The following is a 141,934-nucleotide window of genomic DNA, read 5'->3' as shown; positions in this document are numbered from 1 at the left end:
AGAAACTGAGGCAGTAAGTGGATGAGAAACTTGCCCACAGTTACAGAGTTAGGAAGAGGCAGGCTCATACTCACTCATTGCTTTAGTCTGGTGGTAAGGGTGGGCATTCACTTTAACCAGAGGAATTTTGTGATTGGTCACATGATCGAAAGTCTCTTGGATCATTCCCAATACATATCCTCAAGGAGTCAGTGAAAAGTCTGATTACAGTAAGTTTGGTTGATTACTGTTGCAGTGAAAATGTTTTCTTAACCCTTGACCTGTGTGTGAGCATAATGTTAGGAATAAACATATTGATTGTGAGTTGACTCCATTAGTGACAAGGATGTCTCATAAACATTTTATTGAGATAGAGGATGAACTGCTTCTTACTTAGAGACAGGCATGTAGCATGATTTAGAGAGGAAGAAAAAATTAATTAGCCATGCAACCAGCTTCATATTCTATTGGATCTGCTAGTAATTCATCCACAGAATCATCTATTTCAAAAATATCTTCATCAAATTTGTCCCCCGCAACCTTTTTGCTTTCTCATGATCCAAATTGATGATGTTGTGTAGATTGAGTGGGTTTTTACTTTCCATGATTAGTTCTAATCTGGTTTATGACACCTATAATAATTTGTGATCATTTTACCCTTCTGAGATCTTGGTATGCAATTACCCTATTAATTTCCTGACCCTCACCTCTTCCAGAAAGTCTTTGTCATGTAGGTATATATTTATATCTGACATATGTAAGTATATGAGTGTAAGATTTATATATCCAGATTAATTTCATTTGAGAATTCTGATGTCCTTTGAAGTAACCTGAGATTCCCTGCGAGTATCATAAAAACAGATGGAAATCATTGGTTTAAGCTCTTCTTTGAATGTAAGTTAGGCAATTCTAGACAGTGTATTAATTCCATCAAGGCACCAACTGGCATAACTCTAAATAGCAACTCGGGAGTCTGAGGTTATGAATGCAGACAAAGCACCAAGTTGAACAGTACCCCACTATTCCAAGAAATAAACACAGCTTCTAAATGTCCCTTATAACCTGGAAAATATTAGGCAATCTGACTAAAAATTTTTATTAGCTAGGAAAATAGGAAGTCTTTCCTGTTGTTATGTTTTGATTAGTGAACATGTTTAATGTTAAACATTTATTTCCTTGGTCAGAACTGCTGGCTTTAGGATCTTAATCATTTATGGAAGTGAATAATATTCTTAAAGGAGGAATATTTTGTGGATGAATCACTAGCAAATCCAACAGAATATGAATCTGGTTACATGGCTAATAGACAATCATTATGCCAACAAAGCCCGTTCTTGGTATCTCTGGCTAAAATGAACATCTTCATCTGCTAACAAAAGAAACATTTTACTGTTTCTGGTTCTTAAAAACAACAACAAAATATGTCCTTTTTTGATACTATGCCCTGAGCCTTTGGTTCCGGGAAAGGAGATTTACATGAATGAGTATGTGTGTATATAGATTCAGATCTGAATACATGCATCTACATATAAGTAAATGAATATATATTTGGTGTGTGTTACACGTGTGTACGTTATAAGATGGATAGTGACTGAGATTGCTGTAGGCTCAAGAGTTAAGCCTGATTTGGATTTTAAAGGAATCTACCGAATGTTTAGCATTTAACCAATGAACTATATTGTAAAAAATATATTTGGAAAGTGAAATCTTTCAGGTTTTTAAGGGAAATGCATTGTCAGCCCCAATTATTCAGAGTTGTAGTTAGGAAAATGAAGCACGTGATGTCATTAAGTTTAATGGAAACAGAACCTGGAGCGAAGGGGAGTGTGCCAGTTGGTATCTTGCTCTGTTCGGCGCTGGGGCTCTCTGGGAGATCATCCCAATATCTCCAGGCAGGGCTCTTTGCGACAATTGCAATGGGAAGTGTCATCAAGCGCCTAGGGACTTTGGCCCTTAGCATCTGTGTTGGGAAATCTGCACAACGTGGCCTCACACCTAAATGAAATTGCTCATTACAATTTAGACACATTCTAGAGAATGGGGGCACTGATTTTTCAAATGCACAAAAGCAGAATACCACAGTAAAACTATAATTTATTTATACAAATGGTGTGTTTTTACAAAGGCCATCTGTCAGTTGACTCTCTGATCTAAAACAAATCTGTTTGTTCCCCGGAAGAAATAACATGTCTGTTGAAAAAGGATTTATGGACGACAGGCTGCCCAATCCACCAGCCATTGATATAATAGTAACTATTTATGATATATTTACTTCTAAGGGAGTGCTGTGAGTGGGAACTATTACTTGTAAAGTATGGTAATTAATTTTTCATTACCTCAAAGCCAAGAAATGGAGCCCAGTTGCATTTATTAAGGTTTCTGCATGAAAAACATGTTTCTTCTGGAAAAAAAATAAAATAAAAGTATTCAGAGAGCTATGGCCTCGTGGTAGCTCACTGCTCTGATGGGTGGGATAAAACTGTGGGCTGAAACTCAAGCCCTGGATTTGTTTTTGGAGGCCAAGAAGACAGTTTCTATTGAATGACCCTGGTCACTGGATCTCCAGGCACCACTGATAGTCCTTATAGAAAATTAGATCTTACCGTTAATACTGAAAGAAAAAAGAACTCTGGGCTGGGAGAAACAGAAATGGAAGAGAAAGGAAAGCCCCCTGTCTTCCCCACACAAGGAAGACCCCATCCCCCTACACAGAAGAGAGACTCCATGAGTATATTCATACTTTAATATTTACTTTGGGATGGAATCTAATGTTTCTTAGTATGTATCCTCTTCAAGAAACTGGGCTAGGTTATATGAGGGGTACAAAAAAGCATGTCTTCTCTCAGAAGGCTTACAATCTACCTGTTATCTCAGGGCATGGTGATAGATACAGAAATCACCTTGACTTTATCAATGAAAAATGGGTAACAGAGTCAGTGTTTATCACCAAACACCTTTCTTAAATTAACACCAATTCTTATATTTTGGTTTTCCAAAGCATTCTTAAAATTAGCTAAACCTAGTTTTCCCCCCAAATACGTAATTTTATTTCCTTTGAATTTATTTTTGTTTTTCAAACATTTTAAAAAATAGATAATACTTGAATATGACACACAAAAAGTACAAAGGTAGACGGTCCAAGGGGTCCTTTCCCTGTGTCCTCCAGGCAGCCAGTTGCCCTCTCCAAGGAAACCCAAATTCAGTTTCTTCTGTGTCCGTTTCTCCTGGGTTTCTCTTGTGGACAGAGGTCTTACTTGTCTTTTCCAAGGAACTGTGGAGGCGTCTTAATATTCAGATCCCAAAGGAGACAGATTCTACCGTAACACATTTACTTGTCTCTGCAAAGGTCTCGGACAGAAGAATGGACATTGAAGCTCAGAGGCAAGATGTTGGTGAATGTAACCATGTGGGTCTCCTCCTGATGCGGCAAAGTGACAGTCCTCCCATCTCTCCAGATCCAGGACGGTCCTCACGTTGGATAAGTAAAAACCCAGAGACAGGGCTGGCACTGAAATACATTGTGTCTCTCAGGCTGACAGTCCAGGATCCTTGGTTTGAAAATCGGAGGACCCTCTCTGCACCTGTTGATGGATCCTTGAGGATGCCTGATGCCATTCTGCTTTATTTCCCACAAATACCTCCCAGTGGTGGGACTAGAGATGAAGTGGGCACTGCCCTGGACCCCCATTATGTACACAAGTCTCCCAGGACAGTTGGACTGAGCCTGTTTGCTTCCAAGCTCCACACTGCAAGGTTGGAAATGATGAGGTGGTTGTTGAAATGATGAGGTGGTTGTTGGCCCAGATCACATCCAAAGTCATGTCTTCTTGGGATCTCTGCAGCCTCGGGTCCAAGAGCAGGGTCACCTTCAACTGGGGCTGCTGCTCCCTGGTTTGGACTGCCAACGTTCCCATCTGGAGGTTGGGTCTCAGCTCAGGCACTGGGGGATTTGAAGGTTGGGGGCCAGATTATAGCTTGTCTCCAGGGCCTGCATAAGCAGAAGGTTGCTTCAGCCAAGGCACCCTAGAGACATGGGCTTCCAGAACAGTGGGAGTGGGGGCAGCTCATGGCTTCCAACAGCCATTCAGCTGTGGCCTCCTCAGGTCTGCTTCTCAGTAACTGTGCCCCACCCCTGCCCCCTGCATCCTTATAGAGGAATTCCTACCTCCTTGAAATTCTTAGCTTGGGTTCTGGCACATGTAAAGGTCCACTAAGCTCTGTTGGACTCTTGGAAGAGATACTGAGTCTCTGGGACATTTTATGTGTACACGTTTCTGTTGAGAAGATCCGTCTTATGTTGTTGGCAGCTTTTGGGTGGTTGGGGGCGGTAATTATGTTTATTTATTTATTTTAGGTTTATTTATTTATTTTAATGGAAATACTGGGGGTTGAACCCAGGGCTTCTTGTATGCTAAGCAAGCACTCTAGCGCTGAGCTCCTTGGCAGCTTCTTAAAGGCATTTCTGCCACAAAAGCTGCCCACTCAGTCTTCTGGTCCCAGCCCAGGCCCCTGTCTTCACCAGCCAGCTCTGGTTTCCCTGCTACATGCTCTTAGAAAACGTCCCTCCTCCTTCTATAGTATAGATTAACAAACTTTTTCTGTACAGGGACAGATAGTAAATATTTTAGGGCTCTGGCCTAAGAGGCAAAATGAAGGAAGTATGTAGGTACTTATAAAGCAAGAGAGAAAACAAATCTCCACTTTTTTAAATTAATAAAATGCTAAATATAATAATAATAGAATACATTTTTTGTAGTATAGGACTATTAACGAGGATAATGGAATTCTATTTTAGGGATGATAATAATTTTTCTTAATTGAGGTTAAGATTTAGTGTTTGCTCTCATCAAAACTGATTGTAAATGTTTGTCTATTAATGCTGATCTGTAGTGAGATTTCATATATTAAATTAAAAAAATAAAATTTGAATACTGTAATTTTCCTGTGTCACAAAATATTATTCTTCATTTGATTTTTATTCAAACTTAAAAAAAAAGTAAAAACCATTTTTAGCTGTACAAAAACGGGGAATGGGCTGAATTTGTTTCTAGAGCCTTACTTTGCCCGTTCCTGCGTTGTAGCACTCCCCACTGCATGTGGTATACTCGTTTGTTTCCTCCTCTGTGCTTTAAATGCTTGTGGTTAAGATATCAAATGATCCTAAAAGTTTTTTTAGTAAAAACTAGCATTCACCTGCTCTGTTTCTCCCTACCCCCCTGCTGCTCCCTAGAGGCAATCACTTTAAATTCATAGCTAATTCTAATGTTAGTCTACATAGATCTAGAAAGAAAGAAAGGATAGAGATAAAAAGAAAAGAGAATATAAGAGGAAAAAATAAAAGGCATATAATGCTGTTTCTTGATTTATCAGTTTTAAACAGTATACCTCTTGATTTCTTACCACAGAATGAGATTTTAGGTCTCTTACACTCTCTCCTCCCACTTTCTTTCCTCTCATCCTCTCAGTATAGTTATACCACAGTTTTTGGTTAAATTAATATTCAGTCTTTATATTCTTGTGATCATTTAGTTATTACTCAGCAGAGCCATATAGTATACTATGACTACATTTCCTATATTGCACAATATTTCTTTTTCCTGAAGGTAATAATTTCCTTATTTTTTTTTTCCTAATTGTCTCTGTGCTTTTTGGCAGATTCTGTGGAAGTTCAGAATCTCCCAGCTCATGTAATATTAGAGATAATTCTGCCTAATAACATTGTTAGAGTGTTGCAATATAACTGTACATGGGTGATGCCAAGTCATCTCAATACAACTCTGGACGATGCAGCAAGATGGAACTGATGGTGTAGTATGATAAAATTGTACCTAAAACCAGGATGTTGGATCCTGTGGCCTGTGCAGGGTGGTTTTGCAATCATGTGTATTAATGATGCTTGGAGTTTCAGGGTGACCAGGCTAGAGGCAGCAGAGACTTGGTAAGTGCTTATTTAGACTTCCTACAACCTGCAGGATGTCCCTGTAGACAAGCAGAATATCTCCACCACCTTGAGTGCACCTCCTGTGAGGACACGGAAACTAGAGGAGACACCTGTACTCCCCACTCCAGCCAGCTGGACGTGCTTTTCCCTCCAGTACTAGCAACACATACTTTTAGCTTTCTGCAGTGAAATGTTGCTTATATAAGATTCCTGACTGAACCTAATTTTCCCGCTACACTCACCACAGATCTCTAGAACTTTTCTCAATATGGTAAACCAAACAGGTAATCTAGCAGCTGTTTTTTTGTTTTTGTTTTTTAAATTGAAGTGTAATTGATTTACAGTGTTTCAGGTGTACAGCAAAGTGATTCAGTTATATATATACATATATATTTTTTTCAGATTATTTTCCATTATAGGTAATTACAAAATATTGACTATAGTTTCCTGTGCTATACAGTAGGTCCTTGTTATTTATATGTTTTATTATTTTTTTAAATTTTTTTGTTAGTGGAGGTACTGGGGAATGAACCCAGGATCTCATGCATGCTAAACCCACACTCCACCACTGAGCTATAACCTGCCCCCATCAGTTTTATATATAGTAATGTATATCAGTTAATCTCAAATTCCTAATTTATCCCTCCTCCCCTTTACCCCCAGTAACCATAAATTAGTTTTCTCTGTCTATGAGTCTATTTCTGTTTTGTAAGTAAGTTCATTTCTACCATTTTTTTAGATTCCATATATAAGTGATATTATGTGATATTTGTCTTTCTCTTTCTGACTTACTTCACTTAGTATGATAATCCCCAGGTCCATCCATGTTGCTGCAAATGGCATTATTTTATTCTTTTTTATGGCTGAGTACTATTCCATAGCATATACATGCAGTATCTTCTTTATGCAGTCATCCGTTGGTAGACGTGTAGGCTGCTTCCCTGACTTGGCTGCTGTAAGTGGTGCTGCTGTGAACACTGGGGTGTAGCAGCTGTTGTTGACGCTTCTCCTCATCCTTCCTCTCTGTCCCTTCTCCCCTCTCCCCTGCTTCCTCTCCCTCTTTTTCCCTTCCTTCTCCCTCCTCCTCCTCCTTCCTCTTCTTCTCCACTTAGACATTCCTCTTAGATCTCTCTCTTTGCTGACTCCAGGCTGTACTGATTGCTTTCTAGGATTGATATCTGATTATTTTGGGGATTTACCTCTTCTATCCTCTTGACAGTTTCCTTCATCCCTTTAGTGTGTTGGATCCACTGTCTTCCTCTTTCTTGATTGACTTCCTTGTTTTAGTGGAGAATATTTTCCAGGAAATCCCTGTGCATGAGAGGTAAAAATATTTGCATGTCTGAAAATGTCTTATCCTACTATCACATTTGATATCTTTCATCTGTGGTCATTTCTCTTACTCTTTTTGTCCTTGAGGGTTTATGTCTATAAATTCCTTTACTGTTATTTTAGTGGAGTTTTGGGAGGAAGCAGAAATAAACATACATAACAGAGTTAATTTTTACCTGCTATTCAATGTCTTTTTCCTTTATTAATAGAACCTCCCAATTTAAGCTAGAACAATGACTGCATTTCCTAGCTTCCCTTGGAGCTAGATATGGCTGTGTCATTAAGTTCTGGCCAGTTCTTTCTGCACATGTTATGTCTGTAGCTTCTAAGTCAAGCTCTTCAAGGCAAGAGGCAGGTCTTCTCCTTCTCCACCCTTTTGCCTAGAACATGGTTATGGTGGTGAACCATCCTCAACCTTGCAGAACAGGGTGACACTCAGGGAAGGCTGAGCAATGAGAGAGAAAGAATATGGGTCCCCAGCATAGTGGGGCACTTTATTATCCTTGGCCTTCTAATGATCCCTGTTATGTAGGAGAGAATTACACCTCTTTCTTGTTTAAGACATTGTTAGTAGAACCTGTATCCTGACTAGTTCACTGAATGTGTTCAATCTGCTGTCTTTGACTGGGGGAGAGCCTTCTTTACATGTAGAATAAATTTCTTCTCTTTTTCACGTCAGGGAATGAAAAGGCTCAGAAATGATAAGCAGTGGAGGAAGAAATACGTCTCTCAGATGTGTGAATAGATAAACTGTTGACACATGACCACACTCCTAACTTTTAAATTTTTATCCACATGATTCATGGAAGGAAGAATGAACTTAGAAATGAAAGATTTGGTTCTAGTCCCAACCTCTCCACTGTGTCTTTGGAGGTGTTAGAATCTCTTTGAGTCTTAGTGTCTTCATCTGTGAAATGATAATAATGGTTAAGAATGGAGTAGGGGGTTTACCAAATTCTGCTTATGTAATTATATCTTTAAATGTTTGCTCTTAAGTGAATCTAAAATGAATCTTTAAAATTAATGTTATTTAGTATATCAGCTTAATGTATTATATTATCAATAGCTTTTATTTATTAAACATTTTCCACATGCCTGGGACTGCAAAGCACTTTTATGATGGTAATGATGTTAATAATAATAAACCCTTATTGCATGCTTACGATGTGCCACGTGCTGCACTAACTGCTTTGTATGTATTAGCTCATATACTCCTTGTAATAACCCTGTATGAATAATTCCATTATTAACCCATTTTACAGATGAGGAAAGTAAGACTTACAGAGGTATATAACTCCTCTAAGGCAAGGATTCACACCCCAGTCTAGACCAACTCCCAAGTCTTTGCTCTTTTCTTTTTTCTTTATTCCTTTTCACCTTTTCCTCAAATGTTTTATGTGATTTTTAACATGAGAAATTAAAACAAGTAGGTAAGATTAGAGAACCACAACTGAACCTAAAGCAAAATTAGCCTCTAACTTGAAACACTGTTTTGACCCCATGGCCATGACCCATCTTAGAATCATGGAAGGGGATGTGGGGTCACCCAGTCTAAACCTCCCACCCAGCATGGAAGTCCCCCCTGTAACAGCCTGGACGGATGGTCACCCAGCCTCTGTTTTAATACCTCAGTGGCTGAACTTGTGCTGCTTTATTCGGCTGCCAGTGCCACTGTCAGAGAATCACGGCACAGCCGGCTTTCAGACTCCAGCCCCTGTGTGTGCCTACCTCTGCAGCACCGAAGCTGTCAAGTGGCGGCACATCTCTCTTGTCTCTCATCTCCCTCCCTCCCCTTCTCCTCCAACCCCATTTGGTAGAGAACTCCATGAAGAAGATGACATTTGAGCTGGACGAGAGGGCTGCATGAAATTTCCGCAGGCAGAGGTGAGAGGAGGTAGAAGATTAGAGGCAGAGGCTGCAGGTGGGGCAGGTGGGGGCGAGGCCAGTGTCTCAGCCTGGTGGGTCGTGGATGCCCAGAGAGCAGCTTAAGGGGAAGGTATCTTTGGGGTGGCAGGTTGAGGCCCGACTACAGGGAGCTTTGAGCATGAGGGTGAGGACTGGTACATAACTATGGTAAGCGGTGGGATCTTGGAGCTTCTGATGAATAGGAGAGTGGACAGTTTGAGGGTCTTGCTTTTAGGAGATTCCTCTGATATCTGTGTGTGTACAGGGATGGCTTGGGAGGGAGACTCTGGAGCAGAGACCAGCCTTTCCCAACCTGTTGGAGCAGGTGCCCCCTGGCTCCTCTCATGAACATAATCACTTTTCTCTCTACACAGTAGCATTTTTATTTCCCCTACCATATAACAGGACAGCTTATTACATTTTTTTAAACTAAAGATGTGCATAAGACAAGCAAAAATGAGCAAAAATTTTTTAAAAAATGAGATAAGATAAAGAACAGCCTTTTACAACAAATAATTGAAATGTGCTGAGAGCACTTTTCCTTTCCTCTTCCAGCCTTCTCTGGCCGGAGGCACACTTACTTCCCAGCCTCGGAGAGAATCTGTCCTTTAATCTTGTCCCGTGGGCCCCAGGTCACACAGCTAGTGGCCCAGCAGGCATCAGAACTGGGGCTTTCTGATGGAGAGTCCAAGGTTCTTTCCACTGCGCCCAACTGCTTCCGTCAATCTCACTAACCGTCAGTGTGTGTGTATCATATCAAAGCTTAGAATAGACTCCAAAATAATTCAACATAGGAACTTTTGCAGTTGGGTTTTATGTGGACAGATGAAAATGGCCCGATCTCTTTATTTACACATGCTTATTTTCATAAAAAGGTACTTTTCAAAGAAGCTTATTAAGCAGGTGTACCCAGACTCTTTTGGTGTATTTGCAGATTTATGACTGATGGACTATGTGGTCACCATTTATTGATGAAGTTATTTTCTTATCTGTACAAAGTCATGGCTGCCTGTCCTTTGAGTCTGGTTTTGTCAAGGGGCCCAGGTCTCTCTCCACTGCATCTACTGCCTCTCTCTCTCTGGTTGTTCCTTTCATCCAGCTCATTAGATGAAGGTATTCTCCACTTGGTTCTGTGTTGACGATCATGAAATTGAGTGCTCCCAAAAAATGACAAGTGAGCAAGAAGAACCTTACTTAGAGCCAGAGGGGATGGTCGCAATTAAGATCTTTAAAAATTTCAAAAAGAAGTCCCTGCTGAGTGACTGCAACAGCTGCTGCTCATTGAGATGAGAAACCATTGGCTCCGAACCAGCCAGTTCTGAACAGCAGGGCTCCCTGCGCTACTCCAAAGTGTATTTCTTTCTGTGGTGGCTGCCGAAATGCAGGCTGTAGGAACCCTGCTTTAGATGTGCCACTGGAGTCTGTGGGCTGTTAAGGGATTCTGCTAGCGGTCCTCTGTCTAGGAAATGATCCCACTTCTACATTGTCCATCTCTGAGTTGGCTTAAAGGACTGCGTGCATTACTGCAGATGATGTGTGTGTTTGCTTTGGTAACCCGTATAGTCATTTGTAATGAAAATTATGTTGAGGACATTATAGTACATAACCCAAAGAAGCAAATGTTCACCCATCAGACGCTCGTAATTCTTTTCAGAATAAACTCTGTAAACTAACCCTCACGTGAACATGTTTTTATTTTCCAAGCAGAACGAGTGTTCAGATTACCTTTAGCTCACACTTATATATCCTTAAAATGGTTTGTGTATTAATGATTCAATGGAATTAATAATCCTCAGTGCCTCTCTTGAAACTATTTAAATTTTTCTCATATTGCTCCAAGGTTAGGTAGAATCCCAAATTTTGAATTCCATTGTCATGAAACCCCCTCCCCCCATTTTACACAGTGAGAGCACATGACATCCTGTGTGCCATGACACTCTGTTTCAAATTTGTACATTTAAAAAAAATCAATAATCAAACTGGACTTTATTTTTTTTTTTAAAGAAAGTGCATTGTAGTCCCTATGCTAATCTTTTGAGTGAGTAAAGTGTTTTCTTGCAGATGCTATAGGGCTGATATTCTACTGGCTAATCTTACTTGACTCAGACCTAGTCATTCACAAACAACAGATGTTCATGGTGTATTTTTCACTTTCCTGCTTGCTCTGTGAGCAATGATGTTTGTGGGAGGCCGTGTCTTTGTCAGGTCCTCACATTTCTAGTCAAACCTGGTATTTTCCTTGTGCTGATTTTTCCTCCCTTGGGATACGATCTTTTGGTGAGGTTAGAGGTTTGTGGCAGGCTTCATTTACTTTTGTTCTTGTTTTGGGTACAGCTAATTCAGGCATAAGGTTTCTGTCAGATGATATTTAGAAGCACTCTGTATTTCGGTTTGGACATACAAGGCTCTTTCTACAGAATATGTAAGTGCAATACTTCAGTCTCCTTGTTTACAAAATTATCTTTTAGACAACCCTGGAGCCTCCCAGAGAGATCCCCAAGGACTCTGACTGTCCACTCTAAATTCAGGATAACTGTTCTTCATCGCCTACCTCTCAGCCAAATGTTATTATTAATTAGAACAACAGATTCATAACAATGTGTTTTTAACTGCCTTTAACTCGGTTCTGTACAAAAACGTTTTTGAATATCTGCTTTTTACTAGATTTGAGCTGTTAGCACATACCACGGAGCAGCTCGGATAGGAATGGGCAAGGCTGATGCAATCAAAGCAAAGGAGCAAAGATAGTGAAAAGAGTATGAATTTCCCCAAAGACCGCATACTCAATTTGTGGATAAAGTATTTCTGTTCAAAGTATTTATTGGTTTAATTTTTTTTCCTGATTACAAAAGTACGTCATATTTGGAGTAGATATTTTGGAGAAAATAGAAAAGTAGTCATCCACCATCTCAGCATCCAGTGTTAACACTTGATTTCACGGCCTCCCTGTCTTTTTTCTAAGCATGTCTATATAGTTCACAAAAAGTTCACTCCATACTGTTTTCAAGAACCTTATGTTATAAAATAAAACCTGTATCTAGAAAATGACACAAATGTATGGCTTACTGTAAGTTATCAGAAGGTGAACACTCTTACAATTAATATCCAAATAGAGAATGAGAACTTTGCCGACACCAGAAGTCCTTTAATCTGCCTGATCATCATCTCAACCCACTCACTTCCCACCAAAGTAACTACTGTTCTGGCTTTTATCATGTGTAACATTTTATCATTTATAACTTCTACATATAAGCCTCATAATACATTATTATTAGTTTTTCATTAAACTATCAATGATCTTTTAAAGAGGTTTTAAAAAATAAGACCTGATAATTTTCCTTCTGTCTGCAGGATTTTCTTTAACACTTTCTGAAGTGTGGGTCTGCCACTAATAATAAATTCTTTTAGCTTTTTTATGCTTGAAAAAGTCTTTATTTTACTTTTGTTTTTGAGAGATATTTTTTCTGGATCCTATACAATATTACATATTATACAATTTTAGGATTACAGGTTTTTGTTGTCGTTTAGGAATTTTACAGTGTTGCTCCCTGGTCTTCTGACTTGCATTGTTTCCAAGAAGTCAGTTGTGTTCTTAGCTTTGTTCTGTTGGCTGCTTATGAGTTTATCTTTATCACTGGTTTTAAGCAGTTTGATTATGATACACCTTGGGAGAGTTTTCTTCTTGTATCTTGTGCTTTGGGTTCATTGAAATTCTTGGATAGATGGGGTTTGATAATTCTGTTAAAATTTGGAAAAATTTCAACCATTATTTCTTCAATTTTGTCCCACCTCCCTCTTCTTTCCTCTTTGGGGACTCCAGCTGCATATTTGCAGGTTACTGGAAGTTATCCCACTGAGCCCTGGTGCTCTGGGGGGTTTTTCAGTCTTATTTCTCTAATTTCTATTGCTTTGTCTTCAAGTTCATTACATTAGGCCTTTCTTCTGCAGTGTCCAATCTGCTATTCCTCCTGTCCAGTGTGTTTTTTAAATCTCAGATGTTGTAGTTTTCATCCCTGTATGTTCATTTGGGTCTTCTAAAAATATATTTTTCACATCTCTACATGCCCAATCTTTCCTCTACTTTATGAAATACATATATTTTAATTACAATTGTTTTATGCCCTTGTATCCTAATTCTGTTTGCTTTATTTATGCATCTTCTTATTATGGGTTATATTTTCCTGTTCCTTTTCATGTCTGGTAATTTTTTAATTGGCTCCAGATCTTAAGAATTTTAACATGCAGGGTGCTAGCTATTTTACATTCCTGCACATATTCTTGAGTTTATTTCTGGGATTCAGTAAAGTTACTTGGAAACAGTTTGATCACTTTGAGGCTTGCTTTTAAGCTTTGTTAGGTGGGACCAGAGCAATTTTTGTTCTAGGGCTGGTTTTTGCCTCACTACTTAATGCCTCATGAATTACAAGGTTTTTCCAGCTCATGAACTTTTCCTGGTTTTATGTGAGCTCCAGAAATTGTTCACTTTTCTTTGTATAAGTTTCCTTATATCCGTGTGCTGATCAGTACTCAGGGGTTGCTCTCTGCAGGTCTCTGGACTTCTCTTCCCGAATTCCTCTCCTGTCCTGTATTCTCCCTGTGGACTAGCCACCTGGCCTCCTTGAACTCGAAGTTTTTCTCCTCAACCCAAGAGGACTGTTAGGTTCCTCCTGTCCGCAGTCTGGCCTGGCTATTTTCTACAGGCAGTAAGCTGGGGCAGTTTTAGAGCTCACCTCATTTGTTTCCCCTGTCGTAGGGATCACTGTTCTGTGCAGCTAGATAGTCAATATCTAAAAACAGTTTTTTCTCCACCTATATGTTTTGTCTAGTATTTTAGTTATTTCAGGCAGGAGGCTGTATCTGGTCCCTGTTACTCCGTCTTGACCAGAAGCAGAAGTCCCTATCTTGACTTATAGTGATTGCTTCCTCATGCTGCTTTGTAGTTTTATCACCCAGGGGTACATCTCTAGAAACTACAATTTAGTCTTGCCCATAAAAAATTTTATCATGCATCTTTTAAGTCTCTTTTAATATACAGAATCCTTCTTCATCCTTTTCTTTTCCTTGCATTTCATCTGTTGAAGAAGTGGACTGTTGAGCTGTAGTTTCATATGCTCTGGCTTTTGCTGATGCGTATTTTTGGTGCTGTTCAACATATAGCTCTAGTCTTTTATTTTTCCTGCAAATAGGGAGCCAGATCCAGAGGTTTGATCAGATTTGGGTTCAATTCCTTTGGGAAGATTTCACCAGGATGTTGTTTCTCTTTTTGTGATGTCAGATGAATGCTTAATGCCTAAATTTATTAATTCATTGAGGATTGCAAAATGATGATATTCTGATTCTTTAATTTCTTTTTCATTTATTAGGTAGAGTACCTTTATAAAGAGACACATGTCCTCATTACCATTTGATACTCACGGTGCAGTTTATATGGGAAGGCAGAATAAATGATTCATTTAAGATAAATTGGTTTTATATCACTCTCTCAAGCTGACCTATTCATTTAAAAAATCATTTTTAATATCATTATTAACTCATTGATTGATAGGTTTTAATCAATTACGATTATACTTTGTGAAACTCAAATTGTTCCATCGCTGGCTGGGGGGAGCCTCTTCAAGTTGGCTCTGAATCTTTTTAACCCCTTAGTAGCTTCATGACTGCCTCTCTGTCTGGTATGCTAAGATATTCCAGGCTCATCTTGTACATTTCCTGCCCTAAACCAGGAATAGCAGCTTCTTTGAGAAGTGTTTTCATAGAAAATGGTATTTCAGATAATCCAAGTGCTAGGGATGATCTCTGCTATTAGTTGGTCATTGTTTTCAGGCTTCTTTAGTGAACAGAGCTCAGATTTTGTGTGTGTGTGTGTGTATTTATTTTTTCTTTTAAAAGGGAAAATATCTCCTGAGTTCGTATTGATCCTTCTGACTCATTTGGTTGTAAAATTCAACCTTTTCTATATTACATCTGTATTTCCTCTCTTCTACACCAAGAATCTTTTTTAAACACCTTTATTGTGGTATGGTTCTTATACACTAGACCTCACATATTTCAGATGTACAATTTGATGAATTTTGATAGATGTGTGCACCCATGAAACCACACCACAATCAAGAGAGCTAACATTTCCATCACTCCCCAAGAGGTGCAATTTTTGAACTCCCAATTTACCTCTTCCTACCCCTTTTACCCCCTGGTAACCATAAGTTTGTTCTCTATGTCTGTGGGTCTTTCTGTTTTGTAGTTAAGTTCATTTGTGTCCTTTTTTTAGATTCCACATATGAGTGATATCATATGGTATTTTTCTTTCTCTTTCTGGCTTACTTCACTTAGAATGATTATTTCCACATCTCTCCATGTTGCTGCAAGTGCCATTATTTCATTCTTTTTTATGGCAGAGTAGTATTCCATTGTATAAATATACCCCAACTTTATCCAGTCCTCTGTCGATGGACATTTATGTTGTTTCCATGTCTTGGCTGTTGTATATAGTGCTGCTATGAACACTGGGGTGCATGTATCTTTTCAAATTAGAGTTCCCTCTGGATATGGGCCCAGGAAGGGGATTGCTAGATCATACGGTAAGTCTATTTTTAGTTTTTTGAGGAATTTCTATACTGTTTTCCATAATGGCTGCACCAAACTACATTCTCACCAACAATGTAGGAGGGTTCCCTTTTCTCCCCACCCTCCCCAGCATTTATCCCCCACAGTGTAAAGCCCCTGATGTTGCTCTTCAGAGGATGCAGGCTTGGTCATGCACACAGTCACCCTGGGATGAAAATGGTTTTATCCGGGCTCCCTTTGACTGTCTTCATCCTTGATCTCTCCATTGAGCTGTCTGCTTCTGTATCACACCCAGCTGTTAGGTTCCGCTAATTGTCAGCTGACTCCTCTATTCATTTTTTGGCAATGCCCTGGGTGGTGCATTGCTCCACAGTTTTATCCAATTAAATTCAGGCTCTTTTGTGGGGGTGACTTTTGAGGCCAGACTTTGGGATTTGTGCTGGTCCCGGGAAGGCTCTGAGCTCTCTCTCTGATGCTCTCTGGTGAGATAGCTTGCCTGTCATTAAGCCTGTTGCTGCCATAGAGCCGCCAACCTTTCCTCAATTGCTTACCACCAAGATTTCCACGGTTTTTGAGTGCGCCATTAGGCTTGAGCTTCCCCATATCCTTTTCCAAATAAAGTCAGTTCATTTGAGGAGTGCTGATGAACCTTTGTTCTTATGATCTGTCTCTCTTTCTGGACAAAACCTCTGGGGCTGGGGACAGGGGCAGTAGCCCTTTTCTCTTGCAGTGACACTCTGGGGCATTGGGCAGGGGTCGTGGGAGCATCTGATCTTTTCAACTTGCCTCTCTTGGCATGGAACCTCTGCCCTGTGAACAGCCTGGGGTGAGTAGGGTGATCTGGGGCCTTGGTATTCCTGGTGTTCCTGGGGGCAGAACCTCTACTGAACACCAGGGTCTGCGTGGAGGATGGGAGTCTCTGACCTCAGCACTCTTGCCCAGGATTTCGCCTCTGACTGGAGCTGGGGGAATGAGGAATGTCAGCATGCCCCTCCTAGGGATACACTGTAGCTCTTGACTGGGAATGGGGTGGCGGAGGTGGGGAGAGGGAGCCTTGTCTTCTAGGCCACACCCACCAAAGTGGAGCTTCCATCTTGCTTAAAAAATTTTTTCTTTCAGCCGTTTTTCAGTTTTTTAATTGCTGTTAATTCAAGGGGAAAAAGGTTGCATAAAATCCAATCTGTTTCCAATCTCGAAAAAACTTTACAATACATAGCATTTCAAATATCCAAGGATATGGTAAACATACAAATAAGGAGAAGGTGGAGGAAAGAGGAAGAGGGCTGTGGCTAATGTACCACAGACTCTCCCTGCATTTGTGCTTCAGTTTAGTAGACATTCTTTTATTCTTTCTTCTTCTTTTTTTTTTTTTTTTTTTTGATGGGGGAGGTAATAAGGTTTGTTTGTTTGTTTGTTTATTTAATGGATGCATTGGGGATTGAACCCAGATCTCGGGCATGCTAAGCACACACTCTACCACTGAGCTATACCTTCCCCCCAGTAGACATTCTTGAATAAATGTTTTTTCACTTGCTGTATGTGCTTAAGACAATTTCCAGAAAATATAAATGGCTGTTTTTTCATAATTTTCACCAATTAGTGATTGTTTCACTGGGGAGTGGGTTCATGGACCTCCTCACATAGCCATACCAATTTAGAGTTGGGATCTCTAATTCTAATTATTTTAAAATTTGTGTCTAATAACTGGAATACTTAAGTTTCCTATTGATTTTTTTCTACTGTTTTTGTTTTGGTCTTGGTTTTCAGCCAGTATTTATCTTTTTCTCTGTCTGGTTATTTTTGACTGAGGGTCAGATGTTGCCATGAAGATTTCAGAGATAATGTGCATCTTTAGGTGATTTTATTTTCCTTCAAGAGAATTTACTTTTGCTTCTGCAGCCAGGTTGGTGGCAGATAGCCTTAACTGAATTGGAGATTGATCTGATTTAAAGGTAGGCTTCCCTCTTTGTAAGGGCTGACTTATTTTGGTTATTTACTTAAAATTTTTTTTTTATTCATATAAGGCTTTATTTATATACCCTAATTTTTAAAATTGAAGTATAGTTGATTTACATTATTATATTAGTTTCAGGTATACAGCATAGTGATTTAGTATTTTTACAGTTATTACAAGATAATGGCTATGGTTCCCTGTGCTGTACAATATATCCTTGTTGCTCATCTATTTTATACATCGTAGTTTGTATTTCTTAATCCTCTGCCCCTAACTTGCCCCTCCCCCTTCCCTCTCCCCTCTAGTAACCACTAGTTTGTTTTCTACATCATCCTTTTAGCCCCTCACAGTCTCATTTGAAAGGTCTCACCTCTTTGCTGGACAGAAACTCCAATTTTCGTCCTCCCGTCAACGGGAAGTCAGGGAGTCACCTGAAAGCTCTGCTTCACTTTTCAGCTGTTGTTTGCAATGGGCAAGGGGAAGGTGGGCCCGGGGGTTCTGTTCCCTTTTCTGGGCTTTCCTTTATTCTGAGTTCTTGGCTCTGCAAGTCTTAACTACTTTTGTTACTGGGAAAAGGAAAACAAGAATTACCTTGGTTCTTAGTCACCCAAAAAAAAGATTTTTGATGAGAGACAAAAAGTGTGATATAAATAAGATTTTTATTAGTGAAGTAAAAAAAATAGTAAAAAATAGTAGACTTCCGAGAACTGGGAGCCGGCCAATCCAAGGGAGGAAAAATGGCGCCATTCCTAGTTTTTCCTGTTTTTCTATCCTGGATTCGTGATTGATTGATTGATTGATTGATTGACAGCTCAGGTTCCCTGTGTTCTGGTTAATTGACAGCTCAGGTTCTTTGTGTTCTGGATTGTTCCTTTCCCCTCCCTCTCCCCCTGCCCAGTGCTCAGTTCTATCTAAACTATCTGACACTTTGATAGCTCTCTGATGCCTTCACGTAGATTTTCTCCAACTGGCAATACAGGAAGCCACCCCAGCCAGCGTTGCGGAAGCTGCAGCAGCCGTCTCTCAGCTTGGCATGAGAAGGAACATGGAAGTGCCTTGACTCCAGTAAGCTTCCCGGGAGTTTATCGGTGGTGGAGGTGGGGGAGGCGGAGGGCACCTCAAGAGGAATATGTTGGGCTGCTGCTAACTGGGCAGGTGGTGGTTTGAATAATTAATTTTGAAAAGAGAGAGTAAATTTGTGAAGTTTGTGAAGCAGGTCTTATAAGTTGTAGAAGGTATAATTCATACCAAAGACTAGACCTGTCCATCTTTTACATCATATGCTTTTAAGTCATACATCATGCACCAAATGGCTCGTAAAGATAGTTCCCAGGACCCCATTGTGATTCTAGCATCTGTCCCCTTGTTCTGGAGCTGTTAGAGTTTTAATTCAGTTTTGTTCAGTCTTACGCTTTGGATCTACCTCTCATCGTTTATCCCTGAAGTGATTACTTCGGCAACTTTTCTTTCGTGCTTAGGCGCGAGCCTTCACCCTCCAAGGATGCTGGCTTTGCTCTTCTCTCCCACCTTTTGACTGTCCTGGGAGGTGCTCTTTGGATACACTCCTTTGGCCCTCCCCATGTTCCACTCCTGGGACACCTGTGATGGGTTAGAGTTGGAAAAGAATAGCCATCTAGTCATTGAAGGTGTCTTTTGCTATCATGAAACATGACGTTGGAAGTTAAGGAGATGAGTTAAAAAGATGAATGTCATCTTGAGAGTATTCATACGTAAAAGTAACACTGAATTTTTTGAATGAATGGTAAGCCAATAGAGAGAACTGGCTTATGACCAGTAAGATAATGAAGCTGTGAGTTTTAAGCACAGAGGGCTCATTAGGGAAAAAAAAAATTGTATCAGGCAACATTTTGCAGTTTATTTTGATAGTTTTCAAATCAGAAGCGATGCAGTAGACGTTACATGCATAAATGTTTGCAACACATTTCAGTGTTTGAAAATTTTACCACTAAAATTTAAGATGCCTTGGAATTAGAAAAACAGTCACATGGCTTGCAATCTGCTTGAAAGACTATAAATTACAAATGGTATTGTTTAGGAGTTAGGCTGAGAAGTTTAAGTGAAGTTGTAGAGTTGGAAAATGATTGCTGGAATCTGTAATTCCTAAGGAAAAATGTCTAGGAAGGTCAGGAGTTCCTGAGCAGTATATTTGTGGGAAAAAAATAATTTCAATTCTGTGTTTGTGGAATTCTTGAAATGCTGGAAAAGCTGACTTTTCAACAAGGTGGCGGAGGTTTACAGTGGAGATGGGCATTTTATGTTCGGCCGTGGCGACCAGTGTGGCTTCGGGGCTGTCCCACAGGAATTGGTCCTCTCTGTGGTGATTGGTGGTTTCTCACGCTAAGTGTTGTAGGGAATTTGGAAAGATTTCCTGTAAATTAGGATTGCCTGTATTCCACATCGTTATGATTTATTCTATATAAATGACTACATCCACTTTCTCGAATAACTTTTGGGGTTGTTTGCCTGTTGTCCTGATGTTATTTTCAAAGGTTCCAAGGTTCAAAAAACACAGCTTTGTTTCTCCGGAGTGCACTGCCTCCTGCTTTTTAATTTCCCCCAGAAATGGAAATGTTTGACAAGGCTTCCTTTGGGAATGCAGTTATCCAGTTAATCTTAGTGTGCTGTAGAAGGAGATTACAAAGCTTTTTTAGGTCTTGTCTTAGCTGGGGTGCTATAACAAATACTGTAGCCTTAAATAGCAGACATTTATTTCTCACAGTTCTGAAGGCTGGGAAATCCAAGATCAAGGTGCTGGCTGATTACGTTCCCGGGGAGGACCTTCTTCCTGGCTTGCAGCCGGCTGCCTCCTTGCTATGTCCCCACAGGGCAGAGAGAGAACGAGTGAGCTCTGGTCTTTCTTCCTCTCCTCATAGAGCCACTAATCCCATCACGGGGGCCCGGGTCTCAGTATCTCAGCTAACCCTAATTACCTCCCGAAGGCCTCATCTCCAAACACCATCACACTGGGGGTCAGGGCTTCAACGTGTGGATTTTGAGAGGCTACAAACGTTCAGTCCATAATAGATCTCATGCCTCCAAACTTGATTGCAAGAAAATGCCTCCCAACTCCACATTTCTAACAGAAAAAGATTATTTGTTTATTTATTTACGGCCATTGTTTTTATTTATTTATTTATGCTTGGCACTTCTTAATCCCCTCACCTATTTATCTCGATCCCCCCAATGCCCCCACTTCTAGGAACCACCTATTTATCCTCTGTACGTATGACTCAGTTTCTGTTTTATTATGTTTGTTCATTTGTTTTTTTTAGATTCCACATGTAGGTGAAATCATGCAGTATTTGTCTTTTTCTGTCTGACTTATTTAATTTAACGTAATATCCTCTAGGTTCACCCATGTTGCTGCAAATGGCAAGATTTCGTCCTTTTTTTCTGGCTGAGTATTATTTCATTATATATATATGTGTGTGTGTAGATCACATCTTTATCTATTCTTTAGTTAATGGACACTTAGGTTGCTTCCGTGTCTTAGTTATTGTAGATAATGCTGCAGTGAACACTGAAATACATAATGTCTTTTGAAACAGGGTTTTTGTTTTCTTCAGATAAATACTGGAAAGTCAAATTGCTGGATCGTATGGTTGTTCTATTTTTAGTTATTTGAGGAAGCTGCATACTGTTTTCCATAGTGGCTGCACCAATTGACATTCCCATCAACTGGGAGGGTGCACAGGGGCTCCCTTTTCTTCACATCCTCAACTACACTTGTTATTTGTTTTCTTTTTGATGATAGCCACTCTGATGGGTGTGAGGTGGTGTTTCACTGTGGTTTTAATTTGCATTTCCCTGATGATTAGTGACGCTGAGCATCTTTTCATGTGCCTGTTGGTCACCTGTGTGTCTTCTTTGGAAAAATGTCTGTTCAGGTCTTCTGCGCATTTTTAAGTTGGGTTGTTTGCTTTATTGATGTTGAGTTGATGCGTTTTTTTGTGTAGTTTGGCTATTAACCCCTTATCAGATATATCATTTGCAAATAGAAAAAAAATTGTTTCCTCTATTGGTGGACATTTAGGTTTGTTCCTATTTTTCTTTTATAACAATGTTACACTGAGTATTCTTGTGCATTCTCTGTATATAATTATAATATATGTAACATATACATATATATTTTTATTTATATAATACAGATATATGTATGATGTATAGAGTATATTGAAAAATATTTTGAAGTTGGACACAGGGCAATTTCTGGAACCATTGATCAGAATTTTTCTGTTTTTACTTGTAATACACATTACCTGTCTTCCAGATAAATTATTTCCCATGTATTTTCTGCTCATTTCCTTTTCTTCCCAATGGTTTTTATCTACTGTTAGGCAATTTTAAAAGAAACACTGAAAAAAATCATTCTTAATCTACATCAGGAACTTTTTTTTGTAAGTTACACATTTGTTAATTTTGTCTATATATAATTAGAATCTACCATCTTATTTCCTGCTTATTTTCATTCTATTTAAAACTGTCAAAAACATTTCCCCATGTAATTACATAGCCTTTCCTCATCCTCTTCATCATTATTATATGGCTTTATGATTACATGATAATCTGTAAAGATAAAGTAGTAAATTTACTTAACTGTTTTGGTGGGAACCATGCTAAACTGCAATAGAGAGGGATGTCCCCACCGCCTTCCCGAGAGATGGCGTGGGTCTTTAGGTCTCTATTCAGCAGCGCTGGGCTGCTTTCAGGAGGCCAGTCAGAGAAATAGGTGCTCAGGGAGTTTACCGTCCAGCCCAGAGACAAAATTTTTTTAAAGTTTTTTGTTCCAAAATCAAGTTTGGAATTTTGTTACAGAAATTTTGGAGAGAGAGAGAGAGAGAGAGAGAGAGAGAGAACACATTAGCCTTAATTTCATCATTGATAGTACCACTTTTGTTTTTTGTATTAGTACATGTCCCTCTCAATTTGTTTTCTCTTTCCTTGTCTTTTAAAAGGTATAGAGTACATGAGTACATTCTCACTGTAAAAGATTAAAATAATTATTAAGTGGAGAGGAAACAATAAAGCTCCCCTTCATTCGAGCACAGGAATCTCCCCTCCCTCTAGAGGTTAATTACCGTTACATATTCGGTGAGCATAATTCCAATTTTACTTCTTTGTAGCTACATACATATAAGTACATATACAGTTACTTATTTTCTTTTTACAAATAACATCCTTTCTATATTGTTCTGTGACTTGCTTTTTCAATTTACAGTGTATCTTAGAGCTAGTTTCACATTAGTACTACATTATTCTCTTTAATAACCATTTAATATTCTATAGAAGGGATTGAGCCAGAGTTTTTAAATGTTTCCTCTCTCGGGCGGACATTTTAGATTTGTTCCTATTTTTTTTCTATAACAAACGATGTTACAGTGAATACTCTTGTGCATTCTTTTTTGAAACATATGTAAGAATTTCTGTATGGTAGTTTCCTTTAAGTTGAATTTCAAGTTCACAGGGTAGACATGTTAAAAAGTTTGAGAGATGCTGCCAAACTGTCTTGAATTTATATCCTTTCTAATAGTTATATAGGGGTGTCTTTCCTTTTATCCTTGTCACATTTAAAATTATATGACTCAAAAGTTGTTGGTAATCTGATTGGGAATACTTTATTATTATTTTAATTTGTATTTCTTTGCATTATGGTAGATCTGGCTTCTTTCACGTAGCACAATGTTTTCAATATTCACCTACTTTGAAGCGTGGATCAATGCGTCATTCCTTTTGTTTGACTGAATAATATTCCATTATATAGCTAGATCACTTTTAGTTTATCCATTTATCGGTTGATGGACCTTTGGGTTGTTTATACTTTTTTTTACTATTATGAATAATACTGCTATTATTCACTTGAACATTAGTGTACTTGTTTTTGTGTGAACATATGTTTTCTATTCTTCTGGGTACATTCCTGGGAGTGAAAACACTGGATCATATGGTAACTTTGTGTTTAACTTTTTGAGCAACTGCCAAACTGTTTTCTGAAGTGGCTGCACCGTTTTGCATTCCCATTAGCAGTTCATTAGGGTTCCGTTTTTCCCACGTCCATCCCAACACTTATAATGATCCATCATTTTCATTATAGCCTTAGTGGCTTTGAAGTGGTATCTCATGTGATTTGCATTTCTGTTCACATACCGGACATATCCTTTTCCTCCCTCGCCCTGGAGTTCACTTTCTAGTAATAATTGCAATGAGAGTTCATGGTCTAAGAAATATTTGGATTCCTGCACATCTGAACATGTCTATTTTTTCCTAACACTGGAATAATAATTTGGTTGGATATAAAATTTAGGTTCAAAATTATTTTGTCTCAGCATTTTGAAATTATTCTTACATTGTCTTCTTTTTAAATATATTTTTTGAAATAATTTCAAAGAAAAAGTAGAATAGTATAAAGAACTCCTGCCTGCCCTTCACTCAGATTTACCAATTGTTTGCATTTTCCCCCTTTTGTTTTATTATTTTATTTTTGTCTTTATCTCTTCTTATTTTTGTTGTGGAACTATTTGAGAACAAGTTGTAGATATCCTCTCCCTTTACTTTTAAATACTTCAGTGTGTATTTTCTAGGGGCAAGAATATTCACTTATACAACCACAATACCATTGTAAAAACAGATTTCACATTGATACAATACTATTTAAGCCTCAGACCATATTCAGGTGTTTCCAATTGCCCTATAATGAGTTTTATAGCTTTTTTTTCCTGACCCAGGATCCATTTAGTTCCCATGTCTCTGTAATCTTTATTCTTCATTATTCTGGATCAGTTCCTTGGTCTTTCTTTGCCTTTCGTGACATTCTTATTTTTGAAGAGTACAGGCAGTGTTTTTGTTGAATCTCTCTCCATTGCATTGTATTCTTATACCCAGTGCTACTAGAGAGAATCTGGAGGTAGAGGAAGTGAATGAGAGTGTATTTAACTCAGCATAATCCATCCTCACTCCTGAAAAGCCAGGGAGGTAAACAATCTACTTGTGTGATATTCAGTACCCCAACTCTTCAAGGCCTGTTCAAGCTCAGAATCCCTGGAGATGCCAGTTAACAGCTCCTTTCAGGGGATTTGCTGCTCTCTCACAGGGAGCACGAGCTGGGCAAGACATCTCTATCCAAGACAGCCTCTCCTCAGTTCCCACCTTACAAATCTTGTCTCTGAGAGGTGGTACACGGACTTTTTTCAACCACACTTAGAGCTTTCAACAATTGTCATATCATATAAAAATACTAACAGCCACAAGGTATCTCCACCTATCGCCTTAGTACCAGGTGAGATTTTGAGTTCAGTGATTTCACGTTTTGAAGAAGTAGAGGCCTTGAGAGAGAAGGCCACATCACTCGTTAGTGCCACAGCCCCGTCTTGAATTAATATTCTGATTTATTATTTAAACTTGAAACCCAGCAATCCTAAGGAAACCACTGTCCAGCAGTGGCAAGAATAATACAGTGGCCACCTTAATTAAATTAAGATTGGAAAAAAGTGGAGGAGGGTGAGGGACATAGTTCATGTCTCCGGGACTAAGATGGCTGGGAATCTGCCAGCCCGATTACAAAGGCCAGGTGAGTGATATGCATGAAGTATCCTTGGAGGGGGCTTTATGAGTTCAAAAAAGAGAGACTGCAGTTCATTATGTGAAGAGCATCTTAACTGTCAGCACATCGAATTAAGGGGCCAGTAGCAAAGAGGGCCTTCCTAGTTAACAGTCACAAATGTGAAGGGTCAGGGGTCTTTAATTCAGAGGAAAGACTCTAGCCATATAAACTGAGAGATTTAGTGCGTACCCAGCGATGGGTGCTGTGAATTGAGGGTCAACATCCTTCACTACATCTGCTTTTGATAAGCTCTGCTGAGTTAGTTATTTATGTCAAGAGTTCCTAGCCCCAAGCAAAGTGGGCTTGGTGGTGGGGTGACAACAGGAGAGACAGTGAACAGAGAGAGGGGAGCGGCCCAGCGCTCACGGGGTCAGGAGGTTAATGCTCAAATACAGGGCTCCATCAATATCTGTGCAAAGGTTTTCCTGATTACACTTCCCCCAGCATAACGTATGAGTTGAAAATGATGATGGGTTTTAATGTCGGTGAAATAGGTCTGGGTATTAAATAAAGCAGAGCATTGCTCTACAATTGTAAAAAATATTTCTGAGTTTCAACGGAAAACTGTGTTTCATCTGCAACCTGTCCTTCTAGGTTATTAGATACTAGACCCGTTCACTGTCTTTGAGCTGTTTTGCAGCCCTTCGTAAGTTGTAGGTGATGGACAGATGTGAATTCTGTCCTGGGAGTGATAGTTGTCTTTGTCGTCTTTGCAGTTCATCTCGACATTCCTCTGGTCCACAGAAATATGTACTTTTTAAACCTTTCCTTTGGACTGGTTAAAAACATCGATCTGGTTCCCTCATCATATGAGTCAAATGAAATCTTAACACACATTCACTTTTATGTCTGTATGAGGGTCATGATTTTACCTTTTTATGAATATTAATCTTTTAACAGAAAATCTTTGCGTAGCCTGATGGCTTGTGAAAAAGTTCAGACACTCTCCTCTTCTCTGAGATTTGATTATGCAGATCAGATCTCTGGAGACTTCTCCACTGGCACTTTTAAAACAAGACACAGCGGAAATATTTTTTTTTTCTTTTTTGATGCTGTTTTATACACTGTTGGATTTAATCATTTGAAATCACAGGACTGTGTATCTAAAGTACTTACTTATCTGTTTTACCAATTTTGCATCAAGATGCTGCTAGAAGTTGGTGGGGAGTGGGGGAGGCCAGTGGTAAAGAAAATGTCAGGAAAGAGAAAACAAGAGGTGCTTTTACCTCTATTGCGAGCATTTCAGAGCAGGAAGGGTTCCCGGTCACATTTAATGGCAGAGTCAGACCTGGAACTCGTATCTCCTGGTTGTAGGTCTGCTCTGCTCTTCAGAAAAGGAGAGGAGAGGTAGAAGCTTTTACTTTTAGAAGCCCCTCACTCAGACCCCCGGCCTGTTCAATGCGATGACTGTATTTGCAATGCCCTAATTTGAAGATGGAGGGCCCGTCGATGACAAAGGTGGATATAGCTGGTTCCCTCCCACCCGCCTTCCGTGTGTGTCATCTTGAGCAGGCAGAGAAGGAGGGGCTGCAACTCCAGAGAAGGGCCCGGATGGTCCCTTTATCCCTCGCAGTTTTTCTCATGAGTTTCAGTGACTATGTTATTGAGTAACTTCGGTTGAATCACAGAAGTCCCGGTCTCTCATATACACAAGGAGGGGAGGGGAGCTGATCTCAAAGGCTTGTTTCTACTCTGACGTGGTAGGAAGCCGAGGTCAAGCCTTTTGGTCTGTTGAAGTGGGAAGCAACCTGCTATTCATCATGGTTTTCTTTTGAACTGTACAGCTTCAGTTTGGTCATCAGCAAAGGGGAAGATGGCAATTCTCAGCTTTGAGGGACATACTCCTTCCACAGTAGTCTGCCTGGGACACTCCTTGGGAATTCCTTCCCACTTTGGGTGGATTGTCAATTCCAGGTCATTTGATTATATTTCTGTCTTGGTAAAAGTCTTCTTCATGTGATGTTAGACACTGATGAAGAAATTTTGGTCAAACCAAGAACATATTGAAAGTTTGTGTATTTCATCAAAAATTGTTGAAATGTAACATCTTCCCTAAATGTTCTGAAAGCTAACAAAATAATTCTGGTTATTAACCATGGATCTTCTATATACCGGTGGGAAAAGTTAGTATCAACTCAATTTCTTTTTCAATTTTGTCTCCAAATAGAATTCAAGCAAAATAAAATATTAAACAGAAATCTCCCTTATATAAAACGTTCACGCTCCAACCAATCGATATAATGAAAATTAAGACTTAGTAATTCCACGTGCATCTGCTACCTTTCAAATTTTAAAAAATAACTGTGACAGCTGTTTTCATTTTTAGATGAAGCTCCAAGAGGTTAAGTGACTTAGCCAGTCTCACATCTGTTAATGAAAGAGCCAGAACTAAAACCCACTCTCCTGAGCCCTAATCCTTTCCTCTTTATATGTCACCATCTTACTTCCATTAGTCAGGAATGAAGGTTCCCTTTAATCATGAAACTCTCTTTCCCTTCTGAAAGATGTTAAAGGTATGTAATTTCTGAAAAAAAAAAAAAAAAAAAAAGAAGAGGTAGATGATTCGTAATTTATTACTTAGATCAACTTCCATTTTAGAAAAGACAAAAACAAAGTATATAATCCATATTTATATCTTTTACAATGAAAAATATTTACACCACAGGTATTAAGTACAAAATAACACATAAAACTCTAGGACAACACAGATAGTAAGGACCACAATTTTGGCAGGAAGTTTTCTGGCTCCTTTTTTTTTTTTTTCCCCTTACAAGTTTAAGTGCATTAGGCTAACAGTAGCCTAATCATTTTGCTAATTTACTGGCAGTTACTGTTTCATCCTTTTAGTTTGATGGCCTCTCCAAAAGAGCCTTTGTTTAGTGTAATTAGTAACTAATCTTCCAACACTACTCTCTTGGATTCACCTTTGAGCCTTAGGACACCTGTTCCATCACTGTGGTCCAGGCCGTTGGCTCTTGTGGGTTTTCAGGGGTCGAGCTTTCTACTTAAAAGAGTATTTATTTGCTGAAATCCTCCCCATCTGGGAGTAGCAAAGCTACATTTCAAGGAATAGGCTCACTTGCTGAGCTGTGCTTTTTTGGTACAGAGTATTCCATTTGCAAAGAATGACCAGCTTGTACTTTATGGGGCCAAAGACCAGACAGGGCTGTCAGTTAGTGCACCACTGGCAGAACTGGGAGCAGGAGCTGGGCCTGCTGACCCCCACGGGGCTCTGCCCTGGTGCCACCTGGCTGGGATGGAGTTAGTTGCTCAGAAGGCCAGGTTTTGGCCTGCCTGGATGTGACAAAGTGGGAGGCAAGAAGTTTCAAACAGATGTGGGTGTGGGTTAGCTGGGGGCTCTGTCCTCTACTTCAAAAAACACTTAAGAAGCCACTTGTGAAGCCATCTAGTCGTAGGTCCTTGAGCAAAACCGACCACCTGGGATGTTTTCCCTGGGATTCACTTGTAGCCTGGAAGTTTTCAAAATGGAGCAAAGACCTCACTGCCAAGGCAGAAAGCTATCTTTGACCTGGTATGATGAGGCCTTGGCATGTTGAATTAAAAGTCAAAACAACTAAAATCAAAGTCAGAAACAGGAAGGACAGAATAATCCAGCAGAGAAACAAGTTTTGCTGAAACAGCACCTGATAATGGGAAGGAAACCACATAGGTAGCATTTAAAAGGACCGATCTGTTAATGTCAATACCTATCAAAGAGCTTGCTCACTGCTTCAGCAAAGAGCTTTCCCGCGTCTACTAACACAAATAACATAATTCCAAAATATCAAAGGAGATTAGAAAAATAAATTGAGCGCACCAGAAAAAATACCCAAATTTAAGAATGACAAAAGGATAATGGTGATAGTGATCGCAGTAAAAAACAGATAGTTCTTAAAGTACCAAGAGATAACAAAAGATATTTACATACATGAAGTTAGCAACCGCACAAAATGTGTAAATGGGTGTGTAAGATTTAAACAGTTCTGAAATTACCTGAAGGTTGTGAGAAGCAAGAGAAATTCTTTTCCACTATCAAGCTCATCGTGGAAATAAAATACTGTGCATTTAAACACTGTACCCCAGATGCACCAAATAACAAGGGGGAAAAAAGCTTAAATGAAGGTGTAAAATTAACAAATGCATAAAATCCGATTGCTTCAATAAACAGGCTGGTAAGATCAGCCCTGGACTGCGGTGGAAGTTTGCAGTGTCCAGCTGGGCAGAAGGGAGGTGCTGGGAATAAGGGAATTGGGCAATTTGCCCTTAGTGTTTTTTTCTGGTAAAACGGCATTTTTACTAAATTGATGGAATATGATATGAGATTCTATAATGTTTCTTATAAAGGAAGCTCTCAAACTTAAAATAGAGTAATTAAAATTCTTTGGAGGGGTTTTTTTAGATTGTAAATGGAAGAGGCCATGGTGCTTGGTGGAGTCCGGCATAACGGACGGGCTGTTGGAGAAAAGTAAGTTCTGAGGCACAGGGATTCTGCCCAGAAGCAGTCCCTGTGGTCAGTAGTGAGAGGCTGAAGCCAGGGCCTCGGGTGGTCATGCTCTCGGGTTACCACCATTCAGTGAATGCCTTTGTGAGGAGGTAGCAGGAACCCAAGATGCCCCACGTCTCCAGCGCCTCAGGAGCTGTCTTTCTCCTAGGCCAGCAGGTTGGTGTGGATGGGCTGGGAGCTGGGAACTCTGACCTTCAGAGCTGCACTTGCTCTGAAGAGCGCAGTGTCAGTGCCTCAGGATTTGGTGAGGAACGCCTCATGAATGGCCACTTCAGAAGAGAAAACTTTAACTGGAGAAACCAGACTTCCTTCAGGGGCTCCTTCCAAGTGGGGACATGCCTGGTTTATGATTATGTTAACGTTTGGACAGGGGACTGGAAGCTACACCCCCAACATAGAACCAGTCATTTCCACTGAGCCAGGTAACCTCTTATTTCTTAGCCAGTTGGTGTAGGTGAATGATGCTCTGTTCTGCCCCTACCCTGCTGGGTAAGGGCTTGGAAGACACGTGTTTTTGCATGGTCCATGCACAGTCATATTCCCAGAGATCACTTCATCTTGCACCAACTTGTAGTAACGCCTTCCAGTAGCACATAAAACACAGCTGTTAATTTTCTCTTCGATACAGTTATAAGCCCTTTTGGCCACATAAGAGCAACAGAACTGTTTAGAGATTTATTTTCTTACATTGATCATTCTTGAGCACACACTGAGCTCTAATGGCCACGACCACAGGAACCCTGCGGACACCTGCTCATTCATGGGAAATACTGAGGGTCTTTCATGGGGGTCTTGGATGGCCATGGAACCGGCTTGCTTACTTTTGGCTAAGCTAGAAACCAAAGAGTTGGATTTAAGGAAAAAGATTAGCTAGCTGTTCTATTTCTTGCCACAAATACTTGGCACTGGATTTCTCTGAACGTCTCATCTTGTGTTAGAGACCTCATTCCAGATTCCAGCAATGCATGGATGGGAGGAAACCAAATGAGTTCCCAAAGGAAGAGGAAAGAACCAGCACAGGAAATTGTCGCCGCTCCTCGTCCACTGCAACTTCCCACCCAGATTTGGTGAGGAGGGGGCATTTCTCAACTCAGGCTTGAGCCAGAGCCCCTCTTAAAATCAGAAAATATAGACACACGGTTGAAAACAAAACCAAACACACCCCTGACAGGCGTGAGGAAAAATGCCTTTGACCTGTTGAAATCAGCAAAAAAGCTATTGAATTATAGAATCACAAAATAGTACATCTAGTCTCACCCTTTATTTTTAAGGATGAGGAAACGGAAACTCTCGGCACCGCTGCCTTCCTCTGGAGATGGCGCGAGTCACGGCTCTGTAATGAGAAGTTTGCTGTGACATATTGAACTTAAAACTGGTGGGAAACCCTAGAGGCTTTGCTTATGACCCTCAAACCAGAAAACAAAGCATTTCTTCACCAGTAGGTCCTAATAACTATGTTTTATCAGATTCAGAATAGAAACTGAAAATCAAATAGAATAAAACAGAAGTGTGGCTTTTCTCTTACGAGGCACAGAATAAGATAAGTGATAATCTGTCAAGGACTCTATTTAAATGAAGGGCATCAGTAGTGTTTGTTAGGAAAACAAAACTGTCCCACACGCTGACCAGACTGCAGTTTTCTCCCCAGGGGCCTCGGGTTGCTGAGGTGAGCTAAGATGATGCTCAGTGGACTGAGCTGAAGGAAGTAGTGGGGAGGGTCTCTGAGGGGCAGAAGATGGTGGGGAAACAGAGACAGGAGAGAGGCGGGAGCCAAGTGGTCTGCGGGTGAAGAGTGAATGGAGAGAGAACTGAAAAACAAAGACAACAGAACCAGGGTAAGATAAGGAGGTGAGAAATTCCTCCCCGGTTGGGGTGTGATAGGGCGGGAACGAAAGGAAAGACCCAGAGGATCATCCAGGCTGAGGGGCTGGGGGTCCTATCCCTTGGGAGGGGGTGGTCAGAAGTCTATAAGAGGCTTTGGGAACCATTTGGGAAGGTGACAAACACAGCAAGAAGGTAGAAACGTTCCAAGCTCTCACCATCTGCTTGACCAGGTGAGGGGACTCAAGCCCCAGGGCACTGCGGGGACATGGAAGGGGGCACCATGGGGACCAATGACTGACCTGGAGCCAGGAAAGGTCCTGCCTATTGAAAAATGACCCCTTTTTGGCAAAAGGCACTAGAATGTGACAGGGATTCCTGCGGGGGTGAGGACGGGACCGCCTATCACTGGGGACACCTAGGGTGGGGAGGGGGTGTCGGATGCCTCACTCTAGGATCTTAGCACCGGGTTGCCTTCACAGGAGGCGCTTTTGACCCAAAGGAAAGCTTGAGGGAAATAACTTTTTAAAAGTCATAAAAAAAGAAAAGAAGACATCTTGCCATAACATCAAAACAGAAATGCTAGAAAAACTTACACCATGAGCAAACTATACACAGGCACATTTTTTTTTCTTCCATACAAAAGTCCTGCAGTATGGATAGATCCTTACCAAAAATAATTACCACAAGGAAAAAAATGTAATTCATGAGTGCTTTTATCATCGAGGAATTACTCCTGAAAACCCCTTTTTCCTACTCCCCAGTCTGTACAGTCAGTCAGGTAGGCTGTTGATCTTCATTATGCAATTCTGAAAATTGGGTTCTGACTCACCTTAAAAATACATTAAACCTTCAATTAACTGCACTGAAATTTCCTGCAAGACACAGTGCAATAAAACTTTTTCTACTGAAATACTGAGGTAATGATTGTTAAGCGTAAGACGACAGATTGACCACTTGGGGAGTCTCGGGCCCCAGGGTCTAAGAGTCACAGGAGGGGAGCGGGAGGGTGGGGCTGCTGGGGAGATGGGAACAGGCCCTGAATCAATATGCTGGAGCCGACAAAAGGGAAAGTCCTCATTCAACCAGGAATATGGGGAACTGTAATTTTAAAAAAAGATTTAAAAAAACTGCCGATTTTTCTCTTTTTAGCAAAAAGAAAGAAAAACCTATGAACATATATGGAATTTGCTTGTAAAAAGCAACTTGCCAGGGGCAGTCCACATCCATTCTTGTGTCCCATCCCAGGTGGGCCACCCCGGGTTGGAGATGTGTTTACATCTCTGTTATTCAGCGTTATTATTATTGAACCTAATTTCGCCAGAAACTTTAAGGAACCATTTCTCAAGTGACTCCAGTTAATTGAGGTTTGACTATAAAAAGCAAGGTTTTTTTCTCTCTTGAACTGAGCACTAACCATCTCATTGTCTAACCTTTATAGAGCTCTTTCCTGTGTTCCGAGTCTGTTCACAGAGCTAGTCCTCCCATGCTCTAGGTTATAAATGAGGAAGGGGAGGCTCAGAGCATGGGGAGCACTTGTCCAAGGTTGCCCAGCCGGCAAGGGGCGGTCAGGGCCAGCACGCAGACCTCCTTCCTCCTGGGCCAGAGTGCTTCCCACTGGCTAGGGGAGATGCAGGCATGTTTATTTTGGCAGACTTTTGCAATAAAACACTGTGTCTTTGGAATGAGCGGAGTGCAAGAAAAATGTCTCTTAGCAGGCGACTTCGCTGCATTTCTTAGAGTGAAATGAGCCCAGGCACCGGCAGTTTCCTCTTTCAAATGTGGCCGTGATGGATCTGGCTTCCTCTTGTGTTGTTGGTTCGGAGCTGGTGGTTTGCTGGCAGATGATAAAGACCATTTGACTATATGCAAATGTTCAGGATTCTGTGAGTCACTGAAAGTCCTCAAACCCCTTCACTCATGTGTCATGTCATATAGGGATGTTTTTTATTTCTCCTGTGACCTGAGGTTGGAAGGAGCATTGGGCGGCTGGTTAATTTGGCTGTAAAAACCCAGCGGTACCCACCAAGCCTCTGTATGGGGACCAAGCGAGAAGGAAGGTAGTGATGGGTAATTTCCAGGCCCTGTCCCTTCAACAATTTTGCTAAAGGAAGAAGTCTTATTCCAGATCCTCTTGAAAATATGTAGCTTGCTGTGCCTCTCCATCGTCTCAAGACTGCAGACTCGATGTGTGAGGCCCCTTGGCTCTGAGGGCCAGCCCAGACATCCAAGCTCATCGCTGTCTTGCTCATGGGCTTCTCTCCTCTATGATACTGATGTGCCTTCCTCTCGAAGACAAATACTCTGCTTTTACAGCTTGGTACACTCATCAGTTTATGATATTTGAAAGAACCCAGGAAATTAAAGTGTTAATGGTGGCAGCACCAAAGGAAGTTAAAGGAAATCAGTTGAGAAGGAGCTGGAGAGGTGACTGGTCTCTGGCCACAGCCTCCTGGGGAGGCCTTCCAGGGTCAGAGTGTGACAATGATGGCAGCCACTTCTGCAGAAGGGTTGTTGCACAAAAATCCCCAGTTCTCCGCGGCAGAAGGGCATCCCAGCGCCCTTGCAGTGAAGCAACAGCAGAGGGCGCCAGCTGCAGCGCCGCAGCAGAAACCCCAGCAGAGAGTGGAGGAGGTGGGCGAGCCTGCGCTCTGCTGGCGGGGCTCTGGCCCTTGGAGACGACAGGTGGCCCGCGCTCTCCTGTGGTCACCCTGTGATTGCCCCTCAAGCCAGGCCCCGGAAAGGGTTCAGCCCTCGTCCCTCTGTCCAGAGGAAGTGCTGTCTTCTCCTTCCTCCAGGGTAAGGCCTTTTCCCCAAGGCTGGCTTCACTTCTTGGCAACTAACCATGGACTCTGGCCCTTGAGGAGGTAGATAGAGGGGATGTTTGAGAACGAGCCCGGCTGGTGATTGGCACGTAGGATGCCTCCCTGGGCCGGGGATCCCACAGACCTGGTGACCTTGGTAGGTGCCCAGCACCCTCCCAGTTTGGACCCACCCTCTCTACCCCTTCCTTCCACCACAATCCCACTTGCCCTCCCCTGATTTGAGAAGCTAGTGTGGCCCCAGGATCACACTCACTGGAAGATTCTATGAGGAGGACAAGGGAAGGGAGGGGACCGCCTGTCCACAGTGGCCAGCTTCTCCTCCTCTGCTCGTAATTCCTTCCTGGCCTCCTCGCCCTCTCTGCATTCTGGCCACGCTGGCCGCACAGCATCCTCTGACGCGCCCTCACTGAGCACTCGGCACAGTCCTCGCAGGGCTGGAGCTCCTGTGAGCTCCTGGAGGGCAGACTGTGTCTTACGGCCCTTAGTAGCCCCTGCCCCCTCCCACTGCCTGCACATAGTGACATAGTGCTTAATGACGTAGACTGATGACTCAGCATGTGAGGGATGTTTACGAGCCCTGGCTGTGGTGGGGAGACCTGGGCCAGGTCCCGCAGGAGCCCAGAGAATAAGAAAATCCTTCTCTAAGAGTTCACTGTCTAATACGGGAGACCGACTTTCCTACTCGATTAGAAGGTGGAGGAAGAAAGGAAGACAGAGTTCCTGGTCGTTCCAGGGAGGGAGACTCATCCAACCGAGGAACCCAGAGGTCTTCCTGGGGCCTGGAGTCTGAGCTGGGCCCTTAGAAGGAGGTAGAACTTTGACAGATTAGAAAGAAGGGCCCATCAGGGGCCAGGTGTGCAGGGGGTGAGCAGAGGGTATGGGCAGGGCCCAGTGGGTAGACCTGGGAAGGGGTGGGGCCCTGCTGGGGAGGCTTATGTCCCTTGTTCAGCTCTGCCTCCATCTGTGTCTTCCTCCAACAGACACCTGGCTGTTTCTCAGAAGCAGGGTGCTTGTAGGAACCAGAGGGTCACTCTGCGTGTGGAATTCTGCCTTGGTGGATCAAATCCAGCTCGCTTACCTGCACCACCACCAACCCCTGCCCCTGCTGTGAGAAACTTCACCCTCGAAAATTCCCCTCCTTGGAGAAATGAGCTGCTGGTTCCTCCCTGCCCTCCCTTCCGACTCCCCATGGACCCCTCTTCTTTTCTGGCTCACTCCTCAGGAGCCTGCCCTTCTCCTCATTTTGGGTGGAGTCTTAAGTGCTTGACATCTCAAGTTGCCCGAAAATGTGTCCAGGTGCAGGGCTGGGGGCAAGGCCAGGCTGCGGAGGGTGTGGGTGGTGCCCTGGGTGGGCGCGGCACGGAGAGCCTGGTCTGAGGAAGGTGGCAGTGTCCCTGCAGGTTTGTGGGGCTTTGGGGCCCCCGCTGCGTGCCGGGTGGTTCAGCCTGTACTGCTAAGTCTCTGATGAAGGCAGCAGCATGGACACCATCGTGAGAAGCCACCTCTGTAGCCACGCCTTCCCCAGGAGAGCTGACCCCACTCACCCACTCCCCGAGACAAATGCAGTAGTCTTGTTACTCAGGGTTACAAAGCACACGCATGCAGCACACGGTTTTGCAATGCCAGCGCCATGCACAGCACTCTCACAGCCAAATGCCTCTAGCTGGAGGGGCCTGGAACGCTCCAGCGTCCCAGTGCTCCCAGGAGCTGACCAGTCACTGGAATCAGGGAGTTTCAGGGTGTAAGAGGTCACCCAAGTCAACTTCCTCATGTGACACCAGGGGGAAAATGAGACCTGGAGTGGGTTGTCCCCAGGCCAGATAGTTAATAGTGAAGAAAGGGCTGGGAGCTGAGGCTCCCGACTCCCTGGCCAGTCCCCTCTGCCTTCTTGGGCTAAGCCTGACTCTCCCCACTTTTCTTTACACATACTTCTATTTCATTATCTATATTCTCGCAAGTGACTTCGAATTCTTTGTGGTATTAGCTGAGGTGTAATAAATAAGTGAATAATAACACCAGGATGGAAACACAGTAAAAGAGGTTTTGATTTGCCCAGAGTTGTCCAGGGTGTTCAGCTAACACAGAACCTCAGTTTCTGGAACTTTCTAGTTGATGTTTGACTCTATTTTGAGATCGTCATTGGGTTCTGATCGCTCCAGTGAGACCATGAAAGGGAATGAGGCAGTGGGTCTAGAAGAACCAGGTTACACTCTGATTCCTCAGGCCCTCCGATGGGCGGGGAGTTGGGGGAGGAAGCAAAAGAAAACGGTGAGGAGGGTGGCACTGCGGGGGGCGTTCAGTCAGTGGAGCCAGGGCGAGAGAGGACGTGGCAGAGCCGTGCTGTGACTTTTGGGGACCCTGGGCACTTTTTCCTTCCTCCAGAAAAATACAGAAGTCGTATTTTATGGCGGCCCTGGTAGAAGGATAAGTGTAACTCTGGCTGGATTCATGATTATGTATTCATTTTGCTTTTGAATTGAAAAGAAATGGAAATTACAATATCGAGTTGCCCCTGAAAGGCCTAGGCTTGGGCTCATGGCGCCTGGTGGAGAAGCCGGCCCTGGGTGAGGCCAGGAAGTGGGCTCGGGATGACCAGGGGTGGGGGTGGGGGTGCGGCAGCTGGGGCTCCCCCTCAGGGGGGAGAGCAACTGTGCCAGCTGCTGGCTTGGGCCTGGGTCCCTCATGCTTCTGCCACGAGGGGAGGGGACATCTGACCACAGAGAGCAGCTCTGTTCAGCCACTTCACTTTTCAAATGAGACTCAGAGGAGGAAGATGCCTGATTTTAAAATATCTGAGTGGATATTTGGTAGGAATGCAGGGAATGGTCCCCTGGGGTCTGGGCGGCATGTGGTCCCATGAAGACAAGAGCCTGTGAGTGCGACCTCACCCCACAACGTGGTGGGGGTCCTACGAATGTGAAACCCACTAATTTAGATTTCGTGTGACTGTGTGTGGACAGAGTCTCCATTTCAGTCTGCCTTTGTACACTTTATGATGAAAGGATATACGTATAAAGACAAGTTAAAGGGTAAATAAAATGGGGCTGTGTGTTTAAATTACCCAAGTACTTTGTTATTTTCAAGCTCTTTAGAAGCATCAGTTGTTTTGTAACATCTAATAGCAAATCTGAGTGCTACACCGTAGGTAACACTTACCTAGTCTTTAAAATAGTTTTATTTTATTTATAAGCAGTGAAACCCTTATAGGCATTGTGCTAAGAACAGTAAACAATAAAACTCTATTTCTTAAAAAACAGAAAGAACTTTAGATTGCCAGTCTCACCCAGATACGTGTTTTCTGAATGTTCTCTGTTGGAGTGGAATGGCTTTGAGGCAAATTTTTCAACAGCTAGTTGTGAGTGGACCTTGCAAATCTCTATCGAATGAATGGGCATCATGAGCAATAGCTGGTACTAGTGATTGCAGCTCAAAAGGAAGGGAAAAAACCACCAAAAAACAAAAGCAGTAGCAAGTAGCCCTTTGTAGCCCTGGGGGCTTGGAGGGTTTCAGCGTAACTAAACCCTGCATGCGCATGTGGTGCTGTAATGAACGTGGGAGGTGTTACAGTAGACATTGCTTAATACAGTCCCTTCCTCCCTCTATTGGACTTCATGTTTCAAACCATTACACTTCTGAGGATCTCTGCTTCTGGGATTTCCTGATTTCACAAGAAGAGAATATATTTAATTTAAAGATACATCAGGATCATGAATTGCCATGTTTCATTTTTTTAAATAATGAAAATCCATAAGAGTTTAAGAAATTCTTAGACACACCTAGTTTAGCAAACACCTCGGACCTCCACATTTCTGTGAATTCACACATAAACTAGCCAGCACCTGAGTGCTGGATGGCCCTCTTTGGCACCAGAACAGAATAATTTATTAAGCTTCAGTACTTAATAAGTGTGCACAAATATCATGCAAACGTACGACCATACTCACAAACGAAAAGTGTATTAGAGTCGTAGACTTATACAAAACATCTTGTAAACAAAAGGGAAGAGGTTGGTAATTTCTGTACAAAATATGCAGGTTTTCCTTTTTTTTTTTAATAATCTGTAAGATGTATCATACTTCTGGCATTTTCAAAAAGTGAAAACTGTATAAAAATAAATATTCTATGTACAAACACACACACAGGCCAATCCCAGGTTAGAGGAATCACTGCAAAACAAAAACAAACACAAAACAAATTGGAGTTAGTCTCAGTCAGTCTGTGGGTATGTGTTTCCCTAGTGGGAAATAAGGTAAGTCTTGTCCTGGGTTGAATGGGAGCTTTGGGTAGGGGAACTGGGGGAGCCAGGAACCCCCTAGTTCCAAGACCCTAGTGCGGACAGTCAGCGCCCTGAAGGTGGGAAACCACTTTCTCTTTCCAGTCACTCCCTGTCCTGGCCACTAGGGGGCACTTTCTCTCTATGCTGCCTTCAGCGGCCTTTTGGTTGAATTACCGCATCTTTGCAGGCTGAATTTACGGTGAGAACCAACAGGCACCAGGCTCTCTAGTTGCTTCTCCCGGACACTGGCTCTTGAGAGTGGCTGTTCTCCCCCTGCTAAGCTTAGTCAGTCATCTCTATCTCCTAACCATCCACAGCAATCTTGAAGAAGAAAATCTTTCTCTTAGGGGACACGCCCCTCACCTGCTTCTTGGTGCTTTAACTAGGTCTAGGGGCACTCAGCAAGAGGACGAGGCCAGCAGGAGGGACAGGTCCTTCTCCCTTAGGTGCTGAGCTTTTCGTTTCTCTTGTTAGGGGGTGCTTTAGGTACCTGGGCAAGTAGGTACTCAACCCAGGGCCTGGTGTCTTGGTGGTTTCACTGCTTTGCCAAGCCCCATGAACTGATGAGACTGTGGGCATTTAGCACAGAGGAGCTTATTCATCTCATTGTGAGTGTGACTGCTGTCACTGAGCAGGACTGGGTTAGCCAAGCACAGACTCTCATACAGGTAGGGGTCTCCAGCTCTTTTATGAAGATGAACCAACCCTTCGAGACCATGATGGTGGAGGGCTGGTGAGAAGTCTCTGAGCAGGAGGCAAGGTGAAGGGAGGCCATAGGTGGGTCTGCATGGCAGCTGCTACCTTTGCAGGACCAAGTTGGGCTTGCGATTAGCAAACCAATGGCCCTGGTTGTGCTGGGGAGCCCTGCACTTTTGGGGCCCTGGATGAGTGAGGTGATGGCATCGAGGGCACAACCTTGTGGTGTCAGCTTTAATGATGGCAAATGCCAAGCAAGTGTGAGCAGATGAAACCTCACTGTTGGTAGGAATTCTGGGAACCCAAGAGAGGTTGGGCTGAGTTCTCTCATGTGCAGAAGCATGAAGCTCTGACAGCTTAAGTTCAACGGTAAGAGTAGAGTGGTGAGCTGGCCAGTCTCTCCGAGGAGGTATAGAATCCACATGACTTTATAGTTTAAGCAACTTAGATTCCCTACATCTGGATAAACGTCATCACATGGCTTAAACGGCCTCCTATGAACACTATGAGACGAGCTACTGATAACTAATTTTAAAAACATGGTGTAGAACTCCATGCAGGAAGGACACTGTGATAAATGAACCACACAAAGCATAAAGATGTCACTTGGCTGGCTGCATGGACATTCCATACACTGGGGTTTGCTGATGCCTTAAAAAGCATTTTTAAATGTTCTCCAAGTGCATGCAGTGAGTGGCATGTTTAATGGGCACCCTGCCTTTGGGATCATTCCTTTTTTGACCCGTGCCCCGCTGCCTCATCTGCAGGAAGGCCTGGAATGGGAATTGTGCATGCTTTATTGCACGGCAGAGAATGGAGCCCAAGGCCACCTCTGCCCTGAGGCCCTAGAATGCTGGGAAAACCTTACCTTGTTCCAGCAGCCCTGGACTGGTAAGCCGTCTTCACCCTGCAGTGAGGAAGGAAGGCAGATGGCTCAGACTCTCCGGGATAGCCCACCAAGCCGCCGGACGGGGGCACACGGGCCACAGACACAGGCAGTTGATCGGGATGTAGCCCACCTGATGGTCTGTCTCTTTTCTCCCCATGGCGCAGCCTCAGAAGGAGGCAGGAAGCAAGCCCGCCAGTCTGCCCACTGGCTAAGCTCACAGGTAGTTACTGTGCAAGGGCAGGGGCTGTCCTGGCCTATGGGCTCAGCAAACACAGGGGACCTGAGTGTTGTGGAGAGAACAGCCTGGAGGCCCGCTGGCTTCTGCTCTGGCTGTACTGAGTGCGGGTGCCTGTAGGCAAGTCACTCAGTGCGTGGGGGGGCCTCAGTTTTCTCATCCATAAAACCTGGGCAAGGTGCAGCTCTGTGAAACAACAGCCCCCCCCCATGTCTCCCCTCTTATTCTCCTCTCTTCCTTAGCAGCTGGAGGAGGACATTCAGGCAGTTATCATCTGGTGTCTAATGAGGAGGAGGAGGGATGACCTCACAGACATCACAGTGTGGGCCTGAGGTGCCTTTAGCAAGGGGACAGGGCTCCCGGCACAGCCTGGGACACTGATGGGGATTTGGGGGGAAAAGGCAGAGGCAGGACGGGAATCCATTCGGTGTCGCCTGTCCCCTTTACCCATGGAGCAGCTGCAGCCTCAGGACCTCCTGAGTCTCCTCGAGCCCTGATATCCTGGCTGCTCTGCACACCCTGGGGAACCTAGAAATCTCTGAGAGGCATGTGGGGAGGGTGAGGCTAAACCAGGGCAAAGATCTGGTTCTCAATTCAAGTCTATTAGAATTGTAGCCAGATTCTAGAACTCCAGGCTCCAGGGCAGAGAAAGAGATGGACACAGGGTTTCAAGGGATTGGAGCAAGTGGTCAGCCCCGTGGAGGTGGAATGGTAGCCCCCTGTGCCCTGGACCAACTTCATCCATCCACGACAGGCGCCTAAACCGCTCACCTGGCGTTCCGCAGACAGCTGGCCCTGCGCGGAGGGCCCAAGAAGTCTAGTTGCCTTGTGTTAAAATTCATGATCAATAGCCCCCCTGCCCCATGTCCACAGTAACACAATGCAGGAGACGGGGCAAACAGCAACCACAGAAAATAAGAAAGGGAAGACATGTACACGTCCACAGCACAGTCAGTAGACACGTGACACGTGTTGCTGGTGGAAATGCCAGTTTGCACTACAGGTCAAGTCAAGATGACTTTCATTGTCCCCTCTGGGTTGGGGAGGGTCTGCAGGGGGTGGTGGTGCACCCGAGGGTTCCACGAAGACCTCTGTCCCCTTCCCCAGCCCAACACGTCATACGGACTCTGGAAGGCAGAGGAGCCCCCGCGGGCCACAGCAGCATTCCCATTGGCACGTGGATGGTGGCGGCGGGGACAGAGGAGGGCTGGGCAGGCAGAGGATCACGGTGGTGTCGGGGTGAGGAGCAGGGAGGCCAGGGCTGCAGCCGGCAGAACTCAAGGTGTTCAGATGGTGGGAAGGGATGTGGCAGAGGCGACAGCCGGCTGGTGATTAATGGAGGTGCCGTGGAAGGTGCGGAGGTTCCAGGGTTGGGAAAGGTGCCCGGTGCTGCATGCTCTGGGCTGGGGAGGTGGGGGCCGGGAGGCAGGGGGCGTGCTGCTCTGGGTGCTCGCTGCTCTGCCTCTCCTTTTGCTGCCTATGCTGGTCCTAAAAAGTCCCTTTAGGGGCCCTGAGGTCTCCTGTCAGGGTCACGCAGTGTTTTTCTTACCACTTTTTCTCTTCTGTTCAAAGATAATTCCTGTGTGACCCTGAGGTGGGGATGTGAGGCGGGGAATCCTCATCTGACAATTACTGGTATGAAAATAGCTTTCTTAGCGCCAAGCCTCATCTGGAAATTTAGGAGAGCAGGAAGCTTCTGAGCCAGTTGCCTTGAAATGAAGTGCCATCTTCTGCTTCCTTGCAGTAAGCTGAAAGGATCTCAGTGGCCGCCTGGAACATCCCCGCCTAGAGAGGGACTGGGCGTGGCAGGACCTGAACTGCTGCCACTGGTGTGGGATGTGCTTGGGAGCAAGTCCGAAATGTCCCTCCTGCCCCGTCTCCTCCCTCCTCTTCCTTAACTACATTTGTATCCTCTCTATGCTCTTCCAGACTTTTCGGTGATGAACCACCTGAAGATGAAAGAAAGGGAAACCAAGGGAGGGCGGTGTAGGGTCTTCTGGGACTTAAGCAAAAAGGATGAACCCTTCAGGATCTAGAATCCTGACCTAGGACCACCCCCTGGTTCTGGGGTGTCACTGGGACAGTGATCCCAGACCTATCCTGGAAGAACAGTCGGGGTACCCCCTCCTCCACCTGGCTTCTAGAACTCTTTATTCTGCCCCGTTTATAAGGGTGCCTGCCCATCTGTCCCCTGCTAGACTGTGAGATGCTAGAGTGGAGAGGGATGTGGGGCTGACTCATTCAAATGTTTGCTAACACTCATCTAACTAAGTGCAGCGTGGGAGAGAAGCCACAGTCCTAGGAACCTGTCCCTTGTTTTCCTTCTGGCGGCAGGTTTGTCTAGAAACAGTTCAGAAAGGAAGGTCCGCTACAGCTAAGGCTGGCACTAGATGGGGAGGGACGGCTCACATTAAAGTGACGGGCTTTTGAAGCAGCTGTAGGAGGAAGCCGAGAAAGCATCTTGGCAAACTTTGCATGCAAGAGGGGGATGTGGCGGGAGCCCCTGAGGACCAGCCAGGGCAGGCTGACCCTTGGTGTCTCCAGGGTGAAGAGGTGGGAAGTGGAGACCGGGTGGATGGAGCAGAAGTGTGGAGGGCAGCTGGAGAGGCAGCAGGCATAAACCACACACGTGGGGAAGCCCAAACTGGCCATGCAGGCGAGGGAGGGTGATGCCATACCAATGGGCACGGGGCATCCAGTCCGTCCAGCCCTGGTAACCCCGGCTCCCCTTTCTCTCCTTTAAAACCTCGATGTCCCTGTTCATGAAACCAACCACGATGATTATTTAGGTCAAGGCCGGCCAGCTCCGACTGTGGAGTGGAGAGGCCCAGTCCTATGCTGGCCAGGATGCAGGACCCTCAGGGCATCTGTAAGGAGGCTCCAAATGCTCGCTGCTCCCATCTCCCCAGTTCTGCCTTTGTGCTTCCTTTGATTTCTGGGAGAGCTGAGCTTTGGAATGTGTATGCCCAGCCCCCTCTCCATTTAGAGACTCACTTGGAGTAAACACAGATGAATTTCAACGTTAGTGCATCATAATTTTCAAGGCCTTCAAATGGGTTAAGACATTTGAGAAGCCAGGCAGATGTGCCACAAATCATTCCTTATTGGCTGGTTTGGGACAGCTTCCTGGAGGGTGTCTATCTGCTGATTTTGGTCTGCAGCTTTACAGGTTTTAGCCAGATGCCTGGTGGGCTTTGGGAGGCTGTGTATAAAAGCCCCCTCCATGGCCTCATTCTGCCCAGTTTTGGGCATAGGTAGCCCTTAGGAGACGCTAACCCCAGTGTTCTGCATCCTGACCAAGTGGGGATTCAGACGGCTTGAACTGCTGGCCACAGAAATGGCCACAAAACAAAGAAGGCAAATTTGAGGGGGCGTGTGTCACTGTGACATGCGACACTGGCTTCCAAAGCCATCTTGGAGCTAAGAGCCAAGGCCTGCTCCCAATCGCTTTCCTCGTGGTGTCTCCATTTCCACACATCAATTGTTCGGCATCTTCAAAGGAAAGGGATTTAGCGAGAATTACTTGCAGCTGTGGTTTCAGGGCAACACCAACAGCAGGCAGAATTTCACCGGCCAAGCAAAGAGATAGGTATTGGTGGAATCACTCGGTTTTTATCCTAGTTTATTTGCCTTCTTTGTTTCCAGCTTGCAAACCTCAAGGAAAAACCCAGAACCACCAAACAATAGATGGAAACATACCAATGGACAGGGGGCATCTAATCCAGGCGCTCCTTGGTCTCCCTTATCCCCCTTAGGCCCTCTAGAGCCTTTCTTCCCCCTCTCCCCCTGTAAATAATGGTTTAGTCCAAGAAAAAAAATAACATCAAAACTTTAGGATCATTCATGTGTTAAGGTTAGAGACAGAAAAAGAAAAAAAATGAAAGAGGGAAAAATAGATTCTCTCAATTAGGATACGCCCCCCAGTGGGATGAGGGGTCCGTACGCACCCCCCACCCCTGGAAGAACCTGAGAACCTGGCTGAGGCAGGTGTGGAGGGTGGGGAGCCGCGGGCTGAGAGCCAGAGGTGGAAGATGATAGTGGCGGCCAGTTTTGCTAATACCGTGGCCACTTTTGCTAATACCGCGGCCACTTTTGCTAATACCGAGCCCAGAGCGCATCGGTAATGATCCACTTCCTTCTCTTTCAGGGTCCATTTTTGAAAGGCCCTGTCCTGACAGCTTTTGTCCCAGTTGGTTTCCATCCCTTTGATAGTCTGTTAGGAGGTGAGTGATCTCGTTTAGAGCCCTGGGGTGTGTGCAGGCATATGGGAGTGTGCACATCCATGGCTGGTGCGTGTGTGTATGTGAGCCTGTGCGTGTGTGTACAGTGTGTGCTTGTACACGTGTGTGCAAGTGCACATGTGTATGTGTGTGTCCAGAGCTCACAGGCAGCACCTGGCTCTCCGCTGGGTCCTCCCATTTTGTGCATCTCTGGCCCATCCTGGTCTGAAGTCACTGGCAGCTATTTGTATGTGGGCATGCTGGTTCGAGAAATGTATTTGTTTCTGAAAAGCTTCATTATCATTTCTCTAAACTGAACCCTATTTTGTGTATGTCAGGGTCACTCTCCATTTAAAGAAGCACTGTGGGGAATTCTTTGTCATACATTTGAGTTTGGATTATATTTTGGGTCTCCTTATAATGGGGCCAAGTGTGCCCCTGGGGAGTCGCCCTGGGAACGCTCCTCTGCTCCGGAAGGCCGGCTGTCTGATGCTGGGAGGCTTCTCTGGCCTTTCTCCAGGGCGACGAGACATTTCAGGGTGGGTGGCTGAATGGTCAGAGCAAAGGCTTGGAGCCAGAGCAGGGTTTGCCTCTTATCAGCCACGTGACTTTGCGAACTTACTGAACCTCTCTGAGCCTCAGTTTCTTCTCCTGTACAATGTGGATAAAACACCTGCTTCAGAACTTTGTTGTGAGGTCTTTGTGCACCAGTAGTGCTTAACACTGGCATGTAGTACGTGCGCTGTAAGTGACGGCTGCTTCAGACGATGGCAGTAACCATTGTCATTTCTTGCCAACCAGCACAGGAGCCGAGGCTGCCGCCAGAGGTGCGGTCTCGCCGTGTCCACTGTGCTCCCGCAGTGGAACGCTGCAGGGCTCCTTAGAGGGAGGCAGTGGATTAAAACAACTTTTAATGTTTCTCTACATCTTTGGAAATTACCCCAATTTTTTGATTCCAGAGGTCGCCTGCCACTGCCAACATTCTAAGTGAGTTGTCTAAAATGCAAATGCTTGCTTAGAAAATGAGATATGTTTGAGAGGAACCATGAATATGCATATTAGGTGTCATCGCACTGGCTCTAGGATACGCCCACCAGTGAGGATATCACAGCACAATTCATCTGCAGACGCTGGACAAGTAAAACCACTAGCTGCTTGGACAGGGAAGCCCCGGGGTAAACTTTCTCGGGAACGTGGCTCCTTATTGTCCCTGGGGCAGGCCAGTGCAGAAGTGAGCACAGTTTCCTAAGTTCAGAGGGTAGGTGAAACTCTTGGGGAGTGGGGTTCAGGTCCCAGTGACGTGCCCCTGGGTAAGAGGGTCAGCCACGGTCCTTTCAGGATGGGAAACTTGCACTCTGGGCTGCCATGTTCTAAGGGCACAGGAAGTGGCCTTCACTGGGCGCCCCTTGGAGACATTGCAGCAGTAACTGCGCCTACATCCTCACCCTGGCCCTCCAGGAGGGACACGAAAGAGCCCAGGGGAAGAGGAGAGTTCTGGCTGGTACAGAAGGGGGCAAACAGGGTCAGCAGCAGATGTTTCTTTAAAAATAAATATAAACCTGATTTTAGAGGATGTAAATTGAAGCTGGGAGAGTGGAAGGGACAGGATGAGGGATGTGCGGTTATTATAATGGGTGCATATATCTAGAGGGAGAAATATTGAGTGGAGGAAGGAAGAAAGAAGCAGGCCTGGCCGAGAGAGTAGAGGAAGGGGAGGGAAGGAGGCAAGGGGGCCTGGGGAAGCACCACACACACACACACACACACACATGCACACATGCACCCCATCCCCACCCCCCAGACAGCACATCCCGGAGAGTGGCCGCAGCCTCACTGCACGCACTCAGACCTTTCGGTTGGCTGGTTGCAGGCAGTTCCACAGTAAAGTCCGGTTTCCCTGATGCCCAAATTGCCAAATTCACACCACCCTTTATACTTTTCATCCTAAACACAGCTCCTTGGCCACATTCACAGGGCTCTTAAGGGACAAGGAAAATGTCTCTAGTGACAAGGATAGACACCTTTTCCCTGGGATGTGTGTCCCCTTAGAAAACTGCCTGTCTTGGGCTCTGGCCCTTGCCCACCCCTACAAGGACCTCTTTCCTCCCGTGAGCAGGAACGACACTCCCAGACCGCCCTCTGGCGGGACTTGAAGAAGCCCTGTTGTAAAGACGTGTCTCAGTTCATGGTAAGATAGGACCACAGATGCTGCGGCACCTGCTGGTGCCTCTCTGATGGGTTCCCTGGGGGTGATGGGGGCGAAGTTCAGGAGCCTCCCTTCCATGCCCGGTGGGCACAGGGGCTTCAGACTCTCCTGGCTTTGCCTCCACAAGCAACAATGAAGCTTCCAACCAGAATGTCCTCTGAGCAATTCTGGCCTTTTACCTGGACCAAAGTGTCAACATTCTGAGCTTCCAAGCACCAGAAAAGCTGGTCGTGGCAAAGCATTGACTCTGCATGGACCTCTCTTCATTTTGGAGGCCTTATCACCAAGCCCTCATCGCTCCCCCCAGAAGTCCTGTTAGGACGGGTGGCATAAAGTGGCCTGAAAGGGGAGGCGGGACGTAGGGGGTGCTCTTCTAGGACACTCTGGCCTCCTGAGAGTCAGAACTCTTGGATGGAAGAAAAAGCCGGTCCTTGATGTGGAAACCTGCCCTTTGTAATAAGTCAACAGGTTCTTTGTGGTGCACTCAAGGGAAGATGCATGCAGCCTGCCTGTTTTCTGGACTTGACTTTTTACTAAGTGACATACTGCTAATTTACCTGTGGGATGGGGGAGAATGTGTAATACCTTAGAAAGGGGAAGTGGAGAAGGAATGCTTTCCCACTGAATCGTGGGGCCTCAGCGGCTCATTCAGTGACCTCAGTTCCTTAAGTGTCAGAGCCACCAGCCTCCCACCTCCTCTCCATCTGTCACAAGGGCATATCCCTGCCCCATCTCCACCTCTAGAGCAACACGGCCACTGCCACCTGACACTGGAAGGACTGGTTTTGCAGACTTTCAAATGGCCCAGTGCCTCAAGCCAACTGGAAAAGTCTTAAGAAACAGGTTTAATAGGTGTTAATTGAATGTAACAAAGAAAACAAGAACACTTTAGAAATAAATCAGAAAGGAGGTTAGTTAGTATGCCAACTGAGAGGTGGAATGATCAATTATTTTAGTGGTCTAAATTCTTTGATGCCACAGTAATGAAGGTGGGCTTCCCAGCTTGCCTGAACAGGATGGCACGTTTCTGGAAGTAGGTCTGTTTATTCCAGTGGTTTCTAGACATGGTCTTCCCATGGACAGTCTGGTAGGGGGAGGTCTGCCTGCTCGCTCTTGTTCATAGATTATACGGGACAAATTGACTGATTTTGATGAGCTGCCAGAAAGGCGAATTTAGGAATATGGAAGTGTTCAATAAATCCATCTTAAATTACAGTTGATGCCAGATATAAACACACAGATTCTGGCAGGTTCTATTCATGAACAGTTACCAGTGTTCAAAGGTCAGCTTCTGGAAGCCACCTGCTCTGTCTCTGACCCTCTGTGGGAACTCAGAACATGTTATCATCGTTCTGGGCCTTGTTTCTCCATCTGTTCTTACCACTCCTCTTCTACCTCTAAGATCCTTGGATATTATTCCCACTAGAAGATGCTCTTGGGCCTCTAGTGGTTCCCCATGAGAACCACTGTGATGAGGCAGCCAATGCATGAGATGCTCCAGAAAGGAACCCAAAGGTCATCCCTTGGTCAGAAGTAGTGAGATGATGCTGCTGGGCCCAAGTGTGCCATACACACAGCATGTATCGTACAGCATCGTGTGGCCCTGGGTGCTGTGGACACTCAGTAACTGTGTCCTGATGAAGAAGGCAGATACCAAGGGAGAGCAGGGGGCCCTGGAAGGCACAGTTTGTGTCATAGTCCTGCCGACTCTTGCCAAGAAAAATAACAGCTGGGGTCGTTTTTAAAACGGTTGGCTGCGTACAACTAACTGCTTGTCCTTGGACCTGCGAGGTATTCTCCCCCCCCCCCCCCAGTGGCCTGGGATGCCTAGTGAGACTGTCAGGGGACCAGAACTAGGCAAGGACGGGTATAAAAATACCATCTAGAGGCCCATCATCAGGGCTCCGTCCAGGGAGCCAGGCACGTGGCTCCTGGTCCTGGATGGCAGTGCTAATCTGATGGCCACCCTGGGATTCAGACTCCTCTTTTCTCGTGGAAAAAGATGTGCTTCCATTTCAGGAGTAGGTCCTGGGCTCCCTGCATGCCACGGATTAAGCCCCTCACTATAAAGCCTTTTAATTTAGGGTGATTTATCAGGAAAAACTGTACTTCCTTCCATACTGGGTCAGGAATCCCCAGTTGGTCATTCCACCTCACCATGAGGACGTCAGTAACGAGAGCCAGAGCGCGAGGACTCAAGACTCACCCGGTTGCCTTTATCCCCGGGTGGTCCGTGCAAACCCTACAGTAAATCAGAGAAACAAAGACACAGTAATAAGAAAGCACAGAATGTCCACACAGTCCTCCCTTCCAGGCTCATAAAGCTCTTTACTGGTGCCTCATTCATTGCAGACTGGTTTAATTATCCCCATTTTATGGAAGGGGGGCAAAGGAGAAAACTGCTCAAGGAACTTGACCCCGAGACAGACAATGAATTATGGGAAAGCCAAACAGTTCTGGTTTTCTGGCTCTGCAGCCAGTGCCCTGGCCTGCGGCCGAGTTCTTCTAGATGGCTCATCCGAGGACACGGTCTGGGTGCAGACTTCTCCTAGAAGAGCAGATGTTTGCATGGCTCTCCTGCCAGACTCTTGCTAGAATAATGACTCCAGAGCCCCTCTTGTCAAGGTGCAGGCCGTTCCCCTTGGCTTTAGCTGGGGGGTGGACACAAGGCAAAGACTGGCCAGAGGTGCCTACTTAGCCAAAGCACAGCTGAGCATGGAACCCATGAATAGACAGAGGTACCATCTTCAAGGGGGTGGGGAGCCAAAGTCCTGGCTCTCTTAGGCAGTCAGCTTTTCTAACCACGCAAGGGGAAATCTGCTGCAAATGGAAAGCCGGTCCCCTGCATGGGAAAGCTTCCCGTCTTGGGAAGTGTCTCCTTGCCTTATAGTGATCTGGACTCGATCCTGTCCCTCCTTGAGGGCAGGGGCCATGGTACATTCACCTGTGGGACCCCCGCTGCATAGAACACAGAGGCTTGTGGCAGAAGGTGCTCATCCGGGTTCACTACATCTCGCAGATGTTCCACACGGCTGAGGACCTGGTTTCCTAACGGGTCGTGTCCCCTCGAGCAGTGCCCGGCAGGGAAGTTCTAGAGACTGGGCCGGGGGCTGCTGGCTGCCTCCTCTGTCAGAGAAGTTAGAATTCTCGCTCGGCTCTAGGCTTTTTTGCCCTAGGCTCTGGGTGTTTAGACAGTGGTTCTGTGAGGGACCCGGGTGGGTGAGAAGAAACCTCTGAGCCCATGAGACTTACAGGAAGCCCAGCTGCTCCCGTTGGTCCTGTCATCCCGGGGTCGCCTTTGCTGCCCTGAAACAGGAACAAGAACACGTGACCCTCCTTGACATGGTAACAGCCTTCCGTCAACCATTTTCTGTTTTTGTACAAAACCTGGGAAACCTGCCTAGTCCCTTCAAAGAGCCCCCCAGGAAGCAAGGGCTAGGTGAAGCGTGGGGTGAGGGTGGGGTGACTGGTGTGGGCTCTGCCCCGAGGAGGGGGCTTAGAAGCCCCTCGCCTCCTCCCTCCACAGAGCCTATCCCCCAAGGCCCTCCGGAAGGACTGGACAGTGTCTGGGGGGTACTAGCTGGGCAAAGGCAGAAGCAGCAGAGAACACAGGACAGGAATGGGCGCAGACAAGGGAGGCAGAGGAGAGAGAAAGCGAAGAGGGGAGCTTCAAATTTCTCTTTGAAGCTGCAAGTGTCACTCCTCAGAGTAGCCATCCTGGTTCCCCAAGTGGCTGGTGATCTCAGGGAAGCCCATGCCTCTCTCCAGAAGCTCCCTGCCCTTGCCTCTTCCAGCTGTGTGGTCTGAGAGAGGAACAGAGTCTCCCCCACGGCAGAACCGGCAAGGTGGGCGCACGGTGAGAGGGAAAGCTGCTCCCACCGGCTGCTGGGGAACCCAGCAGCTGCCCACTCAGAGGTCCAGTGCCTGAGCTGGCTCTCTAGCAGTCCTGAGGGTGTAGAACCGGGACCTGGCTGGGGGGAGCTGATGTGAGGAGTTCTCGCCTCCACGGAGCCAATGCTTTCCACCCCTGCACACGCCCATTGCACTGGCTAGAGCTCAGGGAGGTGTGATGGTGGGAGCCTGCTTGATGCACCGGCCTCCTGGCTTCTTGATGTCTGCCAAGATTTCTAACACCATCTGTCACTCCATGTCATGCTGTCTGCCTAAATCATTGCAGAGTTTAGGTGTGCCCAGTGACAGCAGCACCTGGGGCCTTGCCAGTCACCTGTGACTGATGCCAGATGACCAGGAGCTGAGTGGGGGAAGCTCTCCAGGTCTTAGTCCAGTTGTAGCTACAAACTGAGCACCTGGAGCCTGCCCACTCGCCTATGGGCTGTTGGGACGGTCACCAGGGGGAGACAGGGATGAGGGGCTTGCTGGGTTTAGGAGGAACGGATGAGGCCGAGGCTGCTGGGGCTGATGCGGTGACATTGCAGGTCACAGGCGCCAGGGCTGAAGACCCGAGGCTGAGGAGCACTGAGCACTCACCCTCTCTCCCTTTGGTCCCGCTGGGCCTGGAACTCCAATTGGTCCTGGAGTACCCTGGGGAGGTGAAGGAAAGGAGAGGTGAGGGTTCTGATGCCAGGGGGAGCCCCAGGAACCCCGCCCGACGCCTGGAGGTGAGCAAGGTCCAGAGGCCCAGTTTTCAGGGTTGGCGAGGCCAGGCTCATTCAGGGCAGTCATTTGACTGGGCCGTGTTCCTGTTTGGGTTTGGGGGCCTTGGGGAGAGAGTGCCTCCCCCAAGCCTCAGAGCCAGATTTGAAGAAGGACACCTTTTCGCTTCACAACCAAGCTTGCCAAGGCTGAAAACAGCAGGAGAAGAGGTGCTTAGTTTGCTCCCAGAAGCGCTCGGGAGGGAGTTGACGCCATCCCAGGGGCAGGGGACTGGGGGCTGGCACCCCTTTGCTGACGCAGCTCCACATGCAGCGGGAGGGTCTTCATGCCACAGGGACCGATGCAGACGCACACACAGAGGTAGGCGTGGGAGGGTCATTCAGCCACCGCCCACCCCACCTGCCCCCACTGCGGGCCCTGGCCCTTAGCCTCTAGCTGGGCCCCCTGGCCCCGCTCCCAGGCCCTAAGGAACTGGCTGGGTTGGAGAGTGAATGAGTTCGCTCTGGATGTCTGCTGTCACTGGCCTGGCAGGGAAATGTGTCATAAGTACTCCCGATTCGAGGCTGCAGCTGAGTTGGGGCAGCTGGAGTGATCAGAGCTGTGTTGCTTAGGGACAGAGCAGGGCTTGCTATGACATCATTAAACATCTTCTGCAGGTTCCAAAGTTACAGCCCGCCTAGGTGACGTCTAGATTTCAGAGCTTCCTATTGCTCTGCATTGGTGATTAGTTTCTTGTTCGGGACATGAGCACGTGGGCCTGGGCCTGTGGGCAGTTCCCGGTGCTGCTCTGGGTGTAGCTGTGACGGGGGGCGGAGGCAAGTGGGGAAAGACTGATTTACTTTACATGGGACAAAAAAAAAGAGCTGTAAGACATTCTCAGTGCTCCCTTTGATGGGGGGAGGAAAGCTGTGGGTATCTGTGACTGTGTCAGAACAACACTCTGGACGCACTGGCCAGCTTCAAGTCCTGTCTCAAAGGCCTGCATACTCTGCAGTATTGGAGTTTCTTGGCCTCTCTAAGGGAGTTTTCCCACCTGTGAAATGGGGATGATAACTTGAGTGTCTGCCTCCTAGGCCGCTGCCAGGTTAGAATGGATGAATGCATGTCATGCATTTGGTGCTGGGCCTGACATCTAGGAAGTGCCCAATAAACGTTAGAAGCAGCAGGGTAGGATCATTCTTCCCATAACAATTTTTCTTTAAGTTTGTGATACTGATTTTATGAGAAAAAAAGCCGTCAGGTCCAAAGGGGACAGAATACATGAATGTGCACTGCTCCCCTCTGTCCCACATGAATGGACTAAGTGGTGGAGAGGAAAGTCACAGTTTCTCTGATTCCAGCCACACATAATCCCCCAGCCGTGGCTGGCCACCTGGGCAAGGTGTGCTAGGTGCGAGGGGGGTGGTGGAAGGAAACGAGGGCAGCTGCGGTGCCACAGGAAGTGAGCGGTGTGGTTATAACATGCCCTCGGAACACGGAGCTGGGACTGGCCTGTGTGCTCCTAAGTGCTACACCCGCCCTTACCCATCAGTGCTGTCCCCACCTACATACACACCAGACTGGTGGCGGCACAGGACTAGGAAGCCCTTGTGGGCAGACAGGAGATGGACAGAGCTCACAGCATGAAGATGACGAAGCGTGATGGGCACATACAGACACTGTTGTGTTTGGTGGGGACAAGTCATGGCCCAAACCCCCAGGGCTGGGCTCCCCGGCTGAATGCAGCCTTCCTTGAGGAACAGAGTCTTTGCTGCCGGAGCAGCCTCCCACCGCCCACATCCAGAGGTCTGGAAATCCAGATCTGAGGACCCCGGGTGTATACTATGGACGGGGAAATTTAGATGAAGGCCAGTTTTTTTTTTGCAAGAGGCCTGAGTAAGCACTTCTGAATTGAGCACAGATGGTACTTTCCGGTGTTGGTGGTGAGATAAGGCATGATTCACTGAAAACACAATGCCACAGCAGGACAGACGAAAGGGATTACAGGCCAGGGGAGGGGTGGGGTGGGGTGAGTTGAGGGATAATGGAGAAGAGACACTCACCGGTGGCCCAGGCCTGCCGTCCAAACCTGAAGCTCCCTGGACAAAGGGAACAGTTTGACCAAGAGAAGGGGAAGGGAGGAACGGGAGGGAGAAAAAGGGACCAGGGAGGGAAGAGGTGAGTGAAGCAGTGACTCTGGACAGACATAAATGCTGGTAATCAAACAAAACGGGGACAATAAGCTCGGGAGGACAGTAATGTATTCACATGAAAACCAACAAAAACATGGAGACGCTGGGTGCAGGGGGCCGACGGCTGAGCAGGCTGGGAGGAGATCAGTGCAGATGGCCGTTCTGATCCTCTGTGCCCCCTACTCCCCTCTCTCCTTTTATTCTTTCTCAGAAACACCTCTCCCAAGGGGTTGCAGTGCTCCGGGAAAAGAGATACAGAAAGTAAATTCATGGAGAGGTGTCTGGAACCAGAGCTAGTGCATCCTCCCCAGGACAGGCCTTACTTGGGAGAGACATGCCTATGTGACAGGAGGGGCCCAGGTGAGGGTGGTCTGCATACCTGTTGAGGCCAGGCCATGCTGGGAGACCCCAGGAGGCTCAGCTTTGAATTACAGCATTCAGCTTTGAAACCTGGGTAGAAGCTGGCCTACTTCAACTCAGCTGGGTGAGAGGAGTTGGGCCTTGAATGGTAATACTAAGAATGACTGACATTTCTCTGGCACTTTACAGTTTGCAAAGCTTAACACAAATTCAGTCCATTCATATTATCCCAGACAAGATCTCTTTTACAGAAAAAGGCTTTAGGGGGCAGCTGACTGGGATGGATGTTTAAGGCCATGTATCCCTTGGAATAAACTGGCTGGCAGGTGGGATGCTATGAGGGCCCACTCATTCTGCAGCATCCGGTGATATATTCAGTGGGAATTACAGCTCTTGCTCCAGTGCTGGGCTATGATGCTGCCCCTACAGCTCACCTAGGAGAACAGGGGTAAAATTATCTGATGACTCCAATGTGACTAACCCGGGGGAAGGCAGCAGGGACACTCTAGGCCAGGAGGGACTGAGTTCTTGAAAACTGCTTCCAACCAAGCCTCAGAAATGAGCCTAGGCCTCAGGAATTTAAAGGTGGGGGAACATCCCCAGGAAAGAGAGGGCAGGGAGGGAAGGGTGTTGGGTAGTAGATCCTTCAGGGCTTTGCTTCTCAGTTTTAGGACCACATAATTCTAGACCAGTCTTGCTCACAGCCTAGAGAGTTGTGGTTCTCAATTCTGGCTACAATGTCAGAATCTCCTGGGGGTAATATTAAATAATACAGATGCCTGGGCCCCACTCCAGCCCAATTCAAACAGAATCTCCAAGAGGAGTCCTGGGTAATAGTGTGTTTGAAAAGCTCCAGGTGATTCCAATGTGCAGCCAGTACTGAGAACCACTTCTGTAAGGCAAATAGGAGGAACTCGGAAGGATGGGCCTGGAAACTCAGGCTGCTATGATATGAAATAAAGCATAGAAGTGAAGCCTAAAAACAGAACTTCAGCTAAACAGCCATCTACTTTGTCTATGCAGCATTAATACTGAGTTGTCTTGAGAGGTCTGGAGCAGAGGGCATGAACTGGAGGCTTGGGGGCCATTTGTGGGCCACTGACATATTTTGTATGGGCTGCAGGATTGCAAATAATTTTGATTTACTATTGGAAAATGAGGAGATATTACATAAAATGCCAGATGCCTAGCTTCCTTAGAAAAATTAGAATATGCAGAAATACTGGATCCTCATTCCTCTAAGGTAACAGTCAGCTGAACTGAGAAGGGACTGGACCCCTTAAGAAGGGACACATGGTCTCCGGTGTACCACAGTCCGCGCCACTCCTTATTATCCCTCTGAAGTCCATGTGAGTTGCCATTTATGAATATTACTTGCTCTGTTGTTTTCTTAAGCTAGCAAAAGTACTTCTCTGTACCCATGTCCCTATCAAAAGTTGAAAAATTAAAGACAGAATGAGTACTTTGTCTTTTCTCTGGCACTTTCTTTGTTTATATTACCCGTTTGGTCTCTGTGCCATCTTCCTTTTAGCCCCTGACTGAATTGTCCAATGTTTACCAGGGTTGCGGGGCCGTGAAGGTGGACAAGGAGAGGTTTGTGGTTGAGTAGGGGGCAGGAAGGCTCTTTGTAGTCAAAAGTACTTAAATCATTTCGGACACAGCTTATGACATGGGAAAATGTCTGCTAAAGTCATCAGTTTACCATAGTCTGTCAAGCAAATCTGCTCCTTAAACATTCCTGCATTTGGTGGACTCCTGAGGTGTAATCATACCTTTTGCTCTTCCTGTTTGCTGGCTGCGATTACATTAACCAGAACTTCAAGCTCTGCCAAGCTGGGGCAGTTGGGCTTCCCATCATTCCCCTGCTTTTTACAGCTTCTTGGGGTGGGAACTGGCTTTATGCCTGGGAAAGAGGAAGCCCCAGTGGCTGGAAAGAGCCCTTTGCAAGGCTGTGGCCTCAGTGGAGGAGCAGCCCTTGGCCCAGCCGTCCCATCGACTTCGTATGTGACATCAGGTGACTCACTTTCTTCTCTGGATCCATCAGTAAGATGATTACATGGAATCCCAAAGTCCCTTCCAGGTCTTGAAAAACAGAAGAAAAGAGTGCTGACCTCACTGGGGTTAGAGGGAGGATGCAGCCCTGGGCGGGTGGTGGGATGCACTCTCTTGGAGGCAGGAGAGCTGGTGACCAGGCCATTGGCCGCTGGAGCTTGGGGTGAAAGAATTCGCCCGGGCAAGCCCCACATGTGGAGATACAGGTGCCCTCTGAGCAGCCTCTGCCCTGCCCTGGGGCCTCTAGCCCTGGGCAGGCTGAGATCAGAGATCTCGGGGAACTGGGCTTTGAGTAGCCTTAGCCTGCTGGGACCAGAGGATCTGACTTTTTGCAAGCTTTTCTGCTGTGGCCAGTGCTTAAGAGCAGAGAGCAGGGGCTCTCTTGTGGTCCCTGGGGAAAGTAGGAGAGAGGTGGGGAATACTCCACTGTCCTGTTGCTCCCAAGTCCTCCACACTCGGCCCCCACAAGGGCAGACTTTCAGTGCCACAGTCGAGCACATGTAGGGCCTGAGGCTGTTCTCAGGCCTCTGTTGGCTCTCCAGCTGGGTGCTCTTGAGCGTGGGGAGCTTGTCTTGTTCAGCTTTGCGTTCCTCCAGAACCTAGGCCAGGGCTGGCCCAGAGGAGGCCCGCAGCAAGAGAATTAGAGCCTACTGTCTTATCCAGGTGGGAAAGCAGGATGCTGCAGAGCTCTGGGATGCTCAGGACTTTAGAACCTCGAATTTTCCTGGGGCCTTCTCTGGGGGCCCTGCCCAGCACGTTATCAGGACCACCTGGCTGGGATTGTCACACCGGTTTGCTGGGTCTGTAATACTTACGGGTAATCCCAAAGGACCTCGGTCTCCTTTTTCTCCCTGGACACCCTTTTCTCCTTTTGCTCCATCTAGTCCTGCTTCACCCTGAAGGAAAGGGAGGTGAGCGAGATCACAGAAGGGCATGTCCTAGATAACTGATTCTTGCATTCTGGGGTCCTGGAGATGGGGGAGGGTGGTGGAGAGAGGTGGTAGGGAGAGGAGGGAGAAGGTGGAGGTGGCTGGCCCAGGGGTGGCAGTCTGGGGACTCCAAGAATCCCTCAATTCTTAGCCTGGCTCTGCTTCAGTTAGAGTCCCCTGTTTCTCTGTAGTAACTCTGAGGTCCCTAAAGGGAAAAGGGATGGGGGATTGGAGAAAAATCCACAGGTCAGTTCCAGGTCAGGCTTTAGCATAGGTGACCATTTGCATAGCAGAAAAACTGGGACTCTGCAGAGACTGGCTGGCAGATGCCTGAAGTGCCACCACTGGAGCTCTGAGGCTCCCAAACTAATTGGGAGAAGAAAGTGCCCTATAATCCCCTGGAGAATGTTATCATAGGAGGCAAGGGCTGCTGTTAGACTAGCAGCCCCCAGCCCTTCTTATCTATTTTAAATGCTTTAGGCAGGGGAGGTTGGGAGAGCCCCAAACCAGAGTCCAGTGGACTTGGTCCTGGAAGGGGATCCTGTGCTTCACCGCCCTCTGTCTCCCACCTATACTTAATGGTAGTGAAGGGTCTGGGCTAGGTTACACGGGAAGAGGATTTCATTATCTGCTAAGAATCTAACCTGTCACTCTGTAGGGTGGGTTGATTGAAGGATGGGGAAATTCAAAATCCAAAGCCTGCCCAGTGTTGATGATGGGTGTTAAAGGGGCTGGAGGACTTTACTCCATCCTAATTGTGCCCCACTGGCTGAAGTGTCACATGATTCCATTCAGGGAAGGGGTCAGCTTGGTCCCCTGGCACTGAAGCCTTTTCCCTCTTTTCTGCCCTCACTGACTCAGTCCCTTCCCCCACCCACTCGCCCAGCGCCTGTCACACCACCTCTTCTTACCTTTGGTCCAGGAATGCCTTGGAGCCCCTGCATTTGGAATCAAAACAAAGCACCTCAGAACTGCATTTCTGGTTAAGTCAGTTTCCTTGTCCATAAGTTAGACCACAAAAGAGCAAGTGCTTAGAATACATAGCCTGGCTTGGGGACCCTGCCTGGGGGGAGGTAGAAGAGAATGCTAAGGAGGGTTGTTCGTGGGGCTTCCTGGGGTGGGGTCTGAGCCAGGCTTCCCCAGCCAGGGACTGACAGAGAATCTCTCTGTGACCCCTACAGCTGACAGTTGGGAGAAGATTCAGAGACTTATGAAGGGAAGATTGAGAGGGAACAGAGGGAACGTTAAACAAATTAATATTTGCAAAGTGCTTAGAGTAGCATCTGGCACGTAGTAAGTTTCAATAAATGCTGGCGACTGTCATTATTACTACTACTACTTCTACCAATGACAGTGGGTGGCTCATTGCCATGGTGACCATGAACCCTGCAGAAGCAAGGACAAGCATCTCTTGGTTTAGGATGCTTGGGGGCCCTCTAGGCACAATGCATAGGGGTCTCTTTAAAGGTGCCTTATCATCTGTAACCATGGAAAGGCCAATCCAGTGGGCTGGTTTTAAATGGGTCCCTTTCTATTTTAATCCTGGTCGTCTTGCCTGCTGGTTAGCAGGAAGGAGGAAAGGGAGGAGCAGAGTGACTCCAACTTCTGCAGGGGGGTTGAACCAGACCCTGGGGCTGCCAAGCCAGTCAACTGTTTCCAGGAAACACGGCACTGCCCCGGCCCCTCAGTGTTCCAGAGATAGTGCCTGTTTAAGGTGTGAGGGAAGACGAGCAGGGAGGGGCCTGTGGATGTGAAATCCCATGTTGGAAGCAAGAGGCGATAGTGTGACCTAAGGCTGAAGTTAAACCCAGTGACTGTCATGGGGAGGGGACATTAAGGGACCCAATTACAGTAGACTGGAACACAGACAAGCCCTCCAAACTCACTGGAGGTCCAGGAGGCCCCTCTGGTCCTGGTGGCCCAGGAACCTAGAAGCCAAAAGGAGATGTTAGCCACCCCCACCTGTTACACTGTAAGTGGTCCTGCCTGCTGACATAGCCCAGGGTCCGGCTGGGGACTGCGAGGCCAGAGGACAGAATTACCAGCACACAGTCTCCCAAATGAAGGCTTAGAACAGGTCAGAAACTCATAGCAACTCATTAGCCTGAACAATATTGAGAAAGAAAACCACAACACTGCCAGGAAATATCCTCCAATGTCTATTTTTCTAGATTTCTTTTGAAAACCCAGAAAATCTGGCGGCACCAGGCTCTTGTTCATGCATGGCAACAATTGCCTGGACCTGAATAAGGGCTTCCCCTCCAGGTGAGGCCTGAGGTCTTCGGTTTACCCCAGTCCTCACCACTCCCTATTGTTTTGTTTGTTTGCGGGGGGTGGGGGGGATTAGGCTTATTTATTTATGTATATATTATTATTTTTTAAGTGGAGATACTGGGGATTGAACCCAGGACCTGGTGCATGCTAAGCATACCCTCCACCACTCAGCTCCACCCTCCCCACTCCCCCACTGTTTTTAACCCAGACCTCTTCCGTTCATTTGTTGCATGTCTGCTCCCTGTTGGCATTTGGATTTGAGACCTTTAGGAACAGAGACTGGTTATGTGGAATGAGGGGAGACTGAGATGTTTCTGAAGAATATTCCTCAAGCTCCCCCCACCCCAGGTTTGTAACAGGCAGAATGGGGACTGGGGGTCTTACTTCTCTGGAGAGCAGATTAAAGTAAGAGAGATTTGGACTGGACAGTGGAGATGGAGGAACCCAGGGTGGCCTTCCTCTCTACAGAGGATGCTGCTCTTTGTAGATCCTGTCTCTGGTGAAGATGGACAACCTTTTGTCCACAGTCAGCCACCCTTGAGGCAGGAAGGAGATCTGTCTCCCTACTTGAGCTTCCGGGCTTTCCTTGGGCATCTTGCCTTCCCAGGGACAGAATCCCCTGGAGTGTGGCCAGGGTGGGGACCCTCTGCCAGGCAACTATAAATGGAGCCCCTGTACTGGGCAGACAGGGCACCCCAAAGTCCCTTGGACCTGTGGGCTCTTCAGTTCCATAATACTACAGTCTCCTTGTAGGGAACTCAATCTTTGGAAACTCTGCTTTCTGAAAAAAAAAAGTTTGCTAATTTTCTTCTTACTGTAAATGAGTAATTCATATATCCTGATTTTGGTAGTGGGTATGCAAATCTATGCATATATTAACATTCATAGAACTGTATACATTCCACAAAAAAGTCAGTTTTACTGTATAATTTAAAAAATAAAAAATTAAAGGAATACAAACCCTTTAAAATATTTAATAAAGAGATTAAAAAAGGAAAAGAATATCACTGAATAATGCTAATATTTTACTTTATTTCCTCCTACTCTTCATGCATAAAAAATGTTTGAATATATGTCTATACTTATGATGATATTATATGTATGTAATTTGGTTCTCTGCTCTTTTTCACTTAGCATGAAACCCATTTTCCTTCTTCTGTGTGTTCCCACAAGTCTTTCAGTGTCCACGTGCTATTTACTGACTAGAATAAAAATGAACTCTCCCTAGCCAGGGCTTGGAGCAGCACTTGGCCCAAGGAAAGTTCACCAACACTGGACTATGATTCCCATTAGTATTGTTGCCATAAGTTATTTAATCATTTCCTTCTTGTTAGAAATGTAGGCTGTTTCCAGTTTTTATTTTAATACTTCTGGAAGGAACATTTTTGTATATAATGCTTTTCATGAATTTCAGAGCATTTCCATAGAAGGATTTGGATTTCTTATCCAAATAAGTAATATATATGTTACATAATTAGGTCTGAGTCACTAAATGCAGAAAGGGCTTGGTGACACGGAAAGGTGCCCGAGGGGACCTCTCCAGGGACTGAGTGGTGGTCTCTTTCTGCGGTGGTGTCTGGGTGGCCCTCCCACCAGAAGCTTCTCCCTTCTGTATCTGCAACCTCTGTTTTTTCCTGGCTCTTTCCCCTGAGCCTGATTCCCTCCCATCTTATGAGAAGCTGGCTTTCTTCCCGACTACCTCTCACTCCACTGTTCTCTCCTCCATTCACCACCACACTCCTCAAAAGAATAATGCCTCTCTCTAGAAACCCTAGCTCTGGAGCTTCTAGGCAAACTCATACAGAGTCTTCAAGACCCTGCTCAAATGACCCATTTTCTAGGGTGCTTGACTCCCTGAGCTGCTGCCATTCTAGTGCCCACTAGTGGGAACTGTTTGCTCACAGGGTTGTTCTGTTTTATTTTCTTGTCTCCAGGCTATGGCACTGGGAATGGAACGTGGCAGGAGCTCTGTGAATGCTGTGGAGGGACCTGATTAATGCAGAGGCCATGGAGCAGACCTGAAGGCTCCAAGCTGACCCCTGAGATGCTCAATAAACGTTCAACTTCTTGCCCTCTCCCCAAGCCAGGCAGTCGTGAGCTTCATTCTAAAGCATGGAAGTGCTGCGCCCACTGGAGAGACTGTGGTGTGACAAGGTCCCCATGACATGAACAGCAGAGCAGGTACAACCTACCTCCACTCCTGGGTCACCTTTCTCCCCGGGTTCTCCTTTCTCTCCCTGTGGGCACAGAACAACATGGCATGGACGCCAGCATGTGGGGGAGCCTGGGACAGACACCCTCAAATCTGCAACAAACCTGACTGGGACTAGACTAAGCTTAGGTGTCAGCAAGGACTTCCTCCAAGGCTGTGGAGGCAGTCAGCCTGGAGGATGGAGACCCGGGCGGGGGCCCTGTGATCTCTGACTTCATGAATCTGAGGTTCTAGCACGTGGGAGGAGAGGCTGATATTCTGTACAGATCCTGTGGGGCACGGACCCTAGGGTGGACCTGGGACTTGCTTCTAACCAACAGGACATGGATAGGGTGAAGGTGATGGGATGTCACACCAGTGATTATGTTACAAGCTCACGATACAAATTGTAACATACATATGTTATACAAATGATAGCATATAACATGGTAAGATTATGTTATGAGCATGTTACACACACCCCCCTCTGTCTTGCTAGCATGCACTGGGACAGCCTGCTGGCCTTGACTTAAAGAAGTAAGCTGCTATACTGTGATCTGCTTGCTATGGGGAAGGCTCTGTGACCAGGAACTGTAGGTGGCCTCTAGGAGCTGAGGGACCCAGTCCTAACTATAGAAGGAACTGAATTATGCCAACAGCAGCCAGCTTGGAAGAGGACCCCGCCTCTAGATGGGAATGCATTTGGATGGCACCCTGACGGGGCAGAGGACCCTGCTGAGACGTGACTAGACTCCTGACTCATAGAAACTGATAAAATACGTGTGTGTTGTTTTAAGCCACTGAATTTGTGGTGACTTGTTATGCAGCTGCAAAAAATGAATATGGCTCTAGAAGCAGAGCCAGGGCCAGGGAACTGGTAAGGGAACTTCTGTACCACATCGGAGCACTCCCGCCAGTTTGGAGAGGACATGTCGGGAGGCCGTCAGCTGCCTGCCTGTCCCAGCTGAGTGGGGCAGTCACGTTCAGTGGCTCCTGAGGGATCCTGCACTGGGTCAGAGGTGGGACTGGTTGGTCTCTGAGGTTCTTTCCACTTCTAAGAGGAGAATTCCGAGTCTAAGATTCTAGCCCCTTTGAACTATGCTGGCACCTGGAGACGGAGGCCACCATGCTGTGAGTGGAGGGAGCTGGAACCCAGTTTACACCCGACTGGCCCTCAGGGAGTAGCGGCTCATGGAGGGGACCTCCCCCACCAGGCCGGGCAGGCAGGCTGGGGGTCAGTGCAGCCTTGCTGCAGCACGAGGCACCCGCCTGGCAGGTGGCCACAGTTAGGGAGCGCCCCGCTAGCTTGCCCTCATCTGCAGAGGCCTGCTGACAACCTTGGTACCCAGCCCTCTCGCCTTACTGTAAATCCTGGGAGCCCGATTGGGCCAGGCAATCCGGTCGCTCCGGGTCTCCCTTGGCCACCTGGTTCTCCTTTCTCCCCAGTTGGGCCGTCTAGACCCTACAGATCGACAAATATCTCTTTTAGTCAAGGGCAGGGCCATCACACTGAGGTCTGTGACCAGCTGTGGCACGCACGCAGGGCTCCCTTCCTCCAAGGGCATGTGCCCAGGGTGCTGCCCATTTCACAGATGGAAACCATGAGGCTGAGAGGAAGCTCCCAAGTCAAGCCAGCGGCCTAGCTGGACTGGGTTAAGGTCTCTTTTTTGTACCTCTCCTACCCAAGGCTTCTGCATACTTTCCCAAGAGGCAGTTTTACACCTGTGACTTCATCTCCTTCCCAACAGCCCAGTGAGGTGTCCAGGAAAGGCACTGTTATCCCCATTTAGAGATGAGGAAACCAAGGCTCTGCCAGGCTCAGTGACTTTCCTGAGGACACAGACAGGAGACGACAGAACAGGACCCTGATCTCTTGAGGTGGGAAACTGGTCTTCATAAAGTAAGGCTTGAGAGGAAACTGGGTGAATCCCCTGTGCCCAGCCCCAGGCTCCAAGTTTCCAGGCTGCAGCTAGCACATGCAGAGCCTGCGGCACGCTGCGGGCAGTGCGTGCTCCAGGGACAACGCGGGCACTGGCACTCACCGGTGGGCCTGGCTGCCCCGTCTCCCCTTTCTCCCCCTTCTCTCCTGGGCTCCCTGTGGGTCCGTCTTCTCCCTTCATTCCTGCAGGCCCAGCCTTTCCTGGGGGGCCCTGGGGACCAGGAGGGCCCACATCTCCTGGTTTGCCTCGAGGTCCCTTGAGAAAAGATCAACAACACATTTTTGATTCACTGGCAGAGAAGCGAGGGGAGAGAAAGTAAAAGGATGGGAGGTCAGAAGGACCTGGCTCTCTGGGGCTTGACAGGACCAGGCAGAGGGCCTGTCCAACTCCCCGCGGGAATCCGAGGGGGCCTCGGCCACCAGCCACGGCCCATCCCAGTGTGAGTCTGCCTGGCTCCTCCTGGCGCCAGCAGCAGGGCTCAGCCAGGCTTCCACAGGGCGGGCCTCCCTTCCCTCCTCCCCATGGCGTGCACCTGGGCTTCTTCCAGAGCTTCCTGCACCCTCACCCCCAGGGGTAAGAGGACCTTCAGAGGTTTGTCTGGCAGTGTCCTTACCTTTTCCCCATCATGTCCTGGAGGGCCTGGCAGTCCAATCTCCCCCTGCAGCCAGAACAACAAAAGGTCACTCCCAGATCAGAGGAGAACGATACCTGTTATTCATACAGCACTTGCTGTGAGCCAGGCGTCCCCAGCACCCACGCAGACCGTATGCACGTTCACTGACTCCGCTTTAGAGGTGAGGACCCCAGCACAGAGTTGTGAGCTCAAGGCCTCAAGTGAAGAGTGAAGCCAGGTCCCAGTCCAGGCAAGCTGGCTCCACTGCCCACGATTCGGCCATAACCTCACATCACTGCTTATGACGCCTGGGCTGGGGGGTTTGCCTCCACAGCTCCACGGCCAGGCTGGGTGCCTGCCTCGCTGACTCCCTCAAATTCACCCTTCCTGTCCATGCCCCCCACGGGGAGCTCCCTTCACTTCACATCAACCCGTGTCCCTTTAAGTCAGGGAGAGAGATAAAGGATGTGTGGCCTCTGCTTTGAGGCCAAGTAAACACCCAGCTGCACCATCAAGGCAAGCCCAAAGGAAAGAGCAGTGAATTCCACCTGCTAGATCAGGGGAGGCTTCAAGGAGGAGGCAACCTTCAGTTTAGGCTTGAAATGAGAACTTTGACAGGTAGGGAAAATGGGAAGGGACTTCAGGGGAGAAGGTCTCATGAGCAGAGGACGGAGGGATACATGTGCACAGCCTTCTGAGAAAAATCACAGAGGTGACAGGGGCCAGAGGATAAAAGGGAGCAGAGGCAGGAGGTGAGGGAGGGGCGAGATGGAGGAGGCTCAAGTGCCATGTGCCTTGATGGTAGGTTAGGGTCCCTGTTGTGGGTCTGGCTGGGGCAGGGGCTTGTCCAGACCCAGGTCTACCACATCAGAGGTTCTGTGAATTACAGGAGCCCAAGACAGACAGCAAGGAAAGAATGGCAGAGCTGAGGGTGGGAGGGTGAGGGCATAGGCAGGCGGTGCCCTGGAGCACCGGGGAGAATACCAGGCCAGAAGATGAGAAGGACACAGGCCAAGGGGCAGCCCTGGGGTCCGGCACTCAGAGACACACCCAGGGCTTCTGCAGGGTCTGCACCCCACCTTGTCAAGACAGTGTTACCTTCTGTCCTGGAATCCCTGGAGCTCCAGGTGGGCCAATTTGCCCGGGAAGACCAGGGGGTCCCTGGAAAGAAAAGAAAGATGTGTGGGAGGACTTTCTGACTGAGGAGGGGTGGCCTGTCTCCAGAAGTGGGGCATATGTGGAGGCTGGTGTATAGAGATTGGTCATTTCCAAACATTTCGTCAGTGTCAGGAACACTTTTTTTTTTTTTGTAAAGAAAATAACATGGAGACCCCACAGTGTAAAGCAGATAAACACTGAGTGTGCTTGGGTTAAAATGGGGACGGGGATCCTACAGCCATGCCTAAACAGCCTCTCTCTCCTCTTCCCTCTACACCCTGGGAGCTCCTTGGGCTCCAAGAGGACAAATATGACCTTCCCTGATAGTGATTTTAAAACATCTCCAGGAAACAACCCAAATGTCCATCACCAGGTGAACATCTGATATATTCATACAATGGAATACTACGCAGCAATGAAAAAAGACCCATGCACTGTGCAGGCCATGCCACGGATGAAAGAAACTCTGACACATTCATCTGAGCAAAAGAAACCAGATGTAGATACCTATATACTGTGTGACTCCATTCACTGAAACTCTAGGATAAAGACTAATCTACAGTGACAGAAAGCAGATTAGCAGTGGCCCAGGGCTCAGGGTAAGTGGGACTGACTCCTGAAGCACATGGAGGAACTTTCTGGAGTGATTGAGGTGGTATGGTAGATACATGGGTGTATACATTTGTCAAAACCCAGCAAATTCTACATCTAAAATGTGTACATTTTTTTGTATGTAAATGCTAACTCAAGGTTGATTTTAAAAATTAAAAAAAAAGGTTCCAGGAAAATTTTGCTTCAAAGAGCTATTTCAAATAATATATTTTAATGTTTCCAAATGAAGCTCACTGATTCGAGAATCATGTGGTTAATATCGATTTCTGGAACTGGGGCATCATATGACTGGTGTTCGATGCTGGGGTTGTATCACCCCTAAGTGTGTTGTTGTGTGGCACATGGCCACTAAAAAATACTAAGTGAATTGAAATGCTAGTAACCTGAGAATTTGTGATCTCCCCTCTCTTCTTTGCCTTGGAAGTTAAACCTGGTGGAAATCATTTTAGCTACAAATACTCACTGAGGGCCTGCCACTGGTAGGCACGCGTGCAAAATCCCGACTTAGAATTGACTGGTTTTCTAGATGCAGATAATGTAATCGACTTCTATGAATGAGGGAAATGCGGAGGGTCGCTGCTGATTTTTTAGGATTATGCACTTCATTAGTTAAAGGCTGAGTAAGAACCTTTAGGAGGAGAAACATAACAATACCCCTCTCTAAACCTCTAGTTGCCAGACATAGCTATAACGAGAACCCAGCATTTGCCCTGTGACAGGAGTGTGCTGCTCAGATGGTGAAGAGCCACATCAGGAGAGAGCCACAAGCCCTGCTAAGGCTCAGATCAGCCCCCACCCAGCAGCCCAGCGTCTGCCTTCTGGAGGCGAGTTTCAGTCCTGGCTTCCAGCCTGCCCTTTCCCAGGTCCCAGCCCAGTGCCTGGGTAAAGTGAGGAAGGAGGAAGACTCACCATCAAGGCCAGCGTCCGGATCTCCTAAAAACCAACACCATGCCATCAGTTGAGGAGCAAATCAAGAGCCACCTGCAGGGTCCCCTTGGCCCAGTCCTGGAAGCATGGGAGCCAGGCCCCTCAAAGGGGCACAGCAGAGGTAGACCCTCTCAGGAGGCTTCGTGCTTGCCAGCCCCACACCACCCTCGCGTCTCCCAGAGGTTTGTAATCACCGGACAGAGAACATCCCACATGCACCAACTGCTGCCCTGAGGCTATCCTACAACAGACATGTCCTAAAATGGACTGCAAACTTCCATTCTACCAGAGAGGGAGGGAAGCGACATCTCCTATCTTTTCTGATCACTCCCTCCTTGATCTTCCCTCTTCTTCTAGAACCCAGATTTAACGCTCTGGTGTACCTCCCTTTAAACAAATTAGATGTGATACAGCAATATGGAACCATTTGAAAAACAGATTAGAGGGACAATTGTTGGTGTTAAAAAAAAAACGATTGTACACCTTGTAAATGGATTCAGCTAGGTACAAAGATTCCTTTAAAGGAGCAGTTCTCAATCTAGGGTGATTTTGTGCCCCTGGGGACATTTGGCAGTGTGCGGAGACATATTTTGGTTGTCGTGGCTTGGGGTGGGGTGGCATCTAGTGGGTAGAGAGCAAGCATGCCCCCAGCGCACAGGACTGCCTCCCCCCCAACAACCCCACAGTCAAGATTATCCAGCCCCAGGTGTCAGTGGCACCCAAGTTGAGAAGCCCCGCTTTTCAAGGAGGGTACCATCTGAACCTGAAAGATGGCAAAAGTGACACAAAGGCAGATGTGTTCCAGGAAGACAGATGCTGCCATGTGAAAGGGGAGTGTGTGTTTTGAAGAAATGGGGCCCCAGAGCCCTGGATTGACCAGCACCCCACAGGTGCCAAAATGCTTCAGTCATGGCTCTCAGTGACCCAGAGGCAGGATACCCAGCCAGCTGGGCGCAGACTGAGAGCTGGGCCACCCTCATTCCAAATGAGAGGCTGTGTGCCTGGGAGCTGCATGGGGAAGGCCGAAGGAGAGAAGGCCATGGGTCACCTGTCCTGGAGGCTCTGCACAGCAGCCTGTAGGGGGGCCCTGCCCCCTCATCAGGCCCTGGGGCGGAGCCCGGAGGCCCCTGAGCCCCCTGAGCCCCTCCAGGTGCCTAGTCTCTGGGAAGGCCCCGCTTACCTGGAGAGCCTCGTTGATGTTTCCGTTGTAGTCCACCATCTCTCCCTTCCCCGGTTCGCCCTTGGAGCCCTACGAGACAAGTGAAACCTCCACTCAGGGCCTGGGCCAGCAGGGACCTCAGGACAACTGCCACCTGCTTTCTATCAAACAGGACCACAGCCAGCACTGGCTGCAACACAGAAGGATCCAGAGCAGCTGGGCAGGGGGGCTGCTATCAGGGGGCTCCAAACACTCTCAGAGGAAGCCCAGGGGGTCCAGAACCGACAGAGAAGACTCCATGTGAGAACCCTGGGCTAGACAGACCTGGGGGAGACTGAGTCCAATCATGGCTGCAGTTCAGACCTCCCTGGGGTCAGAATGCTCTCCCCGCCCTCCCCTGCAAGGCCCCAGGGACAAGCCACTTCACGCTGTGATCCAGGGAGGTGAGATGTGATGCTGTGACTCTGGGTGAGAGATGCACGTACCTTGGGGCCAGCAGGTCCTTGTTCTCCAGCTGCTCCGGGCTCCCCCTGTTGTACAACAGAACTGGAGTGAAATGGGCATAAAGCCAGTATGAGATGTCCCCACATGGGCCAGGCGTTGGGGCCGTGGAGGGGGCTCAGGGGGCTCAGATCAGCTCAGGCCATTCATGTGCAGGCTCCACCCCTCAGGAAGCATCTCCACCTGCCCATGCTCCCCGCTCCCTCTGAGCTCCTCCAGCTTCGCCCTTGAAGATATTCTTTCTGTCTTGTGTTCATTGTTGGCGACTCTCCCTGTGTCCGTCTAGCCACCTCTTCCCAGTCCCCTACGTCAGCCATCTCCTCGGGAGCAGGGACCAGACCCTTTGCCCCTCTTTATTTCCATTCTGCTCAAGGAACAAGGGCTCAAAAACTTTTCGCCAATTGTCTGTGTGGTTGGTAATCACCATGGAGAGCCCAGGCAGTCCCTCCAGGGGTCTCTGCTGGTGAAAGACCCAAACTGTGAGAGGAAGCGTGGGGCCAGGTGCTGCGTTAGGAACAGCCGGCCTCCTGGAGTGGGTGGGCTGGGAGGATACGTTCCTGTTGGAAACAGGACAGGACTATGGGGACTAGATGAAATGGTGTAAATTGTGAAAAGCAAACTACAGTTGCAGTTGTTCCGGAATAATGTGAACACTGAACACAATTCAAAAAATTCAAGATAGAAAGTAAAAATAAAGGGAAAACAAACTCTTTAATATAACTCAACTCCTGCTGACCCTGCAGTCGGCCAGCTCACAGAGCGTTACCTCCAGGGAAGCTGCCCTCCACCTCCCCATGCCCACAGTCTCTCAGGCTTGGAGCACCTGCAGGGAACACAGTAGCACCGGCCAGCCCGTCCACAGGGAGCAGCGGAGACAAGTGGGAGCCCCGCCCTTACCCTCTGGGTCACTCCCCAGCCCCTGCGTCCCATCCCTCGGCCTGCCTTTGCGTGGCTGCCATCTCAGTGGGAGCTCTCCAAAGCCCAGGCTGACCAGGAGAGACAGTGGGCAGGAGTCATGGCTGTCAGCTCTGTGCCCTGGGGGCCCAGATGCAGGGACGGCCAAAACTCTCAGTCTCTCTGAGCCAGGCCTTGAGTTCCCAAGCCAACCCTCATCCTGCAGCTCTCGGATCTAGAGGCCTCTGTACCTTGTCTCCTTGCCGTCCTGGGGGGCCGGCGTGGCCATCAGCTCCAGCATCCCCCTGAGCAAGAGGAGAGAGATGGGATGAGCACACACAGGGCAGCTGGGACAGCTGTTTAAGGCGGCAAAGATGGTCTTGCTGTTGATGTCCTAGTGTCTCTGAGCCTCTGCCCCCTTCCTCAGCTTCTACTAACTCACCCCTGGGCCCAGCCCAGGTCTCACCTCCTCCAAGCAGCCCTCCCCACCTACTCCCTTCCTCCTCTGAGTTCTGCACTGCCCGGCCCGCCTCAGTTCTCGGTTAACACATGCGCGCCCAGCTTTGTTGAGAACCCCACTGGTATTGCCATCAGCCCCTGGCTGCGGGAGGCTGGTCATTTTGGAGCCTGGAACACTTACGAAGACACACCTCATCAGGTCCTGCCTGGGAGACAGAGGGGAGCGGGAAGGCCCTGGGCACGTGGGGAGGGGGCCCCAGGAGACCTAGGACAGGAGGAGCAGGGAGAGGTAGGAGGCGGCCCACTCTAAGCACTCTACTTATTCAACATTTTCTCTCGTCCTGGAAAGAGGACATGGGTTTGGGGACAGTCTTCTAGTTTTCTTCCCTTTTGTCCCAGGACACAGGGGCAACAGTGGCCAGGTTTCCCCGACTCCAAATCAAGACCCAAGAGGTGCCTGGTATCCATGCCCTGCGGGGTCAGCGGGACAGACTCAGCACTGGAGATGTCCCGGAGCCCAGGTGGCAGGGCTGTCTTTGGCAAAGCTGGTGCTCCTGCCAATGAAGCTCTGTTCCCACCACAGTCACATGAGCATGTGAAGGTGAGCCCGAGACCCTTCCTGCTACTTCATCTGCCTATCTGTGGGGTTCCTTGGGGCTCCCTACACTATATTCCTGGAATTGTGGGTTTACTTCCCTGCAGCCTCAGAGCCCACACAGAGGCCAGCCCATAGCAGGCCCTTGATAAAAGTCTGTAGAATGAATGAAGATCTTGCCTCAAATCATGCAGAGTAACTAATCCTTTCCTTTTAAGCTAAGAAAGAGACCCTCCTTATTTCCCTAAGCTACTAAAATAAACCAAGCAATGCAAGAGGCATCTGCTTCGGAGAACTCAAATCTCACCACTGTGGCTCCTGCCCTGCGCAGGGAAAGTGTGGGCAGTCCCATTTGCAGCTGCCCCACTGCTGCAACCCTGCCTCCCCGCAGTCTGCCACACCAGCCGGGCTCAGCGGATCACTGACCCGCGACTGATTCAGAGCCCGGGCCAGGGGCCTTTCTCGTTGTCCTAAGGCTTTGCAGCCATTGGTCCCCGACACAGTTACATCACAGCCATTTGAATCAGGGGGACCATCCGTCTGCCCCAGAGAAGACATCTCTCCTGGATGGTCGAATAATCACTGGCTGGAAGCAGATACATGATCCACATGACCTTTCCAGAATCCACCGGAAAAACCATACAATTGGAGCAGGAGAGCAGGCAAGGTGCCCAGGACACAGAACACCTGAAATGGGCTAAGGATGAAGGCAAACATCTGCCCTGAGCACTGATCCCAGGGAAAGACTCACCTTTGGCCCTGGGGGCCCAGGGAGCCCTGGGGGACCGGGCTCCCCTCGGCCTCCTCCAATGGAGTTGCCAGCATCACCTTTTTCTCCCTGGGGGTGGAAGGTAGAGTTACCATGACTAGCTCTGGAGGGAGGTGGTCGAGCCCTGTCTTTCCTCCCCTCACAGTTCAAAAGGAGTGAAGGCAGCAGACTGTCCTCAGTCTATGCTGAGTGTTGGGGGACATGAAGGGACTGCAGGCTCCAGGATGGCTGGGGACCTGAGGCCTTCAGAAGTCTGGCTGTGGGGTTTGAGGAGAGAACAGAGCTGGTTAGTGAAGGGGAACGGGTGTAGAGTTGGAACAAGACACCCATCGGAACTGGGATCTAGAGCAGTGGTTCTCAAAGTGTGCTCCGTGGGGCATTCCTTCAGCGGGCTGGGAATATTCAACATGTGAGAAAGGGGCCTGGCGGCCAAACAACATAGGAAAGGTAAAGCGAAACGAAGCTTCACAGGTTCCTTCACCGAAGGCGCCACGGGTCTCTTAGACAGGCCAAGGTGCTCTGCCTTACACAGCTCTCCCCAAATTTATTCGACCTTAAGTTTTGTTTGTTTGTTTTTAATGGAATATCTTACAGAACACACGTAGTGTGGGGCACACCTTCAGATCTGGTGCAGAGAAATCAGGCCAGGTCACAGTTACCAAATTCTTTGAATTTGGGCATTTTTTTTTGCCAATCAGGGCCTCCCATGTGGTACCCCATGCCTCTGTCCCCCGAATCAGAATCTGACTGTTCCAGCTACTTTCCCCTAATTGGGGAGGGCCACCTCCAGTGCTGGGGCCTCTGTGAATTTAGGGGGACCGGAAATGTGGGTGGGGACGGACACCAGGGCTTTTACACAGAACCCACCATTCAGAGCTGACTGATACGCACCTTCTGCCCCAGGAGGCCGAGAAGCCCAGGGGGACCGGCAGCCCCCTTCTCACCCTGCAGAGGAAATGTAGACGGTGTGGGGTTAGGACCTGCAGCTCCAGGATGTCGGTGAAGGCACTAGCCATCCAGCGTTGGGCTTTGCCCTTCATCTCTCCTGCCTCCCTGCCCTACCTGGGCTGTTCTCTGAAGGACTCTACTTCCTGTTGGGCCCCACTGGGGACCTGAGTGCTTCCTTGGGACACTTCATACAGGCATCACTGTCCTCCTGGCCCATGTGGGCCAAAGCCTCGGCACTCATGCAGGGAGAGGAGCCAAGAGCATTTAGACCCTTTTGGGGGTCTCCTGGAGAGAGGTGAACAGTTCTGAATGCCAGTATTTGGAAAAGGCCATTTTTTTTTCTTTTTAAACTGCTCGGCTCTTTTTCATGTTTGTAATGTCTACCAATCAGAGGCCCCTGGTCTCCAGGGAAAGCTTTCTGCCCACCTCTTCCCTGCCTCTAGAAGGGCAAAAACCACAGAACCAGAACTTCTCCTTTGGAGGAATATTTTGAAAAGTTTGCCTCCTATTATAGGTTGAACTGCGTCCCACAAAAATTCATATGTTGAAGTCCTGACGTCATTGGACATGTAATTAGTTAAGTTATGAGGTCATCCTGGAGTAGGATGGGCCCCTAATCCAATATAATTGATGTCCTTACAAACAGGGGAAATTTGGACACAGACATGCATATGGGAAGAAAATCATGTAAGATGAAGGCAGAGATTGGGGTGATGCTTCCACAAGCCAAGGAACACCAAGGATGCCACCAAACTACCAGAAACTGGGAGAGAGGCACAGAACAGATTATCCCCCATGGCTCGCAGAAGGAACTGACCCTGCCCGCACCTTGATCTCAGACTTCTGGCCTCAGAACTGTGGGACAATACATTTCTGTGGTTGAAGCCACACAGCTTGTGGTCCTTTGTTAGGGCAGCCCTGGTGCACTAACACTCCTCCTGCACCAGCTGCTTCTACCACAGAAGAACACCTTTCTCCCCCAGGGCATGACTCCCAGAGCCCCACTCTCACTGAGCCGATGAAGGGGCTCCGTGACTGTGGAAGACCTCTCACTGTGTCAGTAGCACAGCCAGGTCCAGCACCCAGGTCTCCTGATGCTCTGTCGTCTAGCCACAAAGACTTCACTGTGATTCACAGAGTGTCCCGTATCAGGAGGCCCCCCAGTACCACCCCGCCAGGTTAGCAGAAGTTCCACTCTCCACAGCCTGATGGCTGGTGCTTCTCGTATGTAATGGTATAAACCGAGGGCCCTGGGATTGTAATTTGCTCAGCTGTTTCAATGAACTTTTCAGCTGGGGCCACAAAAGATGCCACACCAAATCTTTGGGTGTCATCCCCTTGCCACCTGCCCGTGGGTAGAAGATGAATGGAGAAATGCAGCTGGCCAAGGAATGGGAGGAGGGCTAGATAAGGCTCAATTGATGAGAGGATGGGAGTCCTGAGGCCCCAGCTGGCCCTGCTTTGCCTGTGCTGTGCTGTCTTCAGCTGGGGCTTCCCCTGAAACAGGCCGGGTGTGGGTGGAGGATGCGGTGCTGCTCCACAGAGGTCCTGGGGGATGGGGGTGAGGGGGAGGGAGGGCCTTCCTTCCTTCCTTATGCTGGGCTTTCCTCCTGGGTACCCAACAGCTTTCAAGGAGAAAGGATGTGCTCTCGAGTGTGAATTTCTGAAGCTTTGCCCAGTCATCCCGGCACTCCCCTCGTTCCGGGGACACATGCACCCACAGCACACTGTAAGCAGCACACCAGCCATGGGGTGGGGCAGGGAGCTGGGGACTAGCCGAGGCCAGGATGAAGGGGCACACATTCAAAGACACAGTATCCTACCCTCTGCCCCCTCTTTCCCGGCAAACCTGGGGGCCCCGGCTTCCCTGTCGCTCCTGGGTCTCCCTTGGGGGTAAGAAGAGAAAGTCACTGATAAGAGGATGAGGGGGAGGGGGGAGGGGTACGAGGGACAGTCATCATAGACCAGAATACTTGTCCCATAAGATGCTCCTCTTAAAAAAAGAATGCCCTGGTGGGAAAGTTTGAAAATGCTGCACAAGATACTACTTTTTTAGTTTCCCAATGTATGTTCAGCATATTAAAGGCTGGGAAGGCCTGCAGTAAAGAAACCTGTGTAATATTTTTTAACCCTGTTATTTCTCAAACGTATTTGACCACGGAAACTGTTTCTCATGTTATGTCTCTTATTGTCCTAGATAAGAGAGACAGCCCTGCAGGTGCAGGGGACAATAGCCACTGCCCGCTGGAGCGGGCAGGCCGGGATCCAGGCAAGGGGGGAGACATTTTCAGAGCATTCCTGACAAGCAAGCCCCTCCCTGGCAGGCTCTCCTCTGCTCAGTCAGGTCCCTAGCCCCAGGCCAGCCTCAGGGGGACCAAGAGCAAAACGACAGCAGCCCCTCCCACCTCCACCCCACGCCTGATGCTCCACGCAGCCCAGAACGTTTCTTCTGCATCAGTACCTTGGCTCCTGGGGTCCCCGGCTCGCCCTGTGTGGGAAAAAGAAGACTCCGGTAAAGAAATGGGAGATGGAAAGAGAGAGCAAGTGCAGAAGCAAAGGGTGAAAGCACTCTGGGGGCAGGGGAAGCCTCAGGGGCTAGCCCCCAGTCTTCCTCTTTTAGGACCTGGGCCCCTCCTGGATGTTCCTTATTCTTTCCCCAGGTGAGAGGGGTGGCAGGTGTGAAGCAGCCTAGGAGGAGGGAGAGGAAGGAAGGGGCATTTGCTCTGGACACAGAGCCCTTGTCAATGGACCTGCAGGGAGATCCACACCGAGAATTTATGCTTCCCCGGTGTCCCCGCCCATCGGAATGTAGTGGCTGGATCTTGGAGTGGGAAGGAAAGCGGTCCCTTCACATTGGCAGGTGAGATTTCTAGTTGAGGCTGCTAAACCTTGGCTACTTACTTGCAAGGCTTAGTTAAACATCTGTTGTTCCAGTTATGCCTCTGGCGTAAATATTTCTTTAAGAGAATGTTTCCGAATCCTCTCTGCTCCCTCTTTGGTCCAGAGGCCACACACTGAGCCCTGAAGCCCCGACTCTGTCCTCTCTCCATCCCTCCCATCCTGCCCCTCAGGTGTCAAGTTACAAGGTCCACTGACCTTCATCCCAGCCACAGCGATTCCAGGAGCCCCCTGGCAGAGAGAAGAAAAGGCAGGGGAACCTTCTCAACCAGGGGGAAGCGCGGAAAAGGTGGTGAGATGTAAGATGTGAAGGTTTCTCCCTGCCGCCCCGGCCCCCCAGGGAAGGGGTTGCTGAGGTCGGCACAGTGAGAAGGGGCCTGAGGAAGAGGCTCTGTGCAGTGCTGCTGGCTCCCTGGGCTTCCCACACACCTGCTCAGCCCTGAGACCCTCCTGGGGGGACTCAGAGGACACTGTGGCAGGCAGCCCGTGGTGGGCTAGGCAGGGACGCCCCGGGGTGGAGTGAGGAGAGGGCTACCTGGGATGGGAAAGGAGGAGGAGGAGACGGAGGGGAAGGGGCAGGAAGGGAGAGCCGTGGGGGGGAACAGCAGATACTGATTCCAGCAAGTACAGTGGCCGTGGGTGTGCAGCTGGAACTCTCCTCACAGAGCGCTCTGGCTCTGAGCCCCAGTGCCTGGGGCGGCGGGGGGGGGGTGTTGGGAGTGAACCCCATTTCCTCATCAGCCCAAGACTACCAGCTTTGAAGTAAATAGGCTGCCAAGTGCACCAGTTAGTAAATCCCAAGTGAAAGTGGTATTTAGCAGCTCCTGACTCCCACATGGGTCTCAGGACTGCAGCCAGAGCTGGGGCTACCTGAGAGGCCTTTCATGACCCACAGATGCCCCGGAGGAGGCCTGGCCATGTCAGGAGGGCACTGGAGGGCATGTGAGTGACGGCTCATGGGCCAAGAAGGAGCACCCCTGCCTGGAAGGACAGGCCGTGTAGCATGGGGAGGGGGCCGGGGAGGAAACGTGCACCCATCTTCACAGTGGGATGCGGGGAGGAGCTGTGGGAGAGAGGGCTGGGCTGCCGCGCGGGGTGGGAGGTGCCAGGGCTGTGGTGGGAGGCAATACCTTTGCGCCCTGTTTGCCCGGCATCCCTGGCATGCCCCGTTCTCCCTGAAGGAAGAAACAAGAGAAACGATGAGAAGATGACCAGACTCAGGGCCCAAGTCTTGGCTCTGGAAGCTTGGCCTGCAAGGACGTCCAGATAGTGGTAGCTCTGGAAGCCTGGGATGACTGTCCAGCCCACGATGGGCCTTGAGGACCCTGTGGTCACCGGCAGCCACTGTGGGCCCCTTCTCTCAGCTAGGTGAACCTGAACACAGCCAAGTCACAGATCACAGAGCAGGAAAGAGCCAGGGAAAGAAACTAGCCAGTGGAGCCTGAGTCTGGGGGCGGGGACTTGCTCAAGGTTTATCGCCATACAGGGCCCCGGCCAGGGCCGTGGGCCTGAGCTGCCCACCTGGCCACTTACCTCCTGCATAGCCCCCCTCCCTTCCCGTCTAGTGTTTCCTGCCCTGTTTTCACTCCAGCAGGTTTGTATGAGTGGCACTGCTGGCTGAGCTGGATGGGGCTCCAGCCTATCCTCTTTGTCTGGGGTCCTTTTCCTCCCAGGTTCCTTGGGTCTAACTCTTCCTAAGGACACGTGGGCCTTGGCCTCACATGGCCAAGGGTCAGCCTGTGCTTTGGGTGTTGGGGAACTGTGGATGGAGGTAGGACACAGCCTAGAGCCCCCAAGCCCACTCATTTCTCTCCACCACACCCCTAACCTCATCCATCCAGAGGCAGGCAAGTGGTTGCTTCTCTAGGATACTGTGCATGAGATTTGCTTTACCATCTCGGCAGTGTCCTATCTTTTTCTGTAATCTCTTTTACTTCCTGATGAAAATGCCAAATCTTGGGAGGGGCTGGAGCTCAGGAAGGAAAGGGAACATACTCTTCCCTCCTTGGAAGGACACACCAGGGGGAGATGGGATTGGAGACGACAGCAAGTGACAAATGGGGGCCAAGAGTAGGTGAGTCAAGACTAACCTGTTGTGTCAGAGAGGGAGGGGTGCAGGGGAGGAATAAGGCAGCTCTTGTCTCCACGAGTTGAGCCCCCAAAGAAGCCCCAGCCAGAACCCAGCATATTGGGCAGTGCAGGTGGGAGCAGCCCAGGCCCTGTGGGCTGCAGACCATGCTGCAAGTCCCACGGGCAGAGGCGGAGCCTGGCCCCACCTGCCTGCATCTTTTCTGCTGTCCTCATCCCTTCCCTGCCATCTTACAGGAAGTCCTGGCCCACCCTGCTCCTGGCTGAGGCTGGAGCTACTTCTAACCTGTCCCCTCCATGATCAGGGCTCCACACTGGCATCCAGGTAAGCTTCCCAATACAAAGACTGGACAATATCACTCCCCCACTTGGCCGAGCCTGCCACTGCCCAGCATTGACCATGGAAGAGGGGCCAGGCTCCTGAGCATGGCCTTCCACTCCCACTCCTTTTTGGCCTCCTCACCTGACATCCCAACATCTGCTCTCCGTTTCTCTGAAAACACCACCCATTTTCACCATTGTATGCCTTTCTGCTATTTCCTTAACTCAAAACCTTATTCTTCCTTGGGGACCAGGTCCAACACCATCTCCGCTATGAAGCCTTTCGCTCTGCCCCATGACCCAGTGCTGGTTCCTCAGTACAGCAGGGACCACTGTGTATTTGTAACCTGCATTCACAGATTCATGTCTGCCTGGGACGGCTTCACCTCCATCCTCTTTGAGCCAAGTCTCCGAATTCTGCAAAAGGCCCAGAAACTTTAGCTTCAAACTCAGGAGCCCTCCCTCACCCCGGCCCACCAGGACCCCTGAGCCACAGGCAGGGGTGTTGAAGCTGGACTCAGAAGTGATCACAGCAGACAAGCTGGTGCCCCAGGTCTGCCCCAGGCACTAAATTCTGGAAAATGTCTCTGGTGGGACAGAGCAGAGAAAGGGACAGCCATTTACCACACCTGTTACGTGTCTGGTACTGAGTTAAGCCTTTATATCCTTCCTTTATTCAATCTCTAAAAAGAATCCCCTACGATCAGTGTGGGAGTGGATGTTATTCCTGTTTCACAGGTGAGCGAACTGTGGCTCAGAAAGGCTGGGTATGATTGCCAAGGTCATGCAGAGCAGGGATTCAGACACAGGTTTTTTGTCTGCCAAAACCCAGGTACCCTTCTCTCAGCCAGCCTCAAGCTACAGAAAGGCTGGTGTTCCATCACTTCCATTACCCACTCTCTGCAGGCCGAAAGCAGGGCAAGCTCTCTCTTCTGGAGGAGCCTCAGGGCTGTTCTCCATAGGAGTGAAGGTTCACTGCTCAGCCTAGGGCTGTCTAATCACAGGCACCAGAAAGGGGCTGAGCCAGGCCCTGCCTACAAGCACAGTTCTGCTCTATGGCCAGCAGAGGGCGCCAGAGGACCTTGTCAGAAGTCTGGCGACTGTAGCTCTAAGGTTCTCAAAGACCCCTCCTCAGGAGCGCCCTCTGAGGTCCCCGTTACTCTTTCCTTTGGAGGACCAGGTCTCCTGCTAACATTCCAAACAATTCCAAACATTCCCAGGATTGACTCAGCCCCAGGGACATCAGACAGAGTCCCCTGGGGGGTGGGTACAGGTGGGAGGTCAGCTTGGGCATCCCTGACTATTCAGGGATCTCCCGTTTGTCTCATTCTTCCTCTTCCCATCTTCCCCTCAGCTTTCCTCCAACGCACCCACCCTCACCTTACCACCTCCACTGAGGGAGATGGCCTGGGAGTCAGGAAAGGCTGTCTGTGTGACCCTGGATAAGTCACTTTCCCTCTCTGGGTCCAGGTTCCTTATCTGCAAAGTGCAATTAGACTAGACACCTCCTACCCACCCCTGCTCCTGAGAGGCCCTTAGGTGGGAGAGGCCAAAGCTGAGGAGGTGACATTGGGTGTGTTGGCAGCTCCAAAAGAGGGCTCCACCTGAGAGGGAGTGTTAGCTCTGGGTAAAACTGCAGCTCTAGGAGGGGCTCAGTGGGTCTCTGCTCTCCCCTCCTCCTGCTCTGAGGGACAACCTTGCGATGCTTCAGCAAAGGAAGCAGCTGAGGTCTGTCCACACTCCATCTCTGGGCTTCTGTCCCCAGTCTCCACATGAGCTGTGGAGAGCAGAACCTCAGGAGTGAGGGTTTCTGGACTAATCAGGGTTGTCCTCAGCCCGTGTTAGTTTGTATGCAAAGACACAACCACACACTCCAAGGAAATCCAGGCCCCTTGGAGCCTCTGAGGAGGCAGCCCTCCTCGTTAGGGTGGCTGACCTCTGCCACTCCCCTCCCCTCTGGGTCAGATCTCTTAATTCTGCAAGTGACCCAGACTCCCTTGATCCCCATCTGGGGGCCTCCCTCACCCCCACGTCTGGGCTGGGCAGGAAGCAGGGGTGCCCCCGGCTGACCCCACCCTGCAGGCTCACTCCACTCTCATCAGTCTCCTTCTCCAGGGCTTGTCTCCATGGGATTGCCCCAGCCTGACCTCTGCACCGGGAACTGGGCTCGTCCTGCACCAGAAGACGATGATTGTGGATGGTGGGGGAGGGGAGAGAGGGCTGAGAGTCATTATCAAGGACTCAGGGCAGTGGGCAAGGGCGCTCGTTTGCAGGGGTGCGGGGGTGGGGGGGTTTCTGGCAGCCACTGGTGAAGGGAGGACAAAGACACACTTGTGTTCGCAGAGCGTTTCCTCGTGGCTTGTCTTTGCGCGAGCACATCTAGAGGCTCCTTCTTTCCCATTTCCCTTCTTAAAAGTTCTCCTATTTAGAAGGTTTAAGTTTGGAATTGTGCTGAATTTAGATCCACTAACACACTAATGTCTTAGTTGGGGAGGGAGCTCTGATAGTCTGCCAAATTCTGAGGGCCCCAATGTATCCCCTCTACTTCTGCCTTCTCCTGTCCTCCCAGTGGGGAGCCAGGAGGCTCCCCTAGGGGCTGTCAGCCACCCAACCTGGGCCATCCTACAGCTGGGGAAGTGGGCACTCTGAGCATTACGAAGGGTCTTACCCCATGTGCACAGATGGTGGCAGCTGCTGTGGGACCAGGCCTGAGACCCCCAGGCCGGCCTGGCCGACCACCTGGGATGATGGCTCTTCAACCTTGGTGCCCAGACCTGATGACGCTGGATTGCTGGCCTGGAAGAGGCAGATTTCAGTCTTTGCGGCTAAGATAGAGCTGGGTGAGCATGGGTGGATAGAGAGAGGACTACCCCGAATGACCCTGAAGGCCGTCCCAGCCCCCAGCTGGATGCCACTGACTCCAGCTGCCCCTGCACGAGCGCGTGCCAGCTGCAGTAGGTTCTCTATCCTGGTCCCGCTTCCAGGTGGGAGGACCATCTTTTACCCAGATGACAGGTTGGAGGCAAGCTCCTTGGAGCACAAACTGGTCGTGCTCTGTTCTCTTAATTGGTGATTTACTGTTTGTTGAACAAGCAGGGCAGGGACTTGGCAAGAAGATGTAGTCTGGAAGGAGGTGGGGGCTTCCAGGTCAGCTCTGGCTGAGCAAGGTTAGGCCAGAGAAGCATGGGGAGGGGAAAACCTTCCTAACGTGAGGGTCCCGCTGTGGCCCATCTCTGGGGTGGGAGGGCCCTGGGCCCAAGCAGCACCACACAGACTCTTTGTTCTCTGCAGGGGAGAAGTGTGGGGCGTGGAGGGCTGGGGGGAGGCCAGTAGGTGACTCAGGCCTTAAGTCTGGACCAGGGCCCTTTCTGGGGCTGGAAAAGCAGGGTGAGGAGGGCTAATGTTTTTCTCTCCCCTAAAGAGTTCGCAGGACTCCCTTCCAGGAGAAAGGCAGCTCTGCCCTAGCCAGCTCCTGCCTGGAGGGGGCTGGGGCCGCAGAAACGCCAGGTCCTCCGGTAATTAGGGCCGGCAGGAAGTGAGCCGGGGAATTACCGGGGTCAGGCGCCCCATCGAAGGCCAGGGCTTTGGAAGGGCGGCTGGCTTGTAATCTCGATTTGAGATGGGTTGATTTTGTAGTTAGTTCCAAAAAGAAAAGTCAGCTCTAATTAATCTGTGGACTTTGGAGTGCAGGAGAAACAGGGCCCAGAGAGCACAGGCTTGGGGGCTGGAGGCCGGCAGAGTGAGAGTCCCATCAGCCCCCACGAGGCCTCAGATCTGGGGCCCCTCTCTCAGCTCCCTGATCTGCTTTAATTGAAATGGTCTGGATGCCCCTGCTGGGAATTCATGGCTTTGAAAGAAAGTGCTGTCCCTACTCCAGAAGGCTCCTACGTCTACGGCTTCCATCTCACGGAGCCTGGGGTTGCCCAGGTCCTCAGGAGCCAGAGGGGTGCAGGGAGGTTTCTCCGCTGCAGTGGGGCGGGCCTGAGACAGCTGCCTTCTCCTGGCTTTATTGGAGGTCCCAGGACCAGGCCAGCTCCCTGGGGAAGCATTCAGGTGGACTCAGTGCCAATAGGCAAAGTACTCCCCTTCCTTGGTTCTTTGACTAAAATGCACCGAATACCCCAACTTCTCTGCCTTAGACGCTCTGTGTCCTGCTCGCAGAGTCTGGGAGGCTTGGAGGAGGGCCTGAATCCAGCCACAATCTTTTTCTCACAAGAAGGAAAACAGCCCAACTCCCTCCTTCTTTCCTTCTAGTGGAGCAGAAGGAGGAGTGGGGATGAAACTACTGGAAATCACGAGCCCCTCCAGGCTCCTAAGACCAGGTAGTAAAGCCATTCCGTACAAGGCTTTCGGGCCAGACGGACCTGGCTCCACTGCTTTGTAGCGGTGGCCCTTAGGGGATTCACCTCTGTGAACGTGGGTTTGCTCATCTGTAAACTGGGAATAAGAATAAAACCTACCTCCTAGGGTGGTTATAAGGATCCAGTGAGTTGATGCCAGCAAAGTGCCCTTACACAGCCTGGCATGAAGAGGTCCAGTAAGGCAGATATACTAATACTAGTTACCATTCTACAGAAGTATGTCCACCAACAGGATGCCTTGCTCTACCTGGCAGGTCAGAATGATCCTGCCCTTTTGTAGGATGGAGGAGGGGTGAGGAGATGGGCTGGCACGGCCAGAGAATCAGGGCAGAGATGGGCCGGGCGGGCGAGCTTCCGTTCCTCACGCCCTCACTCTAGTGCTCCCGCTATCTGACCATGGGGCCGTTGGATCTCCTCCCCTGGGAGTCCTTCTTTCTGGGAGCCCTGCAGCCTCCAGAGGAGCACCTGCAGTTCCAAGCTGGTCTATCACATCCTTCCTCCTCTGGTCTGAAAACGCACAGCCCGCAGCCTGCTGGAGGGAAATGTGTGCTCAGCTCCAGTCCTTCATGCAAACCCCAAGGCTTAACACCCAGACCGCTATATGCATCAAATGCACACCCCACTGCCAAGACGGACAGACCAGCTCCCATGTGCTTAGAGATAAGATCTCACCAGGTTTTGTGATCCACAAAGTCTGACAATATTCGTCAATCCTCTTGAAAGAGAGCCAGGGTTGTAATGTTTTAAACACACTTTGCGTCTTACAACATATTTAAAGTGGATGGGTGTCATAAATTTGGATCAAATAGGTACCACATGGGTGCACAACAATACTCACAGTGTCTAGGCAGCAGGGCTGAACGTGAGTGGGGCTGGGGTAGCATGAGGCCTGCTGGCCACACTGGGCTGTGATCTCAAGGAGCTGGTGGAGACCCTTTCCTGCTGGCCTGGCTGGCCTTTGAGAGAATGCCAGGCAGGGACCAGCTGCTGGGGTTGGGGGTGGGTGGCGGATGGAACTAATCATCAACAAACTTCACAGGACGAGAAATGTCTTTGCTGAGAGTTAAATTTCACCTCTTATTGAAAGAAAGGCCTCCCTGCATGTGTGTCAAGTCACCAGGACAGAGCAATAGAAGCAGATGTGGAGGGTCTATCAGTTACCATGCGGGTCCCCTCACACCCTGAACACAAGGGGCATCCTGCGGCCTCTGTCCCAGCTCGGTGTCCCCACCCGCTGGCACTCCCTCCTCCCTGGGGTGGCGGGTGAGAGCAAACTCATCCTCCCAGCATGTGATCAAGCTGCCCTTCATGTTGGTGCCTCCTCCCCAGGCCTCATTCCAGGCAGAGAAAAGAGGGGAGGAGAGAGAAGAGATCTGATGGACAGAAGAAGGGAGCTTGGGGGCTGACCCCCCACATCCCAGAGAAACCACAAGCAAGGGTGGTCTGTGCATAGTTAGCCTGAGGTGAGACCCCCTGAGCAGACATTCACCTCTGCGCTGGCGCAAGAAGACTGGCTTCTGGGTTTGGACTCATGAAACCTAGCTTCCAATCCCGGCATGACTATTCACCAGCATGACAGGTGCACCAGCTGTGCACCTTGAACAAAGTATTAACCTTTCTGAGCTTCTCATCTGTCCAGTGGGGATAATGAGCTCAAACTAGTGGGCAATGGTGAGGACCAGTGAGAGAGGGAGTGAACGGCCTTTGGCTAAACCAGGGATGGGAAGCATTGCTACCCTTGTCCTTGGGCACCAGACTCTTCATGTCAGAGTTCTGACAGGAAGCAAACTTCTGCCTGGGCGTGGTGGTCCCTGGGGCCAACATGCCCACTACACCAGTGGGGCCGGGGCAGGCACTTGTAGCCTCCTGAGTGTCACTCAGCCTTGAGGAATGACTCCTAAGTCCTTGGGGGCAGACTCTTTGCTGCTGCCATCAGCCCCCAGTGCATGCCCTCTGGACTCTGTTGGACCAGGAGGCTGTGGCTTCAGTGGTAACAGGACAAGGGTCCTAGCAGAGTGAGAGCCGGCACAGAGATGAGGTGCTGAGACTATCTGGTGGCTCCAGAGGCACCTACTGAAAAGTCCCAAGGACAGGCTTAGAGAAGAGGAGGCAGCAGGAGCCTTCCAGAAACCCAGAGAGGCAGTGGGCTAGCAGCCTCACAGCCCCTCCAGATTCCACGAGAAGAGGCCGATGTGGAAGGCGGTGGGAGTCAGGGGGGCTGGCAGAGAAAGAAAGGGTGGGGAGCATGACCTGAGCATGAAGAAGAAGGGCCTCTTGATTCCTCGAGGCACCTAAGAACAATGATGCTTCTGATGAGTCCTGGATGTGGATAAAGAAAGGCCTGGCAAAGACACAGGGGACTGACTCATAAAGCCGGGGTAGGGGCTGCTCCTCTCTAGGGGATATGGAGCCAACTCTGTCCTCGGGAAGCTGCAGCTTCCCTGAACTGGATCTTAATCCAGTCTCCCATCTGGTACACAAGCTTCTCTTAGCACAATCCCAGACCCGTGATTATCCAGCCTCTCCTTGAATACCTCTGGTGACGGGGAGCTCCCTCCTTCTCAAGGGACCCATCAGCACTTGCGCTACCTTTAGTCATGCGAAAGAAGTACGTTCTCCTTTCCATGCTCGAGCCTTCTCTAGCAGCCCTGAGCCTTCTCTCCTCAGAGCAGGCTTCCCAGGGGTCAGGAGCTGCCCTATCAGCAGGACCACACTGGTTTTCTCTACAAAGTCAATGCAGCCAGGAATGAATGATTCCTCCCACAATCTGAGCCCAGAATTGCCACACTCATGGAACCAGGCCTTCTGACATCATGACACCCAGCCTTAAGCTGATGCCTCTCCATCCTCAGAGCAACAGACCCCCAACCTCCTGTATGGATGAATCAGACTTGCAGTTGGCAGGAGCAGACATCCGGCATGGTATGGATGCCAGTCGCAGGCATCCTCATGACCCCGGGGAAAATTCTGCATTCCCTCTCCTTGTCGTTTCTTCATGGCTTGAAGAGCTGGTCTGGCTGCTAATGGGAAAGCTGACCCATTGTTGCACCAGGAGGCAGTAAATTTTGTGAGCCTGCGTGAGTGGATGGAGGCAAACGTGGGGGCCGTAATTCCCACTTCCTGACACAGTACAAACTTCATGGTTTATGCAGAACTAATGAAAGATCTCTCAGGTCTTGCCGTTTCACCCCCAAGCACCCATAAAACACTGCGGTGACGGCAGCGGCCCAATCACAGAGTGTGCGGAGTGTGCTTCTTTAGAGGGAGTCTTCCCTTTCCAGAACCCCTCCTCCTCCTCGCCCTGCCTTTCCTTCCCGTCTCTTTGCTTCCTCTGGAAGGTGCTCTGGCACCTTCCCAGCCAGGGCCTAGAGGGCGGGATGGGCTCCTCGCGGCAGGTGCACCATGGGAAGGACCCAGACTTGGACTTGAATTCCTGCTCTGTCACTTATGAGTCATGTGACTTCAGGCGTGCCTCAGTTTCCTCATTTATTAAATAGGAGATGAATAGTACCAGCCTCCTAAGGTGGTCTTAGGATTAGATATAATGCAGGTCATGTTGAAGCACAGCCTGGTACATAGTAGGCATTCAGTAAGTGGTGCCTATTATTAAAGTTATTTTTTATGTTATATAGTTATTGTAATGACTACCTCTGGGCCTTTGCTCAAACTATTTCCTTGTCTAATATGCCATTTCCCTTGAAATTTACTTGTTGAAGGACCACAGTGGTAGATTTAAAATGGCCACAAAGGCTTCGCTGATCCTCTCACAAGAAGTGGAGGCTCTGACTTGCATGCTTTGGCTGCGTGACTTGCTTTGACCAACAGGACATCAGCAAACGTGATGCAAGGCATGCTGTTGAAAAGCACTTGTGCCCTGGGACTTGCCCATTTTGAACACAGCCCTGAGCTTGCCATGCTGTGAGGAAACCTGTCTGCTCTACTGGGGGTTGAGAGGCCACATGGAGGAGAACAGAGGTACCCGGCCCACAGCCAGCGCCAACCCCAGGCACATGGATGAGGCCACCTTGTTTCCCCAGCCTTTCCATTCATCATCTCACATGACTGCATAAGTGAGCCCAGAGGAGACAGCGGAACCCCCAGATGGCCAATCCACAGAATCATGAGAAATAATTAATCATTTGAAGTGAGTAAGTTTGACAGGACTTGTTACACAGCAGTAGATAATCAATACACTTACCCAATCACCAGGATTGAGCTCAGAGGCTGTCCTCTCCCAGCAAACTTCCCAAACTCCTCCCAACCTAGCATTAATCTCTCTGCACCCACCCCCCATATTCACACAGCACTTTGGGGAGGTAACAGTTAGCACGGTCTGCCTTCACCAGGGTTATCTGTGCAGGAAATCCTTCAGTCTCTCTGGCCTGTGAGCTGCCAGAGAGCAGGGCTGGGGCCGCTCCATATCCCCCACCACACTCAGTGTGGAGCTCTACCTGGCTCCCACTTACCAAGCCCTCGGGGGCCAGTGAGAACCTGGCCTGCCTCTGTGCAGACACAGCCACCCAGGCTGGCAGGGGACACTCCTGGGTCTCAGGTTTAGCCAGGCCACTGACTTGGCTGAGGCCCGGCCCCCTCAGAGCCTCCTCCTCCCTCAAATGGAGGCATGAACTCCTGTTCAGCCAACTTCAAAAGGTTTTCAGGCTCTTGCTGGGTGTGTGTGCAAAAGTGCGTGTGCGTGACTAAGTCCAGACCCTGTGTGCTCTGTGGTGAAGCCCCTCTTGGTTGTCACTGAAGGGTGGGATCCTCCCGTCCCTTCATTCTTACCTTCCGGCCGTGGTAGCCCTGGATCCCTGGGTCTCCCTGGGGGAACCAAGAGAAGACCATTAGAGGGGTTTTCCCAGCGCCAGACTTCAGCTCTCACCACCCGCCTCACAGTAACCATTCCTCTTCCTCCCTCTGACTCCAAATCCTCTGACATCCACCTCCAGCCATCCCTGGGACAACAACAGGGACCATCGGCCCCTTCAGAATGAGTCCCCGCCTTGCAGAGGCAGAGGGAGACGGAGGGTGGACTTGGCAGGGGCCCAGGACACCCGAGTGTCAGTTTTGGTTCCACCACTGACACTCTGTTGCACCTGCTGGGTAAGTCACTTTTCTCCAGGGCTCTAGCTTCTGTATTTGTAAAATGATTGGGTGAGATCAGTGATTCACAACTTCTCATCCCCAGAGCTGCAGGGACCCCAGCTTCAAAGGGAGAGGCTGTTTTAAACTGTGGGCTTCCAGATAAGGTTTTGAAAGAGACCAGATGACCCCAAAGGTTCTTCCCAGTTCTGGCCCCTTATGAAACACTGTTTTATTGGGATGCTGTGACAGCGCCCTGGGCATCTTGAGTTTCCAACTAGACCGTACGTCAGCTCTTTGGAGGGTGGGGCTGCATCTTCCATTCCAACCATAGCACTTGCTAGGCCTGAGCCCACAAAAGTGCAGTCTCTGTGGGACCCAATCAATTTCCGAGTGGCGTTTTCTACATGAGCCACTCATGATCCATCTCTCGGCTGAGAGCCCTCCAGTTCCTTACTCAGTACCCGAGTGTTGCGTCCCCTGCCTTCCTACAGGCAACCCTCCTACCCATTTGATGCATCACCCAGAAGGACCCTCACCTTCAGTCCAGGAGGCCCAGGTAAGCCCTGTGGAAGCAAGAAAAAAAGATGTGTGGAGATGGATTCCACTGGCAAATGGTGAGGGCTAGTCATGTTTACAGTGGAAGCTGGGGGCAGAGTAGTGCTTGAATAGCTGGGATGGGTTCTGGCTGTGCTGGAGAACAGATCTAGAGGGTGCTGGAAGGGTGTCTGAAGCCTGGTGAGGGCACGTGGGGACAACAGGCTCATGCCCCTCTCTGGAGCCACATGGGCGCCATGGGCAACTCCGCAGTGCTCGCCCACTGGAAAATAGGTCAGTGGCATCCTGTGAAATTGATGGTGTGGTTTGGTCCAGATCCCCACCCACCCACCTCCTAACTGGAACCGCTCTCTGGAAAGCTGACCTTGCCCAGCAGAGCCTGGATTTTGCCTTTGGCCCTGCCAGACTGCGGGGGAGCCCTCTGTCTCCTTTCCCCATCTCCCGGGCACTGTAACCTCGGCAGCCAGCGCAGGGAGGTGGTGTGGCCCTGTGGGAGCCTGAAGGAGAGGTGAGGGAAGGCTGGCTCCGGCGTGGTCTCGGGAGTGGGTCTGGACGGCAAACATGGGCGGGAGGAAACCATGATGCCCAAGTCTGGTCTGTTTCAACTGGCTGAAAAACATGCTTTCTGGTTTTTTCTTTTATAAACAACCTAACAAAGAAAACCACCTGGCTTGGGTTCAGGGATGGGGAGCCCAGTGTGTCTGGGGGAGGGCCATCAGCGAATAAGTCAATTTTGAGCACTTTGGTTTTCTCAGCTTGGTTTGTTTGGTTCAATTCCCTAAATTTCACTACCTTTCAGGTTTTCCGTTTTCCCATCTAGAAACCCATGGAAGTGAGAAAACCCTGGGTTCTGAGGAGAAATCATGGAAATATTTAAAATCCATGGTAGGGTCAAGTTGAGCAGGAGAGCTGTCTCCTAGCAAATTAAGTGTTTACTCTGCTATGCTGCTTTCTGGCCAAGCTGGCTGCCCTGGTCAGCCAGAGCTGTCGCCCAGCCCAGGGGGACCCTACACTGCAGCTGGGCAGCTGGGGTAGCTGAGGGCCCAGACGTGAAGCTGAGTGGCCTGGAATGTGGTTGTCCCCATTGAGGGCTGTTTGGCAGGGGCATCCCTGACCCAGCAATCCGACCTCTGGGACTCCATTGCTGCAAAAGCATCAAATATGTGCACAGACATTTATGTTCCAGGATATACACATTGCAGAAGAGAATTCATAACTGCCTTGTAAATAGAGCCAGCAGTCCTAAAATCCATATCATGGGAGACTACCTGACATAGGAAAGGGCATGGTTTATGCTATTAAGTGAAAAAAGTAACAGGCTACAAACTGCTCTACTATTCAGAACATCACCAACCTAGAAAACGTTCATGTGCAGATAAGTCTAAGGAGAAAAATGGAAAGGACTCTCCACAATGTTAATGACAGGGAACTCTGGAAAATAGGCAATTTACAACTTTTTTTGTCTATTTTCCAAATTTTTCACAATGAATGTATGATGCTTTGTTGTCATAAGAGAGAATAAGTTTTATGGTTTTTTTTTAAGCCACGTGGAAAAAACATCAAACAGACTATGTCCTTAACCCCTGTCCCTCCAGTAACTGCTGATGTTAGTCTTAGTTCTGGGTGGAGAACCCATTTTCTCCAAAGAAGTTGAGAGGCCTGCTAAGTTATTCTGCCCTGGTACTTTCTTGTACTAAACTGGGCTGAGATAGAGTCAGGGGTTGGCCAGGGCTTGACAACAGATGACCTGGTGGACTCTGGCACCGACATATTGCCTGAGTGTGGTCTTGCCTGGAGCAGGTGCCTGTTGGCCCCGCTGGACCCCTCCCAGCAGTGGTCCAATCCCCAGACTCGATGCAGGGTCCTCCTGGCCGACCAGGTGTGCAGCCCAGCTGGGAGGTGGCCCAGGAATGTGAAACCTACATATACTGGGACAGGTGTGTTCCTTAGGATGCCCCCTTGCTACCTCCTGTAGAACTTCCCCATCTCAGGTTTTCCTAAGCCCAGGGTCAGGGGCAGCCATCAGAGTGGTCCTGGGGACTTTTTTCCCAAGCTCCTCTCTGCTGAGGCTGGGAGAGGGGAGGCCTGTTAGCGATTTCCTCTCTGGAAGGCAATGACTGGAGTGGAGCGCAGGGTCCCAGGACGTGTGTTTCCAGAACCAGACTGCAACAGGTGAGTGTGACAGGGATAGGCAGCTCCTACACAGGCCAGCCACGTTCAGTGGCCCTGCCAAGGTGTTTCTGCCTGTTTGGCAGGGACCCAGGTTCCTGTTGGTTATACAAGGTTTGGAAACTTCCAGAGAATTCTTGGAACAAATCTTGAAGGAGAAGAAGTAGTGGAGAGCAGGAGGGATACTTACAGGTGGCCCCATAGGCCCTGGCAGTCCTGGGTGCCCCAGAGGTCCACTCGGTCCAGGAGGGCCTGGTGGCCCTGGTGGGCCTTGAATGCCAGCCTGGCCCTGTTCACCCTGAGGTTCATGGAAACAAGTGTTAGAGCCCCAGGGCTGCAAAGCGGTTCCCGCCCCAGTGCCATGCACCCAGTGAGGCCCCGCCGTGGGCTCTGGGGGGAGGCAGTGGTGGCGTGATGGTGGTGATGCTGTGGTGGTGATTACATGCAGGGACTGGTGGCAGCAAGGAGATGGCCAAGACATTAGGCCCCCAGAGGAGAGGCTTCCAGAGAGGACTTGCTGCAGGAGCAGCTGGTCCCCAGGGCAAGAGCCCTGCTGCGGTGGCAGAGGCAAAGGAGTGAGTGAGATGCCCCCGGCACGCCCAAAGGCCTGCTCCCGGCCTGGTCAGATGGCCAGGGTCCATGCCTGGTGGCCGGCGGCCTGGGCCTGCCCGGCCGCCCCCCTCCTTTGTGGAGAGTGCACCATCTCTGTGCCCCAGTCTCCCTGCCATCAAATGAGAACAGCTGCTCCCTGCTTCCTGTCACCACTTTTTGCTGTCTTTGATTATTTGGCCCAGAGGATCAACTGAGATCCTAGGGTCAGAGGCTACAGAATTTTGTTTGGTTCACCAGACAATTGGGCAAGAGATTTTATGTAAAAAATTTGGCTTAGTGGCTTCTGAAGAAAAACTGGGAGCCCTGGCCAGCTAGGCCCACACTCCGGAGGGCAGCCACTGCCTGGGCTCCCCAGCTGCTTCCGTCCCCACACTCCATATCCTTTCTGCATGCAGCCTGCTTCTGTCACTTACGTGATTGGTGCCTGATCTCAGGGGACAGCTGAGTTTGCAACCCTTAGCTTGGTTGAATTTTGAAACTGTCAAGTGCTCTTTGCATGGGGATGCTATTGCTATTCCTTTGCCTACCCTGACTCCTCACTCAGCTGCTCTGAGCCCAGCCTTTGTCACCCACCGTGCATATGCCCAGGATGGACCCAGGGCCCAGAGAGGTTAAGGTGGGATCGAGTTCCCTCAGGAGGAAGAGAGAGCCTGGTCCATGCGACCCAGATCTTGGGGCCTGGGGCCAGCCAGAGTCATTATGTAATTTTCTATGTGACATCTCTAGGGGGGATCTGGGCTCAGCTCTTGATAAGGGCCCCATTCCTGCGACAGACTAAAGCAGAACAGCCTGGCAGGTGTGAGAGCTCCAGGCTGGGATGCAGTGGGGCACAGGTGACCAGACTTCCAGGCTGGCCCATCCTTCTCAGTGTGATCTCAGTAATCCTCTAGGACACTCCTGCTTCCCTAAATGAAGAAGGGAGCTGATGGTGCTTGCTGCAAACCCCATAGAGGAAAATGATGATTATAAACAGGAGTGCACAACCTCAGGATGAGAACAAAGATTTTAGCAGCACCTGCTTGAACCATCTCTCCGTTGGGACATCCTAGGGCCAATGCCACCAGCAGTGCCACTCTGGGGCCTGGGCTGCATCCTGTCACAACCTCTGAGAAGCTGCTTGAGGGCTCTGAGTGTCCTTGGGGGAGAAAGCAGGTGCAGAAATGGATCACAAGTCCCACTTTACAGAAGAGAAAACTGAAGCTCAGAGAAGTTGAGCTCTCTGACCAAGGTCACAGGGAGAAATCGGGGTGGGGGGGAGCCAGGACCCAAACTCAGAACTCCAGATTATTTCTATTCATTCCAGATAAGCCCCCAGCAAAAACTGCTCACCATCCAACTTTATGCACGTTGGAAATGACTCCAACACCATCTGCTAAGCACATCATATCTTACATAAAGTCTCCTCTTTCAACTAATGTTAGACCCTATGTTTAAGCATCTTAGAGAGCCTGTAAAATCAATATTGGTTTATTGATAGGAAATGGACAAGCCTTTTTATGTCCCACGGTGGCTGACAGCATCAAAACCTTATTCTCCAGGCCGAATCCGCAGCAGGCAGAACAGGGGCCCCTATTCTTCCCACTTTCCTGTGGAAATCAGGTCAGAGCAGCACAGAAAGTTCTGGATCACCTGCCTCTCGCTCTTGAAAAGGGAGGCAGGAGCAAGCCTCAGCCCCTCTCAGTTTCTTCGCCTGTAATGTGGGGATAACGAGGATGGCACCGCCGCTGCTGGGTGGCTGGTGTGGGATCACACGGGATAATCCACGTAGAATTCTTACAGAAGTTCCTGGAACCCAGTGGGGGCTCAGCAAACAGCGGTTGACGCAACTAAGGCCGGGAGGTGGCTGCTGGGGGCTGGGGCCGACGGCCACTCTGAGAGCAAGGACTCAGCTCCCCTGGTAGGGCGTCTGACACAGTGGGATCGCTGAGGGTGGGGTGGGCCTGGTGCTTCTCTGAGCTGGCACTGGGCCCCCTGAGAGCCATGCTTGGGGTAAGTACTCGGAGCACGTGGAGGCTCTCGAGGATTTGGCTGGTGTAATGGGATATGTAGGCTCGGGTAGCACACGTATCACGTGTCCCTCTGTATTTTTAGCTGTTAATTGGAGTGATTTTTCAGCCTTGTTCAATCAGGTGCCTGAACATGCAGGCCCCTGGGCTCCTGAGTCAAGCCAGATGGTGGCTCCTGGCCCTGCTGTCAGGCTTTCGGAGAGCATCTCTGAGCCTTGCCACTTCCAGCACCACTGTAGCCTTGAGGGGGACCCCGACCCCCAATATAAGGAAGGCTGGTGGCGTGAGTGGCAGCCATGGGCTGCCTGGTCTAGAATCAAGCTGTAACACCTCTGCCTGGATCCCTTGGTCTGTGGTCTCTTGCTCTTTGTTCGTTGTGATCTGGTCCAATCCCAGCCTCCTTGGCTTGTAAGGCAGGAAGAAGGAAGCGGTTGCTCACGATGATTACATCTATCAGTTGTGGGCTAAATTTCCTCTGCAAATTCCCTCGATTCTCAAACTCAGGTTACCAGCAATCAGATACTAAGCAACCTACACTTTTAAATAGAAAGGGTGTAGGTCCAACTGAGAGAGCCCTGGATGTGGGGTCTGAAGACCTGGCTGCCAGTTCCCATCCTGCCTCCTGCTGTTTGTGTGACCTTGGGTACAAATTCACCTCTCTGAGCCTCAGTTTAATCATAGCACTTAAACTATGCCAGAATTATTCCCAGTGCTTTGTGTACACAATGACCCTAGGCAGTAGGAACTGTTATTACCCTTATTTTACAAACGAGCAAGCTGAGGTACAGAGAGGTTAAGTAACTTGCCCCAAATCACACAGCTAGTAAGGAAGAAAATCTTGGTGCTCTGCAATTTACTGGCTGTGTAATCTTGGGCAACTTAATGTCTCTGAGCCTGATTTCCTCATCTGTGAAATAAGGATGATCATGCCTAAATCATACAACTGTGGAGAGAATTAAATGAAATCAGGCCTGTAAAAAGCACAGCTCAGTGCCTGGCACACAGTGATGGCTGTTGATGGTGGCTGTTATGAGCAGTAATGGTGAGGTAATAGTCGTGACTCCTGGGTCTGGGTGTTGTGTATTTTCATGTCTATGGCATTTGTGGGTCCATTTTTATCTAGTTTAATGTAACGAGAGTGGAGTGAGATTCTGGCTTTGCTGGCAGCCCCAACTGGCCTGTCAGGGCCCAGAGACTTGCCAGTCCCTGGGAAGCCCGATGTGGTCTGGGCAAGGGAGGTGTCTACCTGGAAGGTCCGCCTTTTAATGACTGGGGGTGGAGCCAGCCGCACTGAATTGAGGAGAGGCAGCAGCTGAGGAGAAAGACCAGGTGGAAGGCCAGAGGGCAAAGGCCAAAGATCACAGGTGCTCAGGAGGGTCGAAAGTCGCCAGGAAGGCAGGGCGGCCAAGAGGGTGGGAGGAGAGGAAGAGAGAAGAGAGATTAGCGAGCATGAGGCACAGGAGGAGGGCGTGGGCGGGGCTTCAAGGTTTGTGGGTGCAGTGCAGAGCTTGCCCTTGGGTGGCACCCCATCCCTTGAGGGAGTGTTGGCCAGCAGCCCTCCCCGACCAGGAGAGTGGCCCTACCTGGCCTGGCCTGCCCTCTGTGGCCAAGGTGGGCCACAGAGGCCTCCTGACACACGGCCCAACATTGCACTGCCAGCCCCGGCCATCCCTGGTTGTGGACCGAGGCTGCTGGGCTGAGGGGAGCAGACTCCAAGGCTGTGGCTGGGGAGCCACAAGACCAGCTAAATTGGTCCTTGAGGCCAGGCTGGTGTGTGGTGACCTCTGGGTTCTTTTTTTGGTTGAAGAAGAAAGGCTAGTGTCAGCGAATCTGGGGAGGATGGTCAAGGGTGGTGCCAAGGCTGGCTCCCGGGTGCTGAGCCAGTGGAGGGTGTGACCGGTATGGGCACCAGCTAAGTGCAACTGAGGTCTCACCCTGGGGCTCATGGGCTTGGAAAACAGAGGCTGGGCAAAGATGTCTCCAGCATGTTCAACCACTTTTTAGAGGGGAGGCAACTTGCAATCACATTATCTGATGTCATTTTCGTTTCTGGAAATCCTTGCTGCTTCTGGTCTCTCTACCCATTGGAGCTGAGTGCCCCGTGGCTTTAGGAAGAGGTTAGAACTCATGTGAAAACAAAGATGGCATGTAATCCACCTCTTGCTTTTGAAAGCATTTTAACTCATGTGAGGTTGTTGGGATGAGCATTAAGAAGCAGGGGCCACCTGGGCTGAGGAGGGACCCAGCTGAGGACTTGGGAGCCCGATTGTGGCCTTTCTGGGTCACTGCTGCCTTCATGGGCAGCTGCTGCCCTGGGAGCCCCACCCCTCCCACTGTAGGACCTGGAGACGTGCAATGTTGGGCTCTGCGTCCAGGGAGCCTCTCAGCAGAGGGGCCCGGAGACCTTCCAGAACCTACGAACCTTCAGGGTAATTATCTGGTTGGAGCGCAGAGCGGCTAGAGGGCTGCTTAGGTGCTCCTGGGGTGGGGGTGCGGGTGGAAACAGGGTGACAGAGAGAGTGAGTGCCAGGCCCAGACACCAGCTCCCTGCTCCCTGTCCCAGAGCACCCCAGCCCACCCCTGCCTACCCCTCCTCCTGCTCCCTCCCTCCCTGGGGATGCTGCAGGCTGGAACAGAGGCCCGGGCCAACCTGCCACTCCCTTCAGGTCCACAGACCCCTCAGAAAGCCAACAGACCCCTTGCCTAGAAGCACCCCGATTTCCTACCCACTTCCAAATAAACAGAGGGTGCCTGCTGCCTTGCCTTGCCCATCAGCTGGATCCCCAAATCCACTCTCACCCTGCCTGACTTGTCACGCACACAGGTGCAGTCATAGCGCCGGGCTTCCTTGCACTCTGTGCCCAAGGGGCTCTGAAGCTTCTATCCCTGTCAGCTTCCTCTTGCTGGGTTGGGCTGAAGGGCAGAGAGCGCTCTCCTCCTCCTGCCCCCATGCATTCACTTGGACTAAGGACACACTGTCAAAGCGTCTGCAAGCGTGTTGTCTTTTGTGCTGGGGGATGCTGTCTTTCTTTCGTGTAACATAACAATCCTGTGAGCCCATCGTTCCAAATAAACACAGCTGACCTTCTATTATTGTATCAGGATCAGGCTGGCCGGAACACCAGGGCCCCTGCCTCCCTGGAGCACATGCCACTGACAGGCTGGCTCTGTCTGCCCTGCTACCGGCCCGCGTCCCCTGCCCAGCCTTGGCCTCAACCCCACCCCAGCCGCTCATGTTCAAGGCTGCCCCGCCTTCAGCCTCTCCCTGGCCTGGGAACCCAGAGGTCAGAGTCTGAGTGGCCAGACCCTGTTGGCAAGGCCCTCCCAGTGGCCTTCCGGAGCCAGCACAGTTAACTGCGAGCCTGGCTTGTACACCTCTCCACTCCCTCAATCCCCCTGCCTGGCAGGGATGGGCGGCCAGGGCAGCTGTACTGTGTGTGTGTTTCTGAACACAATGAAGCCTGTGACAGGTGGATGGACACCTAAAGATGCCTGTCGTCCCTACCCCTACTGCCCACGTCTGAAAGCAGCAAGGCTGATCCACAAAACAAGGGGCATTTTCCTGGTCCCTGCTCCCTGGGGCTCCTGCTGGAGGAAGCACCGCACACCTTCACCCTCCTCGCTCAAGAATGACTCTCTGATGCTGGTACACATATTTGAGGCTTCCTAATAGGACCATAACAGCCATTGGGCTCTGTATTCTGGGGTGGAGCAAGGAAAAGGAAGGAGCTGGGTGGGGGCTGGGGCAGAGTGGGAGACCATCCCAGCCCTGAAATCCCCTACCCGCTTAGAGAAGCATCCTTTTATTCTTCAAGAGGCAAAACAGAGACTTTATCCTTGAATCGATACAGTCAGCCTTCAATTATCTCCCGCCATGGAGGTTTGGGTCATCTGAAACAATGACTAACCCAAAAGTCCCTCTGATTCAGCCAGGGCAGGCAGCCAGACACACACGTACATGGAGTCACACGCTGGGTACAGGATCAGACACAGACTCGAACAAGCTGCACGGCCTTACCTAGAAGGCCATGTGCAAAGGAGTGCACAGCCAGGCGGGGGGAGTTCCAGACATACACACGCTGCAGGGCGAGCAGGCCCAGCCAACACAGGGGCAGACAGACAAAAACACGCACGGGCGGGTGGACATGATCACTGGAGACCAGCTCTGTACAAACACACGCACTGAACACAGGGCACTCTTGGGGGCCAAACACACTGCTCCCACACAGCACCGCTCTGGCTACTGAGTGCCAAGGGGACTGTGTGCTCCTGGGCCCCAAGCTCAGTAGGGAAGATAAGGCTGAGCTGGGGGCTGTGCCCCAGGGGTGGATCAGTTTTCAGGGTTCACTTACCCGATGTGGGTACTCTCCACACTGACCCTGGGAAAGAGAGGGAAGGAGAGGAGGGTGTTAGGCACCTGTTGGGGGGCTGTCCCTCGGAGGCAACCTCAGGACTTGTGGACACAGCACTCATACTCATAACCCACGAGCCTCGCTCTGATCCTAGGCTGAGCTCTCAGAGGTAGAACTGATTCCCTCCCTCTCGCCAGGCTGGTAGCAGGGAAGAAGCCCCCAGGGCCTGCCTGACGGGGCCCCACGGAGCCTAGGGCAGGACTCTGCCACCCCTTACCATGTGCTGTGACAGCAGAGTGAGGAGTTATGCTCCATGCCCGGCTGGAGGAATCTCCTGGAAAGGTCAACACTCTAGGTGTGTCCAACCAACAGCCCTGAACAGGAGCCCCTGAATGGGAACAGTGGACACTGAGGCAGGCTGTGAGCAACAGGGCCCTCGGGGATGCCTTTTTTTTGAGTGGGGGGTGCCAGGTGGCTGCACCATCTACCTTGGGGCATGCCCAGCAGAGCCTCCATCAGAAATTCAAGGAGACACAGAACACAGGAGGACAGGAAGGGGACCAGACCAGTGGTTTACAAACTGACACCTCAAAATCCTGGAGGCTCATGGAGGTGATCAGGAAATACCACTGGGGTGGCAGGTGTGATAGGCAGAGAAAGAGGCTGAGAAGGACCAGGCTCCAGGCTGCCCTGTCCCCCCAAGAAAAGAACCCCTACTAGAGCAGCTTCCCTTCTCTCCCTCGTATACCGCCTGCCACGGGGTTTCCTGGTTCTGTTGATTAAAAACTGAAGTTTGAAAATAACCCTTTCTACCTGTTGGAAGGCTGTTTACTGAGATGAAAATTCTAGAAAGCCTCCACTGGCCTTACCTTTTCTCCTTTTTGTCCTTGAGGTCCCTATGAAAAGACAGAAACGAGAGAGTTAGAAACTGAGCCTAAGGACCTAGGGCCCAAAGCCTCTCTGCTGGGGAACATGAGAGCGAGGTACCAACCGGCTGTCCTGGGGGACCCGCCAGGCCCTGTGGGGAGGAAACACACACAGGTCAGTGGGAGCAAAGAGGGGGGCAGAACCAGAGATGTAGGCCTGTGTAGGATTGTGCAGGAACTTTTTGGAAAGCCTGGAGTCCTGAAGCCTGGGTTTGGCCACCCATGCCTGGTCTTCCTATGCCCAAGATGGTCCAGCTGGTGTAGCTCAGCTTCTTTGTCCCCCAGTGGACATGAATGTGTGTCCTGTGTGTCCAGTAGGTGTGCCCTGGCCCCTGCATGCAGCCATGATGAAGAACAGATGCCGTCCTTCATTCACTCCTCCACCGCCAGCATCTAGTGGTGGGGACACAAAGGAGGTGGCATCTCCATCTGCACATCAGGTGATGCTCTGCTACTGCAGACGCCCTGCTCACTCACGCCCTCTCCTTGTGGAGACAAAAGCCTCCAGGAGACACTGCACATTCTAACTCCTACCCTCTGCAGCCTTAGCATCAACCCCACTGAGCCAGAGGGATTCTGAGGACACGGGGGCTGGGGCAGTGCTGCAGACATCAGGGTTTTGGAGAAACCTTTGGCAAAAGAGAGGAAACAGGAAGTGGACAACTTAAGCCATGTTCTGGGCTCTGCAGAGGAACATAAGGGGCCTTGGGCTTTCCTTCCAAGGGGTCTTGTCAAGTTTGTAGGGCTGAGAAAAGAGCCCGGGTTCAGAGAGGACCCTTGTTCTCTGAGGAGGACACAGTGTCCAGCTGGCTCTCTCAGGAGCCTGACCTGAGGTCAGTGCTGAGGTCTCATGCTGGGCTGGTGTGGTGGGGAGACAGGGAGGACAGTCCACCTTGTTTTGAGGACCCCCTCAGAGGCAGGCTTTTGGGATATTCTGAGCTCACACCATGCTGGCCCAAGAAGGCACTGGCATCACTCCATCTCCCGGACGAGGTGATGGAGACAAGGCCCTGCGGCTCAGTGAGTGATGGCACTGGGACTGCTGTGTCCAGCTGTGTCCACACTGCCACACTCTGTGAGCTGGGCTGGACCTCGCGGGGCAGGGATTCTAAACTTGGCTAGAGTCACAGGCAGTGCCCCAGCCCCTGGGGCCCTGAGGTCCCTTCTAGCCACCGTCCTGAGGGCCTGTGAGGACCCACCTCTGGATCAGTCTCTCTGGGGCTTGACCTCAGGACCCCATGGACAGATCCATCTGGGTGGGAAAAAATCCCTCTTGTCTCCAACTTGCCAACTGGAACATCTACCAAACTGGGAAATTCTCAGCAGGTTCATGGGAAGGGACAAGTGGTCTTTGGGACAATCCATGTGGCACCCCAGCCCACGTGGTTGACAGTTTAGAATCAAGTTCAGCAGAATATGATGCATCTGGCAGGGAACCAGACTGCAGGGGACCAGGCCACACTTTCTCGGGAATATTATGAGCAAGGGAGGGCCAGGAGCCCAGAAAAAATAACACAAAGGTTTGGGACTGCAGAGACTTGGAGGATTGGGTCCAGACAACCCAAATGGTGGGCCATGGGACAATTGTGGTTCCCAGAGGGATTTTGTTGACACCATGCAGTTTTATTTCAATTAATTGCCAATATTTGAGAGCAAGGAGAGTACAACAAAAATCTGAATTTCAAGTTTCGCTTAAGTATTTCAAGGTCCAACCACACACAGCACCAACAAGCTCCTGAGGCTCCCCTTTAGGACAGGTGGTGGGAGATGCGCCAGCTCAGGCGCCTGTCCTTCTCCCTCTGTGCCAGGAACTGTTCTAAGCACTTGGTGTGAATTAACTCCTCCCACCCTTAGGACAGCTCTGTGAGTGGTGGGACAAGATGTGAATTCAGAGTCCTGGTTCTCCTTGAAGCCACTTGTGGGACCCCCGATCCTGTCTACACCTTACAACAGGTTCTCGGGGCTACTGTGAGGTGGGCAGGGTGAAGTCACCCCTTTTGACAAGTAAGGACACAGATTAAGCACATAAGGGTGAGCCCCAGCCCCTTATTTTGGACACCCAGTGGAGGGGAAACCATCCGGAGAGGGAGGTGAGTGGGAGCCCAACAGATGATAAGCAGGCCAAGATAATTACACTAGACAGCATGTTGAATTAAGAGCTCGGGGTTCCTGTGCCAAGCCAAACAGGAGCCCAGTGGCTCTGTGGCCTGTTGGATTTTGATGGATGACTCTGAGGCAGACAGGGGATCTATCACACTAACGTGGCCTTATGGGAGAAGGAATGGCCCCACCTTTCCCCCGCAAGTTACTTCTGACCCAGGAACAGACAAGGAAGCTCATGGGTGGTCAAGTGAGGTGGGGCAGAGGGACGGCAGGAGGAGGAGCCCTATAGAAGGGTCCCTTTCCTTTAAAACCAAGGGCCCTGGCAGCAAAAGGAGACGTGGTGCAGGGGTAAAATCCTACCACGTGGGTTTCAATCTCAGCTCTGTTATTTAGAAGCTGTGTAGCCTCGGGAAATACACTCAGCCACGCTGTGCCTTGATTTCCCCTTTTGTAGAGTGGGAATGAAAAATTTTTATGATTACAGAAAAGTGCCCAGATGTTGATCATCATAATTACTTCTAGGGTCGCAAGGTGGGTGATCCTAGCCATTAGGCCACTAGGAAAGGGAAGAAGGTGGCAGAGAGGGGTCTGATAAACACTCCAAACTCCTGGCATCCAGATCCCTTATGCCTCTATAACAAGGGAAGCATGGAGTATATTCTTGCCTTGGTCTCCAACACTTCCTGCATGTGCACAGCATGCTTAAGAACAGGGTAGGAGCCACAAGAAATGCATTTGCAGTGGAGGTGGCTGGGATGGAGAGGAAAGCTGGCTGGGGGGACCTGAATTCAATGCCAGTTCTTCTATCTATGGCTTCCAGTGCCCCACTGCCCTTCTTCCAGCTCCATGGATGTTTTAAGGACTTTCCTATTTCAGGGTCTTTGCACATGCTGTCCTCCCATGTCCAGAATGCCCCTTCCCATCTCCTTCTCTCTTAGTTAAATCCTCATCCCTCAGGACCTAGTTCAAGTCTTTTTCTCAGGAAAGCCTCTCTGACCCTCAGCCTGGGTGAGGGGTTGTTATGCTGAGGTTTCTCAGGCTAACAGGTACTGGCTTTTCATAGCACCGACTGCTAAGGCAATTTGTTGATTATGTGAGTGATTATTTAAATGTATGTCTCCTAGACTAGGCTGTGTGCTACAGAATGACAAGGACTTACTCCTGTCTGTATCCCAGCACCTGGCACAGTGCCCAGCAGTGCAGATACTTCATGAAAATATGTCAAAGGAAGGAGTCAGGGAGAAAGGGAAGGAGAGAGAGGAATAAAGAGGGAGAAAGACAATAAAATGTGGAGGGAAGGAATTCGAGAACTGGGTGGGATCCTTTCTGGACGCTCCCTAGCTGTGTGACTTCAGGCAAGTTAGACTCTCTGGGCTTCAGTTTCCACAGCTGTCAAAGGGGACACTAACAGGACCTGGAGCACAGGGCTAGGCTGAGGATTAGGTGAGATGGTACACGTACAGTATTTAGCCCCTGCCACCACAGAGAAAACCCTCAGTAAATGTTAGCTGAGTTTGAGTCAAGCAGGCAGGCTGAGGCCCAGAGGGAGCTGAGCTGCCAAGAGTCCCATGGCAAGTTAGGGAGTGTCGGAGCTAAAGCTCAGGTCTCCCAGCCTACCCTCCTCCATCTCTTTTCCCAGGTTATCCACGTCCCTCAGAGGACAGGGTTCTGGCAGTGCCCTGGCTCCCATCTGCACTTGGAGCAAGGCACAAGCCAGAGGCGGCTGGACACAGAAGCGGGGAAACTGCCGTGGGCTCTCACCACCCGGCACAAATCCCAGGAGCTGGTTCCTCACAAGGTAGATGTGACTAGCATCGGAGGCAGGAAAGCCCAGGGCTGGCCCATCTGCTCTTAATGGTTCATCCAACTCACTAAGAACTGGCCCCCTCCGCCAGAGGGGAAGGCCCCTGACAAGGGGAGGCCTTTCCCTTCTAAAAAGAGTAGCCTAGGGGAGACAGTGAAAAGAGGAAATTCCTTTAAAAGGCTCTGTAGAAGGTGGGAAGGGGCCAGGAGGAGGGTGGAAGCAGTGGTCTGCTTCTCCAGGTCTGCTTTGTGCTTCCAGCTGGGGTAGGGGCGCCTGGAGTCCCAGGGGACCCAGGGCAGGGAGCATTAGGAAATCAGGCTCAGGACAAAGTGCTGGATGGGCTCCCTTCGCCCCTGTGTGTATGCTGAACACAAGCCCATCCCCAGTGGCGGTTTGAAGACACTGGCCTCTGTGTGACACTGGCCAAGCGCCGACGCTCTCTGGACCTCCCTTTCCTCATTCTTCAGGTGGAGAAGCAGCCCCTGCCCACCTCTCCTCCCTGTGCTGAGTGAGGACCTAGGGGACGCGTTGTACACAGCTGGGGAGTGACTGTGGGGCAGTGCCTCCTACTGTCCCTGTTGGCCCCCTCTGCCTGGCAGTGCCTGTGTGGCCCCCGAGGGCCAGGTTGACCCCCTACCCATGGAGGGAAGACAGGAAAGCTGGGTCTTACCATCTCCCCCTTTGGTCCGGGGTGGCCCTGGAAGGAGAAGAGCATGAGTGCCAGGTGTGTTGTTTGCAGCCAGAATTCCCCGCCCCCCCAGGCCCTGTGGTACACGCTCCTCCCATGAACGTCTGTGTCTGGGGCCAAGTCAAAAGGATGGATGTGAACAGAGTGGAGCTCTGGACGGGAAGCAGCCTCCACACAGACCTAGGTGTGTTGTGGGGGCTCAACAAGGTGGGGGACCCCGAGGAGAACACAGGAGGCGCCCCGCAGTGCTGGGGGATGAGGGTGTGTACTAGTGCCCAGGCTTCTTTCAGAATTAGCAGACTGAGCTCTCCTCCCCTCTCCCCTTCCTGCTCCCTCCTTGACTCTCTCCCTGCCAGCCCCTCCCAGGAGTGCCCCAGAATCACTAAATTCTAGGATGGCTCCTGCTTCAGATGATCAGAGCCTAGCCTGGGGCCATGGACTTGCGCCCAGGGAAGGCCCACTGGGTCAGGGACAACTCATTCTAATGGCCCCTCCTCCCCTTCTCACTGGCAACGACTCTCCACCCTAGAAACGTTCATTCTATCTGAAGCTTCTTCCAAAGAGTCAGGGTCTCGCAGAAGGACTGAGAGACACTGGGTTAGGACCAAGGGAAGGGGAGGAGCCCACAGCACCAGAGGGTCTACTCACCGGTTTGCCGTCAAGCCCAATGGGACCCTGAAAGAGAAAGAGGCCGATGTAAACAGCGAGAGTCACAGGTCTCCTAGGCAGTGGTTAAGGCCCCAGGTTGTCTCTGCTTGACCGCTTGCCGTTATGAGACCATAACAAGCTTGAGTCTCAGCTTCCCACTCTAAAATGGTATGAGAATAATAGAATCTTCCATGAGGGGCCCTTGTGAGGAGTGAACAAGACACCACCTGCCAGGTTGGAGGAGGCTTCCCTGCAGTACATCATCTGCCCAACCTCCCAGTGTCCTGCTGGGACTCACTAGCCTGTGACTTCACTGCCTGTTCCTGTCTGCCGCCCTTTATTTTGGAATTGATTTCCCTGTCCATGAGCCACATGCTGGGCTACTCTCCTTGCTTGCTCTCCAAGAAAGGCTGCAGGAGAGGGTTCTTACTGACTGGGGTTTGGAAGGGCAAGAGCAGCTTGAGGGTGGGCACAGGCTGAAGCTTAACCCAGCCAGGTCCAGGGCTTGCCGGGGACACAGCTCACCAGTTCTCTCCACTTACCGGAAATCCAGGAAAACCTCGAGTGCCCGGCTGGCCCTGAAAAGAGCAGGAGAGGAGTGAGGATGGGCGAGGAGGAGAGGAAGCCAAACCTTAGTCCCTGGTTCACCTTGGCTCCCAGAGAGTCCATGGTTTCTCTCCCACTCCTCTGTGATCGTCCATGGGAGACACTGGCTGGGAGGGAGGATGGAGAAAGATGGAGACGGACCATCATAGGAAATCTCCTCCAGGGACTGGGGGTGGGGCAGGGAAAAGCAGGTGGCCAGCATCCTTTGAATCTTTCTGGGAAGTGGCCCCTGAGAGCTTCTCACTGCCCAGACACTCTGAACCTTGGCACGTGAATAAGATAGAGAGCAAGGACCGCAGGGACTTGGCCCACAGCACGCTGGACCCCTGGACTGTGACTGTCTAAGTCCTTTTCATTTACACAGCCATTGCTCACGGCCATTTATCTGAGGATGGTTTGGATGTCAGAACATGGCCTTAGGAATGTGTTTTCAGGCCAGAACAGGTCAGGTGGCTCACTGTCCTCTCACGCTGCCTAGCAGCTCCTGGTGGGGCAATCCCCGGATACCCCAATCTGGGTGGAAGGCAGAGCAGTCACGCCCATCTTCCCAGAGGTGCAGAGTGCCACAAACGACAGCGTTCAGACTGGAGATTAGAAGCTGGTTCACTGGCCACAGCCCAGTGGCTTAAGGCCCAGATTCAGGGCAAAAGAGATGTGTGGACAGGAGAAAAAGCGTGAGGCTGTGCAGATGCACAGGGCTGGGGCCGGCTGATCAGAAGATTCTAGGAAACATGGGTCCTGTCACTCCCCTTCTCATGAACCAGCAAGTGTTCCTTTCTGTTCATGTATCATTCAATGTCATCCTCAGTCTCATCCTGATCCACCATTTTGGTTCCCTTCCAGCCTTATCTTCCCACCTACTCTCTGCTCAGGCACCCTGGTGCATCTGCCTTTCCCTGGACACACCACATCCTTCATATGATTAGCTCTCAGCTTGGTGTCTCCCCTTGACTGAGATGATCTCGATCTTTTCCCAAGCTTGGGCTTTTGAGCCTGGCCGACTGAGTTCTAATCCTGCCTCCACCACCACTGATGGCTGTGTGATTCTGAGCAAGTTATTTAAACCTCCCTGTGCCTGTTTCCTCATCTATAGGATGGGGATAACAGTATAAATTCTTAGGGTCATTCAATTATATCTGTAAAGCCTATTGAAATGGTAGCTGCTATCATTGGATGTTTAACTGAACTGAACCTAGGAGTACCAGCATAAAGCAAGGTGGCTTTTGAGCCAGTACGTCTTAGAATCTATGAAGATTTATCCTTATCAAGCAGTAGTTTCAGAATAAGACCTTGCCTAGAGGAAGACTTCTCTGGATCCATTTGCTATAAATCTGAAACATCCCCAGCCTCCTTGGGTCCTCCTTGAAGCTGTGGACATGAGTGCCCAGAGGCGTCTGCTCAGCAGACATGCTCAAGGGACACGGGTAAGTGGGATGGGGGCCTTGCTGTCAGGGTGGGCGCACTGGTCATACAGGGAGCGAGCTGGAGTATGCTGAGGGCCCAGGATGGTCCTGTGGCAGGCATCCAAAAGGGCAAGAGGGTGGAGATGCCACTCATGTACCAGAAGGGCCCCAGGCTTCTCTCCTGTCAAGGATAAGTGATGCTAAGAATAGCACTAAGGAGAAAACCTGGAAACCCCCCAGTGTAAACTGTCAGCCACTCTGAATGCTGAGAGGCCTGAAGAGAAGGTCAGGAGGAGAGGATTCCAAGAAACATCTTCAAGTCCCACTCCTGGTAATGTTTACACGGTAGGGGTAATCACATGGCTGGCTGATTACAGAGCTGGCCCTGGTAGCAGGACACATCTCTCCAGCCCAGAGCCAAATCCAGGGCTAACCAAGGCTTTTTCAGGGATCTTGGGAAGAATGTTGTCATTGACCAAATGGAAACTGGGACTCCACTTCCTGGAGAGGTTGGGCTGGGTGAGGCACTCGGAGAAGCTTGGAACCGGATTTCAGTTTCCATCTCTTCACATCTACGCTGAAGGTGGACATCTCCTCCAGTGTTTACTGACCGGTTCTATTTATTTGTGAACTGCTTGTTTGTATTCTTTATCAGTAATTCCTACTACATTGTTTATCTTTTCCTACTGATTTGAATAATGCTCTCTGTCAAGAATAGTAACTGAGTCATATGTGTTGCAAATATTCTTTCCAATTTGGCATTTGTCTTTTTTACGGTAGATTTTCTGTCATAGGGAAATTCTACACTGATGTCGACAAACTTATCAATCTTCTCCTATGGCTTCTGGGTTTTATGTCATCCTCTGGGAAGCCTTCCCTGACTGCCCTCACCCCAAGTCAGGTGCCTCCTCCGGGTCCCCACAGCTCCCTAACCATCCCTGGCTGAACGCTGACTGTCTGTACTGGAATCGCTATGGGATTGCTTCTCTGCAAGGGGGCAAGCAGCCTGCAGTCAGGTTTCCATCATCTGCCCAACACCTAGGATGCAGTAGGTGCCTGACAAATATTAATGGAATGAATAAATGAAGAAACACTCAACAGGGGTATCGACCTGGTGTGGGATGTCTCCTTGTGAATGAGGGCTGGAAGTTCTGACAGCTCCTTCTGGCCCCTGAAGAGAAGCTGGGCAGGTGAGGGGCCCCAGGAAGGGATGAGCTCCCTTTGAGATGGGGGGGTGGGGTGGGGGGCAGATGACCTTCCTAGTGCCTGCTGGGCCAGTCTGCATCTAAAGCTCCCAGCCTCCATCTCCAGTTTGATCGGCATATTGCTCCAGCATCTTGCCTCGTTGGAACGTGAACCGTCCTTCTCTAAAGGGCCTGGATGGATCCCCTTTTGCACACACCATTTCTAAAGCTTCAAGAGAGGGGGCAAGTGGCCTCTGGGAGCGGCAAGGCTGGTTCTCATTAGCAGCATGGATTCTGGGCCCTTCCTGGCTGAGTGAAAAGCCACATGTTCCTCATCATCCCTGGCCGCAGAGAACTTGCCCACTTGACCTCTACCTCTTAATTGCAATCGGCCCCTTGGTCTTCTGCAGTTCCTGCTCTCACCAGCTCCGGGTGGCTTCCTGGGAGGAACTGAGGGGGTTGCTCTGGTGTCTAGTGAGGACTCGGCAGGGGTGGCCCCAGTCATCTGGGTGATGGTCACATACACAGGCTAAAGTCGGAGGGTGCTGGGCTTGGTTGAGCCTCCTGGTACCGTAACGCCTCTCCCAGCACCAACACAACATGCAAAGGGAGGAGTTTTTCCTCCTTAAGGTAAACATCCTTTTTAAACAGTAGAGCTTAAACCATAGATGGGGGTGTTGGGGAAAGAATGCTGGTTTTGGAATGAGGCCAACTGGGCCCAAACCAAGCTCCAGCACGGACGAGCTGGGTGACCACAGGCTAGTTATGGGCCTCTGTTTCCTCCTCTGTGAAACAGGCTGACAGGGCCTGCCTCACAGCTTTCCCTGGGGAACTGAAGGAGACCAGCACATATATAGGCTTCAGCATAGGACCTAGCAAGTCTCCCAGGTGTCCAGGAGACGGAAGCTATTGCTGTTACCAGAACAGAAGGGACTTTTCACCATAAGAACCAAGCCCAGCTTGGGAGATGTGATTATGTGCGTTGCGTTGGAGGCCGGGGGAGCTGAGGCAGACCCTGCCCCCGAGCATGTTCCCCAGAAGTGGGGCCTTTCAGTCACTTCTAGGTAGCCTGCTGACATCACACTGCTGAAGGATGCTGCGAAGGGAGTGTTAGTGGTCCACGCAATGGAACATATGTGGTCACATCAGGAGGCAGACAGAAACGGTGGCCAAAGCATAGGGCCTGCATTCTGTGTTACTCCCCTGTCCTCCTAACAGGACCACCCCCAGGCTCAGTCCTTGCTGTTAGAACCTGGGGGACTGTCTCTCTCTGGGACTTTCCCGTCTCCTAGTTCCCCCTGGCTGGGCACCACTTTTTTTGGGAACACCTGGGCTCAGGACATCCAGGCTGTGGCTCCCTCAGTGCACAAGGAGGCTTACAGCCCATTGGGGCAGCGGCCACGTGAGCCCAGAAGCACAGATAACCCCAGGGCCTGGTGGTCTGCTACAGCAGTGGGGGTCAGAGTGCAGACTCAGAGCACACGGCCCAGGCTGAGTGTCAAATCCCAGCATGGCCACACTCTTGTGTACTAAGCAAGTCACTCAGCCTCTCTGTGCCTTGCTTTTCTCATCTATAAAACAAAGCTGCTAATAGTACCCACCTGTGGGGTCCTCATGAGGATTCAGTGAGCTGCAATGAGTAAAGATCTTAGGATACTGCCAGCCACAGAGTAAGCCAAGGGTCAGCCCTCATCCCTGTGGTCTGAGCTGGAGAAAACCTTGCTGAGAAGGCCTGTCTACACAGCCCAGCACCCCTCCAAGACCTGCCTCCAGCCCAGGCCCCCGCTCTGCCCGCCAGCCCTGATCCCTGGCTGCATCCTTCAGCTTGCCTCTCTGACCTTCCCAGGCTCCCCTTCTCAGCTCCCAACTCTCACCATAGCCCCTCCCTGGCTGCTCAGCTCAGCAGGGCCCCATCATTTGGAGGTAGCTTAGCAATCTGCCCTCTGACTCCTCTCTCTAGTCTGTGGGTTGGAGACTCTGGCTTCCCCTTGGCTCTCTCCATGGAAGGCAGGGGAATGGGTGCGGGGTTGGGGTGTGGGGAGGGCGCTTCATCCATCCATTGGGCCAGCTTCTGGGAGTCTGAGGCTAGCCCTCCGTGCCCCTCCTCTCTCACCATGCAGGGCAGGTCAGGAAAAGAGCACAGCAGAGCATACAGGTGGCAGCCTGTTGCTGTGGTGGAAGCCCTGGGTGCCAGGGGTCCTGGGTTCTAATCCTGCTCCAGCCTTTATGTGGGGGATCCTGGCCAAGCCCCTAGCCCTCCCCAGGCATCAGTTTCCCCTTCTGAGAGGGCTGTGTTAGACCATCACTGAAGTCCTTTCCACCCTGACATTTGGTGATTTTATTGAAGCTCGTGGGTGGGGCGCTCTTTGAGAAAACTAGCCAGTCCTCCTTCCCATCGTCATGATATCTTCCCACATCATCACCCATGCCCCCCTTTTGGTCCCTAAGGAAGCCTATCTGAGGGGAAGCCGCTCTGATTTTCCCAAGTCCTTGGCCATGGGGTGGAGGATACCGGAACACCGGACCCAGCACTGAGCACAAAAAAGGAGCCTTTGAGAGTACGGGGTGGGTTGGGTCTCTGCCAAGACTAGGAGTGGGTGCCGGGGTCAGGGAGTCTGGACTCTGCGTCTCTGCTCCATGGGCTTCTGGAAACAAGGCTTGTCCCCTGGAAGCTGGAGCACCCCTCCAGAGAGGAGCAGCCCTTTGTCCCTCTGCCTGTAAACAGCAGGGCTGCCTCACAGCTGCTGTCATTTCGTGGCTAGAGGGCAGGCCCTTGTGAACCCTCCCGAGAGGTTGTAATTTCGGTATATTTAGTCAGGCCATTTTCTTTAACATCAACAGCAGCACTGAGGCCTGGCCTGGCTGACTGCATCCCATGCAGTGGTCGTCACACCCAGAGGCACAGCCAGGACATGTGCTCCCCCATCCCCACCCAGCCCTTAACTCATTCATCCCTCCACCCCAAAGAAGAGCAAAAATCACTTACTGGGGGGCCACGGGGACCGATGATGGACATCCCGGCATCTCCTGGGGCCCCCTGTTGGGGAGACAAAGAGGGAGGAGGGGGAAAGGGAGCAGGGGCAGGGGCGGGAGGGGAGGGGTGGGGAAGAGTAGAAGGAGCAGCTGGCAGGTGGGGAAGGCGGGGTGGGTGAGGTGGGGGTGCCGAGCCAGAGGCCGAGGACACAGTGGGCAGAGGATGCAGAGGAAGATGAGGGATCCAGAGGAGAGGGGACACATTCGGGAAGGATTGAGAAGGGCAGTGGGGAAGCCGGAGGAAGGAAGAGAGGAGATGAGTGAGAGCATACATGTGGGACCCCAGGCCGGGAAGCAGGGAAAAGAGGATGCAGCCCAGTGATGGGCAAGAGGGCGGTACAGGGAGGGAGGTGGGGGTAGGGGGACACTCAGCTCAGCCACTGCTGCTCAGGCCCCAGAGGCGTCCCCACAGGGCCCCGCTCAGGATGTTCCCCAACCTGCCCCAGCCCCAGCCAAGTTTTAAAACCCCTGAGGTCCTCTTCCCTGGCCCCAAATACCCACGTGGCTGCGCACCCTGTAACTTGCCTCGGGGAGGTGCTGCTGCAAACAGAGGGTGGGGACAAGACACATACTTGTTGAGTGGGCCTATCAGCCCCGGCCTGAAGATTACAGCTGCCTTGGACCTCCTAGTCCTGGTGTCGGAGCGACACAGAGGGCTTAAGTCTGGGAATTTTCAGTCTAGAGAAGATGGTGGCTGCTTCTGGGCTGGGAGCTCAAAGTGTCATCCAAGGGTGGTCCAGCTGCCTAGATAAATTTGTGTGTGTGTGCGTGTGCGTGTGCGTGTGCGTGTTGAGGGTGGGGAAGGGCGACAGAAGGACGATGAAGGATGTACAGAACACAGGTGGGCGTGAGAGGTGATGCTCTGGCAGAAGGATCCAGATTGTGCTCGACAGGGAGGAGGCAGGATACTGCCTCCAACCAGGGATCTAGGGCCGTACTTCCCGGTCTTGCTCTGCCAGGCAATTCACAGAATCTCTCCGAGCCCACATACCTCCTCTGTGAAAGGAAGCCTGAGAGCATCTCTGCTGCCTTTACAGGGCGAGGGATGGAAATACATTTTTCAACTGTCATGCCTCACACTCAGGTGAGGAGTGACTTCAAATTAATAACTATTTATGCCATTACAATTATACAATCATTTTTATACAAGGCAGTATAATGTGATGGTTATGAGCCAAAATGCTTGTTTGAGCCCAGCTCTGCTTCCCCTGGCTGTCTGACCTTGGGCTACCTAAATTCTCTCTGCCTCAGTTTCCTTATCTGTAATGCAGGGATAATAGTGCCTGTCTCATAGGGTGAATGTGAACATTTCATGAGATAATGTTGTAAAGTGCTTAAAAGAACGCCTGATACAGGAAGGGGCTGGCAAGGGTCTGCTATTGTCTGTATACAGTGGTTGTGTCCCCCGTCTTCCTGCTGGGTGGTTTAGCCCCAAACTCTTCATCCCATTTGGAGGACAGCATAGCACAGTGGTTAGGGGCCCCAGCCTTGGAGTCAGACACCCCGGGCTCGTCTCAAGCTCTGTCATTTTTTGCTTTGTGACTTTGGGTATGTGACCTTGCCTTTCTGAGTTTCAGCTCCTCGTGTAAATGGGAGTACTGAAGCCCCCCCGGAAGGGCTGCGTCAGGGTTAACTGGAGGAACAGAGCGAACGCTTAAGCTGCACCTGACACAGTTTGCCAGATGCTGTTACTACTGCTGTCATCGTTATCCTGGAGACGGGGAGGCTCGACTGCAGAAATTCACACAGCAGTGTCCAGGCATGGATGTATCGGGCTGGGCACCGGGAGGTCTGGCTTCCAGTGCCTGCCCATCTCTCTAGCTGGGGGCCCTCAGGCAAGCCCCACCCGTCTCTGGGCTGCAGTTGCCTCATCTGCAGAGTGAGCTGGTTAGCTGTGTGGCTCTCTGTAACCCTTCCGAGCCTGCTAGGGCTGATGTTTCAGGATTATCTCTTGGGCTTCTGGGTTCCAGGGGGCCCCAATCTACGACTCTGGGAGCCTCTCTGGGTGTTTCCCTCAGGGACACTTTCTGGGGCAGCACCAGTGTCTGAGGCTCAGGGGCCAGTGGTGGGCTGGGGAGGGGCTAGAACCAGCCACACAAAACAGCAGTCTGCGCTCTCCTTGTCCCTGGGAAGGGTGTCTGCCCTAGGCAGAAATCAGAGGCCACAGGCAGCCTCTGTGGGCAGGGGAGACCAACTCAGCCAGGGAAGCTGGGACCTTAGCCCGATGGTGTGGAAGCTGTTAGGAAACCAGGCTGCGAGAGGCTGCGAGGGCAGAGCAGGCCAGGGTGGCACGCTGTGCTGGCTATGTGCCAGAAGGAGGGCTGAGATGGGGGCCTCTGAAAGCACCCCCAGAGTCCAAGGGTAGAAGTGGAGGCGGGGGCAGCCACGCGGAGGGGAAAGTGCAGACTCACCTTCTCACCTGGTTGGCCCTTTCCTCCCTGGGGCAGCCACATGCAACACGGGGTGCAGGGAAGAGAGGGAGGGAGAGAAAAAAGAAAGGATGAGAGAGAGGCACACACACAAGAATTCGTGTTAATGGCACAATGACCAAACAAAAGAAATCACCGTGAAATAAGAAACAACACAAAACACAGATGCTGACAAACGACAGGTCCTGTGTCCAACACGCATAGCACACAGACAACTATTGCCTCAGCCCGGGGGCCAGCCCCAGCCACATAACTAAGACAGAAACAGTGGCAGGAGCCTTAAGAGGCCCTCCTGAAGAATGTGTATATGTGTGTGTGAGCGAGAGAAACAGGCAGACAGAGAGCAGGAGAAACCACCCAGGTCAGAGAATCATCTGAGGATGCGTGGCGCCGGCCAGCTGGGCTATTTGGGGTGGGAATGGGCACGGGAGAGACTTTCCCAAGGACCCTGTGGTGAGGTGGGATTTAATTGGTTTGAGGATCCAACTGAGCACCAAGTACAAAGTTTTGCCAAGCTCAATGTGCCAGGAGTCATTAGGGCAGCCAGGCAAGAAGGTGGGAGGGGGCGGGAGGAACGTGAGAGGACAGATAGAAGGACACACACGTCTGGGAGGATGGAAGATGGATCCGGGATGCAGAGGAAACTGGGTCATCACCAAGGCCCTCTATAACCGCAGTGACCAGCAGAAAGACAGCTCCAAGCCACCTTAATCGGCAGAAGCCAGTATCCCTCCTCTGGTGAACTACAGGAACAACTCAGGCATTTCACACTCACTGGCTACCCCAGTCCTTATCAGGTGGCTCATGCCAGGACACCTACTGGGCAGCCAAAAGGGTCCACTGTCACATTTAAAATAGCACAAGCAGCAAGAAAGCCTCAAAGTGGCTTGCAAACAGCTTTGTGTTGAAGGAAACAGGGGTAGGGGGGTGGACCTGCGACTCTGGGACAGACACTTAACATCCGAGCTTCAGTCTTCTCATCTGAATAATGTGTCTCCCTCATGCAGTTCTTGTGATGAGCTGATGTGTGTAAAGCTCTTAGCAGCATGCCCAGCACACAGGCAGCACTTTCAAGCATTAGCTATGATGTGGGTGCCTTTTCTCTGAGCACAGGGCTCATACCAGGCAAGCCAATTCACATGGGATGCCATACCCAGGCCTAAGGCCAACCCAGCCCAAGCGGTGAAGTTATGAGGCAAAGCATGTGAGTGACATGGAATAGTGGCACAGGGCCGGTGAGGGGGCACTGGGGAGCCAGGGTGGAGGTTGAGGCTGCGGTGGGGAGTTAGAGGTCAGACAAGGAGAGTAGCTCGGACCACATCCTAGATGAGGCTGGGGGTTGGTGAGGCCAGCGTGTGGCCATCACTGCCTGAGGCTGCCCTCAGGTTCCTGTGCTGCTCTTTCTAGCCCCTCAAAGGCTAGAAGCCACCAGGAAAAACCCTGGTGCTGGGACCTCAAAGCCTAGTGCTGACCTTCCCATCCCTGAGATGCGTGCTCCCTATCAAACATTCCCTTTCACCATCTTAATTTTTTCAGCAGGAAACGTTATATGTTTTAACTCCCAGCCTCCTGGGGAGGATTTGGAGGCACTGCCTGGAAGCCAGCCCTCTCTTCACCATCTTCTGGTTTCTGTCTAGGGCAGGTGCCCCGGAAGCTCGCCCCAGAATAGCATCTGTAGAGCACTTTCAGTTTGCATTTCTTGCCATCTTCTCCTGCTCTTGCTGGGGGATGGTCGCAGGAGCAGCTATAAATCTGAGGGTGAGCTGCCAGCCTTGCGGGGGTTAAGGGGGTGGGAGTCCTCAGTAGGTAATTGGCAAAGAGCTTTCTTCATGCAACTTTTGGATTTTTCCTTTGCCATGGCAGCTCTCTGGAGAGTAAAGCCATATTGCAAGATCTGAAGGACTGGATTAAAACTTTTCCCTTCAACTCGCATGTCCCTCTCTGAACCAGACTTGGACTGGGGAAGGGAGAGGTGGGACAGGCAACGCCTCGCCATGGTCTGCAGGATGGGCCAGCATGGGGAAGCAAGCAATGGCCACCCAGGCAGGTGCAGATGCTCCAACTCACCACACGTCCAGGCATCCCAATGGCACCTTTGTCCCCCTGATGAAAGAGACAGAAACAATTAGATGTTGCTGGAGCTGGGCCAGCACATGAGGGACCCCATGGCTAGCTAGACACTCAAGACCTGGTTTGCATAGGCACTTGGGAAGATTCCCAGGCATTATGTGGGTGAACTTGCCCTTTCAGCCACACAGACTGTTCGGCCACATCCTCATTATGCTCAGTTTCAAGGCACGGATCAGGGTGAGTGGCAGCTCCCACATGACAGATGGGTGAATCACTTCCCTTGGTCTGTCTCTGCTGGAGCTGTGGGGCAGTGCCCATGGTTCCCACCAACTCCCCAGGCCCTCTGTCTGGGAAGGCTACCGACAGAGTCCTGCCTCTCCTCACTGCCACCCCCAGGGCCAACAGTGCGCCATGTGGATTCAGTCGCATCACGAGTTTCAGCTGCTCAGAGGGGGAATTGCTTTGTTTTGCAGCCAGGGGTTACATCTTTTCACTCTGGAAATCTGCTTATTAAGTTTTGTTCCTCCCCCTTTTGGTAGAGAATATTTTTTTGCAATCATAATGTGTGCAGACTCATAAAATCTGGGGTGGGGCCTGGGGTTTGCTGGGAGTCCGAAAGGGTGGAAACCAATAGGGGCTGAGAATCCGATGGCATCTGTCCCGGCCTGCTGGGCAGGAGATAGCTGGGCTTGTGGGTGCCCCTGCAGGGTGGGCATTTCTAGGGTAATTCTGTGTCTGCTGACCCCACTGAGGCAAAATGCCTCGGAGATGGTTAGCATCCCAAGATGTATGTGGACACACCAGAGAATAGCGAGCAGCTCTGAATTAGGCTCCTGCTACACGTACACTGTTAAGGCTGAGAGTGTCTTTAGTAAAATGTTCAGCCTTTGCGAAAGAGGGGCAGGTCGCAGTGATGGTTATAAGCGTGGATTTGTTTCCTGAACTTCCCTAACTATCTGCATCTCTCGCCTGGGGCTGCTTGGAGGATGCCATGAGACTGTGGTTCTGGAGAGCTAACTCCTGGTGTCTGGCACCTGGTGAGTGCTTGTGTAAACCGCGTCTACGGGTAGTGAGCCAGGCATGGCCACGGGCAAGTGATTTTTATAAGCATGTGTGTACTTCACACTTTTGTATTTCACAACAAGAGGCCAATGTCAATCAGTCAATTTGTGGGTCAATCCCAGGTCCCTTCATGGAAGCCTAAGCGGGGCTGTGACCCTTCCTGCTGAGGATGCCAGGCCCGCTGGTTGCTGGCTGTGACATCCCCATGTCCCACTCACTCCTGGGCTTTTGAATGATATTGCAGGATGTGTGTTTGGGTTTCTTTCATTTCTTGTTAAAAACTAATGTTCTTTGCAGTCCTGGCCATAAAACATTTGGGTTAGGGACCGGCATGGAACAGCCAGAGACTGGAAACTGTGCGGCTATTCCTGCTCTGCGAATTGCCCCCAAATGCTTTTTAAAGGTGGACATCGTCAGAAAAAAACAAAGTCTGCCCACATTCCCTAGTCATCTTATTTTTCCCCTCCTTGGATTTCACGGGACAGATTTCCCCTGTTTTCCTTTGCTCTAGAGCTTCTACTTGCTAGGAGAGTTTCCATTTTCGAGGCTAAACATTCTCCCACATGCATTTTATTAAGAAAGTCACTGCTGGACATGAATCCTAGAAGCTGTTGGATTAGTCAGGAGGTGATAGTATAATTCAGTCTAAAAGAGGAGTAACTGGGACAAGAGGGATGCAGAGAAGTCCCTAGAAGCCAATGGATGTGGCCTTCAGTGCAGGGAGAGAGGGCAGCCTGCTGCCAGCCCCACCTCGGCCCTCTGGCTGGCTGCAGCATCTTGCCTGAGCCACTACGCATCTGAGTAACGTGGGGCCGCTAACAAGCCTACAGCTGAAGCCCAGGCAATCAGACAAGCTATTTTACCTCTCTCTGTTTCCTCACCGATAAAATGTGCATAGCAATGCCCATTTCACTGAGTGGCTGAACAACTCAGATATATGAAAAGGGATTAGCATAGTGCCTGGCATGTATTGTCTCAGTGAGAGGTGGCTATTAGTATTATTTCTACTTTTGTTCCAAAGCCCCCGTGGTTACTTGACACAGCCTCTCTAGCATTCAGAAATGGTAAATGGGAGGAAAACAAAGTTTTGGAGTCTACTCTTACCAGGGGGCATGGGACAAAGTGGGGACAATGGTCTTCAACTAAGCTGGGACACAGGAGGACACCAAGTAAGCCAGGAGGCTGCCTTCTTGTGCAGTCCCCCCATTATAGGGCCACTAGTCTGGAAGTCAGATCCAGCCCTGGAGGGGCCTGCATGCACTCATTTGCCTGCCTGGGGCCGCAGGAAAGGCACAGGGGAGCTTCACCCTCAGCTATAGGCTAGAGATGCTGGAGAGAGGCCTCCACCTCGATATACCTGGAGGAAAGCAGCCACCCAACCTCACCTGTCCTCAGATTGAGAAGGAGCCTGCGAAAGAGATGCAAAGGAAAAACAAAATGAAAGCTACTCACCGGGAGGCCAGGTCTTCCAGCAGGACCCTGAAATAGAGGCAGAAAGAGTGACGTTTGGGAAGGTCAAGGTGTTACAATATCCAACGGCTCTACACGGCCCAGCTGGCCGTGAGGGCCGGGGGTCACTTGTGCTCTGTGCGCCTCTGCTATTTTATGCACAAAATGAAGAAAGGGCTTTACTCGCTAAGCCTCTTTTTAGTCCTAGTATTCATTCATTCATTCATTCATTCATTCACAACAGCTGTTAGCAGGGGTCTCCCCCATGCCAGGCCCAGGGCAGGTACAGGGAACAGAAAGACAAGAACGTCCCATCATGTCTCTGTCACTCATGACTCAAGGATCATCAGGGCTCTGGGCCTCACGAAAGCATCACCTCTCTCTGAGCCTCTGCCTCAGTGCACACGTGTCCCCCACTCATGTGTGCTGGCCCTGCCTGGGAAAGGGACCGAGGCGGTCAGACATGTCCTACCACATAGGAGAAGCCAGATGTCTGCTGCGATGAAGCAGGTCCACCTGGTACACTTCTGCTGGACCTGCCCCATCGGGGCTGAGGGACCACAACCGTCCCCCAGGGGGCCCCTTCCCCTCTGTTGGGATGCTGAAGAGGGCAGTGGGACTTCCTTCCTTTGATGCCTCCAACCAGCTTCAGACCACCATCTCCACAATGAGTTGGTGCTGGGGGTGAGGCAGGAGGCTGGATCCCACCCTGTGTGGGCCCTGTGTGGCTCCAGGAGTCTTCAATGACCACCACCATGGCTTTTTCAAACCCTTTATTTACAACCCTAGGACTCCTGCCTAGAACAATTCTGGGTGTAGACTAAAGACTCCATATGATGGGTCTCAAATCCCACTGGAAAGAGGAAAACATTCAACAAGATGTCGATAATAATAGTTAACCTCAGAGCAGCATGTATAGGATGGGGTTCAGGAACCAAGCAAATTCTGAGCTCATCGTGTCTTTTTTGCTCTGGCTTCTGACTTCCAGATGGATCTGATACAAGATGGTGTCTGAGAAATTGCTCTAGGAGCTGCCTCGTGGGGCACCGTGGAGAGCCTGGCAGTGGGGAGCAGGGGCACCTGGAGAGAGATTCTTGAGCTAAGTCCCCAGCCTGGCGTGGCCAGGGCCTGTGGTCAGGAGAGGTGGGGTCTTGGTCAGGGAGAAGCAGGATTTTAGTTAAGATATGGGCTCTGGAGTGAGCCCACCTGTGCTCGAATCCCGGCTCTGCACTTACTCGTCAGTGACTTTAGTCAAGTTGTTTTGTCTCCCTGTGTCTCAGTTTCCTCACCTTATAAATGGGAGGACAAGCATATCTACTTCTTAGGATTAAATGAGATCATGTACGGAGAGGACTCAGCACAGGAGACCCACAGGGAGCAAGCGCTGAGTAAACACTAGCTACTGCGATCACGGAGAGAGCAGGACTGGCTGACGAGGCTGGCCTCTCTGGACTCTGCTGTCAGGTGCGGTTCCTCTCCTCCCAGACATCCTGCTCTTCCCGTAAACCCGTGGCAGCAACAGGAGTGGATCTCAGGGGGTCCACCGGGAGACAAGTGCATCCCGTGCAGGGCTGCTAAGGCAACACAGGCAGCACAAGGAATAAACATGCCCCGTCCTGTCCCTTGTTCCTGAGGACGTCCTGGAGGCAGGGCTGCAGGGATGCCCTCACTTGGGCCCAGCCAGGGGGTCCTGGGGGGCTGCTGGTTAGTGGCCACAGGGGCACAGGGCCCATGCCCACCCCTTCACTCTGCTGGGTTTTGTTCCTGGGGCAGGCAGGGTGCTTTCTGCTTGGTTCACGGATGTGTTCCCAGGGTCTAAAGGAGTGCTGAGCTCTTAGTAGGTCCTTAATTCATGTTTGTGAATGAATGAACCTGAGGGCAGATACCATGAAGCTGGGAATACAGCCTCCTTCTTTCTCAGCTCCTCAAAGGAAGCTCAGCACTGAGGGGCCTCAACCCAGAGCTTTAGCGCTGAGCGCATCCCTCTTCCCAACCCTTCTAAACACTATCAGGGAGTGGGCCACCTCCCTCCCGTCCCAGAAAGCACATCCCAGGCAGCATGCGCCTGAGGAGGGTTCCTAACCTCACACAGGGGGAGTCTACCCCACCAGATGGGGACAGAAGGGGTAGTTTGCCACTGCTCCAGGGTACTGACCACCAACATTGCCCGCACAGGAGAGGAACTTCTTTAGGGTCTCAGCACCAGGGAAAGCAGTGCTTCACCCAGATGCTAGGGCGCTCCTTTTACTGCACCCTGACACTTGCAACAATTCTGCTTTCCTCTCTGCTCTGACCACCAGGATGCTCAAAGCAGAGTCCACAGGATGTTGTGGTATCATCAGCCCTGAATTCCCTGTTTTCCTGCCTCTATTTTCTATGCCTCCCCTCCATTGTTTCCTTATTTAGTTTGTAAATCACCCCAAAAATGTTTCTTGGAACAAGGTGGGGGAGAAATAAAATGAAATAAGCTTACTGAATGAAATAAAACAAAATGACATGAAATGAAAATTAAAGGCTTGTCAGAATCTTTGGGGATCATCTAGAGAAGTCTTCTGTTTCTAGAATTTAAATGAGTTAATATATTCTAAACGAAAAAATATAGGCATACATATATACATACATATGTACACACATACATATAGACATTATACGAATATACATATACCTATACATACATACACACTCATATGTATAACATATATATTCCTCACAACACCTGTATGAAGCACACTACTACTACTTCAGGTGGGGAAACTGAAGCACAGAGAGGTAAAGTAACTTGCTTGAGGTCACACAGCTAGAGGTGACAGAGACAGGATTCTGACCCAGGGGGTCTGGCTCCAGAGCCCATGCCTGTAATCACTCTATTACACTGCCTCCATAAAAAAACAATAGTGTCTAACACATAGTAAATAAGTGTAAGCTAGTATTTCAGCAAGGATCGCTTTCAACCAGGGCTGGCAGCTGGATATCATATATTTCCCTATATTCCTTCAGAGAAAGAGACATACATACTTCCTTTGGTCATCTGTTTCAGTCTCACAGGTCTCATAATTAAGAAATTTTTCTTAAATCTATTGCAGGAATGGTCAACAGCTATCCGCTTGAGAGCAGACTAATGGATTGGTAGTGACAGATGACAGGCTAAGAAGCCTCCTAATTGATTAGCAATGTCTGCCATGGGTGAGAGGTGGATGGGGGCAGTGGTGGGTACAATTTTTCTACCACTCAGATGATTCCTTCTGTTACTTAAACCCATCCTCGGTGGTTGTGTTCTCTGGGCGCTGGCCATTCTTAAGCCCACAGGAATTGGGGTCTAGAGTCACCCCCGGAGGCATCCGAGAAACACCCAGAGGGTGGCAGACAGGCATTGTGAGCAGCTGCCATCTCCCTCTCCCTGCATCTGGCGTGACATTCTTCCTTTGTAAGAAGTAGAGAGAACGGGGCGAGGGGGCGCTTCCCACCCATGCCAGCTTCCCATTTCCTCCTCATTGCACCTTGCGGCTTCAGCCAGAGTTGGGTGAAGGTTCAGGCCTGTTCTGTGTCAGGCTGAGAATTCAGGAAAGCTACCTGGGCTCCCCTCCCTCACCCCATGGCTCGGGTGGTGGCTGGGTGGGCAGGGATTGTGAGGAGAGGCCCAGATCCACCCCCCTCATTTGCTCTGGCACTGCAGAGCCCCCAGGAGTGGCAGCATCCTCTCCAGCTAGGAACAGTTGTGGGATGAGGCCAGCAGAAGCTCTCAGGATGCTGTGTTCCTGGTAAGGAGTCAGGCAAGGACCCAGAATGGACTCAGGTTAGCCCAGTAGCCTGGCTGGGGGAACGAGGTAGATGGGGGAGGTCCTGGGAGTGGAGGAGACAAGGGCTCTTTTTGGCTTTGTCAAAAAAGAAGGGGAAAAGCAGCCCATTTCCAGCAGGTGGTCCACTGAAGTTTCCCAGGGCAGAGTTTATTTTGGAAGATTGATGACAGGAATTGAGATCTGACATCTAAAACATGTGTGATAAATCACCCCTCCTCCTTTCAAGGAATGACACGATTTTCCTCTCTCTGTAACAGAGCAGTGAGCGAGCCAGGCGGGGTCGGCTGCACGGGTTCATTGTGCCTTTCAAGAAAGACATAGATGTAATGGAACATCATGGTCTTATTACAAATTGGGCCGGCTGCTCTCACAGGTACAGATCAAGAGGAGAACAGCTATGGAAATGACTTCTCCGAGGAAGGGAGGATGATAGGGCCGCTTTCAGTGTCGCTGAGAAAGATCTGATGTGGAGGGCCTGGCCCTTTCAACTCTAATCCCCAGCTCCCCTGGCGATCTCTGGGGCTTTTGTTGGGATATCAAATGCTGTCCTCAGAAGACGCGCTCCTGTTCTCTGGATCCATTACTTTGGGGAGGCAGTCTCCTCGGGCTCTTCTCAGGTTCTCTGTAAATGGCTTGGCTCCCCCACCCTGCCCTGGGCTCCTGGGCGATACCAGGGGAAGGAGCCTGACATGCTGCCTCTACTTCGTGCCGCTTCCCAATGTAACCCACTGACATTACTCTCTTACATAAAAACACCACCACCATCACCTGCCCGAAGTGACTCAGCCAGATGGAGCTGCCCACACAGTGCCATGGACACCACGTCCTCAAGAGCAGTCCACACGGAGAGCCACTCACCGACCTGTTTACTAAATGGGCAGGCCACGTTTCAAGGACCAGAACTAAGTAGAGATGACCTCTTTCTTCTTTCTAATACCTGGTGCTTCTTTGACTCCACTTGGCTGTTTTGGGGACAAAGGAGCAGGCATTGTTCCTAACAATGGGGCAAGCCAGCCTTTCAGATTGAAACTGGGACACGCTCTGCCCTGGGCACAACCACTGTTTGGGCCTGGAGGGTGCAGAGGTGGGTGGAAAGCAAAATGGTGGCCACGTCAACCTTCTGGAGGGACCCTGCAGACTTCAGCAGAGGGTGCAGGGGGCTCAGTAACCCCACCCAGGGCCCGGTTACCAGCAAGGAGCAAGGCCTTTCAGACGTGCGAGACTGGCTGCACTGGAGTACTTACAGGAGGTCCTGCAAGAGAGAGAAAATGCCAGGGTCAGTGTCACTGTCGTAAGGGCTGCCTTAGAAGCAGCATCCAAGAATTCTTCAGCTGAAGGGTTTCCATCTGGCCTTCAAAGTCAATATTTTCCTGGCCCACTTTCACAGTATAGACTTTTCCCCCTTTATTTCCTCTCCATATTTTCATCATTGGATGAGAAACCCAGAGGTCTGCGTCACAGCCCTAGTTTCCCAACCCCCAGATGGGCTCCGTGGGACCCACGCAGCTCGTACACACTGAACACAGGGCAGTGGGCACTCAGGCACCTTGCTGAAGGTCAGAAGTGTAGCAGAACCTAAAGAGATTGCGATTATTAGCACATTCGTCGTCCTCTCTGTGCTTCCATGAAACGAAATGGAAAAGCAGCAGGAACAGCGGGGAAGGTTTCTCACTGGGTTCCCTGCCTGATGTCTATCAGGCCTGTCCTGGTTTCTGTTAAGCTGTGAGTCAGGTTTTCTGTCCTCCTGGGTCTGCTGCCCACTCCCTCCTCCTCACCGCCCACCTCTGTGCTCCGGCCCCACCCTCCCTCCACGCCTCCCCCTTTTGTTTCCTCCTCCTCTGTGTGGCCACTCTCCCTCCTCCCTCCCACAGGCCTCAGTAATAGCCCTATCTTGTTTCTGACAACAGCCAAGAATTACAAATTCAAAGGTTCCGCAAAAGGGACAGGAGGATAGGTGGGGAGGTAAGGTAGAGAAAAAGCAGCCACAGAAAGATAGTGAACTGAAAGGCATTTCTGCAAACATGAGTCACAAAACCCCCCAAGGTCCATGGGATTCCCAGCTGGGCCGGTGCGTCTGCCCAGCCCCTGGTGACCTGGCCGAGTTAACACAGCTGCTGCTCCTGTTGCTTCTTTTATGCTCGGCCAATAGAGACTCCTGATGTTTCCCTTTGCTCCTCACGTTCCCAAAATCGGCTCCCCCCCCCCAGCCCCTCAACTGCCTGCTCCTCTGTCCTGGGCCCCTTCCAGGAGCACGCAACCTCTGTCAGGCCATCGCGTTAAGGGAGAACAAAATGTTTTTAATAATAATAATAATAACAACAACAAGAACAACAACAAAACAACAACAACAACAATAATAATAAAATAGTGAAGAGATGTGGTGCCGGGTGAGGAGGCCCAGGCAGAAGGTTTCAGAACAGCGAGAGAAAGGGGAGTTGAGGGAGGCGGGGACCATCTGGGACCTATTAGGCTGAGGAGCAGGGGAATGTCACCCTGAATCTGAAAATATCCCCTGAGTACAGCTTGCCTGAGGGGCCAGCCCAGCTGGAAAGTCCATGCTTCCTGGCCAGGGGAAGTGTCCTTGTGAGAAACAGGCTGGTGACAAAGTTCAGCCCACAGCAATTTTGGGATAGTTTAGCCACATGGCGAGCAGATGCCCTGCACCCGCCGGGCTCCCAGTGCACAGGCTCTGCAGGAGTCCCTGGTGACGCGGCGGAGCCCCGGTGACCACCCTGCCTGCTGTCAGCAGTCTCGGCTGCATAGGTATCACACTATGTAGCCGGGCAGCTGACGTGAAACGCGGCACTTAGCCCAGGCCCAGGAGAGCAGTTTGCTGGGTCCCCCCAAGTGATATAAATTCTACTGCAGATTTCAAAGGTTTTTACATCACCACCATTACCGCACATACCTCTATGGTCCTTACTATGTGCCAGGCACAATCCTAAGTGTTTTCCACTGCAGAGGAGATTCTGTTATGCCCACCTTGTAGATGGAGATACTCTGGCACAGAAAGGCTGACCTACTCCCCCAAGGCCAAGTCATTAGTAAGCAGCGGAGCTCCTGACTTTTCATCAAAGCACCTCTCTCTACTCCTCTCACTCAAAATACAACTCACTTTACCCCCAAATCGCCCACAGGCCTTTTCCCTCTCCACGCCTCTCCCTTCGATGGGTGTCATGTTCAGCCTCTTGCTCCTCTCTCTGGACCCAACCCTCCCACTTCTCTTTTACGGGCCCCTTTTTCTGATACAAGGGAATCTGGCTCTGTCAAGCTCTTCCAGGCTGGCAACCCCCCACCTGTCACACAGATTTCAGGATGGGAAAAGCCCCTCTTTGTTAGTTGATTCTGTACCTTAGGGGAAGAGAGATAGTGGAGTTATAAAAAAAAAAAGACTTTTTCTATCACTAACATTTCCCCCTCTGGCAATGATGATCCTCAAGGGTCCCCCTGTGAAATCTTTAAGGCCCTTGGAAAATCTGCTGCTGCCCTGCCCCTGCCGGCTTTCATCAGACCTCTGGATTTCAGAGCAGATGCTTCATCTAATGCTGTGTTCGGGGCGCAGCTGCTCTAAGGTGGCTGGGGAGTCGATGGCTTTGTGAAAGCAGTAGTGCCTTGATGTCACTGGTTGGTCTCACATGTATGACACTTGGCCATGCTCAGTAACATTGACTGACTTGTCATGCTGGCCAAGTATCAAAAGACAGGGTCACCCCAAGGCATCACCTAGTCCCCATTGTATGGGTGGGGAAACAGAGGCCCAGGGAGAGTAGTGATCATGCAAGGTGACAGGGATGGGGCCACAACCCAGGTCTCCTGACTCCCTATCTAGGGGTCTTGCTAATAAACTACACTGTCTCTCTTGCTCTGTGTAGTTGACCCTCTCACCCACCACCTCAGTGAGTCCACTGCTGCCCTTCCTGGGGTTTGGCAAACGTCCTCCAAGTAAGGCAGTCATGTTCTCCTAAAGGGACGTGTAGGAATGCACTCCAGTGAAGAATCCTGGGTAGTCACGCCTTTCTTTCAGCCATTTTTGGTATGTTCATTTATTCATTCAACAAACATTTAATCAACACCTGCTGTGTATCAGTCACTGTGCTGGGCTGTGGCTCTATAAAGATGAATAAAGCACAGTCACCACCCTTTGAGGAAGAAGAAGTTCATTTTTAAAGCATTCAATATCTACCAGTCCTGATGCTAAGCTCTAGTGATACAGACAGAAATAACTCATTTAACAGTTTTCTATGTCAAAGAGCTGGAGAAGTTCCAGAGAAGAGAACTAAAACGAACAAGAGGATTTAAGGGAGAAAGTTATGCTGTGAGAGGATTCACTCATTTGTTCACTCAGTCATTCATTCAACATTTACTGAGTGCCTATGACGTGGCAGACTAAATACAATCATTATAACAGCACATTTAATCCTTATAACAAGATTATACACACAAGGTTGGCATTATCATTCTCATTTCATAGATGAAGAACCTGAGGCTTAGAGGTTAAGCAACCTTCCTAAGGTGGTCCCCTTGTCTTAAATGGCAGCGTCTGTTTTGTTTTTCTTTCTTTCTTTCTTTCTTTCTTAGGTTTAATTTCCATGCAGCGGAGCCTGGATTTGAAACTTACCCAGAAGCCCGTGCTCTCCAGGTTGGAGGTCATGAAGGTCAAATAGGTCATGTCTAGGGCTGGGAGGGTCCCCCTTCTAATTTAAGCAGGTAAGGCCCCTCTCCTCTCTTCCCCTCACCCCTCATCCAGACCTTGGATCCAGTCCCAGTCCTGGACAGAGAAGTAAAGAGCCACAGGGTGTGCCTGAGTTCAACGTCATACGAGCCATGATCTGACCCTGCTTGACTGCTGGGCTCCCAGCAGCTGGGGTCCTAGCCCCGACCCATGCCGCCTGGTGCCTGCTGCCAGGCTGCCTGAAGCTGACCACCTGCCACTTGGCTCTGCCACGTGCCGACCCACCCACTCTGCCAGGACAGATGCTCTGCATCCCGGGCTCTCCTCAGACCCGAGTGACTAACAGTGCCTGTCACGCTCTATCTGCTGGAACCGGGGTTCTCAACCGGGGGTGATTTTGCCCCTCAGGGAACAGTTGGCAATATCTGGAGGCATTTTTGATTGCTACAACTGGGAGGTTGCTTCTGGTCTCCTGCGCGTAGAGGCCAGGGATGCTGCTAAACATCCTATGATGCACAGGCAGCTTCCTACAAAAAAGCATTAACTGGCCCCAAATGTTAATAGTGCCAAGAGTGAGAAATCCAGCACTGTACTAACAGAAGCAGTCCTGTCTCTGGGCTCCCCATGTGTCTACGGTCCTGCTTATGCTCCTAGGTCGAGGCCCTGGCCCTCAGTCCATTTGTAGTTTGCCAACTTTGGCGATTTTCTCCTATAGGTTGGCCTATTCAGCCTCCACTCAAGACTTTGTTAGGATAAATAATAATTCATTTATTAAGCAATTAGTCTGTGCCTGACACTATTCAAAAAACTTTATGTACTGCCTAACAAAACAGTGAAATAACTACTATTATTATTAGTCCCACTCTACAGATGGAAGAGCTGAGGCCCAGAGAGTTTAAGGCACGTATTCACGGTCGCAGAGCTCATGCACGCCTGATGCTACCACGGCGTGAACACAGCTTGGCACAGCCTCCCAGGACATAGGAGAAATAAAAGGAACAACTTCCCCCTTAAGAAGTGGCTAAGGAGGGAAACACAGGTAGCTCAAAAACCATGAAAAGAAATTCGTCAGCGGCAGGCGTGAAGGCCTGTCAAGGGAAACTGAACGAGCTTTGAGGCAGCCCCTGAACTTTGAGGTTGACATCAAAGAGAACAGGAAGCCTGTCTGCCATGCAGCCCCACGGTGGGAATACTGGCTTTCCAGCAGACTTCTGGGCAGACCGTCTGGATTTGGTGCCCTGAGAGCATGTCTGACAAGTCATGCTTGGTGACTCTCAGAGGGCTTCCGTGTATCTTAGCTCATTGTGCTTCACCACAACCCAGTTCCCATTTTACAGATCAGGGAACTGAGGCTCAGAAGGGATGTAACTTGCCTATGGTTCACAGCTGGTAAGGGCTCCTGCATCCTAGTCCACACTCTTCCTGGAACAGCCCACCACTGGCAGAGCTTTGAGGGGCAGTAGTAGGCTTTATATTTCTTAGAAAAAATATAAAAGTACCCGGATGGTGGTATGCTGGGACTGGCGCATATTACATACATTTTTGTGAGGGTTGATTGTGTGCGTCAATTCCCAACTCTGCATTCAGTGACTTCACATTGGCAGCTGGAAATCAACCATGGTGGGAGCATTCACACCACAGAAATTGGCAACAGCTACAAAGCAACCCCATCTCCACCCTAGGAGCCAACTGTTAACCATTTTTCAGCACACTGCAGTGCTGATATGTGCCATGATGATGTCAGCCACAAGATATGCCCAGTCCTTTCCAGCTTAGGCTGATGGAGAGTAACAGGTCCTGAGAGGAGTGGGCAGCTGCTAAAATCACACATGCCACACTCTACTCCTGCACTCGTGGCAGACATTGCTAATCAATTACAGCTAGTTTTCCCCTAGTATGCCTTGACAAAGTTTCACAGTTCTTTCCAACACAGCCACTATCAATCAGCAGAAGCTGGCATATGAGATGAAATCTATTAATCATCTTGGAACTAGAGCCGTCTGGGCGGGTAAGACACAGGGAAACAAGTAGGCAAAGCGTGAGGGTCCTTTTCTGACTTCTCAGGGAGGGCTGGGGCCAGCCTTGGTAGGTGAGCAGAGGTGGAGAGGCTGGGTAACCTGGACTCCCCAGCCGTACCTCATACCAGGGGTATACAGTAGCATTAATGGCAGCCCTCTCCCCTAGTCCCCATCCGGTTGTCAAGACCGGCAGAGGGACCGGGAGGTGTGAGCAGGGAAAGGACAGGAGCCAGCAAGTTCCCCTCCAGTTTGGTTCATGTCCTGGCCCCAGGAAGTCCCCAGATGTCCTACTGCTGCCACATCTGGAGCCACCAGAGGGCAAGCTGAGGGCAACACCTTCCTTCAGACACCATGGAAGTGGCCTTCCTACCTGACAGGGCCTGGAGCCAGATCTTGGGGCTCCTGGACCCCTCTGCTCTTGGCAGGCCCCTCCCTTCAATGTGGAGGTTGTCCCCCTTCTTGTCCTTGCTCCCCATCTCATTTGACAAGTGCCTGGGGACAGGTGGGGCAGTGGGCTGGGGAGAGGCTCAGGTGCCCACTCTTCCTGATGTGGAGGGTGTGCCTGAGTAGCAGACTCTCTCATTGTCTCTCCAGTGCTCCTTCTCTCTTCCTACTGAACCCCAATTTTATTCTAGTCCCCGCCCATTCTTCACAGCCCATGTCTCCAGGAAAACCGATTCCAGGCCTAGCTGTGAATGGGTGAGCGTTAAGTGTCTGGACCCCTTGCGGAGATGGCTCTGAAGTGGTCAGTCTGCACAGGCAAAGAGGGAGCCCACAGCTGAGGACACTGAGAGATGGAGATCCCACTTCAACGACTGCAGCTCCCAGCACCCCAGACTCCCACATACCCTGTGGCTGGAAAGCAGTCCCGAGGTTCCAGGAAGCGGCCACAAGGGCTGCTGGCTGGCAGGAGGCCACAGACAGGGAGGAGGAGACCGAGCGTGCAGACCTGGCGGTGGGGACCCTGCCCAGGGGACAGAGGGCAATGCCCAGCCCCTGCAGAATGGATAACGGCTCCAACCAAAGACGGCCACAGACCACACCTGTGTCCCCTCCCCAGCACCACAGCAGCTGCAATCCTGGGAGGGGGAGAGAGAAGGGGACGGTGTCCTGAACCAACCAGCGCTGAGCCTAAAGGGCTATTAACAGGAAGTGGCTGAGCTTCTCTGAGTTATTTTTTCACCCTCAGCAGAGGCAGGGGCTTGAGAGCCAAGCCGAGCGCAGTATGAGGCGGGGGAAGCCAATCACATCTTTGCGCACTTGAGCTGTGCCCTCCTCACGCTCACTTCGCAAGTGTTTATTACCATAAACGTCCGCTCAAAGCCGGCCGCGTGTGGGCTGCTGTGCTTGACCTGTAGCAGTCAGACGCCGTCCCTGTTCTCAGGGGCTCCTCTAGCTCGGGAGATGCCTCCTCACTCCAGGTCAGATGGGTCCCTGCAGGAGGACGAGCCTCCGAGGCACCGCACCTCTGACCCCAGACCTTCTTCCTGACACCGGATCTGGCTACTGTATCCTGCCACCGTATCCGATGTTCCTGTGGAAGGTCCTGCTTGGGGCAGCTCAAACGGCACAGTTCTGCTGCGAGGCCCCACTAGGCAACTGCTGGTGGGGGAGAGGGGAGGGGTCGGCCAGGGGTTACCCCTCAGAGGCCCGGAAGAGGCCACAGCTTTCGTAGTTCTTGTCTTTACAACCAGGCCTACACCTCCCAAGGACGAGTTTTGTTCTTTGGTTTTTTTAAAATTAATGTCACTGTATTGACAATCCATTAGGGGGCTGGCATCCTGAGTCTCTTGTCTCATCACTGTCATAAATACTAATATTTATTAAGTAAACACTGACCCCATCAGGACCCAAGCATATATCATCTCATTTACTCTTCACAGTAGTCCCACAAGGTAACACTACTATTATCCACACCTAACAGATGAGGAAACTGAAGTGGAGAAGTCACTTTGGGGGTCCAGGGTCACAGAGCTGGAGCGCAGGCACGTCCTTAGCTGTGCATGACCTCACTGAATAGCCACCACCAACTGACAGGTACATTCAGTGCTATTACTGCTCCATTTTACAGTTGGGGCTCTTGAGGCACGGAGAAGTTAAATAAATTGTCCAGGGTCACAGAGCTGTAAGAGGCAGAGCTGGCATTTGGAATTAGTTACATCCTAAAGTTTTCTTTTGTAACCCCTATATTTATAACTTCAATGAAAGCAAATAAGAGTCATTAAGACTTAGGTGGTGGGCAGAGAGGATCAGACTACTGAGGAAGAAAATCTGCAACAAATCCATTCTAGGCCCTTTGAGGATCGCATGGCCTCATCCATGGTCTGACCTCGGACCACTCTCATCTCTCTCTTACAGCTGGCTCCCTGAGCGCCCCCGCTGAGGACTGATTGTTAACCCCACTGCCTGTCTGAGCAGGAAAAACAGCCGGCCACACGCACACACTGTCTCATGGCTTCATTGTTCCTTTCTTTATTTAGAAGTAACGGAATAGAAGCTTGACTTGATAACTTGCACCTTTTGCTTATCAAACTGGGATCCTGCCCAGAATCATGGGTAAGAGCATGGGCTTTGGAGCCAAACAGCCACAGGTTCAAATCTCAACTTTGCTACTTGCTAGCTGTGTGACCAAGTGTGGGCAAGTTGCTTAATCTCTCTGAGTTTCAGTGTCTTTTTCTGTAAAATGGGGGTAACTATAGTATCTACCTTGTTGGATTTCAAGGAGTAAATGAGAGAATACAGGTAAGAGGTTTAGCACTGTTCCTGGCTTAGAGTAAACATACAGTAAATGATAACTATGATAATTATTAAGGTTAAAAAGTCGGAAAAATGGCATTCTATCCCAGAAGGGTATGCTATCTTCCTCCATTCTAACTACAAATACTGCTAACACTTAGAGAGTTCTTTGGATGTGCCAGGCACCATTCTTAGTGTTTCATGGATATGACCATATTCAACCCTTGCAAGCCTTATAAGATGGACATCCTTGTGACCTTCATTTTACAGATGAGAAAACTGAGGCAAAGAGAAGTGATGTCCTGCGAGGGGTCACAGGCTGGTGAGGGACAGGCTGACTCCAGGGCCAAGGCTATTATCCTCCCCGCTGCACTGCCTCCCAGATGAGCCCCCGAAATCCTGGAGACCAAGAACAACAGGCAGGGGTCAGGGTAAGCTGAGATAAGCAGAGCAGGATGGATGGGGCTAGGTGTCCGTTTGAATAAAATAGTACAAGTCACCAGCTTTGAAGTGGTGGGACAAATTACGCATTTTCTTGCTTCCTTGGGCCCCTACACTTCCAGGTATGGGTCAGAATCAGAAGTCCTGAGTGAGGAAATTTCGGGGTAGGTCTTGCTGATGGAGATTGCAGGCCCAGTTCTGTGGGTTGAGGCCAAGGGCAGGCATTGTTCTCTGGCCGCCAGTTTCCTGGAATGGCCTCCATCCGGCTCAGGGCAGACGGGCCAGGCTGTCCGAACACAGATGGGGGCTCTGGGCCCAGGGAGTGGGGAGAGAATCTCTATCAAGTCACCCCCTGCACTGCTGAAATCAGCTGGGGTGCCCACCAGACTCTGCCGACTCTGCCACCTATTTTGATAAAGATCTGGAGTCTCATTTGAACTTGGCACCCTTCACTGAATCTCCAAGAAGCAGTGAGGTCCTCCCACATGCCCTGGAGATACTTCTCAAGGAGAGTTACTTCCTGCCCCCACCCCTCCACCCCTCACCTTGGGTCCTTCTCAGGAAGTCAGCAGTTGTGCAAGTGATGCTGTCTTGCCACATCCCCAAGGCACACAGAGTTCTCCAGGAAAGGTCACAGTATGTTCACCACAGCTCCACACCACCTCCTCCAGACAGATGGCTTTGATTGACCACAACCCCATAGTACTGTGCTCAATTCTCTTCAAGCCCTTAAAATATCCAGTTAGTTATAATTGTTCTCCTTTCTATGCGAGAATGCCACATCCATGTTTTTCTTCCTTGTCTTTTCTGTTAGCCTGTAAGATTTCTGATGAGTGCAGTCATTTTTCCTTTAGTCACTACTTTAAAAGAAGTTGAGGGAGATTTGATGTTGCCAACTCCAGCGCCCATGAGAAGACAGACAAGTAATAAACAACCAAAGCAGGCCAGGTGTAGTGCAATAGGGAGTGGTAGAGACTGTGGCACAGTGCTAAAGGATTGCTTGTGCCCCTAAAATTGAGTTACTGCCAACAGCTCCAGTCAAGTCCTGCTAGGTAGGGATGCAGACACACTATTGACAGGCCTTGAAAATGTTCAAGAAAAGCTCCAAATTTAATGTTTTATGCAAAAATCTTCTGATTTTGAAATGTTGATACTAATTTAAAAAATTTTTAAAAACTACCTAAAAGGGATGTTCCTACATTCCCCACTAACAATTCTACACAATCAGCTTGTGACTAACAGCTTGTGCCCTTGCGCCCACCCCTGGGAGGAGGACGTTAGCGTTGCCTGCCTCACCCACCCCATCCTGATTTTTGTTGCCTAAGCATTACCTGGCTTTCCCATCTAGTCTCTCCTTTTCGCCAAAGAAATGAACATTTCAAGGAGTTGGAAGTGAAATCTATGATATGAAACATGTTGCTTCTTGTGTACTGTGTCATAAACAGATGAATAAACTGAATTTTTACTTTAAGAACAAACAAACAAAAAAAAAAACTACTTTGCAAGCCAAACAAAGCTGCATTTGGTCCTCAAGCTGCTAGTTCACAGCACATTCTCTGGGCCCTTCCAGGCCTGATGTGTTCCAACCCCACACCCAGAACGTGTGTCAGTAGACCTTGCTGAGGACATGAGTGGGTGCATGGGTGGGTCCAGTCGCTGTCCCCTGAGCTAGGGGTATGTAAAGAAACAGCTTTCTGGGGGAAGGGTACAGCTCAGTGGTAGAGTGCGTGCTTGTAGGCACGAGGTCCTGGGTTCAATCCCCTGTACCTCCAGTAAAAATTTTAAAAATTAAAAAAAAAACCCCAACAACAATGTTCTAACAGTATTTGGAAACTGAATGCCTGTTTGAGAGTTAGCTTTACCCAAGTGTGGAACTGTTCAGTTATGCCACCTCCAAGCATATTACATCCCTCCCCTTTTGCCTCCCTCCTTCCACTGGGCACCGAAGCCCAGAACTGAAGACTAGCACTGAACAAGGCACAAGCCTCAGGGTGGCAGGTGAGCGGGAAAGCTGAGCTTTACTCACGCTTGGAGGTAAAGCAGAGTAATGCTGAGCAGTGTCTGAGATCAATTAATACTTAATGAGGTATTTAACGCCCCTGGGTATTTATTTTTCTCAAATATTACTTTAAACTCTATGCAATTAAAAATATATGCCATGATAAGTAATTAGTACATGTTAATTCTTGGTCAAAATACAGAGTGTTTTAATTTATGCTAACATGATCAGGTGAAAAATTTGCTTGTCTTTGTCTCAATCATGTCTCAAGCAGCTGTGCTATTTGCCCACACGGCCAGGGTTAAGGTGTGCATATGTAATGTGGGCCAGTCAGCCATAAGGAAATACACAGGGGCAGCAACCCCCTACCGGCCTTCTTTCATGCCACCTGCCTGGACGCACCACCAAACCCTCTGAACTTCTTTTTGGCCAGGATAGCAGCTACCATGTGCCAGGCAGGAGACTGGCCACTTCTGTTCACTATTTTTAATATTCATAACACAACTTATCTGCACATACTCTAATTTACAGATGAAAACACTAAGGCTCAGTAATGTTAAATAGATTATCCAAGGTTAAATAGCTAATAAATGATGGAGGTTGGGATGGAGTTCTCACCTGGGTCCATCAGACTGCAAAGTCCATCCTCTTTCCACACTAGTATTCTGAACTGGACACATCCACCTTTCCTGACATGGGACAAAGTTTTTCTGTACCCAAGATTCTCCAGGGAAGCCCTGGCAAGGTTGAGAGGAAAGCCCAGATGTCTGAGACCTATTTGTAGTACCAAAGTACTCTGGGATAGCAATTACCTGGGACACATTCCGTCACTCACCTACCCAGGGCCCGTGGTAGACATAACTAATCTACTTCAGTGCTGCTTTCCCTACTTGTGGCAACCACAACCAATCAATCAGAGCTGGCACCTGTGAGGAAACATTTGCCCTCCTTGGCCAGGGTCTCAGCACAACTGCAAGTCAAAGAACTTCCATAAACTGAGGATGTGGAAACTCTAACCAGAGTCTGGTGGCAAGCAGAGATAGATGGAAATCACTATCTTTTGAACCAAGAGGGTCTGAAATAAGTGTTAGGAGAAGAGGCATAAGGAAAAAGAAAGGATGAAATTAGGCTCTGGTCTTATATCCCAACCCAGACAGACTGGGGAGCAGGGCCCAGTTTGCTGGGTCACCTCACCTGTCTGTGTTGGGGCTTAGGTGGGGGTGGGGGTAGGGGGACAGGGGTAGGTGGGAGTGGGGCTGTGGTGGAGAGGATCCGAAGAACTGGATATATCTGAGCTGAGAAGAGTGAAAACACTTTGGCTTTGCTTTCTAAAAAACTTTGGTTTGTTTTTCTGACATTTATTTATTGTTAAAACAGCTCTTCAGGAACATTAAAGGACATTTTGTGAAAGAAAAGCATCATCCCCCAGCCCCTGCTCTCACACAACTGTTTCCATGTTCTCTTCTCCCCTCTGATCCTCCTCCACTGCATACCTAGGTTTGCAGGGCTGAAATGAGCAAGCACGCAACGTGGGGTGCTGCTTCCTTCACTTAACATGACAAGGTAACCATATTCCCACATTGTGCTGCCTTCCAAATGACATTTTTAAAACAGCTGCACAATACACCATGATTGGCTTAGATTTGTTGTCTAGTAGACCTGGAAGTCTGTATGTTTTGTTTTTTAAATTTTATTTTATGCCTCAAAGAGTATCTTTGTGCATTTAGCACTATTCTTTTGAGAAATTATTTTCTTAGACTAAGGAAATGGGACTGTTGGGTCGACACGAAACCTCGTATGAACATCGCTGTGACTTTCTGTGGTTGTTTTGACCTCCCATGTGTAAGCTCTTGAGAGTTTTCTGAGCACTGTATCTCAGCTGGGTGGTTAAGAAGTCTAGTCCGGGCCACCCAGCAGAAAAGAGGCCTCGTTGGAACCAATACTTGTGTTTCAGGCTCCTCGTCCAGAGCTCCAGCACACCTATAAGCCCTGCCTGCTGGGGTGAGGGGTCTGGGGCTGTATATGGGGAGGGAGTGGGACACGGACAGAGCCCACAGGAAATGCGAATGCAGCATCAGGAAGAGGGTGAAGCCTCTCTGGTGGCCACAAGCGTCCCCACCTCATAGAATGTCCCTTCCCGACAGGAGGCCCTGCCCGACTTTTTAATTAAGAGAAGATGCTGTTTAGAAGGGGCGGGGCACTGGAAAGCCCAGGTTGTGTTATCAGGTGCCGATTCCCATGAAGGGGCTCGCAGCAGAAAAGCCTCTACCCACTGCACACAGCCCTTCCACCCCACCCCCTGCAGCTGGACAGCCTGTGGCTAGGGCTTTGGTGGGGAGGGCAGGCGGTGTGAGAGCTCTCTGAAGAGGAAAAGGCTGGGTGGTCTCCAAGGCTTTGGTCCCTTTCTGCCCGAGGCACCAGGAAAGCACAATAAACACAAGCTGAGCAGCCCCAGCCCAGCCCCGCCCAGGCCCAGCCCCGCCCCCTGCTCTAGCCCAAGTCCCTGCCCCAGCCTAGCCCAGCCCCCGCCTCAGTTGCTAAGAGTCCACCTGGCAGAGAGGATCACTTCACTGCCCAGGAGAAACATTTGCCAGTTTAGCCCAGCCAGGCCCTACTCCTCTCCCTACTTAGCCTACTGGGGTCTCCCAGGATGGGGTGGGTATGACTGCAGGCCACACTCGGCACTGCCTAGGACCTCACCTCCAACCCACTGTTCTGGCCTGGGGTTCCACAAAGCTGCAGGGCTGGTGCTTACACCCAAGGTTAGAGGCTATCCTGGGCCCATACCAGCCCAGCGGCAGCGCCCAGGAGAGCCCTAGCCAGCCCGCAGTCACTGTTTACTCAGGGACTCCTTGCTTTACGTGGCTGGCACTGTTCTAAGTTGGCGCTGGGGCTACAGAGGTGAAAAAGATAAAGTGAGCCCTGGCGTGTGGCCTTGGGCAAGTCAACCTCTAAGCTTCAGTATCGTCATCTGTAAAATGGGATAAAGCAATATCTACCATGGGGGTGCTGTGAGAATTAAGTGAGATAATATATGTGCAGTTTTTAAACCAGTACCCAGCATACAGTCAGTGCCATGTAAATATTAGACTTTACATTGTTATCATTTTTGCTAGTTGCAAGCAATAGACAGGAAACAAATAAGTGAGAAAAATTCAGGCATTGATAACTGCTACAAAGAAGTTAAAACATGGCAATGTAAAGGAGAGGGGCTGGAATCTGAGAAAATGTGAAAATGCTTTAGCTTAGGTGGTGAAGGAAGACCCTTCTGAGGAGGTGATACTGGAGTCAGAACTTAAAAAACTAGAAGGAGCCAGTATGAATGGATACAAGGGATGATTATATCACACAAGCCACAGCAAGTGCAAAGGCCCTGAGGTAGAAACAAGCTTGGGTGTCTGGGAAACAGACAAAAGGCCTTTGTGGTTGGAGCTGTGATGTCTAATATGGTGGCCATTAGCTACCTGTGGTCATTTAAATTAAAATTAAAAAAATAAAAAATTCAGTTCCTCAGTTTCAATAACCATATTTCAAGTAGTCAGTAGCCACACGTAGTTAATGACTACTGTATAGGACAGCACAGGTATAAAGTGTCCTGGGAAGCCTTTGAGCTGTCCAGACTTCGGATTAGGAGTAGAGGAGGGGCTCCCTCTGATTCTTCCACTTCTTTGAGTCTGAGGAACCCTCCAAAGTCAGAGCTGAAGGGAAACGGACGTGTTCACTGAGCCTGACAAACCTACACACTCTGAAGGCACGCCACAGCTCTCCAGGACCTGGCATTTTGCCGGGGGAGGCGTGGCTCCCCTTAGTGAAGGCAGAGGCGGAGCTCCTGGTCCTGAGGCCACTGGCCCATGTCCTGGCACCTTGCGAAGGTCTCAGTGGTGGATGCTGTGTCCCCAGATTCCCCTTCAGGGGATAAGGACTTAATCCTCAGATGCTGAGGGTGCTGCCCGCACACAGCCCTCACTGTCAGTTCTCTTCAGGAATTATTTTGGCTGAAGAGAACCCCCTTGTCCAAGGCCCCCACTTGGGACAGGGCTGAAGGGCCCTCCCAGCTCCAGAGCTCCCTGAGCTCCACTGGGGTCTTCCTTGAGACTGCATCATGGCTCAGCTTCTCCCTTTGCCCACCGCCGCTCCTGGCCTTCCCTTTCCCCATCTCCAAGTCAGCTTCCCAGGGCGCCCAATCTGCCTCGGTCCCTCAGCATCACAGCAGAACAACTGGTCCTTCTGCCTGTTGGTGGGAGACAGTCGAAGAGTCAGAGGACGAGGTGGTCACTGTGACAACAGCACTAAGTCAAGCACAGCCCTGACTGGAAGGCAACCCCCTCCGAGTGGTGGTGGCCACTGCAAGGTCCCTAAAGTGTCCCCATGTTGGACACGCCCCAACGGGTAAGAAATCATATTCACCGAGTGGCCTCCTTTGCCATGCAGTTTACACATGTGCTCCCCGCTCCCCTCACCGGGGACCACATTGTAATCCTCATCCTCCTAGAAGCAAAGGCCGGGCTTTGAGAGGCTCTATTACAAGCCCAATTTACCACAGCTCCCAGACGCCAGAAGTGGGATGTGAACCCAGATCCCGTTGATCCCAGAATCTACTCTCCTTGCCTGCACTGAGCTGTGCAGCCTAAACTCACTGAGTTCTGAACGCAAGGATTTCATGAGTTGAAGCACAAATTCACGTTAAGAAACATGGACATGCCTTTACTGTGGTCAAGAACCGGAATGACACTCTCTTCCCTCCATGCCCACCTCACCCAGTGGGGGCTTTATGGTGTAGCTACAGCTACCATCCAATGTTTGTCACAGCCATCGCTTTTCCAGGCTCTACAAATCCTGCTTTGATGTGCTAACAGCCCCTAATGGAGACAGCAGTTAATAAATCATTCAGTGGAGCCCAGGATGGCTAACCTAAGCGAGACTGACCTAGCTCCTGACCTCTGACCTCATTCAGGAGCTGGCAGTGAGACCACTGCATATCCCAGGCACCGAGGCAGGACAATTCAGGGAAGCTGAAATCCCCTAGGCAGTGCACAGTGGGCAAGGCCTGGAAAGGGGCCAGGAACTTGTGACTTCAGCAGATGGGAAAAAACATCCATAAAAGAGTCACTTGCAGATGACAGGGGTGACCTGTCCCAGGGACAGGGTGACGCAGCCTGGAAAGATGTCAGGGAGACACCATCCTTGAAACTAGTCCCTGAACACAACACAAGACTATGCAGTTGACTTCTGAAGAAAGAGGTCTCCCATGCTACTGGCGTCAGAGAGTCTGCAGAATTGTAGCGGGGGTTGGGGAATGGTGGGGTTGGGGAGTGGTAGGGCTGGGGCCGACATCAAAAGGAGATGTGAAAAAAGAGAAACAACGTCCTCTCCTCTTATTGAAAAAAGGATAGAAACCTGCCATCATGAGGCAATAATCCCAACCCTCCCAAAGACAGGGCAGAAGAGCTGCTGAGCCGGGCGATCTCCGTGGTAGGGCGGTGGGGAATGGCCAGTGAGCATGGCTGCCTGAGTCCTCAACAAGCACCTGGCCAGGCAACCAGGGCATCTATGCCAGGCCCCAGCCGCCATACTGGAAAGCGCAGGGAAGGGATTCAAGGGGAGGGAAGTCCCATCCTGTCTCTGGTGGGACCAGAGACTGGGGCTGAAGCCTGGACGTCACTTCTGTGGGTTTAGGGTCAGAAACCTGTTCCTTGTAGGTGCTGTGATTTAAAAACCTTATAACATTCTAAGACATTTAAAAATGGTTTTAATATTTCTCTCTGTTTTTGGTAAAACTGTTAAGGCAATTCCAGACCATCTGAGCCAGAGGGGAAATGGGGATGAATTGCCCTCATGGCTTAGGCAGAGAAGGGGGTCAAGGTGCCTTGGGTGGCTGGGGGACAATGGCAACAGCAGGAAACCCCACAGGGATGGTGGTGCAGGAGCAATGTTGGCTGGATGGGGCAGCCCTTGGGCGCACAGATGTCCATGCTGCCTGTGACAGGTAGGGAGAAGGTGAGCTGCTGGGGGGGGGGGTGGTTATCAGGGGTGATGGTGCAGCCTTGCTTGCCCTCCAGCTCCCTGCTGGTGCTGGCTGTTTCTTCCGTGGGGATGCTTCATTCCATTTTTATAAGAGGAGGGGGATCCCTTTCTGGTCCAACAAAACATCCTTTGTCCATCTGTCTCCAGAAAGACACAGTGGAAGTCCAGGGTGGGGAAGACAGGTGAATCAGATGCCATCCAAGGGAGACAGAGAAGCAGTCCACACCCGTCGGGCTCCTCTCTCTTTCACTGATAGGAATTATGTTTACACTCCCAGCACTTCTTACAACATTGGGTACCACAGTACATGAGCTTTGGAGCCAAACAGACCTGGGTTCAAATCCCAGTGGCTCTCAGTAGCTATGGAGCTCCCTGCTCCACAAGTTTTTTTCATTTCTTGGGGCCTCAGTCTCCTTATTTGTAAATGAGTTAATAGTAGCAGCTTGCAAGATTGTCAGGAGGGCAGGACATGTGCATGCAAGGGTCTCGTACCGAATAAGCACTCCATAAATGGCAGCTTTGCTTCTGGTTACTCAGCCATCATGTGGGCTCAGGATGTTTGCTACGGGGTGATTTTGATTCAATTCAGGCCAGTTTGCTCGCACTTTGTCATCAGTCTCAGCAGTATGGCTTCGTGATGCTCTTCTGTCATCTATCCATCTTCCTGGCAACCTCGGCATTTGTCCTGCCCCCTCCCCCAGAGCCCCTGGCCTCAGCTGGCCCCAGTGGCTCCCCCACCTCCCGACTGAAAGGACTTGAGCAAATGATCCCAGAATCCTCAGCAACCCCACTCTTAGAACCCAGACAAGCTAGAAAGGGGAAGGAGGGTGGAACCAGGGGACAAATAGGGCTGTGCTTCCTGCCTGAGTTCCACACACACTGGCTCTCAGAAGGTGCTCTCTTTCCTGTGGGTCAGGATGCAGCCCTCTGCAGGCAGAGGGCCCGGCCCCCCTCCCTCGCCCCCTCCCAGTGGGCCAGTCCCACTCCCACTGAAGCCTTGATGGGAAGAACCTATTGAACTTTCTTTTAAGTTCTTGGCTGGTTTTGTGGGGCCTGCCTGATTGCTTTTATGGGTCACAGATGGGGAGGGTAATGGGCGAGTGATTAAGGGCTCCTCCCCTACCTTGGCCGGAGCCCCTGCCCCTCCCTCTCAGGGCTCCTAATCCCTTGCCTACAAACGCCTGTCCTCCTGAGCTGAGATGCTGCAGAGCCAGAGAATTATACACAGACCCATTATTTATTGGGAGGCTTAGGGCCAGGATGAGGTCGGGGCCACATTCTCTTCTGTCCTGGCTCTTCTCACCTGGGTTGTAAGCAGGGAGAGAAGGGGAAAGGAGAAAGAGAGAGGTGGGGGGATGGGATCCAAGAAGGGGCACTCCTGTGTTGCAGGCCTACTGTGTGCCTGGTTCTGTACAAGGTATTAATGGGGCGAATTCATTGAACAGGTTGCAATAGGTCACTTTTACCTGAAGCGCATGCATGTGTGAGCAGTGTGGATGTGTTTTTTTGGAGACTGTATGGTACTGTGGTCAACAGCACGGTTCTTGAGGCAGATAGGGGTCCAAGCTTTAGCCCTAACTCTTATGCGATGAACTCATATACACACACCCCTTCACTTCTCTGAGCCTTAGTTTTCTCATCTGTAAAATGAGGATGCGAATGTATTTCCTAGAGTTCTAGAGAGACTGGAATCAAGCCCCAAGCATGGTTCCTGGCATACTGTCAGCATGCCGTAGGTGGTGGCTATCATGAGGAGGAGGAGGGAGAGGCTGGGAGAGAAGAGCCAGGGAGAAGATGAGAAAATAAGGGTTAGGAGGAGTGTCTGAGCAGAATTCATTTGCTGGCCTCCACCTGATTTGCCTGGCTTCAGTTTTCCAGCCGCAGCCTCGGGGTGGGTAAGCCCCTGAGGAGGATGCAGCTCCCACTAGGAAACCCCAGCTAAGAATGACGGAGGGGGATCCAGAGGATTCCAAGCAGCAGAGCTGCAGCCACTGCCCCCACCCCTCATGTTTGCACACCGGCTCTCACCAGCAGCCACTGCACAAAGGAGGGATGTCAGGGATGGGGGAATGGGGGAGTGGGGTGGGGCATTTGGTCCTTCCTGGGGCTCCTTGCTGAGATTCCAAAAAGCACCCTGTGTCTTTAAGGAGGAGACTGTTGGGAGTGCAGGAGGGAGGAAGGTTAAGATGATTAGCTGGTGCTAACAAATTTAGGATATGGAAGAAGTCTTTTCTTGGCTATCCATCAAAGGAAGGATTGAATGTCCCTGAGGTTGGAGAGAGCAGAAGGAGGAGACGAAAGGGCTGGGGGAGGGGAGCAGGAGGGCATTATGTGCTTACCAGCTGAGCCTTCTCCCTGGACAGGCCTTTCCCGGGCACTGGGGGTGTGTGGGAGTTGGGCAGGCTCGCAGGCCACAAGCTGTCTGTCCAGACACTGGCCTCCCTGTCAGCCTGTCTGTCTGTCATCGCCCCTCCCCCACAGCCCCAACCCCAGCTCAGGTTATGTCCAAGCAGCTGGGCTGAAAAGTGATCCTGGAGGAAGAAGGCCCTTCCTGTTGATTAGGAACCAGGACACTCTCCCCCAACCCCCCTCTAGCATGACCAGAGCCCCTGCTCGTCCAGGCTCCCTGTCCTGGGGCCACCCCCAGCCCCTCAATTAAGGGCTGGGCCACCCTTCATCTAGGTTCCCTTGTAACCAAGGGAAACGTACATGGCCTCCCAGAGAGATCACAAACCACTTGCAAAAGCCTTCATAAAAGGTTATTTCCGGCACGGGCTAGAAGGAGGGGGGCATGGGAACTGTGCCACATCCAGGAACGATTCATTCAGAACTGCCTGGGCACAGGCTCTGGGCCAGGCCCCGTGCCGGGCACTGGGGAAACAGATAGCAAGACCCTGTTCCTGTCCCTGCCCTAGCTCGTGTTCCCAGGAGCTCACCAACAAGTAGGGTTAAAAGAGAGATGAGAACAAAACAATGCGCTAAAAAGAAACGTATATACAGCAGCGGCGTTCAGAACTCAGCGGGCAGAGGATGCCTGGGAATGCATCTCTAGATGCAGACCTCTGGCGAGTCTGATGCCATAGGTTTGGTGTGGGACCTGAGCACCTGCATGTTTAAGCAGAGCAGGTGATTTCCATTCAGGTCGGCATCGGCATCGGAGTTGATTAGGAGGAAGGTGAAATGGAGGGAGCAGGGGTAATGCCAAGAAAGAGTGGAGGGACAGGGAAAGCTTTCAGATTTGGTGGCCCGAAGCTGCTTCCTGCTGGGGAGGTTGGGCAGGCCATGGAGTGGAAGGGGGAAGGAGGCTTGCGGGTTGGGGAATGCCTAGGTTGGTGTGGCTAGAATATAGGAAAAAACCAAGCTGTGCAAGAAGTGAGATTTTGGGAGCATCCCAGGGGAGTTTAATGTCTTCAGCAAGAGAGGTCTTGATTGGGTTTGCAGTTCTGAGAAAGTGTTCTAGCTGCAAAGTGGAGAGTAGCAGGGAGGGGACCAAAAGCAAAGGGGGGGCAATAGTTAGCAGACTGTGGCAAGAATCTCCATGAGGGCAGGAGGTGGGGAAGAGGCGATGCCAAGGAGGCTGAGTGCACACATCATGGTGCCTGGTGGCCGGGGTAGGTGAGGGAGAGGGAGAAAGCAGTGATGATTCTCAAGTCTCTAGTCTTGGTAGTGGGTGGTGAGGCCCACTTCTCCCTGAGACTGAGGATACAAGAGATATGAGCTGGGTCAAGAGGAAAATGGGGCATTTCATTTTGGACTCAGTGACTTAGCGCACCCTGTAGGCCATCTGAGTAGAGATGGGCAGTGGGCAGCTGGACATAATAGATCTGGAGCACAGGGAAAGAAAATGGGTTGAAGATGTACATTTGAGAGATGTCAGGGCCCATATCTGTGGCTTTCACACTTCTGACTGACCTGGTATAAGAAAAAGCAAACTGGAACACACCCACAGAAAGGAAAAGCTCCACGAAACAACCATTCCCTTACCACGTGCCACGCACGTGACATTTTCTACTTCATTTTTCTTTATTTGATTTCACTTAATTCAAAAAAAGCTTGGTCACAGCCCACTAAATTGATTTTATGACCTGACAGAGCCCAGAAACGGGAGTCACTAGAGTGAATGAGGTCAATAGGGAGAGGGTTTGGGATGCCAAGGGTGGAGTTTTAAGGACATCCAACATTGAAAGGACTGGTGGGAGATGAGGAGGTAGCTGAGACAACTGTGAAGGAAGGCATGAGAAAATCTAGGAGACACTGACTTGGAAGA

At 50.0% G+C, this 141,934-nt stretch overlaps 1 protein-coding gene across 1 annotated transcript; it reads right to left on the bottom strand.

Moving 5' to 3' along the window:
- Nucleotides 1–38,383: 38,383 nt before the first annotated feature.
- Nucleotides 38,384–121,026, bottom strand: LOC105066386 (uncharacterized). Its single transcript, XM_074374123.1, has 39 exons — nucleotides 121,022–121,026; nucleotides 115,984–116,010; nucleotides 113,467–113,502; nucleotides 111,382–111,408; nucleotides 108,924–108,974; nucleotides 103,287–103,322; nucleotides 102,745–102,771; nucleotides 102,079–102,105; nucleotides 97,567–97,593; nucleotides 97,445–97,471; nucleotides 96,576–96,602; nucleotides 94,646–94,702; nucleotides 89,796–89,903; nucleotides 87,418–87,444; nucleotides 86,582–86,617; nucleotides 76,160–76,204; nucleotides 75,228–75,260; nucleotides 74,593–74,619; nucleotides 72,075–72,128; nucleotides 71,166–71,252; nucleotides 69,612–69,665; nucleotides 68,451–68,495; nucleotides 67,987–68,055; nucleotides 66,789–66,812; nucleotides 65,208–65,270; nucleotides 64,110–64,154; nucleotides 63,599–63,751; nucleotides 62,920–63,018; nucleotides 61,558–61,602; nucleotides 58,978–59,019; nucleotides 58,003–58,029; nucleotides 56,978–57,058; nucleotides 53,622–53,657; nucleotides 51,454–51,507; nucleotides 50,218–50,271; nucleotides 49,172–49,207; nucleotides 43,218–43,295; nucleotides 40,284–40,322; nucleotides 38,384–38,609 (listed from the first exon to the last, which is right to left on the bottom strand). The coding sequence occupies exons 3-39, from the start codon at nucleotides 113,479–113,481 to the stop codon at nucleotides 38,607–38,609; spliced, it is 1,785 nt and encodes a 594-aa protein (XP_074230224.1). The 5' UTR covers nucleotides 113,482–113,502; nucleotides 115,984–116,010; nucleotides 121,022–121,026; the 3' UTR covers nucleotides 38,384–38,606.
- Nucleotides 121,027–141,934: the final 20,908 nt, after the last annotated feature.

Source organism: Camelus bactrianus, chromosome 11, assembly GCF_048773025.1.
Source record: "Camelus bactrianus isolate YW-2024 breed Bactrian camel chromosome 11, ASM4877302v1, whole genome shotgun sequence".
NCBI lineage: Eukaryota > Metazoa > Chordata > Mammalia > Artiodactyla > Camelidae > Camelus > Camelus bactrianus.
The sequence above is the reverse complement of the archived record's forward strand: the minus strand, read 5'-3'. Positions and strand labels throughout refer to the sequence as shown.

Excerpts from the sequence above, each read along its gene's own strand:
- LOC105066386 (XM_074374123.1), bottom strand. Across the intron at positions 102,772-103,286 it reads GAGGTTTTCCTGGATTTCCG|GGTCCCATTGGGCTTGACGG; the intron begins GTAAGTGGAGAG and ends TTTCTCTTTCAG. Across the intron at positions 40,323-43,217 it reads TGGATGCCCCGTGCCCATTG|GGTGAAGACGGCTTACCAGT; the intron begins GTATGGCATCAC and ends TCCTCACTGCAG.